Source organism: Pelodiscus sinensis, unplaced genomic scaffold (genome assembly GCF_049634645.1).
Source record: "Pelodiscus sinensis isolate JC-2024 unplaced genomic scaffold, ASM4963464v1 ctg44, whole genome shotgun sequence".
Classification (NCBI taxonomy): Eukaryota; Metazoa; Chordata; order Testudines; family Trionychidae; genus Pelodiscus; species Pelodiscus sinensis.
This window is the reverse complement of record NW_027465914.1, coordinates 989,102-1,130,736: the sequence shown is the minus strand read 5'-3', so window position 1 is coordinate 1,130,736 and position 141,635 is coordinate 989,102. Positions and strand designations below refer to the sequence as shown.

The following is a 141,635-nucleotide window of genomic DNA, read 5'->3' as shown; positions in this document are numbered from 1 at the left end:
GGGTCCTTACCAGTCTATCAGGGACTTCCATGTAATCTGTTTTCTTCAGAAACTTCTGAATTTGTGATTTAATATGGACCGGGTCCTGACAAACTGCCAAGCAAATTCCTAGTGCCTTATACAGGAAACACTGAAAGAAAGAGGCCAGCATTGAGATATCAAGAATACCACATGCTTGTCAGTATAGAACCAACCCAGCAACACACACTGACACAGGAAAAAACAACCGAGCCAAGACCAAGCATCCCTGCTGCAGGCACATCCCATCATCTTCCGCCACCCAGTTAGGGAACAATTCAGTACCAATAGCTGCTCCAAGCAAATGCCAGCAGGGGAAGAGCAGGGAACAAGCAAACACAAATTTTATACACAAAAAAACCAATGAAGCAGAGAGAAGTCTCATGCAGCCCTCCAACAAGAATTCCAAGAGCAATTAACTAGAAACTAAACCTTAACAGAGAACAAACCTTCTCTTTGGAGGGGCTGGCATAGCCGGCCATCTGCTGGCTCAACTCAAAGCTTAGCTGGCTGCTCCAGGCATTGTCATTTATGTGCTCCAGAGATGTTCTGAGGAACTGTGTGTAAAACAAGAGCTGGTTTATTGAAAGAATTTTTGGTTGGGGCTTGAGAGTTTTTTCCCTTCCTTGTTCTCTGTTGTAACCATTCCAATATTCAGGTGTCATAGGAAGATTATTTCCCTATTGAGAACTATGAGCATTGACAACCCAGACTTCCTCTGCCGGTTGTTCTTTAACCTTTGCCTTATGATTCTGCTCAGTCCCCAAACTCAGATGCACACCAAATTGGAGAATGAGATCTGACCATTGATTTTATAGCAGACAGAGGATAGGTCTAGTGAACTTTGATCAATGGGCCATCATTAACAAAGAGCCAAGCACCTTCTCTGAAGTGCTACAGACTCTTCATAACACTTTCTGCAGGTATGCAGGGTTGTGAGGTATCTCACTACCACCTGCCCTTGGCATGAGGAAGCATTCTCTATGCCTGCCAGGTGTCAGCTCCTGACTCTGCCAGACACAGGAAATGCAAGCACACCCTTCTCACCCGGACCCAGCTTTGCTGTCCTGCAGATAAGCAATAGGCATGCTTCAATCATCACACCCTCTACATATTCCCAGAAGGTCCAGCCCCTGTTCCACTGGACACTCCCAGAATTCACAGGTTTACTACTTACCACCTTACTATTTTCACCTCAGCATCACTGATCCATTTAACACACCGCTCTTAGGTGCATATACAGTGAAAATAAGTAGAGTTTCATTCACAAAGAATGGAAATTTGAGAAGCAGCAAGCAGAATTAATGTAAACAAAGATTACGTAAAAGTAAAATCACCACACACTTCCTAAAGGTTAAACTTAGATAACCAAACATTCCTCTGTCTCACAAAGGATAGCTCTCCCAGCTTGAAGCACCCAGACCAAATGTGATCCTCCTAAGTCAAGCAAGTTGGCAGCTTATTCCCTAGATGAAGGATAACTGGTACAGGATACCTCTGGACCTCCCAAAATAGTTTCAAGCATCTCACTAGTAAACAGGTATCCCCTATTGTTTGGTTTTCTTGGATAGAGTCGCCTCTGGAGACTTTGCAATCACTTAATTAGAATTTTCTCAGTCGATTAACATCCATTGTGAATAATTACTCAGTCTACATATAGCCAGACAAAGTTGCTTTTCACCTTCTGGTGACCAGCCTCAACTCATAGACCTCAAAAGCATAAATTTTCAGTATACATCCAGAAGTAGTATTCCCTCTAAGGCTACGTCTAGACTGCAAGCCTCTTTCGAAAGAGAACATCTAGACTGCAACCACTTATTTCAAAAAAGTGAGCCGTTTTTTTGAAAGAGAGCACCCAGGCAATCTGGATGCTCTCTTTCGAAAAAGCTCCATTTGCATTCAATAAAGCCTTTTTTCGAAAAAGCCCCATTTGCATTCAATAACACCTCTTTTCAAAAAAAAGCCTTATTCCTTGTAAAATGAGGTTTACCGTGGTCGAAAAAACGGCTGCATTCTTTCAATTTAATTTCAAAAGAATGCAGTGACAGTCTATATGCAGAGGAAGTTTTTCAAGAAAAGGCCACTTTTTTCGAAAAAACCCTGTAGTCTAGACACACCCTGAGATTTCCGATCCATGAACGGAATGAGTTTTGTCTTGTGCGCTGCTGTGGCACCTACCAGTTATTAACATACATATATATACTGTATATATATATGCAGTCTTTTTCTTTCTTCAGACTGCCATCATATTCTCTCAAATCATAACTTTTTAAAAAGTGTGCAGAAAAGAAATGTCTGTTCTTTTTAAAGTTTGCAAAACATTATGGTGATACTTAAAATAGTGTGCATTCTAACCTACTTGAAAAAGCACATTTGTACAATTTAAAAAAAACCTCTTAAAACCCCCAAAGTAGTTGAAATTTTAAAAATTCAGGTTTTTTCAAAGAGCTGTAGTTGTGAAGACTCTTTAAAATGTGAAGCAAGTGCAACTAAGAGACGTGGTGATAGCTGCACGTATTTTCAGAAAATCATAAAAAATAGCTCTGCTACACATGAATTGCCTTATTTGGGTCAATCATGAATTAAGTTGGATGCCCAGTGATGATATTTAAATGTATTCATTGGTTATTGTGTTGCTCATACAAAGCATTTAATATAGTGAGGACATCATTCATAGCATATTCTGAAAGGCACTTCACTTTGGTCTAATGAGTGAGTGGCAGCTGGTTACCATAATTTATGTCTTCAATTTGACCTGTAAAGCCATCAAACCAGGAAGAAGGAACAGAGCCTGAGGGACTCTTGATCCCTACCAAGAGAAGCCAATCCCTCAGGGCCCAACAGAACTGACGAAACTGGGTTTCTGTGCCCAAAGTATCCAGTACAAGCCAATTCAGGAGCCAAGCTTGAGTAGCTCAGCAGAGCCCATACGTCTCAACATGAGGAAATTAAACCCAAGATGCTTGCCAGATCCCACTGCAGTATCCAAACTCCACTGAAGGGATAGCAGAGGACTGAAGTATTTGTGATGTTACTTGTTTGTGATGAAGGTGATCGGTCCTGCCTCAGCTTATTACTGGAAAGTTAGGAGGGCGGCCAAAGCCACCCAAACAGTCGCTGCTGGCAGCCACCACTGGCCACGCGGCTCGAGCCCCGGCCGTCCAAGCAGCTACCCCTGGCCATCTGGCCCCACCAACGGGGCCATGGTGGCCTGTCCACTCCAGCTGGAACTGGAGCAGCGAAAGCCTCACCATGCCCTGGCTCCAGCCGGAGCAAACAGGGGCAGGGCAGCCTGCTTGCCATCATGCAGCCCTGCTAAACTGCCTCTGTCACCACTCACCTTCCGATCCAGCAGGACAGTGAGAGGAGAGTGCTGCTGCGTGGCTCTGCAGGCGAGGTGTGTGGGCTTAAAATTTGTTGTGCGTGGCCATGCAGACACGCAGCTTGTAAGGCCTGTCCAGAAGGCCTTATATATTATCCATCCAGACATTTTGCAATGATTATGTTGATCAGTGTGGCCAGCAGAGGCTTTACATGATACTCTTTGATGAACTGAAATGTAGAGATCAGCTCTAGAGGATCCTGGCAATTCTATGCACCCCGCAACCTCTGTCAGTTTCCAAAGTCATACCCTCAACTCCCATTGAAGTCAGCAGGAGATCCAAATTTTGAACAGCAGCCAGGTTATACTGGAAACCTCACAAGAGAGCCTTCATGGAGACATATATAGGTCCCTGCTGACCTACCGTCCATCCAGTTCCTTCATGCCAGCCTACTCTGACAGTGGGGAGGGGTGGGATTTGGAAAGGACATGACCACACATCTCGAACAGCAGTTACAAAAAGGTAGGTAACTGGTTTGTTTCTTTTTCGAGGGCTTGCTCATGTCTATTCCGATAGATGACACCCAAGCAGTTCCCATGGAGGAGGGAGCCAGAATTAATTGAAACATCACATCACCCCTTACCTGTTGGGTGATGGTGTGGTGTGACATGACGGTGCAAATAGAGGAACACGTTGCTGCCCTGCAAATATCCTCAATGGGAATCTGTAGGAGGAACGCTGCCAAAGATGCCTGTGCTCTGGTGGAGTGAGCTGATGGCGCTGGAATTTTGGCAAAGTAATAACAGGAAATATCCACAATGAAATATACTGGGATGAGATGAGAAGTCCCTTCATTCCTTCAGCCATGACAATAAAGAGCTGTGGTGATTTACAAAATGGCTTTGTGCATTCAGCGTAGAAGGCTAGGGTAGGGTCTGTCTGACACATGGTTGGCATGATGTTTTGGGAAGAAAACCAAGAGGAAAATGTCCTGGTTTAGATGGAAGAGGGAGACAACCTTGGGTAGGAACACCAGATGCGGACAGAGCTGCACTTTGTCCTTACAAATGACAGTGTATGGAAACTCATAGGTAAAGGCCCGGAGCTCTGAGACCTAACTAGCCAAGGTTATAGCCACCACAAAGACCACCTTCCAAGAGAGGCAAGCTAGAGGGCAGATTGCTAGGAGCTCAGACAGCAGTCCCATAAGTCTAGAGAGGACCAGGTTAAGGTCCCACTGTGAAATGGGGATGTCTGACCTGGGGATACAGCCTCTCCAAACCCTTAAGGAAACATCCCAGCATAGCATTGCTGAACAGAGATCTTTCCCCAGCCCCAGGATGGAAGGCAAATAACCACTACGTGGACGTTAATGGATGACAGTGTCAGTCCCTGGCACTGGTTAAGGTATAAAAAGTAGTCAAGCACAAGGGAGATGGAGGTTTCTTGTAGGGGGATGTACTTTTCGAGGGACCAAACTGAAAATCACTTCCAGATTGTTAGGTATGTTGCCCAAGGGGAGGGTTGCCTCCTGCCCAACAGAACCTTTCTAATGGAGTCTGAGCACTGTAGCTCGAGCTGGTTTAACCATGGAGTTTCTGCACCATGAAATGGAGGTGCCCCGGGTGAGGGTGCTGTAACTGGTGATGGTCCTCGGTGATGAAATCAGGATATGGAGCAGAAGGATTATCGGTCTGTCTACAAATTGGTTCACCAGGCTGCTGAGCCTATGCTGCTGCAGCTACACTGCTGCTATGAGGATGAGTTCCGCCTTGTCCTGCCAGATCTTGAGGAGAACCTTGTGTACTAGAGGAAAGAGCAGAGACATGTACACCAGGTGACTGGACCACGATATCTTGATTGCATCTGCTACTGATCCACAACTGTGGGTCTGGAAGGAACAGAACTGGATGCACTTATTGTTGCTCCTTGTGGCAACCAGGCCCATTTAGGGATAACACCAATTTTGGAAGACAGAAAGGACAATACAATGTACAACAACTACAGCAAGAGATGCCTTGCAAAACATGAAATCAAATTCTCCAAAGACCATCACTGGCGGTAGGAAGGACCTGGACGGCTGATCAGTTCAGGAGGGATCAACATACATTGCTCACCCTGAAAGCGCCACTCTAGAAGTTTCCAAATCTGATCCAACAGTACTGCTAGTAAAAAAAAAAAAATCTATGTCTATACTGGCATGATTTTCCGGAAATGCTTTTAACAGAAAAGTTTTCCGTTAAAAGCATCTTTGGAAAAGAACGTCTAGATTGGCACGGACGCTTTTCCACAAAATCACTTTTTGTGGAAAAGTGTCTGTGGCAAATCTAGACACGCTTTTCCGCAAAAAAGCCCCAATCACCATTTTCGCGATTGGGGCTTTTTTGCGGAAAACAAATCTCTGCTGTCTACACTGGCCCTTTTGCGCAAAAGTTTTTCGGAAAAAGACTTTTGCCCGAACGGGAGCAGCATAGTATTTCCGCAAAAGACCTGACAATCTTACATGAGATCGTCAGTGCTTTTGCGGAAATTCAAGCGGCCAGTGTAGACAGCGGGCAAGTTTTTCCGCAAAAGCAGATGATTTTGCGGAAAAACTTGCCAGTCTAGACACAGCCCTAGTGATTATGTGCATGGAACATGCACACACGTATTGGAATGGACAGGAGCAAGCACTTGAAGAAGAATGGAAAATTCTGGTGAGTAATCCAGAATTTCCCCAGACCGTCTCAGGCTTATCTGTCACTAAGGGTATGTCTACACTACAGCGCTAATTCGAACTAAGCTAATTCGAACTAGCGCATCTAGAACTAAAAACTAGTTCGAATTAGCATTTTGCTAATTCGAACTAGTGCGTCCACACTGATTTGACGCAGGGGGGCATTTAAGGGCAGCTGAAATTGGTTCTGGCAGGGCATCAGGTCAGTAGTTGTTTTCTGTGGCTGCTGTCTGAGGCTATCTGAGGCTCGAGCTTAAAGGGACCCCCCTGGACAGCCGGTTCTCAGCTTTTCCTGCTTCCTTGCCAACCTCGCTGAGGGACAGCAAAGCGTTGGTCTATGTGCCCGTCTGTGTCGGTGCTTCCCTTCGGGGGGGCCGCCGCAGGTGGCAACATGGAGCCACAGCTCGCCCTGCACCTTCTGGTGCACTTTCTGGACTTGCTGCTGCAAGCCTGCCACCAATGGCTCGAGGCTGCCTGGCACCACATGGTGCACATCAGCCCCCTGCCTCTCCGCCTGGCCGCCCTGGGGGCCGTGGAGGAGCTGCGGCGGCACCCCGGCACCGGCGTGCCCCGCCGTGTCTGGCGTCTGGACACCAGCACCGACTGGTGGGACCGCATCGTCCTGGAGCGCTGGGAGGACCGACAGTGGACCCAGAACTTCAGGATGGGAGAGGGGAGGGGGAACCTGGGAAAAGGGAGCTGGAAGGGGAGGGAAGGGAGGAAGGGAAAGGAAAGCTCAGTGGTGGGAGTCCGGCTGCCTCTCCCGTCTCGCCACACTGCGGGAAATGGTTGTGGAAGGGGGGCAGGAGGGACAGGGGTGTGGAGGAAGCAGGAGCGGGAGCATGAGGGGGAGCAGGGGGAGCAGGGGGAGAAGGGGGAACAGGGGGAGCAGGAGGAGCAGGGGGAGGAGGAAATAGGAAGCGGTCGAGCAGGCTCTGGAGGTGGCCTCGCAGGGCACGGCCCTGCTCCTCCAAGGCCTCCAGACTCCTCCGGTGCAGCCTCAGGTCCTCCTGGACCCAGTGGTCCCGGGTGCAGAGCTGGTTGTCCATGAACTGGAGGTGCCGCCTTTGGTACTCCTCCTCGTTCCTGGCTCTCCAGGGGCCCAGGTGTGTGAAACCCAGCTCCCCTCTGCAAGGCCAGGGCCCCTGCAGGATCCCCAGCTGCTGCTCCTTGGTGGTCAAGGCCCAGGCGCACGATCCCGAGGCTCCCTCTCGCCCCAGCCCCCCGTACACATGAGGGGAACACGATGGTACTCACATGTGGACGCCTCCCCGGCCTCGGACGACACAGGCGAACGGCTCTGTGGGGTGCCTCGGGGGTCCCGGGTTCTGGGCAGGCTGGCGGCAGGCTCCTGGCTCTCAGAGCTCTCTGCCTCCTCCTCCGTCTCCTGGAGCGGGCCCTCTGCCCCGGGGTCTATCACGTCCCGGGGGGCAGGGACGGCATGAGCCCCAGGAGGTGGTCCAGGGCATGGAAGTGGGGGCAGGCCTCCGGGTCGGCCCCTGGCTGGCAGGCCCGGGAGTAGGACTGCCACAGGTCCTTAATTTTGCACCGGACCTGCTCCCGGCTGCGCTGGTGGCCCCTGGCAGCCAGGCTGGCAGCCATGCAGCTGTAGACGGCCGCATTCCTGTGGCTAGTGCGGAGATCGTGGACATTGGAGGCTTCCCCCCAAACCTCGATGAGGTCCACGATCTCTGCACTTGACCAAGCGGGCGCCCACCTTTTGCGCCCCCGGGCAGGCTCCTGGGACCCGCCAGGCTGGTCCTGGGGAGCAGTGGAGGGCTGGGTGTCCTCGGGTGGCTGGCTCATGGTGTGGCAGGTGCAGGGTCTGCTGGCACGGGTGCTGGCAGCCTTGCAACTGGCACAAACTGTGTAGCCAGTCCGTGGCCCTTTAAGGGCTCCGGGGCCGGGAGGGGGGCAATAGAGTTTCCCTGGTGTTAACCAGAGTGGCCACCAGGGAAACCTGGGAAGCCTTAGCCTCCCACTAGTTCGAATTAAGGGTCTACACGGCCCTTAATTCGAACTAGCTAGTTCGAACTAGGCTTAATCCTCGTAAAATGAGATTTACCTAGTTCAAACTAGCGGAGAGCTAGTGTAGCACCTATTAAAGTTAGTTCGAAATAACATCCGTTAGTTCGAATTAACTTTGTAGTGTAGACATACCCTAAGTTCTTTCATTTCATTTTCAGCACTTGCCACAAAAATGTTCCTTGTCTCGATTTACACGAGACTGTAAAGAGCTCTAACTAGAAAAAGATACATGAGAAAGTCACCAAACCTTGTCTTGTCTTTGCTGCTTTTTAGGTTTTCACATAATAGATTTTCTTTTGAATGTCAAAAAGTAAGAAAGACTCCTTTACAAGTACCCCAGTGATGCAATACGATCATTAGCATGCTGGTTTTCAGGTTAAGTTCTGTGTCATTCCCAGTGGTACTATGAAGCTATTTATAATTAGAGCAGTCTGAAAAATGGTAAGTCTGTTTCGCAAAACAGGTGGGATTTTTTGTTTGTTTGTTTTCTTGATTTTCAATGCCACAAACAAAAAGTGAAAAACTAAAACCATTTTTCAGTTCTTTGTTTTCTCCTTTTCTTACCCCTCATCACCATCCCTTTTTTCCCTCTTCCATTTTCTGATTGAAAAGAGGATAAAAAAAGAAATAAACAGGAAAACAACTGAAAAAAAAACCCATCCGTTTAAAAAAACCTAAATATTTTCTGTTTGGGTTGGGGTTGTTTTGTTTTTGGTCGAAATAAAAAGTTTCCATGAAAATGTTTTTGAAAAAAAAAAAAGTTTTTCATCAAACAAACATTGCAAATAAAATGATTTGTCCCACTCTGCTAATAATGAATAATTTATAATTAATTCTTTCCCAGCTGATACATTTGGGTGCGGGGATGTATGCTAATACATCTGAAAGTCATCCTGTACCTGAAGCAGCATGTGCTCCCACTGTTCATGGTTCAGAGAATTCTCTGTGTTTCCTATAAAGCAGGAGGCAAAACAACAGTGTAATTTACAACAGCAAGAATAGCTGTCCCCAATATACCCTCTGCAGTCAATCTTCTTAAAACTACCTGAGCTTTCAATGATAAAAGGGACCGATGCCAATGTAACATACCTTTTTATTCAGAGTCAGTCAACCCACGAGGAGCGAGATGCTGGACACTCCATAGGATACTTTGGGGTTGCCACCCCAGCTCCTACTTTGGGAGAGCCCATGGTGGCCACCTCAGTTGTCCTATGGATGGGTCCAAGAGAGACCCAGCAGCCTGCTCTGCCCTGCCCCACCCTGCCACACTGCCCTCTCCCAGCCTGCTGTGTGCATTGTATCTGTGGCAGTAGGAAGCAAGGTGCCCCGGCTCCAAGGCAATGCGCTTCCCATGGCCACGGCGATGCTGGGAGAGGGCTGTGGGGCAAAGAAGCGGGCTGCCGAGCCATTGTCACTCCTGTTGCTTTGGTGATTTTGAAGGCAGGAGCCCATCCTACTGCCATCCTGCACCAGGACCCCCCAGTAATCCCTCAGCTCAGAAGAGGGGGCTTCAGCAGCAGGGCAGAGCAGGGGCAGGAAGGGATAGGGTAGGGCAAAACAGGGGCAGAGTTTGGAGAAAAGGTGAAGCAGAGGCAAGGTAGGGCCTGGGGCTGGTGGGCTGCCCTAAGCCTCACCCCTGGGGAGTGTCCCAAGCCCTACAACCCCTGACAGCCCTGCTCCTAATTACTTTTGACTTCAATGGGAGCTGAGGGCACTGGACGTCTCATCAAACTATTTAGCACTAGGGACATTAAATATCGTTTAATCGACTAATTGACTAGTTGATGAATTTTCCATCGACTAGTTGATTAGTCAATAAGCGGGGGAGCCGCAGCAGGGTTAGCTCTCAGTCCCGGCAGCTAACCCTGCTGCGGCTCTACCTTTAAAGTGAATTAAGAGCTGACAGGCTCTTAATACATATAAAAGGCTGAAGCGCGAGCCGGGATACCTGACTGCTGGCTCACGCTAGCTCTCCCCTGCTGAGCTTCTGATTTTTTAATGTATTAAGAGATGGCAGGCTCTTAATACATTTAAAAAGCAGAGTCGCAGCATCTGGGATGGAGCACAAGTCAGGAATAAGCTGATTTCCAGCTCGCATCCAGTACCCGCTACTACCCTGTCTCCTGCGGAGATGGTGCTTGGGGGAAACCAGCTTTTAAGCCGGCTCTCCCCAGCACTGGCTCCTGCTCCCCCCACTTGCTGTCGCTGCTAGATGCAGCAAGAGGGGGGGAAGCAACTGGTCAAGGAACTAGTCATGTATCCGATAAGCTTTTGCTTATCAGATAGTCAACTAGTTACTTACATTCCTATTTAGAACATCAGAAAACTGGACTTAAATATGCATGCACATTTTTCCTGCATAATACAAGATTCTGACTTGATCCTAAACTTGTGTAGCTTTACTGAAGTCAGTGGAATTATACTGATTTACATCGACTAAGAATCTGGCCCTGTTTCTGAACAGCCGGCTCTAACTTACCCTTCTTTAATGTCTGCAGAACATAGTGCTGTGGACTCTGTACAGAAACAGCAGCCAGGGAAGATACAGCTCTTTTTTTTTTAATAGCAAGCCCACTTGAAAATTGTAGGGTCCAATATATATCAGAAACACATTGGGATTGTGCGTCACTTAGGGTATACCTACACTAACCACTGGATCAACAGGCAGCGATTGATCCAGAAAGGGTCAATTTATTGCCTCTAGTATATATGCGATATATTGACCACCAAGTACTCTCCTATCAACTCCAGAATTCCACCAGAATGAGGACAGTAGGTAGAGTTGACAGGAAAGCATCTGGTAAGTAGATCTAAGTGTATCGATTTCAGATACATTATTCACATAACTGAAGTTGTGCAACTTAGCTTGCTGGCTCACAGTTACATAGTGCAGAGACTATATTGTCCTAGCTTTGTCACTATAACCATATTGACATAACCCCGTAGTATAGACACAACCAATGCTAAATTTTTTCCCACTGATGTCAATAGTTTCATACGACTGTAAAATTGGTGAAAGACATCAGGCCTACAATACGTAGATTACACATTATATGTAGGGCACCCACTTGGTCAACGTAGCTTTGTTGTGACAGGCATGGATTCTATTGCTAATATATGGATTAAGTTTCCTTACAGAAAGAAAAACTGTGGATTTTTAAATTGAACTAATCTTGACAATAAACATAGGCTGAGTCTAGACTGGCAAGTTTTTCTGCAAAATCATCTGCTCTTGAGGAAAAACTTGCCAGCTGTCTACACTGGCCGCTTGAATTTCCCCAAGAACACTGATGATCTCATGTAAGATTATCAGTGTTCTTGTGGAAATGCTATGCTGCTCCTGTTCAGGCAAAAGCCCTCTTGCGCAAATGCTTTTGCGCAAGAGGGCCAATGTAGACAATGCGGTATTGTTTTGCAGAAAGAAGCCCCGATCACGAAAATGGCGATCGGGGCTTTCATGCGCAAAACCGCGTCTGGATTGGCATGGACGCTTATCTACAAAAAGTGCTTTTGCGGAAAAGCACCCGTGCCAATCTAGACGCTCTTTTCCGCAAATGCTTTTAATGGAAAAATGTTTCCATTTAAAGCATTTGCGGAAAATCATGCCAGTCTAGACGTAGCCCTAGGCTTTAATTTTTCAGAAAAATTCAGTTTGCAAAAATCAGACTGTACTTGTGACCACAAAAACAGTGCATAAGAGTTTCACAAACCTCCAGTTTCATGTGTATTGAGCTTCCTAAATAACCACCTAGCTAAGATCAGGAAGATACTGCTGTAAAATGGTCATTCAACTGAAACCTTCCTGGCCTGATTCCATCCTAAGTGGTTGGCCCCCGGTTTGACACTGGAGTTAGCTCACTGGTTCACAATTGTAGAAAAAGTGAGGTGTCTAGAGCCCCAGTTTCAATTCCACACTATTCCCACGGACTGCAACATGCATGGCACCACACATGTCAATAGGAATCTGCATTTTCTGCTTTCTCTTCTATCCTCCATGGACCATGTCACTCCCAACTAGCACTTTACCTTCAAGGTGCTGCAGCAGAGCTGGAATCTTTACTCCCCACATCTCACCCACTGCTGCATGGATATTTTGGTGCAAGGCTTTTAGCAGCTGCAAGACAGAATATCCGTGTCCTTCTCTTTCGTAAGGAGATGAGGCTACAACCTGTCAACGAGGGAGAAAGCACAGGCTAAGTTCTGCAGCAAGATACCAGCTTGTTCCTGAAGGAGGAAATATTTCAGATTCTCTCACTGTGGAGACTACACATTGTAGAGCTGCTGCTTCTACTGCAGTGACTTCCTAAAGAAGAAAATATTCTAACTAGCATGAGGGTGTAGAACAGTGTGTCTCTGTCTGATCGGGGAGGGTGGAGAGAGACCCAATCATACACATTCTTCAGCCTAAAGCATTTAGCTGGAAAACTGATTTTTATACTTAACTGTTCCACTTCACATTTCTCAGAAAACCTGTCCTCCATGGTCTACTTACCAGGAGTCGTGCCAGCAATCCCTGAGGAGTAGGGAGTTTCCCTGGGAAAAGAAATAGAAGATCATTAATTATGCCAGACTTCGGAGAATCCCGCTGATGTTGTTCACCTAGCCATTTCCAATATGCCCACCAATGTTGCATGCAGCTGATAATATTTGCATTTCCATAGTGTTTTCAGGCGGAGCATCTCAAAAGTGTTTTGCAAACATGAGTTAATTCCTCCTCATAGCACCTCTAAGAAACTGGCATTAACTAGTCCTCAATTTCACAAGTGGGAAAGCTGAGAGAGAGCAAGTGATTTCCCCAATGTTATATCAGAATTTTGGTGGTGATCTGGAACCAGAACCCCCAATTTCTAGCTCCCTCCCATTGCCATGTTTTAATCCCAAGACCATCCTGCATTCCTTTTAGTCTCTTTACTGAAGATGAGAGAATTGGAACAGGCTGAATCTGGTCATTTCATAGTGGCTGGTGAGAATAAATGAAAGAGTTTCTGTTATAAACCTTGTCCACTGTAGTCCAGGCAAGCAGCTTCTCCTCCTTCTTGCATCTTTTTCTCAGCCATTTCCTGGAGGCATCTGCAGAGAGGCTTCAAAGTGCCAGTGTACTGAGTTGGCACCACATATGTTAGAAGCCTTGGCCATAACACCTGCACAGAAGAGCAAGACAGTTCAACACTTGGCTATTTTCATTCCCCCACCTCCTACTGGCTGAATCCTTCTGTCATGCACCTTCTCCTTTTAGTCATCACTGACCCTTCCCTATCTCGTTACCTTATCTCGATCTCACTTTCTCCTCCCCTCCGCCATCATCTCACTCTACCTGTCCCAGTAATCCCTCTCTCTACATTTTAAGTACACTGCCTTGTTTGGAGAGCATTAGCAAACTGGTTCTCATCCGGAGATGAATCATCTTTCCCTGTATTATAAAGCTACTTAGACAGCACCATAAATTCATCCTGCACTTTTCAGACATACAGAATGCACAATCACGGCCCCAATAACTGTTTAAATACAGGATCACCAAGTCTACATTTCCAAGGGATTCATGGGGACTCTAAGGAGACGTTGCACTCAGGCAATCGTGGTAATTAAAAGAAGACCACTGTATTATGGTTCCTTCCAGTGAAGTTCCTTTTTATCTTGTCTGTACTGTGAATCGCTTCCTCCATGATACAGAGGTCCCATCATCTCTGACATGAACTTGACATGCTGTACCTCCATTATCCTGACTGGCAAGAAGCTTCCTTATGGAGAGGTACAGTAGATATACGGAAGAATGTCTTTATTTCACGAAGCAGTAGCAACATGTCACTTACTTGGGTCATTCCAGTGACTGATATGTCCAGGCCTTGCAGGATGTGAATGCACATAGTTTGGATAGTGCTTTCTTCCTGAACATCCTGGGAGGGAAGTTTTGTCCCCTGCTATGAGATAGATACATAGAATTTACTAGCTAGTGGGAAAACACTGGCTGTAGAAGCGGTGTCTATTTCTTACAAAGCCTTTCTGAATATTGACCTAGGAGAGCTTTTCCATTGCATTAGGAGTGCACAAATCATAAAATCATGGATTAAGGATGGAAGGGACCTCAGGAGGTCATATAGTCCAACCCCCTGCTCAAAGCAGGGCCAGCCCCAACTAAATTATTCCAGCCATGGCTTTGCCAAGCCTGGCATTAAAAACCTCGAATGATGGAGATTCTTAAGGGAAGAGAATAACAGAAACACCTAACTGGTGGGTCAGAACCCAGGCTTAGGAAAACCCCAGCACAAGGGGACACAAAGAAGATGGAGAGAGGCTGTTCTCAGTAGTGACAGATGACAGAACAAGAAGCAGTGGTCTCAAGTTGTGTGTGTGGGGGGGGTGGATCTTAGGAAAAACGATTTCACGAGGAGGGTGGTGAAGCACCGGAATGGGTTACTGAGGGAGGTGGTGAGATCTCCATCCCTAGAGGTTTTTCAGTCCCAGCTTGACAAAGCCCTGGCTGAGATGATTTAGTTGGAATTGGTTCTGCTTTTAGCAGGGGGTTGGACTCGATGACTTCCTGAATTCTCTTCAAGCCCTATCGTTCTATGATTCTATAAAAGAGTTCCCTGAACAGTATTCATTTTTTGAAAAATTTTCAAAAAAGAACATTTCTTCTTTTTATCTCTGAGGAGAGCCACTCAGACTCTGCCCAGTGGAAATAAATATGCAGAACCTAGAGGGAGCCATTCTGTTTGTTCTGATGCCCCAAGCAGCTTGATCATTCTGTGCATAGTGAATGTGAGTCTATCTATAGGCTAAATTCTGTTCTTCCTTACACCAGACTAAATATTGATCAGCTCTACTGATTTCAGTTTAAATAAGAGCAAATGTGGCCTGATGAGAAAGAGTTGCCTCCTACTTTCTTTGAGATGGGTAGCATGAAAAAGAGGCAGTTGGTGAGTACTGCCATAAGCTCCCACTTCGTAGCTAAAGGGCCAGGCAGAGCTAAGATCCCCAACAACTTACTGTAAAGTTAATGTATATCATGGATCCCATCGTGGAACTCTGTGTCTGGAGTCCATGACTCTGCCCATAGCTGGAAATACCCATTGAAAAGATTTTGAACTAGTACACATAGAACTGAGTATGAAGTGTGCAGCAAACTTTTCCAGGTTCTAGACATCTTGATGTAGGCTGCATAACTTCAGTGTTTTGCTAATAGTTGATGTATGCTTCAGCAGCCACAGGATTGGGCACCAGTGTGTTCTTTGGAGAGTCTATTTATAAAAAAGATGTGCTTCCTTATACAAGAGCATTTCACTGAAAGATTGTGTTGTCAGAATTTTCACTGACTTGCCCGAGGTCTAAGGAATGTAGGTCGCACTGTCAGATGTAAATATCCAGAATCAGATTCTGGTCTCTGTTACACTTGTGTAAATCCAAAATAATGCCGCTGAAGTCAGGGGCATTACCCTGGCTTTACATGAATATCACTGATCAGATTCTAGCTCTAATCCTTCAGTCCAGCTGCATCCTTGAGCATCCAAAGCTCCCACTGAAGTCAAGGGGAACAATCAGCATGCCAGAATGGCAGAACTGAGTCCTAAGTGTTAAGAACTCTCCTTACCAGATTTCTGGTGGACACATCGAACTCTCTGAAAACGTATGCAACCATATCCCCTGCTGCACAATTCTCCACGCTTCCTGAACTGAGCAGCTTCTTGACGAAATGGAGAGCTGCCATCTTCACCTGCAAGGGTAGAGATTATGCACGAGTTATTATTATCCCTTCTGCATGCAATATGAGACAGGATATGAGAGTCCTTTTGCTTTTGCTTTTATCTCTTTGGAATGGTGGCTGAAGTACAAATGATTAACACATCCGTTATGTAAATTCCTTGCAACACTGGCTACAGAAGTACCATGCAAATGCCAGTTTTCACTTTCAGGTGACACTGTAATTAGGAAAAAGGCAGCATTTTCTCCTATAAATGTAAACAAACTTGTTTGTCTTAGTGTCTGGCTGAACAAGAAGTAGGTCTGAATGGACTTGTAGACGCTAAAGTTTTACATTGCTTTGTTACAGTTAACAAAAAATATCTACATTTGTAAGTTGCATTTTCACGCTAAAGAGATTGCTCTACATCACTTGTATGAGATGAATTGAAAAATATTATTTCTTTTGTCATTTTTACAATGCAAATGTTTGTTATAAAAATAATATAAAGTGCATAGTACACACTTGTCATTGTGTTGTAATTGAAATCAATATATTTGAAAATGTAAAAACCCACAAAAATATGTAATAAATTTCAATTTTTAATCCCATTAATTTTTAGTTAACTGTGATTAATTGAAACCCTATTAATAATCTCAGCCTAAAAATGTGTCTCATTGCCAGACTCTCCACTGAGTGAAATACTTCCGAGATATTAACAGCAATACCACTATTCCATACACAATCTTACCTTAGCACTCTGATCACTGAGAGCAGATTTCACTGCCTTCACAATGCGAAACTTTCTAACTCTTGTCTCAGGCACTGAAAGATAAGGAGAAGTGTGCAATATAGTATATCTTTGTTCCAAACACTCATGCTCCACATTAGAATGTGTCCTGGGCCCTATTTAAGAGTACTACCAAGCTTCACTCTTATACAGAATCAGCGGGGAAAATATAGGACCAGACTCTGATCTCACTTTCACCAGTCTAAGTCTGAAGTATTTCTACTTCTGTAAATAGCGCCATCATACTATCCTGATGGAAATATTGTAAGAGAGTTAGACAAATGGATGTCAGTGAAGTTAGTCTGTGTTTACCACCAGTAGAGCAGATTGGATAGACACCTATCAGGGATGATCTAGACAGTGCTTGGTCCTGCCATGAGAGCAGGGGACTGGACTTGATGACCTCTCAAGGTCCCTTCCAGTTCTAATAATCTATGACTATATGATTCTATGTGTTACAGCAGGGGCAGATGACCATTTTGCAGGGCCCCGGGAAGCATAATTCCACGGGCCCCACCCCTTTGCCACGGTGCATGCACAGTGACGCCATGCACAGGCGCGGGGATTTTGAAGCGCAGGACCCGGGGCGGCCGCCCCGCTCGCCCTGCCCTATATCCGCCCCTGTGTTACAGATCCTCTGTGCCCCATTTGCAGAGATCATGAGTATGTTATAGCCCTACCATGCCTGCAAAGCCTTGGTTCTTTAGATCAACCTATAGCAGCTCATGCTTTTAGCTCTGGATGTCCCCAACTCAACCCCTAGCACGATGGCGATGATCGCAACAGTCACAGTTACTCCTGTGTTACTTACAGTCAGCACCAATAATATCTGTGAGCAGATTCAGGGATTCCACACGAACAGTCTCCTTCTTAATCTTCAGCTGCGAGTGCAGAAATGCTATGAGGTCATCAGGAGAAGAACGGGCTGCAAAGGAAGAAATCACATCCTCACTAACAACTGAAAGCTCATTCTTACCACACCTACAAAAGAAGGAAGTTACAAGGAAACCACTGTGTAATTTGGAGTCTCTTCCCCTACCTAGCAGTAGGATACAATAGAACAGCTCCATATGATTTTCCATGATGAGCTGCTGAGTTTGAGAACAGATCTGTGGGAAGAAGAGAAGTGATCAAAGGAAAACTAATCAGAACAAGCAACTGAAAAGAAGATGCTCAATTAATTTCTAAGCACTCACTTCCTACCTTTCCAAATAGAGCTCTGAACCCAAAATAAATGGTACTGACTGCACAACAAGAATCAGAAACAATGACCGATACATTGGATAACAGAAGTTCCTGCTTTCAAAGTGTTTTTAGCAGCAGAGCTAATTGAATCAAGACTTGACCCTTGGTAACTGGTTCAAATGGTTAATTATTCCACCATAAAAATGTAGGCCTTATTTCCAGTCTGAATTTGTCCAGCTTCATTTTCTAGTTATTGGCTCACGTTATGCCTTTCTCTGCTAGATTATTACATATGTTTCCCCACATAGATATTATAGACTGCAATTAAGTCACCCTGTCACAGGCTAGGTCCTCCCCATTTGGATGGGATCAGTTTTTACTATATAACTCTAACTCCCTCTAATAACTGGCTTATGCTAAAATTGCTTTACAAACTGAGCTGGATTTTAGCTAATAAAATGAGACCACTATCTGCTTATTCTTAAGCCAGCAGAAACCAATAAGGCATGAGAAGGTCTTCGGGCTCTTCACTAGCATTCAAAAGATGTTTATTCTTAATATGCTTCAGATCTGCTGTGCTTAAGCTCAAGTGATACAAGAAGAAGTTCCCCTCACCCGGTTGTGCAGAGCACTGCAGATGGCTTGAAATTTCCTTTTAGGTAGAAGGATCTTATATTCACCAGAGACTTCCAAGAGCTGCCTCAGACTCTACAACAGAAGGTGAAAGTAAGAAGGTGGGCATACAAAGGAGCAATATGCAATGACTGAAGCAGGTTCATGGAATTCATAGATTCCAAGGCCAAAAGGGATGATTCTCATCAACTAGTCAGGCCTTCTGTATGACACAGGCCTTAGAAATTGCCAAAATAATTCCTAAAGCAGAACTTTCAGAAAAAAATCCAATCTTGATTTTAAAATGATCACCTTGACTCTTGGAAAATGGTTTGAATGGCTAATATCCCACCACTGAAAAGGTAGACCTTATTTCCCATCTGAATGGATCCTGTTTCAGTTTGTAGCCACTGGATCATGTCATGCCTTTCTCTGCTAGGTCATTACATATATTTCCCCATGCAGATATTATAGACTGTAATTAAGTTACCTGTCACAGGGTAGGTCCACCCTGTTTGGATGGTATCAGGTTGTGGAGGACTTAAAGAACTAAGGCAGCCCAAGTGGCCTAGTCTCCCCAACCACCATAGCAGGCCTGGTTCTTAGAGCAGCATTGCCTAATAGTCAGGGTCAGTGCAGCAGCCCTTTGATGAGGCTCTTCAGCTCAATGACCCAAGCCCTTCTAGGTACGACCGTGCAACCTAGTGCTCAACCACCCTTTGGGGCAAACCAGTGTTGCCTAGTGGTCAGCCCTTCTCCACCAGGCTCTACCTACTCCACAGGGTCCCAGCCCAGGACCTTGTCTTTCAGCTCAATGGGGTTTCTTCCAAAACATGCAGAGTCAAAGGCGAATACCTCAACTCAATAATGCTTAGTTCACATAGATTACTTCCCACCAATCTTCTGCAGCAGGTCATCTCAGTAACTCCGTGGTCTCTCCTCCATCTGTGGCATTGGATGGTTGTGGGGGGGGGGGGGGGGTCAACTGGAACCACAGGCTGGGTGGTTTCTGCATCCTAGGGCACTGGCAGTCCCTCCACAAAAGCCTGCAAAGCACCTCTACTCCCTTCAGCTGTCAGCCTAGACAGAACTGAGCTGCTCTCTTTTATATCCTGGTTCCAGTTGGAGCATTCCCAGCAAGTATGAAGGGGCATAGCCCACAGATCATGATTAGCCCCCGCTGAACCATGCATGGTGGGTATCCTCTGTCACAAACACTCCCCCTTAAGAGGGTGTCCATTGGTGGACCTTCCTCTTCATCGTCTCCTTCCACTTGGGAGAAGTCCGTGTTTGCATGAGCCTTCCCTGGCCCAATATAACATACAGAAGTCATAGGGTTGGAGTGGGAAGTACTACCTCATGATTCAGGCACTGGTGTCCTTCATGTTATTAATCCATCTGAGGGGTGCATGGTTGGTGACCAGTTGAAAGGGCTTCCCCAGTACATAATATCCCAGGGTATGTCTACACTACAGCGCTAATTTGAACTAACTTAGATCGAATTAGTTAATTCGAACTAAGCTAATTCGAACTAACGGATCCAGACTAAAAAACTAGTTCGAATTAGCGTTTTGCTAATTCGAACTAGCATGGCCACATTAAGTGGACCCTGAACCGGGGTTAAGGATGGCCGGAAGCAATGCCGGCAGGGCATCAGATGAGGACTTAGAGCGTGGAGCTGCTGGCTCAGGCTAGCCGAGGGCTGTGCTTAAAGGGACCCGACCCCCACCCCGGACAGAGAGTTCTCAGGGGTGCCCCGCTTGTAAAGCAGTCCTGGCTTGGAGTGCCCTGAGTGCCCACACTGGGCACATCACAGTACTAGGCCATCAGCCCGGCTGTACTTGCCGCAGGCTGCTATCTGGGGAGAGGGAGCAATTGGGGGGCTGCAGGAGAGCTTCCACCCCCAGAAGCCCGCAGAGCCAGCCCAGTCCTCCCCATCGGGGGCTCATACCCCATTCCTCCCTCACCTCCTTCCACTTACCCTTCCCTAGCCCCCCTTCCTGATGTACAAAATAAAGAAAACGTGTGGTCAAAAATAGAATCTCTCTTTATTGAACAAAACTCGGGAAGACTGGGAAAAGGAGGTGGGAGAGGGGAAGAGAGAGGGTGGGAGAGGGGAGGGCAACTACAATGATCAGAGGTTTGGAACAGGTCCCATATGAAGAGAGGCTAAAGAGACTGGGAAACTTCTCAGCTTAGAAAAGAGGAGACTGAGGGGGGATAAGATAGAGGTCTATAAAAGCATGAGTGGGGTGGAGAGGGTGCATCAAGAAAAGTTCTCCATTAGTTCCTATAATAGAAGGACTAGAGGACACCAAAGGAAAGGAATGGGTAGCAGGCTTCAAACTAGAAACAGAAAGTTGCTCTTCACAAAGCAAAGAGTCAACCTGTGGAACTCCTTTCTGCAGGAGGCTGTGAAGGCTACAACTAGAACAGAGTTTAAAGAGAAGTGAGATAAAGTGATGGAGTTGGGTCTATGGAGTGCTATTAGCCAGGGGGTAGGAGTGGTGTCCCTGCCCAAAGTTTGTGGAAGGCTGGAGAGAGATGGCACGAGACAAATGGCTTGGTCACTGTCTTCGGTCCATCCCCTCCAGGGTCCCTAGGGTTGGCCGCTGTCGGCAGACAGGCTATTGGGCTAGATGGACCTTTGGTCTGAGCCAGTACTGCCATTGTAAGCTCAGGGCTCAGGGTCGGGGGGTCTCAGTGGACCACCTTCATTTTCATGCACACCTGCTCCTCGGTGGCCAGGCTGGCAGCTCTCCTGCCCTAGACGGCCATTTTCCTGAGCCTATTGCGGAGGTCGTGGACGAGGTCCACGATGTCCGCACTAGACCAGGCCGGTGCCCGCCTCTTGCGGTCCTGGGCAGGCTCCCAAGAGCTGCCAGCCTGGTCCCAGGAAGAGAGGGAGGGCTGGTTGGCAGCTGGTGGCTGGCTCGAGCCGTGCCAGGTGCAGGGTCTGCCTGCTGGGTGCTGGCAGGCTTGCACCTGGCACGGGCACCGTAGCCAGCCCGTGCCCCTTTAAGGGATCCGGGTCTGGGAGGGGGGCATAGAGTTTCCCTGGTGTTGGCCAGAGTGGCCACCAGGGAAAGCTGGGGAGGGCTAGCCTCCCACTAGTTCGAATTAAGTGGCTACACAACCCTTAATTCGAACTAGTAAGTTCGAACAAGTCTTAGTCCTCGTACAATGAGGTTTACCTAGTTCGAACTAAGCGCTCCGCTAGTTCGAATTAAGTTCGAACTAGCGGAGTGCTAGTGTAGTGCCTATCAAAGTTAATTTGAACTAACATCCTTTAGTTCGAATTAACTTTGTAGTGTAGACATACCCCCAGGGTGTAGATCACCCACTTGATGGCCAGGGCCTCCCTTGCTATAGTAGGGCAGCAGGTCTCTCAGGAGAACAGCTTGCAGCTGAGATAAAGGATCTGGTGCTCCTTCCCACCTACTTCTTGAGATAGTACCACTCCTGGTCCTACCTCCGAGACCTCCATTTGAAGGATAGAAGGCTTTGTGAAGTTGAATGGGATAGGACCAGCTCTTGGTTCAGCTGCTTTCACAGGGCCTGGAAGGCTTCCTAACAGTTTTCTAATTACTGGACTTTCTGTGATTGGGTGTTCTTCATCAGGTCCAATAATAGGGTGGCCAGTGTGATGAAGTTGGGTACTAAGCAGCAGTAATAGCCACTGTGTCTGAAGTATTGTGGCACCTGTTTCTTTGTCATGGAGGTGGGGCAGTCACACAAGCCTTAGACCTTATTTATCAAGGAGCTATAGTTTTCCCCTTCCTACTGTGTTCACTAAGATGGCACTTGGCTGGATTCACAGTGAGTCCTGCATCTATTGGGGCTTACAATACCTTGCTAAGATGTCAGAGGTGTTCCCCCCAGTTGGTGCTGTGGATGACAATATTCTTAATGCACACGGCTGTATATTGCATATATGTTTGCAATATTTGGTTCATGAGCTGCTGAAAAGTGGCTGAGGCTCTGTGCAGCCCAAATGGCATCCTGCTGAATTGCTATAAGCCAGGCAGGGTGTGGAAGGCACTCTTCTCACAGGAAGCCGGTATCAGGGGTATCTACCAATATCTGTTGGTCAGTTCTAGTGTGGAAATGAACTTTGCATTTCCCACTGTATTCCTACTTGAGATTTCCCCATGTATGCATCCCAGTATCACTTCAGCTTTTTTGGCCACAGCATCGCATTTGTAGGTCATGTTCAGCTGATTATTCACCAAGTTTCCCAAAATATTTTTCAGAGTTACTGCTTCTCAGGAAGCATCCCTCAACATGTATGTATCACCTAGATGAATATATTTACATTCAGCCATATTTAAATGCACATTTATTGTTAGCACCCAGTTTACCAAATGATCTATATCACTCTGAATCAGTGAGTTGTCCTTTCCATTATTTACCACTCCCCAATTTTTGTTTCATCTGCCAATTTTATCAATTATGATTTTATGTTCTCTTCCAGGCTATTGATAATGAGATGACAGTCTAACTCCTTCCTGTACCTACACACTTTTCTTCTTTGCTGCTTGAAGCTTCCAGGATATCTCTGATGAAATCTACATATTTTACTACATTTAGGCTCTTGTGTAGTCCTCTGATACTTTTAGTCAAGTCCATGAGGCATTGATTCCCTCAAAGTCATGGGCTTTCCAATCCCAAAAGCAACCACATATTCTGGACCAGAAAGCCAACATAGATTGGGAGTAAACCATGGGGGAAGTGGGGAGGGGGGAAGGGCAGCAGGGTTGTGGCCCTGGATTTGCTGCTTGGCTTGTACTGAGCCAGCTCACATAGACTGAGCATGCTCAATCATACTACTGAAGCCAACTCCCCTCACTCCATCCTCTCACTATCAGCAGGCAGGAATTACCTTGGTCATGTGATACTGAGGGTAGATGAAATAAGAGAGACAAGGTGGGTGAAAAAATATCTTTAATTATATTATCTCACCCACCTTGTCTCTCTAATATCCTTGAACCAACACAGCTACAACAGCCCTGTACACAACGGTAGATGAAATAGACAGTGATTTTATATCTATCTAGTTATATAATCTAAAGCAATGCACTTCAGGCCTTCTTAGTATTAATTTTCAGCTACTGGCAGTTTACCTAATACTGCCCAGAGACAACACACAGCAGCCCCTGCTCTGTGGAGTTTATTTATAATCTAAAAGAGAGACACAGAGTTGATAGGATGTACCAATAAATCACAAGGAGGGAGTATCTTATGGGGGGGAGGGGCAGGTGTTTTGTTTCTTACCTCCTTAGCATCTCCAGGAAACAGAAGATACTTTTCATGAGAGGCTTTTACCTACAAAACTTGTCACCTGGGTCACCATGTCTATAAAATCAAGACTTGTGTGTTTATCTATTATCTAACAAGTCACTATGTAGACCAGGAAACGCCACTGTAGTAGCTAGTGCAGTTCACCTATGCGCACACATTGATAGTTATTTTAATAAGTATCTCACCTTGGTGGCATGAAAAACATTAACATCCTCTTTATATTGCTTAAGGAGCCATGGGATCTGTTTGAACACCTTATCTTGATACTCTTCTTTATGCAGGAGGAGGCTCATCATGGGACCAAGGGCTTTGATGATGGCCTGCTTGAGCTACACAGAGACACAGAATATATGTTCCTACAAATTCATTCAATATCATGCAATGGGCCCATCTTTTCTACTTCTGACGAGTGCAATTTCCCTTTTCCACTGTTGAAACAGCCCTATCTCAATATTTCCTGGTAAAGAATTAAGACTCATGGGCTACGTCTACACTGGCATGATTTTCCAAAAATGCTTTTAACGGAAAAGTTTTCTGTTAAAAGCATTTTCGGAAAAGCACGTCTAGATTGGCAGGATGCTTTTCTGCAAAAGCACTTTTTGCGGAAAAGCGTCCGTGGCCAATCTAGACACGCTTTTCTGCAAAAAAGCCCCATTCGCCATTTTCGCGATCGGGACTTTTTTTGGGGAAAACACTACTGTGCTGTCTACACTGGCCCTTTTGCGCAAAAGTCTTTCGGAAAAGCACTTTTGCCTGAACGGGAGCAGCATAGTCTTTCCGGAAAACCACTGACGATCTTACATGAGATCGTCAGTGCTTTTCCGGAAATTCAAGCAGCCAGTGTACACAGCTGGCAAGTTTTTCCAGTCTAGACACAGCTATGGTGTTGGTTTCAGAATTATATTCTACTGCACCTCACAACTTTCCCAAGTGGGATATTTCCCCAGATTAGTATGCACACTAAACCAACTCATTCCTGCTGTAACTCTCATGGAACTGAATAGACATCTGCCAGGAATGAATTTAGCCCATTCTCCTGTATTCATCTGCATGTCAGGTGACAAAACTGGAATCTATGTACACTATGTACAGACAGAATTTCCAGGAGCTTGTGACATTATAATCTTTTTTAAATGTTTTACATCATACTCTGTTCCATCCCAAAGAACCTGCCATTGAACTCCATCATCACAAAGAGTGCCATACACAGAGAATTTAACAATACAATTTCTCATCAAGGTTTAGAAAGCCTACAATTCTCACCTCCAAATCTTCACATGTGGTCCATTTGCTTGTCACATGACGATAGAGGGGAAGAATTTGATCACAGAATTGAGATTTACCCATTCTGGGAAATGGGCACTTTTCCCAGTTACTAAAATATACATTTACTGCCCTTGACCATTTTTCCAGAACTGCATGGAAGGAAAAAAGACAGGCAATATGAAAAGGATGCAATAGTAATAAGGATACGTTGCTTCATCAGTGAAGACACCCAGGCTTGTAGTTTATTACAATTCCATGCCCAATTCAGGAACAGCTGATGAAATCCAATAAGAGTTTTGAATTATTTCTCTTCCCTCCTTTCCATTTCTTGTTTCTCAAAAGGCTTTCTTCTCTTTTGCCTCTCTCCATCTCTTTTTAATTCCCATCATTTGAAAACATATTTTTTCTCCCTTGTTACCTCTTAATTAGAGCTGATTGAAAGGGTAGTTTAAATTAAATTAAAAGTGTTTACTCTTGTTTTTTTCAAAATTTCAAATTACAAAGATCATTCACATGTTTCAAAAATCAACAAATTTCAGCCACCTTTTTAGCTGCACAAAAACACTGAACACATCCTGATTAAAACTGTCATTGACATTTTTCAGTTTAATATTCCATCAAATTGGAAACAAATATGAAACATATAATAAAAAAACCAAAATATTTTGACCAGCTGTTTTCTGAATGATTCATGTCCTCTGCAGTTATTGCTTATTTAGCCCTAAAACTGTATGATTTCCTATTGGGTTACAGTTTGTCTGAAAGATGTTCAGTGCCCCTAACTCCTATTAGCTATACTGAGATTTGACAGCATTTTGCCCTAAAATTAGATGCACCCGCTGCCCTTGAAAGGAAAATTAAGGCTCAATCCCATGTTCTATGAAGCTGATGGCAAAATTCCCATTTATCTCAAAGGTGCAGGATTAGTCCCTTAGGCCTGATCTACACTAAAGGGGAAAGTTGACTTAAGGTACGCAACTCCAGCTATGTTAATTATGTAGCTGGAGTTGACGTATCTTAAATCGTGTTTTCAGACTGTCCACACAGTGGAAGGTTGACAGGAGTGTTATTCCTCATGAGAAGTAGGACTACCGGTGCCAACGGGAGCACCCACTCTGTTCGAATTAGTGGGTCTTCACTAGACCTGCTAATTTGGACCCTGGTGATCAACTGCAGCAGCGTTGATCTTCTGCATAGTGTAGACGTGGCCTTACTTGAGCATCAACCAAAACGCAAAGGAAGAGAGAAGTGGAGAAGATCAGAGGACAGAGAAAGAGGGTGAAAGGAGATGATAATTAAGAAACTAAAGAGGAGGAATGGGTGGAGGGGTGGAAAACGGGAAATTTTTAAATGTAATTCAAACTGTTGCCTGCACATTTTCCCCCAGGAGTTTCCTGGCACATGGGCAGCATCAGCTTTTGTTTATTTTTAAAATATCCACAAGTCATAAAGGGCCTGAACTTACAAATGCTCAGCACCTCCAGCAAAGTAAGGAGCACTCTCAACTCCACTGAGTGCCACAGGAGCATGAGGACTCAGCCCCTGGTACAATCCAGTTCAGAGCCTGTTTGTAAATGATCAGTCACTTAACTCTGTACCAAGGCCCCTAAATATCCATTTTGGACATCTACAATAAGTGCTGGCACTTACCACCACAAAATGCTTGCCTCAGCCTGCTCTCGTCGACTAACATCCGCATGGAGCTCATGCTGTACATGGTCATTCCCACAAAAGGAATGCACTTGAGTGCTGAAAAGAAGGACCAGAAGAAAAGGAAGACAGACAATTGACTGTTATCTGCCTTCTTACTATCGCATTTAGAAACACCGCTGGGTCGGATGCTATGGGCTCCTAGGTCATTTTGTGCTGCGTATACAAATGATAAGGCAGAAGTAAAAAATCAGTGGGGGATTTACCCTGAGGAGGAGCATTCTCCACCAATGTGCAGCTGTGCCGGATGCCCAATCCTCTCCCAGAGTAGGAGAGAGAGCACTGGGGAGGGATGAGAAATGGAATGGAGAAGAGCTCCACTAGACCTGATTTTCCTCAATCCTGTCCTTTAAGAACTTCAAATGGGGCATAAGAGCTTGCACCTTGGTGTGGATAGCTCATGGTCTAGCAACTGGAACCAGCCACAGCAGTTCATCTCATGCCCCCCCAAATAGCACTCTGTGTAGCTGTACAGAGCGTGAACCTCTGTCCTTAAATGGAAGACAATAACTTTGAAACAAAAGATGGAAGTTGACATACTATGGGCTGATGATAGGTTGCCCAGTGTAATCAAAGTGAACTCGTCAGGCAGCTCCAGTGGTTTCAGATGACATTGAAGCTCATTAACCACCTCACTGAAATAGCAGCGTGCCAGAGCCACTAATGTGTTGCTCGCTGCCACTTTTAGTTCATTTGTTGCTTCCTTAAAAAATACAAAAAGAGAGAGAATGAAGTGATTAAAGCCAACTACACCAGCCAATGCTGCTCAAATGAATCAAATTTTTATTTCTGTTTTCCACCCAACTTTCTGTGAACAGAATCATTAGTCATAAATAATCATTGAATCGTTTGGCTAAACACTTGTCAGCCTTTCAGTTGTTTGCAAGCTGCTTAGACTATTCGCTATTAGCTATTTGTGGTGGATGATTGGCTATCATAGTGACATGATATTTTTCCCTCAGAGGAGGTGGGCAGCTTCACGATATTCAGAGAATTTTCCTGAATAAACTATACCCTAAATCCAAATACTGCTTCTTTTGGAAATAGCTCAGATTCTGTTTTAAGGTTTCATCCTGCTGCTTAACACCATAGTATCAGAGCACCTTCCACAGAAAATCAGTATCAATAATGAAATCCCTAGTAGACTTCACAAAAAACTTGCTTGTTAAGAAACGGTAGGCCTCTCTGCATCTGATATATGTCACAATATCCTGACCTTACAAAGCACTTAAGCACATGTGTAACTTGAACAAGATGAAACTAGTCACATGCTGCTTAGGACCTGGGATTTCTGGAGGATGGTGTGGGGATCTATGGGCCCCTAGCAGTCATTAATCCTGGAGTTTCAGTATATAGTTTACAAAAAATGTTTTAATTAGTTTAAGCTTTCATTCCTGTCATTAGCATATAGGGAAAACTAACTTACCTGAGTATCAGAGGGGTAGCCGTGTTAGTCTGAATCTGCAAAAGCAGTAAAGTGGGTCTTTGACCACAAAAGCTTATGCTCCAACACTTCCGTTAGTCTAACTTACCTGAGTCTCTCTCATGTGGTTTGAGGCAAGTGTTATTATTTTGCTCAGTAGCCTTCTCTCTAGGACCTGGGCATCCTGCTGTAATACTTTCTCCAGGATACAGTAAATGTCTACTCTGTTTTTCTGGGGACAAAACATAAAAGAACAATTGGGGAAAATGTTTCCTTGATGACAATATAGTAATGCTATAAGCTAATATAGTAACGCAATATAGTAACACTTACGCTAATAAGCTTCTGCCCAAAAGAGTTTACAATCTAAACATGAAACAACTAGCCCAGGCTAAAAGAGCAGATCAATAGCCAGGAAAATAATTCAGGTCTTTTGATTCACTATCTGGAGTCCTCTCCACTAGACCACACTGATTCCACAGCCTGCATACTCACTCAAGTAACCCCTTGTCTTCATTTGTGTAAAACTTGCTATGCCCTCCACAATCACCCCAGCTAGCAGCACTTCAGAAGAAGCTGAGCAATTCACAAATTTTTTAATCAGAATAAGGGCCCTGCACTGCCCCCTTATCTAATTTTGTTTATTATTGTTGTTATTATTATGATGATTATTGTTATTGTTGTTGTTATTATTATTAGCATCTTGCCCTTTTTTATCCACTCCAGGCAGAATTTGTAAATACAATTATAAAATACCCAACTCCTGCAGTAAATCTTCTGCAGCTTTTAGGGAAAATTAGCTCAGGAGTTAGCTCTACATTGACAGTAGCACACTTGAAGGTCTCTTTTATGGGGTCCATCAAAGTTGAAATTCACAGATGATACTAAATATGGAGGAGTTGTAGGTATGAGTTGTGACAGAGAAATAATAAAGAGGGGCACAGAGAAATTAGAAACCTGAGCAGAACAAGACTGATTTCAGAGAACTGCAAACTAGCGCACCTAGAGAGGGGGTCAATATAACTGACATAATGAGAGGGAGAAAAGTGGGAAACAACAAGTGACCTGGAGTGACAGTGAAAAAAAAAGACAGCCATCTGGGCTGGGTTTGTTACATACAGGAATCTTGTCATAAAGCAGGAAGTTTCTCATTGTTCATCTGAGGTGTGACTGCTTCTGGCTTATTTCACTTTTTTGGCACCACATTCCCCAGAAAAGATCAACAGCTTGGAAGTAATTCAGGAGAAAATTTTAAAAAGTGCAGGGAGGCCAGCAGAACTGACTTTTAAATAGAGACCTGCAACCTCTATGGGATCTGACCTCATGCATCAGGGTGAGGTTGGGTGGGTGTAGGGGAGCCTGCCTTGACAGTAAATGGCCATGTCTCCCTTTAACACGTGCGGATCTCTAACAAGCAAAACCCAGGCCTGTCTCAAGTCTGGTGAACATAAACATGCAGGCAAGGTCATGGGAGAAGCTGTGAGAGGAAGGAATGTTTTGCATAACAATGCAGATGAAGCGTGGTACCTGAGACCATGTCAAGAACACATGGCAAGCAATCTTGTACAGGTACTTCTGTTTCTGATAACCACAAATTACAGATGCAGCCATACAACTGTCAACTATGCACATAGCAGCAACATCCTGAGTGACAAGATGTACTCCAGATAGGGTATTGGGCATGTTACATATCCTACACAATACGTAATCAATTGGTAAGTATTATTAGAACAACCAAGTCTCGCTTTGCTATAAAATGGGCTTAGTAAGAACAATCAGTGGGAGGGAATGAGCAGGATTGACCCACAGATACTGCTCGATGTAACTAGAAGTAAATAGGCCCTTCACACCGGTGAGCCAGTGCATGGTGTTCCAATGCATGGGAAGAAAAGGAACCCTGACCTCCTGCCTGCTACTGTAGGTAGCATATGGGTGAAGTGTAAGTGAACTAGTCTTTATTATTGTATTATAGTAGCTCTTTTATTAATTGCTTTTGCATTGCTTTGCACTATATTATTGCTTTAGAATGTATGGCATTTAAGGTTTAAATTGTGTAGTAATTGTTTTTAAGGCTTGTAAAACTTAAACAACTGTAATAACTGCTTAAAGCTTGCAATAAATAAGAAAGTGGTTAAGTACCCCTGGAGTGTCCCGGTTTCTCTTGGATGTAAAATAAATCGAATCACATCACACTGGGAAAACAACTGGACTCCCGTGGGCTCAGATCAGGTCAGCTCTCCTCCACAGAGTCAGCACAACCATGACTGCCTACTCCAGCCAGCCACCACCTCCTTGCTGCATAGCATGCACTGTGGAGTGAGGATGCTTAGGAGTCAGTGTTTCCTACCCTGCAGCACATACATTGCACAGCAGAGAGCAGTATCAGAGACATAAAATTTAGACTTTAACATCAGGAAAAATGCCCCAGCTATAAGACATCTATCAGGTTATTACATAGTCTTCATTGGAAAGTGGTGGAAACCCAGTCACTAGGAGCTTTTAAAATTGGTTTGGCCCCAAAAAATGAAAAAGGCACTGCTGGGAAATTGGATGATCCAACAAGCCTTTCACATCTGTCTCCTGTGAGTCTATAACTCTGAATTCAGGCAGCTGAAGGTGTGAACTGCCTGCTAAGGTCATAAAGCACTTTGGAATGTTCAAAGCCAATGGTTGGCTACACATTCCAGTGGTTGTGCTTTTAAAGGATGCAGCTGCAAACTGCTATCACTGCTCTAGTGGGGAGAGGCTCTGCCTCTTTCCATTCATTTGTAAATGTAAGGAGGATTTTCAATTGAAAATCATAATTGATAACTTATGAATACATGAGCCCCACACTATTCAAGCGAGTCAGAAATGAACTGCTTGTCTTGGCTTCCTGGTACTTGAAACTAAAATGCCTTCTGTGTTGACCCTTAATAGAGAAATGGACTTTGCTGGATGCGAGTATTAATAAAGGAAAAAGGGGTTTGGATTATTTAAGAACCCTTCAAAGCTATATCCCAATCATATGTCATTATAATTAAGAAGCGTTGTCTTGGATTTAGAGCAGAGAGTCAGTTCACATGGGTTTTATTCACCATTCTTCTACTAACTCACTATGTGGTGTTGAGCAAGTTATTTAATTCCCCATGACACAGCCCATCAGTAAATAGGGAAGTTTATCACTCTCCCAAAGGTGCTGTAAAACCTAATTCATGAGTAAGTAGGTAAGTGCTTTGAGGTTTTTGGATGAAGATGCTAAAGGAGGACAAAATACTGCTATAAGAGATTATAGATACCCCTACAGTGCACTTTTATAATATACAGCCCATGTACTCCAGTGTGTACAAAAGGACAGTGCTCCTCTGAGTGTCTCTTTATTATATCATCCTGACCTGTAACAGAATTTTGCATGATGAGTTTTGCATGAAGACAGAAGGGTAAATACTGATTACACTGAAGGTGGGCTGAGCCAAGTTCTGTATTGAATTACTTCCATGAAGTCAAACAGAATTTGGAGTGGAAACATGGAAAACAGATGTGATTTGATGAAACTGCCCTACCTCATCCTGCTGAAGTTTTTCTAGCAGAACAGTCACAACGACAGCCAGTTTGGTCTCAGCAATCTTGACAATCTGAAGGGCAATAGTGGCCTTATCTTGATTGTCCATATGGTCCAGGAGTAAAACAACCTCGCTGTAAACAGCTGAAATTAAAGGAAAGGATTCTGCTGGTTATCATTGATATTGGGATTCGGTGCTTGTGTCTTTAATTCACTATCTAGTAAAGACTCTGTAGGAGACCAGACATGGTGATAAGTGGACCTGGGAGTCATGCAAATCCTTTTCTTCCCTCATGGTGACCATGTCTGTTTGCAGAACTATTGTGGGGGGACGGATTATAAGAAGGAAAAGCTGCTCCTTTTAAATAAGATCCCCACATAAAATCATCTTTTCCACCTTTACTATTAATTTAGGCATTTTGCTAGCACACAGAATAATTTATAGCCAAGATTTTTAAAACTGGGTGCCTAAACTAAAACTCCTAAATCCATATTAACACGCCTACATCCTGATTCAGCAACTTAATCACATGCCTAACTCTATGCCAACAAATAAATCTAAAGTTAAACACGTGCATGCTGAAGTGTTTTGCTAAGCCAGGGTGTCATTTCCAAAAGTGCTGAGCACCCAGAATTACCTATGGATAGTGCAAAGAACTTCTAGGGGTTCAGTATCTCTTGAAAATCAAGCCACTTTTTAAAGACCCCACTGTATGAATTTAGAAGTCAAACTTTATGCACTCTGTTTTGAAAAAAAGGCTTCAGTTTTATTTTATGGTAATTTAAATACTTGCAGAGAAGACACACGGACTAGGTATTTGTCCAGTTGCCTCTAGAGACCCTAAAAGATTTTCCCCCAATGCACAACATAAGAACATAAGAACGGCCGTACTGGGTCAGACCAAAGGTCCATCTAGCCCAGTATCCTGTCTGCTGTGTTGACATACCCTTCAGGAGTGACAATTTTTAGTCCAAGACAAGTTTTGGTTTCAGCATAGGGTTGCTAGGTGAAACGTAATGGTTTGTGACATACAGAAGATTAAAGTACATGATCTAATGACCTACCACCCTTAAACTCTATGAAACTGTGAAATAGTTGATGTATTAATAAAATCAGGATTTTATCTCCTATGTGTGTCTCAGCAGAAATTCTCCTGGAGACTTAATATTTAACAAGAAATCTGAAATGCCATATTTATCTGTCTCCATTATAACAGCATTCCAAGGCATGGAGGAGGAATTGATCAGAATTTACCCTTCCCATGAAAGATTGCTCAAGATTAGGCGATTACCCATCCTTACCCTTCGATTCCAACACCCAGATGCAGATGGAATCAGAACTGTAACTTACCTTGCCCATACAGTTGCAATAGTAATGGTGTAGGATTAAGAGCACTAGTGTTGCTAAGAAACGCTTGGTTATCCTCCATTTAATATGCTAGCTATCCACTTAATATCTTAAGTAGACAGCAGGTACATCTAGACTGCAGAGTTTGTCCAGGATACCAGAGATATCCCAGAAAAGCTCTGCCACGTCCAAGGAATGCGTCTGCTTTTCCAAAAAAATATTGGAAAAGCAGACATGTTTTTTCAGCATCTTTGTAAACCTCGTTCTACGAGGAAGAAGGGATGTTCTGAAAGAGGCTTTTTTTCTGACATTTGGCCCAGTGTAGATGGGCCAACTGTCAGAAAAGCCTCTTTCAGAAGAAAAGTGATAGAACTTTGTAGTCTAGACACAGTCAGCTAGAAGAGAAGTCCTTCTGTGTTTTCTCTTCTAATTTCTCCCATCTCTGATGCTTTGCACCACTAGATTTTGGCTCCAAGGATGCAGTAGCCATAAAATAAGGACCCATATTAAACATAAAACAACTGGAGAAAGGAAAGAAGACCTTCCCCATAACATCCAAGAGTGACACAGATTGTCAGGAAAGTTTCCAGGTTCAGAGGCTGTAGGCCAGTCCTTCAACTCAAGTCAATTAAAAGGGAAGTCAGCAGAGGCTCACTGGATTTACAGCAGCTAATGATCTGGTCATATAAATGGAGAATATTACACGTTTCTATGCACCCATGCTCTTGAATGTGTATGTGTGGATACAGGTTGGATATAAAAAATACAATAGTGACCCTTACCTCTATCAATTACCTCCTGTTCACTCACAAATGTATTCATGGTTTAGTCTTTCCTCAACACCTTCTCTCAATCCTTTCTCCAACTAGCTCCAGTACTGAGAGATAGATGGCCTCTCAGTCTGTCAACCAGAACTTCCAGTTGAAATTACACAAGCACTATTGTGACATCCTTGTGACCAAAGCAAATTCCATAAACTGTTGATGACCAGGTAGGCACACAGGGACTCTGTCACTGTGCTGGAGAGAACTATGGTTAAGATGACCTGTCACCTGTCCATGACTTTTACTAAAAATGGCCCTAAATAAATTTTAGGTGCTGAGGATAGGCAGCGCTCCAGCAGACTCCACTGCTCTGAGAGCAGGCTGGGGTGCCACTACTACTTCCACTCCAGGTGGGGGAACTGCCCAGGGTACCCTGACTGCTCTCCAACCAATGCTCCAGCACAGCATCTGGCCCCAGGGATGCCCTGAGATGTACCACACCAACTACTGTGGAAATCACAAAGGTCCCAGAAAGTCCCAGAATCCATGATTTCTGTGACAGAAATGTAGCCGTGTTAGTCTCGTGTAGCTGAAACAAAAACCAGGACTATGTAGAACTTTCAAGACTAACAAGATGGTTTACTAGATGATGAGCTTTCTTGGGCCAGACCCACTTCCTCAGATCAAATAGTGGAAGAAAATTGGCACAACCATATATACCAAAGGATACAATCAAAAAAATGAACACATGAAATTTGATTTGTCCTTTTCATATGTGTACATTTTTTTGATTGTATCCTTTGGTATATATGGTTGTGTCAATTTTCTTCCACTCTTTGATCTGAGGAAGTGGGTCTGGCCCACGGAAGCTCATCACCTAATAGACCATCTTGTTAGTCTTTAAAGTGCTACATAGTCCTGGTTTTTGTTTCATGATTTCTGTGACCTCCATGAATGATTCACAGCCTTATTCATAATCACTTTCACCCAAATAGGCCTCTACCTACAGGTTCACAACCATCTCCTCCCTGTTGGTCAGAATCAATTCTTAAATGCCTATGCCCTGGGTTACTTCCTTCAGTTTCTGAAACAAAGCATTGTCCCCATGACATTCCAAGAACTTATTGGATATTTTGTGTTTTCCCATATTACTTTTCCCACTGATGTCTAGGTAGGTAAAGTCCCTCATTACTATTAGGGCCTGTGTTCTTGATATTTGTTTTATTTGTTCTAGAAATGCCTCATCTCCCTCCTCCTCCTGGTTTGGATGTGTTTTCCCCACTTCGTCTTTACCCAGAGACTTTCAACTGGTCTGCCTCTTGCCTCTTTCTGGAACTCAGAACAAGTGTACAATACACCACCACCGCCCTTTTATTCCTACATGCTCTTCCTGAACAAGATGTACCCCTCTATGCCAATACTGCAGCCAAAGGGAGCCATGGGAAGCAGCAGCCACAGCTCCTTTTGCTATGACTGGCTAACCAGAGCCAAAGGGACCTGCAAGGCTCCGTGGCCTCAGTGCTGGTAAATAAACACACCGGCGCGGCCGGTTAGCAACTTTCTCAAAGTGGTTTCACGGACCACTTTGAGAAACACTGATCTAAGGTATTGATCAAATTCCCCCCAGGGATTTCCCACTTGTTGCTCCTGTAATTCTACTCTAATTTTCCATATCTGATTCTCCCCAAAGAACTAGTCCTCTATTAAAGATACCTTTTGAACCTAGTTGCCTTTTGTCACCTGCCCCTACTCAACTTAGTTTAAAGCCCTTCTAATAAGATTGGTGAGTCACTGCATTAAGATGTCCTTCCCTTTTGTGGTCAGATCCACCCCATCTCTTCCCAGCAAACTTCCTTCCTGCAACAGTATGCCATGACTGAGGAAGTCAAAACCTCCCATCCATCCATCCATCCTCATCACACTATTGTGTGGACATGCTTACCATTTAGTGTAAAGAGCAGAAAAAAACACTCAGTGCAGGAAACAAGGAGACTCAAACTGAAGCTGTCAAGTTCACATGCTTCCATTTTCAGTAACTGATCCATCTGGATCTCTCAAGTTAGTGGGGATGTCTAAGGCAGAAAAATATTTCTGTAGATCAGCATGTGATTATTTGTATTGCGGTACTGCCTCATAGTCCCAGTCATAGGCCAGAATCTCATTGCCTTACGACCTGTACAAACTCAGAATAAGATGGTCCTTAACTGTCATTAAGTAATATTTATTCACAGCACAACAGAGAAGATAATTAAGCAAGAAGATAAGCCTACTTTGACCAGGTACCAACATGAAACTAGTGTAATACTACTACATATTTAGGAAACTTTCTCCCTGATTCAGGGTCTGTCGTGGCTAAGCCCCAGTTCCATACCATTGTGCAAACTGGGGTCTTATACAACTGCGCTAGATAGAAAGTGTACAGCAGTACAGTTCAAGAGTACTCCATATTTAATACATGCACAGGAGGCCACTTCCTCAAGAAGCTAAGGGCATGGTCAGCACAGAGAGACTTCCTGTCTCTGCTAGTTTTACGCATCCCTCACTGTCTACACCTGCTCCATAAGTTCAGGCCTTTCAAAAACACCGCATCATGTACAGGTAACTGTAACAATGCTTGTTCGTTGTATCTGTTCACATGAGGGCAAGGCATCCAATATCAGTCCACTATGGGTGGATCAGCAATAGGAATAATGTTTGTGCATGTGACAAAGAACCCCAGGACCACAGAACAGATTAAGGACACCAATGTGTGTGGCAAAGTCATCACAAACACCGTGCAGACGTCAGGGAGCTCATAAGTTAGCATATAACCTTAATTCAGATCTTGGTGCAATAGTATATCCTCAAAAGGAAACTTTCCTTATTAATTGGTTGTATTTTACTTATCAGTTGGTTGTATTTTACAAGATAAAAAGCTGAATCGTTGGTTGAATGTTAGTTTATTTGCCCCAGGGCCAGATTTTTACAAAAACAAGTCATGTGCACATACACAACTAAGAGTTCTGCAGCAACGCACACTGTCCTGCAGCAATTAGTAGTGGGATCCTGCCCTTAGCAAGTCCTGGGCTTACAATTCACAGGCTTATCTCACTAATGAGTATCAATTGATCAGCCTGTACTGAATATGGCTTGACAATTTGCCATCACTCAAAACACATTACAATCAGAGAGGATGATAAATATACCATTTATTCACCATTATGTACAAAGTCCAACATGTCCAAGGAGGCAAGAAAACAAAACTGGTGAATACAGAAAAAACATTACAGCCTCTCTCCGAGTTACAGACCAAACACTTGGCTGTAACTCGATCAGTTTGTAACTTGGACCCCATTGAGTTACACGTGACCGCGCTGTTTGTAAGCGTGGGTCACATTCGTAACTCAGGGACCGCCTTTACGACTGCTCCATGGGAGCTTTGGTCGTAAGTGCGAACGGTCGTAACTCGACCATTCGCAACTCGGGGAGCAGCTGTACTGCAAAAAATAGACTGATAGCAAGAAGCTTTTGTACAATGTGCAGTAAGATGCACACCTTAATCCCGCTCAGTGTTTGACTGACTCTAATTCAACCTAAGTTTTGTCAGAGTAGGGTATGAGGCCCAGATCCTCAAAGGTATTTAGACTAATTTCCATTGAAACCAATGGGAGCCAGGAACCTCAATACCTGGGAGGATCTGAGCAAGGATGGCAGAATTTGATGCAACAACAATATGCATTTCTAGAGAGATTTTCTTTTTTAAATAATTTTACTAACTCTCTGATTCAAATATAAGCCATTATTAGCAAATAATTATATTTTTTCTATCCCTATTAGAGCACAGACAAATAGGAGAGTGGAAATAACATGATTTATTTAAAAGATTTTAACCAGGTTCTTTCATGGAAAAAAATTAAAGATCCAGCACTGTACAGATCACTCTACTGAGATGTGAGCCAAATGACTTAAAGCAGAATTCCAATATTACTTCTCTTTTTTGAAAGTTTTCTCACAAACTCCTCAAAATATCTGCCTCCACCTAGTGGTGTGGGTTTGCATAACTTTTGTTATTTATATTCCCTGTTGTAGAAATACATCAAATTATACTCCGCATGATTCTATGATTCTGTCTGTAGGGACAGGGACAGGGACAGGGACAGGGATAATCCTGGGAAGAGGCTCTTTTTTCCTTCACTACTCTATAGAGGTTCTTATACTGCTTGTTGTCAGCAAGACATGAGAAGTCATTCTCCCGCTCTTCTCTGCGCTGGTTAGGCCTCAGTTGGAGTATTGTGTCCAGTTCTGGGCACCATATTTCAAGAAAGATGTGGAGAAACTGGAGAGGGTCCAGAGAAGAGCAACAAGAATGATTAAGCAATGGGCTTAAACTGCAGCAAGGGAGATTTAGGTTGGACATTAGGAAAAAGTTCCTAACTATCAGGGTAGTCAAACACTAGGGCTGTGTCTAGAATGCATCCTTTTTCCGTAAAAGGGATGCAAATTAGACACATCACAATTGCAAATGAAGTGGGGATTTAAATCCCCCCCACTTCATTTGCATAAACATGGCTGCCGCTTTTTTCCGGCTCGGAGCTTTGCCGGAAAAAAGTGCCAGTCTAGATGCGGATCTTTCGGAAAATAAAGCCTTTTCCAAAAGATCCGTTATACCTCTTAAAAAAAGGAATAAGGGATCTTTCGGAAAAGGCTTTATTTTCCGAAAGATCCCCGTCTAGACTGGCGCTTTTTCCGGCAAAGCTCCGAGCCAGAAAAAAGCGGCAGCCATGTTTATGCAAATGAAGCAGGGGGGATTTAAATCCCCGCTTCATTTGCAATTGCGATGTGTCTAATTTGCATCCCTTTTACGGAAAAAGGATGCAGTCTAGACACAGCCTGGAAGAAATTGCCCAGGGAGGTTGTGGAATCCCCATCTCTGGAGATATATAAGAGTAGGTTAAATGAATGTCTATCAGGGATGGTCTAGACAGTATTTGGTCTTTCCATGAGGGTAGGGGCCTGGATTCGATGACCTCTCAAGGTCCCTTCATCCATAAACATTTTTACAGACAAAGGGAACGTGATGCAATTGACCTGACCTTGGGATCCCCTCCCGGAGGCCCTATGGTCCGACCATACCCTGCCTAGAGAGACAATAGAAAAGTCCTCCAGGCAGACTGGAGTGGCTGTGGGAGAAGCAACCAATCAGGGCCAGGAAAGTCCTATAAAAGCAGCTGAAAGACCAGTATCAGTCAGTGTCTCTGGAGGCCACAAGGTATGCAAAACCAGGAGACAGGCTGCCTGAGAGAGTGGCGGCACTGCAGACAGCTCCTTGTGAAGAGCTATTGGCGAGTGCTGGACTGTGATGGGACTTTGAAAGAAAGCCCTGAGGTAAGGGCAAAAATGCTGTATTTTGGTGGGGTAGCTCTGGGGACACCACTCTCTTTGAGTGGGGAACAAACTTGAAAGGACATAAGAGAGCTACCCAAGATAGGCGCCGATTAGATGTGTACCCTGGAAGGGGTTTTGATGAGCACACACAATGAGTGAGACTCGGCCAGAGACTGTGTCACCGAAGTCAGACAAGAGAGTGCAGGCACATGTGCTTAGCCAGAAGGGGTACTCAAGAGAGGTGAATGCTGCTCTGTTACAGAGAGCAGTCCAATATGCACATAAGGGGTGTGGCGCTCCCTGCCTCCGAGCTACCCAAAGTGTGTGGTGCTCCAGCAGCAATTTATAGGGTCTTGGGCTCTGGCTGCTGCTGCATTAGCAGCAGCCCTTATTGGAAAACTTGAGAGCCCCAAGCCCTCTCTATCCCTTCCCCCAAATCCCACTCCTGCTTCACCCCACTGGGTACTGAGACTAGGGCCAGGACACTCTGCTTCCCGGCCACCACCATAGTGAAGTAGAGCAACCCAGCTGGGAGATGGTGGAGCACAGTAGGCTGTTGGTTGTTCCAGTTCCCACCACTGTGGTGTGTGCTTAGGGGCATGACCCCCTCTGACCGCCCTGTGCTAGATTTCCCCAGATAATTCCCTGGGCACCATGGGTCCCATCCATCAGATGGTTGAGACAACCACTGTGGGGCCAATACAAACTGCCTCCTGTGTTGCATCATTTAATGAAGCATCTCTTGTAAACAGGCAAGACTAGGAAGAGCTGACAATTACGCTTACCATTGTTCCCAACTGGATGGACTGGACGCCATTCACAGCGATGGTGTCCCATCCCTCTGCTCAGGAAAGATGATAACCCTAAGCTGACTCAATGCAATGGTAGCCACGTCAGCTGACAGAACAGTAGCACAAAAGAGTGGCAGGGGAAACTCAGAACAATATTTTTTTTTTAAAAAAGAGAAAATTGAAAGTTTCAGCAACAAGACAAAAAACAGGAGAAAATGACTCAAGTGGAGAATTAGGTGGGAGTGAGGGAGTGAGGGTCCGTCTACACTACAGCGCTAATTCGAACTAACTTAGTTCGAATTAGTTAATTCGAACTAAGGTAATTCGAACTAACACATCTAGAACTAAAAACTAGTTTGAATTAGCGTTTTGCTAATTCGAACTAGCATGTCCATATTGAGTGGGCCCTGAACAGGGCTTCAGGATGGCCGGAAGCAGTGCCGGCAGGGCATCAGAGGAGGACTTAGAGCATGGAGCTGCTGTCTCAGGCTAGCCGAGGGCTGCGCTTAAAGGGACCCGACCCCCACCCCGGACAGACAGTTCTCAGGGGTGCCCTGCTTGAAAACCAGTCCTGGCTTGGAGTGCCCGGAGTGCCCACACTGGGCACATCACACCACTCGGCCATCAGACTGGCTGCACTTGCCGCAGGCTGCCATCTGGGGAGAGGGAGCAATTGGGGGGCTGCAGGAGAGCTTCCACCCCCAGAAGTCCGCAGAGCCAGCCCAGTCCTCCCCATCGGGGGCTCGTACCCCATTCCTCCCTCACCTCCTTCCACTTACCCCTCCCTAGCCCCCCTTCCTGATGTACAAAATAAAGATAACGTTTCTTCCAACATGGACTCCGTCTTTATTGAACAAAACTGGGGGAGACTGGGAAAAGGAGGTGGGAGAGGGGAAGAGAAAGGCTGGGAGAGGGGAGGGCAAGTAACATGATCAGGGGTTGGGAACAGGACCCAGATGAAGAAAGGCTACAGAGACTGGGACTGTTCAGCTTAGAAAAGAGCAGATGGAGCAGGGACAGGATAGAGGTCTCTAAAAGCAGGGGTTGGGTGGAGAGGATGCATTCAGAAAAGTTCTTCCTGAGTTCCCCTAAAGAAGGACTAGAGGACACCAAAGGAAAGGAATGGGTAGCAGGCTTGAAACTCGTAAGAGAAAGTTGTTGTTCTTGACAAAGCAAAGAGTTAACCTGTGGAACTCCTTGCTGCAGGAGGCTGTGACGGCTACAACTAGAACAGAGTTTAAAGGGAAGTGAGTTCAAGTCATGGAGGTTGGGTCCATGCAGTAGTCTTAGCCAGGGGGTAGGAGTGGTGTCCCTGCCCAAAGTTTGTGGAAGACTGGAGAGGGATGGAACGAGACAAATGGCTTGGTCACTGTCTTCGGTCCATCCCCTCCAGGGTCCCTAGGGTTGGCCGCTGTCGGCAGACAGGCTACTGGGCTAGATGGACCTTTGGTCTGACCCAGGACGGCCATTGTAAGCTCAGGGCTCAGGGTCGGGGGTCTCAGTGGACCCCCTTGATTATCATGCACACCTGCTCCTGGGTGGCCAGGCTGGCAGCTCTCCTGCCCTAGCTGGCCACTTTCCTGTGCCTAGTGGGGAGATCGTGGACGAGATCCACGATGTCCGCACTAGCCCAGGAAGGTGCCCGCCTCTTGCGGTCCAGGGCAAGCTCCCGGGAGCCGCCAGCCTGGTCCCGGGAAGAGGGGGTGGGCTGGGGGACATCGGGTGGGTGGCTCTGTGCCATGCCAGGTACAGGGTCTTCCAGCTGGGTGCTGGCAGGCTTGCACCTGGCACGGGCACCGTAGCCAGCCTGTGCCCCTTTAAAGGGTCCGGGGCCGGGAGGGGGGCAGACGAGTTTCCCTGGTGTTGGCCAGAGTGGCCACCAGGGAAAGCTGGGGAGGGCTAGCCTCCCACTAGTTCGAATTAAGGGGCTACACAGCCCTTAATTCGAACTAGTAAGTTCGAAGTAGGCTTAATCCTCGTAAAATGAGGTTTTCCTAGTTCGAACTAAGCGCTCCGCTAGTTCGATTCAAATTCGAACTAGCGGAGCGCTAGTGTAGCGGCTATGAATGTTAGTTCGAACTAACATTGTAGTGTAGACATACCCTGAGGGAGTCTTTCTTAGTATACCTGCGGGGCAGGAAACCCTATTCAGACCTAAAGGGCAGACACCAAGTCTAAGGGCCTTATGCCCAGAACCTCAGAGGTATTTAGGCTCTTAGGGTATGCCTGCACTGCAGTGTTTTTCCAGAATAACTGCCGTTAGTCCAGAAAAAAAGACTTGCATCCATACTGCTATTGCATTCTTTTGACAAAAAGTTGAAAGAACGGAGGGGTTCTTTCACGAGGAAGACGTCTTTGTCTGAAAGAGCAGAAGAGGGAGTTCTTTTGAAAGAAGAGGCCTCCAGGAAATAGCACAGGTGCCCTGGTGGCCACTCCGTCCAAACTAATCAGAACTCTATAGTCCCTGTCTCCGGCCAGCTCTTAAAGCTGCAGGCACCTGGGACAACACTTGTGGCAGGGGGCTGGCCCAGAGAGCTCAGCCAAAGGCCAAAGAGGTTTGTGCCATCGTGGTCCGGGGCAGAGATCCTGGCCTTCCTGTAGGTGTGGGGTGAGCAGGAGACCCTGCAGGATCTCGGCTCCCAGTGGCACAACGCCGACATATACGGTCGGATGGCCGAGGCTCTGGCCACAAGAGGCCACCACTTCCAGAACCTCATACAAGTATGGAGCAAAGTGAAGGAGCTCTGCCAGCGCTATGCGAGGGCAAGGGAGCACAGCTCTCTCTCTAGGGCAGGACCCCACTCCTAGCCCTACTACGCTGAGCTCCACTACATCCTGGGGGGTGGTTCAGCCCCTTCCTCACCCCTGGTGGTGGACTTGAGGCTGGAGACGCTCATCTTTGCCAACCCAGGGCTCCCAGGCCAGGAGGAGGAGGAATCCGACGACGAGCTGGAGGAGGAGGAGGAGACGGCCAGCACAGTCACCCTCACCCTCAAGCCCGTACCCCAGGGCCCGGATGTCTTAAACGCATTCTCTGAGCACGGGGAGGAATCATCAGGTGAGTGCTCTATTTTTCACACACACAGGGCAGGGAAGGCGGGCGCAGAGGGGATGGGATGCAATCATCGCTTGGTCATCTTGGCCTGGATATTGTGCTACGCTCCGTGCACGTGGAACTACATGCAGTGCCAGTCTGCAACATGCAGCCCCAGGAGGCAGCCCCAAAGCACCTCCAGGCAGGGCTGGCCCGAGCCCTTTGGCACCCTGGGCCCAGGCATGCGGCGCCACCCCCAGGCGCAGGGAGCATGTGTGGGCCCGCCCCCCAGGGTGCTCGGCGCATGCGCGAGCTGGTCACGGCCATTGGCGCGCAGCCCGGGGCCTGCCCCCAGGGTGCACAGCACATGCGCTGCCCAGCCTGGCCCGGCCAGCGCTGCTGGCACGCACGCCGGGCCGTGCAGGGCCCCGCAGCCATGGGTGGAAGGGTGCTGTTGGCCAGCGCCGCGGGGCCGGCGCTGCGGGATCCGGGCACGTGGCTCCTAATGGCAGCTGGAAGGGAAACCCCTTACAGCTGCCATCAGGCGCCCCTCATCGGTTGGCGCCTTGGGCAGCTGCCCGGCTCACCCATGCCTCCAACCGGCCCTGTCCCCAGGGTCCTGTTCACGGGCTCTGGGGAGGCCACACACACATCTGACCCCTGGGGGAGATGGGGAGATGCCCTCCCACCACTAACCACTGCTGGAAGCAGGCTGGGGACAAGTGCACACACATGGCTGCACACAGACTTAGGAGTGCCGCACACGACGCACGGGAATGCCTGCACACTTGAGGCACCACCCACTTCCACGGACAGCGCTGGCAGGTGTGCGTGCAGCCCCCATGGAAGAGCAGACTGCTCCAGGCCCCTCTCCAGCCCATGGCATCCCACTGTGGCCGACCACTTCCCTTGCCCTGCCTGTCTGTGGGATGAGGATGGGGGGGAGCAAGAAGCATGGTCCCCTGGGCACCTCAGGGCCTCTGTGAGGCAGGGCCGATGTCCAGGCCACATATAGCCTTGCTCCAGGAACATTCCTGCCCTCTAGCCTGAGGACTCTTGTTCTCAGCTCACAGAGGAGGGCACGGACTCAGGGACAGTGTCTGCATGGATGACTGACCGCCTCTTCCTCTTTATTCTCCACAGCCGGACTAGCGTCACTAATGGGCGATCTCCTCCAGCTGAGGCAGCCGCCTGACCCTGGGGGAGCCACAAGTGCAGGAGGGTCCAGGGGGACCTGATGAGACAGCACATGGTCATCCTCCAAGGCATGCAACTGATCCTGGCCCAGAAGGACCAGGAGGATGCTCAGGGGCTGTGTCTACATTTGCAAGATTTTGCGCAAAAACTTGCCGCCTGTCTATACTGGCCGCGAGTTCTTGCGCAAGAACTATGATGGCCATCGGAGCTTTCTTGTGCAAGAGAGCGTCTACACCGGCACGGATGCTTTTGCGCAAAAGCACATCTCTTGCACAAAAGTACATGCCAGGGTAGACGCTCTCTTGCACAAATACTTTAACGCAAAAACTCTTGCGTTAAAAGTATTTGTGCAAAATCTTGCCAATGTAGATGTAGACAGGGTGTGTCTAGACTACAGGGTTCTTTCAAAAAAAGTGGCCTTTTTTTGAAAAATCTTCCTCTGCATCTAAACTGCTGCCATGTTCTTTTGAAAGTAAATCGAAAGACCATGGCTGGTTTTTTAACTATGGAAAACCTCGTTTTACGAGGAATAACGCCTTTTTTCAAAAGTGCTCTTTCAAAAAAAGGCACTATGTATTGCAAACTGTGCTTTTTCGAAAGAGAGCATCCAGACTGTCTCGGTGCTCTCTTTTGAAAAAGTGGCTTGCTTTTTCAAAAGTACCGGTTGTAGTCTAGATGCTCTTTCGAAAGAGGCTTGCAGTCTAGATGGGACCCAAATATGGGCTCAGATGGTGCAGCAGAGCCAAAACATGTGTGCTACCATATATGAAATGATGGCACACCCAGCAACTGTCCCTGTCCCTGTCCCTGTCCCTGGACTCCCTCAGAGACCTGATGGGCAGAATCCCCTGGGATGCTAACATGAAGGGGAAAGGAGTCCAGGACAGCTGGCAGTATTTTAAAGAAGCCTTATTGAAGGCACAGAAAGTAACCATCCCGACACGTAGCAAGAGAGGCAAACATGGTAGGAGACCGGATTGGCTTACAGGGGAGATCCTTGGTAAACTTAAGCCCAAAAAGGAAGCTTACAAAAAGTGGAAACTTGGACAAATGACCAGGGAGAGCTATAAATGTATAGCTCAAGAATGCCGGGGGGTTATCAGGAAGGCGAAAGCGGAAATGGAATTGCGATTGGCTAAGGATGTGAAGGATAACAAGAAAGGTTTCTACAGGCATGTTAATAATAAGAAAGTGATCAGACAGGGTGTGCGGCCTCTACTGGATGAAGGAGGTAACCTAGTGACAGATGATGTGGGGAAAGCTGAAGTACTCAATGCTTTCTTTGCCTCTGTATTCACGGACAAGGTGGGCTCCTGGACTAATGCGCTAAATGACACAAGATGGGATGAAGATGGACAGCCCTTGGTGGGTAAAGAACAGGTTAGGAACTATTTAGAAAAGCTAAACGTACACAAATCCATGGGTCCAGACTTAATGCATCCGAGGGTACCGAAGGAGTTGGCAAATGTCATTGAGGAGCCTTTGGCCATTATCTTTGAAAAGTCGTGGAGGTCGGGAGAAATCCCGGATGATTGGAAAAAGGCAAATGTAGTGCCCATCTTCAAAAAAGGGAAGAAGGACGATCCAGGGAACTATAGGCCGGTCAGTCTTACCTCGGTTCCTGGAAAAATCATGGAAGGGATCCTTAAGGAATCCATTTGGAGATACTTGGAAGAGAGGAAACTGATTAGGAATAGTCAGCATGGATTCACAAAGGGCAAGTCATGCCTGACCAATCTGATTAGCTTCTATGATGAGGTAACTGGCTCTGTGGACGTGGGAAAGTCAGTGGATGTGATATACTTGACTTTAGCAAGGCTTTTGATACCGTCTCCCACAATATTCTTGCCAGCAAGTTAAGGGAATGTGGATTGGATAAATGAACGGTAAGATGGATAGAAAGATGGCTAGAAGGCCGGGCCCAGCGGGTAGTGATCAATGGCTCAATGTCAGGATGGTGGTTGGTTTCTAGCGGAGTGCCCCAAGGTTTGGTTCTAGGACCGGTTTTGTTCAATATCTTTATTAATGACCTGGATGAGGGGATGGATTGCACCCTCAGCAAGTTTGCAGATGATACTAAACTAGCGGGAGAAGTAGATACGCTTGAGGGCAGAGAGAGGGTCCAGAGTGACTTAAACAAATTGGAGGATTGGGCCACAAGAAATCTGATGAGGTTCAACAAGACGGAAGAATCCAAAGCATAGTTACAAGCTGGGGACCAACCAGTTAAGTAGTAGTTCTGCAGAAAAGGACCTGGGGGTTACAGTGGATAAGAAGCTGGATATGAGTCAACGGTGTTCCCTTGTAGCCAAAAAGGCTAATGGCATATTAGGTTGCAATAAGAGGAGCATTGCCAGCAGATCCAGAGATGTCATTATTCCCCTTTATTCGGCTTTGGTGAGGCCACATCTGGAGTATTGTGTCCAATTCTGGGCCCCCCACTACAAAAAGGACGTGGACGCATTGGAGAGAGTCCAGCAGAGGGCAACCAAAATGATTAGGGGGCTAGAGCATATGACTTATGAGGAGAGGCTGAGGGAGTTGGGTCAGTTTAGTCTGCAGAAGATAGGAGTGAGGGGGGATTTGATAGCAGCCTTCAACTTCCTGAAGGGAGGTTCCAAAGAGGCTGGAGAGAGGCTGTTCTCAGTAGTGACAGATGGCAGAACAAGGAGCAATGGTCTCAAGCTGTGGTGGGAGAGGTCCAGGTTGGATATTAGGAAAAACTATTTCACTAGGAGGGCAGTGAAGCCTGGAAGGGTATGTCTACACTAGAACGTTAATTCGAACTAAGCTAATTCGAACTAACGGATCTAGACTAAAAAACTAGTTCGAATTAGCATTTTGCTAATTCGAACTAGCATGTCCACATTAAGTGGACCCTGAAGCAGGCTTAAGGATGGCCGGAAGCAGTGCTGGCAGGGCATCAGAGGAGGAATTAGAGTGTGGAGATGCTTTCTCAGGCTAGCCGAGGGCTGTGCTTAAAGGGTCCCTACCCCCACCCCGGACAGACAGTTCTCAGGAGTGCCCCGCTTGCAGAGCAGTCCTGGCTTGGATTGCGTGGACTACTGTCAGCCGACGGTCAGGGCAGTGAGTCCCTTATGACCGGCTGAAGTTCTTTTTAAATTGTGCTTGGTTCTGTTACAGCAACTGAAGGAGTCAGGTTAAAGCTTAAACAGTTACTATTTTATTGTTACAGAGTAAACTTAGTTGTTAAATGCTACTACTGTGTTACAGATAACACAGACACTACAAAGGACAGGACAGAAATTACACTAATAAGTCACTTACAGGTACCATGAAACCCTTTGGTTCTCTGAGCTCTTATTAAATGCATGCAAAATAGACACGTAGCAGGTATATATTCTCACCCCTGCGTTCCAGACTTGGCATGGCCAGCGTCTTTCTCTCAATCCCTCGGGAAGAAGTAGGGCGAGGTTGGGCGTCCCACAGACCTCGGGAGACAATCAATACCTGCCAGCAGGTATAGATGATTGGAGCTCAAATGGGGTGGGCTGCTGAACCTCTTTTATACCCCTTGAGTCATGAAGGCTTCTTCCTAGGCTCAAGTGGCCAATTAGGAAAAATGGCTTTGAATGCCAAGTTTCCCACGAAGGGTGCAAAGCATAATTTACACCTGGGAAAATGCAGACAATGGGCACCTCTGGAATGTGATGGGCGAAGATTCCTCTCCTGGGACAGTGCAGGTGTGTCAATTACTGGTACTAGCCATCAGGGCGACGGGAGGCCCCGGGTCGTCAGCTAGCCCATTTACTGTCTGGTTTCTGTTTATGGTAGAGTCAGGGACAGGCAGCACACCTGCGTTCCCAGGGCATCAAAGGCTGACTGCCTTTCTCTTGCTCTCTGGGGGGGGGGGAAACAAGATGGGGTTTGTGGAAAAACAAGATGGGGTTTGTGTCTCGCTACATTCCACCCCCTTGACACGCCTCACTATGTCCCAGAACGCAAGATGGCGGTGATGCCAGCACCCTTTGCCCTCCTTGGAGGAAGCTAAAATCGCCCTATCAGCAGGGTCTGATCAGATAATTTGGATCAAGGGATTGATTAGGATCGCTTCCCAACGCCATATACCAGATTTGTGCAGAGGAGGTAGCAGTGTACACAAAATGCCTAACAATACATAGTCCTAGGTGTTGGGCTAGACAATCTAGCCATGAGGCTTTACATTTTTAGTTACAGCATGTCTTATCCCATACCGTTTGTTGCCACTTCCCTTGCCTCCCCCCTTAACCTCCCCCCAGAGTTATTTAGAGGATTGCGGTATTCGCTGTCATCGAACCATACCGGTCTCCATCGGAAGATGTCACTTTGTTTCACCAGTCATTTGGGCTGAGAGGGACAAACTCGATTCCCAGTCCAGTAGAGGAGTCAAGTAAGGTGTTCTGGTACAGCAGTAGCAGTTGGGATGAGGAAGAAGACCATGGCGAGTTGGAGTGCCATGTCTCATTTCAATAGTCTGTAACTAACAACAGTGGTTGCAAGCGCTACAACAGCAAGCGGTGTATATATATATACAAAAGTTCATGGTGGTTTCCCGGATCCACACCAGCATTGGGAGGGATCCATCCCACTGGAGCACTGTTCAGGGTCATTGCCTCAGTTTCCTGTGATAAAACATAAGGTTCGCCGGTCTTGGATACAATCCAAGCCTCAGTAATGGTTATTGGTGTTAGCCCAGCATCTGCAGTGGTCCAGACTCCTTTTCCCTTTAGGAGTGCAGTAAATGGGTTTGTGTTCCCAAACTGGGGTGTTGGGACCAGGGCTATTAAGTGGTTTAGTCCCATGACTGTAAACAACCCTGTTGCCACTGGGGTTGAGTAAGCAAAACCAATTCCTGAAACAATTTTTACTCCAGTTAAAACATACTCCCACCCTTGCTTACTGCTGGGCGGTGGACCAATATACTCTACTTGCCAGGTTGCCCATAGCATTTTTCCATCTCTTAGCCTGGCAAATCATTGCCTTTCTGTTATATGTTTCTGAGTTCAGCACATAGGGTGCAAGCTTGTACCAGATTTCTGGCTTGTTTGTGGGTGATAGGCCACCCCCTGGCATGTGCCTGCCGCACCAGCTTATCGCTCTCTGTGTGTCCCAAGGTTTCATGTAGCCAAATGTACAGGCCTTCCCAATCCACCTAGACAGCAAAAATTTGTACTGCTGCATCTGCTAGGTTATTTAGCTGTGCAGCTAGAGTATTATTCTTTTGGACACATGACTTATGCTTAAGGCATGTGGGGTTGCATGCTGGTATATCCATTTCCAATATTCCAATCTCCAAACAGGTTTTCCTATTTCCCAGTTATTATTCTTCCAATTAGTTATCCACTGGGTGGCTCCAGTCCATACAGCATAGGAGTTAATGTAGATGGTACTGGCCCCTGCCTCACAAGCTAATTGATTGCTGCCAGCTCTGCAAGCTGAGCTGTTCCTTCTATGTTTGTGGACAGGGGTGCAGTGGATGTGTCTGCTGAAACAGCAACAGCCTTCCCTGTCCACTTTCCTTTGAAATAGCCAGGCAGCCTGTATTCACATATAATGTTGAATTTAAAAGCAAGCCAAAAGTGTTATCAACTCAGCCTTGAAAGAGACAGTTAAGTTTTAAAGCTTGAGTTTTTAAACTAATAAGTTGGTTTCTAGAAAGTTAAATGTCCTTAAAAGTTGAATGCCCAACACAAGCACTAACTAATTTGTGCCTTGTCTGTTTGCAATTTTAAGCAAGAGGACATTATCCAAAACAAAATAAAACTAGTTCATTTGAAACCCACAAAATAGGGTTACAATATATAGAGCTCATTCTTTATGCAGTTAACCAATTAAGTTTCAGTAGAATCCTTAATTTTCCTTTGCAGATTTAACAAAGGTGTCCATAGACAAAATGTTTACATTTGATTGTTTCTTTGCCTACATGATTTGCACAGTGCTTAAGGAAGAGGCTGCAAAGAAACAAGGTGTCATTTTAAAACAAGATTTCCCTTTACATATTACAACCACCACTTAGTTCCTTCCACACTCCCATGGAGTCCACCTTTATCTTCACATTCCCTCAAATCACTTGCTTTGTCCTTTCAAAGAAAATGTTTCTCATTCCTAGTAACTTTCCAATGTTTGCTCTACTTTCCTTATTCCTTCAACTATGCCCATAGGGCTCCAAACTTTTTGCTTTCCCCTTCTTATGGTCCATCCTAATTCCTGCTAAATGACTTTTTACAATGACACATGTTTGTCTACTATTAATTTGGTAAGGAGGGTGAGCTTGTTTACTACGCCTCATACCTCCTGGTCCTTTTCTTAAACATATTCCTGAGGGAAGAAAAAAAAATAAATCTGAGAGTTGCTTTAACTCTCAGCACCCATCCTTAAGGGAATCTAGCTCTGTCTGGGTACTGAGGGACATGCATTTCTACCTCTCCACTTCTGCAGCAGAGGGTTTTACATTTTTGCAGTTTTTACTCATTCTATAGTGTACATGGCATGTTACAGGAAAGTGTGCAATCTTTGTTTACAACACTACTTAGCCACATTCAACTTTGCATAGAGTGTAACTCTTTCTTTATGCTTACAGTTTTTTTGTACCTTCATTAAACAACTTGGACTAAAATGGTCTTACTGAAAATAAACCAAACCAATTTGTTTTAAACCTACAAACAAACAAGATTACTGGACCTTAAAACTTCATTTATTTACACTATATATATATATATCTACACAGAGTTACACATACATTCTCTCTGAACCTTTCTTACACTACTTCTACATAGCTGTACAACAATTACATTCCCTTTTTATTCATTGGGGTAGTTCAGTTCCAATAGAACCCTCTCCCTTTAGAGTTCTTTTAGCAGTCTCTCTAATCAAATGTTCAGATTTGAGTCAAATTTGCCTGGGTTATTTACAGACATTCCTTTGGAAAAAGGGCCCATTTTTCCTTCAGAATGACTGTAAAGAAACCACAGTTTTCTATCTACACCATTTTAGCATTTGCACAACTGCTCAATTCTCTCCATTCTCTGCAGAGTTTAAATTCTCTGTTTCTCTTTTCTTAAAACACTTTCTTATCTCTAAAATAAAAACTGGCCTTGTTTCAGATATTACACTTGTAAGTATGTTTAAGGATTTAGATTTCCAGTACTTACAGCCTTTTTCTCAGTTCTCCACAAGGCTTTCAATCTTATCTGTTACCTGCCTGCTTGTCTGGGCCTGATCCTGTTTTCCTTTTCTGCCTGCTTGCCTGGGCCTGATCCTGTTTTCCATTTCTGCCTGCTTGTCTGGGCCTGATCCTGTTTTTCTTGCTAAATGGAAAGTGGCTCCTTTCCACAGACTCAGGCTTTGTCCCATTCTTTAGCTTGCAGGCAGTTCTATACTTACAGAAGTGCACCCACAACTCCTCAGGATTTCCCCAATCCTCTTCTAACATTTCTCTATCCAATTTTGGGTTGCCCCAACCTTCCTGGGCAAACCCTTTCTCTATACCACTAAAATCCATGTCTATCATGACAGGCTTCATGTTGCTGTATGTGAACCAGTAGCACAATCCTGCCGACTAAGCCAATTCTGTCAGCCGACGGTCAGGGCAGTGAGTCCCTTATGACCGGCTGAAGTTCTTTTTAAATTGTGCTTGGTTCTGTTACAGCAACTGAAGGAGTCAGGTTAAAGCTTAAACAGTTACTATTTTATTGTTACAGAGTAAACTTAGTTGTTAAATGCTACTACTGTGTTACAGATAACACAGACACTACAAAGGACAGGACAGAAATTACACTAATAAGTCACTTACAGGTACCATGAAACCCTTTGGTTCTCTGAGCTCTTATTAAATGCATGCAAAATAGACACATAGCAGGTATATATTCTCACCCCTGCGTTCCAGACTTGGCATGGCCAGCGTCTTTCTCTCAATCCCTCGGGAAGAAGTAGGGCGAGGTTGGGCGTCCCACAGACCTCGGGAGACAATCAATACCTGCCAGCAGGTATAGATGATTGGAGCTCAAATGGGGTGGGCTGCTGAACCTCTTTTATACCCCTTGGGTCATGAAGGCTTCTTCCTAGGCTCAAGTGGCCAATTAGGAAAAATGGCTTTGAATGCCAAGTTTCCCACGAAGGGTGCAAAGCATAATTTACACCTGGGAAAATGCAGACAATGGGCACCTCTGGTATGTGATGGGCGAAGATTCCTCTCCTGGGACAGTGCAGGCGTGTCAATTACTGGTACTAGCCATCAGGGCGACGGGAGGTCCCGGGTCGTCAGCTAGCCCATTTACTGTCTGGTTTCTGATTATGGTAGAGTCAGGGACAGGCAGCACACCTGCGTTCCCAGGGCATCAAAGGCTGACTGCCTTTCTCTTGCTCTCTGGGGGGGGGGGGGGAAACAAGATGGGGTTTGTGGAAAAACAAGGTGGGGTTTGTGTCTGGTTACAACTACCCACACTGAGCACATCACAGCACTCGGCCATCAGACCGGCTGCACTTGCCGCAGGCTGCCATCTGGGGAGAGGGGGCAATTGGGGGGCCTCAGGAGAGCTTCCACCCCCAGAAGCCCGCAGAGCCAGCCCAGTCCTCCCCATCGGGGGCTCGTGCCCCATTCCTCCCTCACCTCCTTCCACTTACCCCTCCCTAGCCCCTCTTCTTGATGTACAAAATAAAGGACACGTGTCTTCCAAAATGGAATCTGTCTTTATTGAACAAAAGTAGGGGAGACCAGGAAAAGGAGGTGGGAGAGGGGAAGAGAGAGGGTGGGAGAGTGGAGGGCAACTACAATGATTAAGGGTTTGGAAAAGTCCCATATGAAGAGAGGCTAAAGAGACTGGAACTTTTCAGCTTAGAAAAGAGGAGAGGGAGGGGGGACAGAATAGAGGTCTCTAAAAGCAGGAGTGATGTGGAGAGGGTGCATACAGAAAAGTTCTTCATTAGTTCCCATACTAGAAGGACTAGAGGACACCAAAGGAAAGGAATGGGTAGCAAGCTTCAAACTAGTAACTCAAAGTTGTTCTTCACAAAGCAAAGAGTCAACCTGTGGAACTCCTTGCTGCAGGAGGCTGTGAAGGCTACAACTAGAACAGAGTTTAAAGAGAAGTGAGATAAAGTGATGGAGGTTGAGTCCATGGAGTGGTATTAGCCAGGGGGTAGGAGTGGTGTCCCTGCCCCAAGTTTGTGGAAGGCTGGAGATGGATGGCAGGAGAAAAATGGCTTGGTCATTGTTTCGGTCCATCTCCTCCAGGGTCCCTAGTGTTGGCCACTGTCGGCAGACAGGCTATTGGGCTAGATGGACCTTTGGTCTGATCTAGTACGGCCATTGTGGGCTCAGGGTCAGGGGTCTCAGTGGACCACCTTGATTTTCATGCACACCTGCTCCTGGGTGGCCAGGCTGGCAGCTCTCGTGCCCTAGACGGCCACTGTCCTGTGCCTAGTGCGGAGATCGTGGACGAGGTCCACGATGTCCGCACTAGCCCAGGCAGGTGCCCGCCTCTTGCGGTCCCGGGCAAGCTCCCGGGAGCCGCCAGCCTGGTCCTGGGAAGAGGGGGAGGGCTGGGGGGCTCGATCCGTGCCAGGTGCAGGGTCTGCTAGCTGGGTGCTGGCAGGCTTGCACCTGGCACGGGCATTGTAGCCAGCCCATACCCCTTTAAAGAGTCCGGGGCCGGGAGGGGGGCAGACGAGTTTCCCTGGTGTTGGCCAGAGTGGCCAGCAGGGAAAGCTGGGGAGGGCTAGCCTCTCACTATTTCGAATTAAGGGGCTACACACCCCTTAATTGGAACTAGCTAGTTCGAGTTTATTAAACGAATAAATTAAAATGGTGTAACCAGATCTCCGAATGAAAAATCCTGCAGCCATATACTAAAAGTTCCATAGCACTCTCAATATTCACCTTAGCAAGCCACACACTTTGTCTCTTAATAGACAAGCCCAGATCCTCTAGGGTAGGAGTTAGGCCCCTACAGAACTTTCAGGCTTTGGGCCTCTGTGGCTGATTCTGACTATTCCGTATTTGCCAGAGTCTGTCATTTATTTTTGCATTATTATTAATGGTATTGCGGTCATGCCTACAGCCCCAGCCTTAGCCCCCACTGTACTAAGCACTGTATAAACACAGAATCAAAAGGATGCTCATGACCCAAATAACATACTGTCTTTATTTTAGACGAACAGATTTATTTGGACATATGTTTTCGTGGGCAAAGACACACATCTGATGAAGTGGGTCTTTGCCCACGAAAGTGTATGCCCAAATAAATGTTAGTTTGTGAGGTGCCACAAGACTCCTTGTTGTTTCTGCAGATACAGACTAACATAGTTACCCCTCTGAATCTTTATTTTGTAATTTATTTTTAATTACATTGGTGAAATTCCTAATGTGACTCTATAAAGACTAAGAAAATGCTTGCAACTTTTAAAATATGCCAGTTACTTGCTGTTTGATGCACAAAGCTATTTTTAAAAAATTCCAGTATGTAATAGGTACTTTCCAGGCAGAAAAGAAAGAATCATCCCTGCTCCAAACAGCTAACAGTCTAAGCTTAGGTTATTGGACAAATAGACATTGAATTATAGATTCTTTACCATTCCTGCCAATCCTTTTTTGTGTGGCTATTCTTTCTGCTTCCAAATCAAATTTAATACAACAAAAATTGCTTTCCAGAAAAAAAAAAATCTTATATAACGCTGGTATGGGTCTGTCACCATGAAATAAAGAGATTAGATGTCTATGTAGATCAGGGTCTTGCCTTGATCTGGCCCCAAGACTCAGGGTTCCCATCTTCCTTTTTTTTTTTTTTTTTTTTTTTTTTTTTGCTTCTCTCTTGTGTGTAGTTCCCAGCTGGCTTTTCTGTGGGTCAATGGCCCCAACCCAACTGTAGATGATCAAGGAAGTACAAAATGAAATAGATAAAATATTAAATCTAGGTATAACGTAGGTAACATTTTCAGGAATGCACATCCTGTTGTGGTTTATTGCTTAATTTGATTATTGCAAAAAGATACTGCTGTATTTAGGCATTTTGTTTTATAGACAAAACTCACTTGCACTGCCATACCTCCATTAACAACAAATGACTGCAAATACGATAAGAAGATTGTGAATCCATAGGGTTGAAAGACATTCTGCCCTATTGCTTAATTAGTGAGGGCTCAAGTTCTTCTCCAGTGTCATAGTAACAGGAGTGGTCTCAAAGAAGATTTTGGGGCCTTATTGCAATAGAATGTGCAGAAAGAGGATTTAGGGGAGGCTAGAGGATTTAGGGGAGAAGGTGGCCTCCTTACTAGCCCCCAAACTAGGCAAAGGACAAGCACACTGGCCCATATTCTCAAGATATTTAGGAACCTAATTCCCATTGAAATCCAAGGGGAGTTTGGCACTTAAATATCTTACACAAGCAGGGACAGTGCCTCCAAGCCTTCTTGAGGGAAGGTGACTACTAAACACCTTTCTAGAAGATGAGGCATGTAATGTAGTAAATAATGATGGTGAGAGACCAGCATTGCACAACATCTTGGCTGCATCTAGACTGGAAAGTTTTTCCATAAAACCATGCGCTTTTGTGCAAAAACTTGCCAGCTGTCTACACTGGCCGCTTGATTTTGCGCAAAAGCACTGACGTCCTACTGTCCGAAATCAGTGCTTCTTGTACAAATGCTTTGACGTTCCCATTCGGGCAAAAGCCCTTTTCCGGAAATGTTTTTGCGCAAAAGGGCCAGTGTAGGCAGCTAAAAACTGTTTTGAGCAATAAAGCCCCGATGGTAAAAATGGTGATCGGGGCTTTCTTGCACAAATCCGCATCTAGATTGGTACGGATGCTTTTCCGCAAAAAGTGCTTTTGTGGAAAAGCGTCCGTGCCAATCTAGACGCTCTTTTCCACAAATGCTTTTAACGGAAAAACTTTTCCGTTAAAAGCATTTGCAGAAAATCATGCCAGTCTAGACGTAGCCCTTCAGCAAAGGATTCAAATCAGTCTTGAGCTTAATTTAGTTAGAGCACAATGACACTCTCTGGTTCTGCTGGCAAAACAGACTATAAAGTTGACACCCTGTTACTTGTCACCTACAGAATCGAACAACAGTAGAACCTCAGAGTTACGGGCACAGTCTGGGAATGGAGATTATAACTGAAATATTCGTACTACTGAACAAAACAATATGGTTGTTCTTTCAAAAATGTACAACTGAGCACAGACCAGTATAACTTTGAAAATTTACTAGACAGAAGAAAAATGCTGCTTTTAATCATCTTAATGCACATGAACAAGCACAGAAACAATTTCCTTACCTTCTCATTTTCTTAAATTTTCCCCCTTTATTGTTTTAGTCCTAAACATTTTTCATGGTACTAGACTGTATTTTTTTTTGGGGGGGGGTGGTTTTTTGGGGGTTTTTTTTTGTCCCTTCTGCTGCCTGATTGAACAGTTTCAGTTCCAAATGAGGTCTGGGGTTTGACTGGTAAGTTTGTAATTCTGGTGTTTGTAACTCTGAGGTTCTACTGTATTTCTAATTGTTAGATAGCTAGAAATGGGCATATCTGCTGAAAGAATGTGAGTTTGAGAAGACAGCTGTCTGAAAGCAGCAGTCCTTTCCCTCCCTGAGAATCCTTTGGTGTACAGTGAAAGTCAGTGTTAAGTTAATTTTTTTCCCCCAACATTACTATGAGGTGGTTTACACTAGAATATTAGATCAGTTTCACTACTTCAGACAGAGGTGTGAAGAATCCACACTTCTGAGTGGAGTGAGGTGACAGAACTAGCTACTGCCTCATGGGAGGGAGGATCACCTACTTTGGCACGGTAATCCCTTTGGTTGGCATAAGTAGTATCTACACTTACCTGCTACAACGGGTCTCCTGCAGTGGTGCCACTATAGTTTAAATGTAGACAAACTATTTAAAAGTGCCTCCACACTCATCTGTTCTGTCAATCTGTCCAGTCAAAGCAATAGTCACTTCCTTACTTCCCAAAATACATTTTTACCATCTTTAACACCAGGTACCACTGCAAAACCAATACAGATATGGGAGAGTCTAATGTGGCTGCCCCGGCTCATCCACTTCTAATGGAGCAGTTAATTAAGTTTCCTGTGCACGTGCTTAGCTTTTCCTTCCCAGCTCCAATAAAGACAATGAGCTTCTGTGGGTGTAACTGAACACACATAATGAAAACAATGGTATTGAATAAGTGTAGCAGAGTTATCATCAGACCTGCAAAGTCTTTATTACTGGAGACAATGAGCAAACTAGAAAGAACATAACCTGAGTTCCTATTCCAGGATAGAATTTGTATGGATGGCAATTAGGAAATAATATATGTACTCATAATTGGCATAAAACCGACATGAAAAACTTTTATTATTAACAACAGCATCCCAGTAATGCCTAGAGACCCCAGATAAGATCAGAGACTCATTCAGATAGGAATTGTGCAAATATGGAAACTACACCTCGCCTGAGGAACTTTCAATCTAAATAGATCAGCAGAAGTGAGGGAGAAAAGAAGCAATTTGATCCCTATTTTACAAATGAGGAACTGAGGCAGAGTCATTTAAGTAACTTAGTCTAGGTCACACAGGAACTTTGTAGCAAACCCAGGCATCAAACCCGGAAGGCCAGGAACAATGATTTAACCACATGCTCAGACTTCTTAGGTAGATTCACCATACTGAAAAAATGACCCCTCCCACGTCATTTATTTTAAACATAGATTTTGTTCAGTTCCATAAAATCTATGTGGGTTCTTGAAAGTCATGAGCTTCCAAAGGCTACTTCTACACTGTTCGTTTTTTGCAGAAAAGGAAATGCAAGTGAAGTGCTCATTAGCAAATCTTGCACTCTCATTTGCACATTCTCTTCCGATCCTTTTTGTGGAAGAGGTTTTTGAAAAAAAAACAAAAAACCCCACAGTGAATAGGAATAAGGGTTCTTGCGTAAAAGGTTTTTTTTTTTTTTCCAAAAAATGGCCCCATTTACACTGCATTTTTTCCATAAAAACCTCTTCCGCATATGCAAATGAGAGTGTAAGATTTGCTAATGCACACTTCATTTGCATTTCCACTTCTGCAAAAAACGAATAGTGTAGACGTAGCCAAAAGGAAGCTTAAAAACCTGTTAAAAAGGGAAGAATCCTACGCACTGGGGTTATAATAGAGGAGATGTTTGCAACAAAGGGAGACAGTTTACATAGAAGCTGAAGTTAACCTATGGAATTCACTCTTGCAAGAAATAAGTCTGATCACAGACTTCTCCCCACTTGCAGCAAGAAATGCAAACTCATTTATTTGACTGAGCTGCTTGTGACAGATGCAATAATCACAAACAACAAAAAACCCATAAGCCAACTAAACATTTTCTCCTAAAAAAAAGAAAGAAACATTTTGCATACTGTGATAAGGATTAGAAAAACAAACAGAGTAATGAATAAGTGGCACCCCGTGTGAAGTTAATGCATGGGAAATCTTGTGGGGGTTGCCTCTGCTGAAATAAACTTGGTTAAGAATAGTTAGAGAGCACAAAAGCAAAAGTGAGTAAAAAAAATAACAGAATAAGTTCTTCATTTCAGCCTATGGAGGAAGTTCTGAAAATGAGTCACTTTAAACAGGACTCTTGAGTTAAACAGTACTTCAGCCTCTGTTTCAAATATTGCCAGCGCCTGCCTTTAAATATGGGACATTTGAGCCTACCGTAGGTGTTCAAGTAAAGTTCCTGCACCAGGGTTTTTCTAACTAACCTGACAGGTGTAAAAGGCGTGGTCAGGTAGAAAGTACTACCACTCCTTTCCTAAACTATCACTACACAAATCCCAACTGCAGGAATCAAATTTTCCCCCTTTAACATGGAAACTCAGGTCATTCAAGTAGCAGACTGGCAACCGTCCTCCACAGCACCTCAGAGCTATTCAGAGCACACAGGCAGGCGTAAGGGCAGGCAGCCCAGAATGAAGCACTAATAGAGCCAATAGCAGCCTCTGTCCTCATCAGGTCTGGGGTACAGGTTGGAGGAAGTGTCTTACAATCACCTGTATGTAACTGCCTCTCTGTCCATGCCTGCGTACTAACCAGACAAGTGGATCTCTCCTGGTGGTGCAGAGGTGAGCCCTTCCTCTTCAGTTTTCACAGCCAGAGAATGCACTCTCCTGGTCAACGAGAGGACCACATGTACTTTGCCCCGGGGGGCTGTGGAGCAAGTTCTTCAGCCGTCACCTAGGACTTTGTGTGGAAATGCTGGGGGAGAAGGACCCACTAGCAGTCCTTCTGGGATTTGGCTTCACATTGTGCTTTTCACAAGGAACCCATTCTGGAAACCATTCAGCATCTAGTTTAAGGCTAGTTTTTGCCCTCCTCTTATGTGGCCGTGCAAGAGACAGTAAGACCCTGTCTACTCTCAAATGGCCATGGAAAGGGCCACACAGAATGGCAGCCTCTATGCTGAGGGAAGTGCAAGGGCTAATGCAAAGATGATTTCCCCACAAACCTCAGGGAAAAATTCAGCAGAGGTGGGATAGGGAGAAAGTGAACTCATGCTTCCCTCCTCCCTGCATGTACCAGCAAATAAAGCCTACAGTACAGGGCAAAGAGGCTGCACCCCTTAAAGGGGTACGGTGCATCAGTGCTGCGTCTGAAGTGGTGCAGCTTCATTTGGCACCTAGTGTGTATAAGACCTGCTCCAAAGCTTACTGAAGACAATGGAAGTTTTTCTGTTTACTTCAGTGAACTTTGGAGCAGGCCTATAAAATGGATGAGCCTCATTTCAGGAAAGATCATAAGCATTCAATGAGTCTACCCTACCATTACTTAATTGTACGGGGTCCTAACTTACCACTTACCAGGCCCAAAGATGGAATGAAGACCAAACTGAGGGACACACAAATATTATTCATGTAGAACACTTACAATGTTGTGAGATTACTGTAATCAGCTCTACATCTAATCTCCCTCTTATGACTCTGCATTTGTAATCTTCGTCATCTCCAGCAATAAAAGTGGAAGGACAGAAAATTTGCCATTTGATGGGTATAAAGGCGAGATTGGAAGGTGAATGACAATTTTGCTCCGTGTAAAACTTCCAGCAGGCTCAGAATGTAGGAGCAGACTCTGAATATAATCTTCATAAATGGTCAATTTTTCATAAATAAAAATGTGAACTGTAGCTTTTCCTGGTGAATTTAATAAATGCAGATATGAAAAATATATTTGTCAGACTGAATACTCAGACAGCATAGCAAAAAGGATTGAATGTCTTAGCTATCAAAAGTCTTGTAATAACAGATGTACAGTATAATAAAGTTCACAAGTGGGCTAACAGAAACGTTTCTCATGATTTCATGACTTTTTATGGTAATTCTTTCTTCCGAGCATCAGCCAATACACTTGAGTCACTCTTGAACTCTTCATTAAGGACAGGGTCAAGTGTTGCCTAAAATACATGTATTCAGAACTTGTCTCAGTTCTCTCATCCAACACAATGACCAGTGAATATTCAACAGTGAATCACTAGATTCTACTTCACTTTTTCACATATCTGAAGAAGATTAAAAACACTGAATGACAAAATATAGAATGTATTGTATCAGAAATTATAGATACTTCCTAGTTCAATGGGAAAATGCTGATAGGCACTTTTGCCTACAGCACTAAAATTCCCTGCTCAGTCAGTGGGACTATTCAACAAGCATTGTTTCTCATAGAATGATTACTTACCAGCATAAAGATCCTAGGTATGAAGCTTTAGATGGCAAGGTCATGAGGTATTTTTATATAGGATTAAGATGCTTCATTGTGTGGAAAATAAATATTACAAAATAAATATTACAGAACAGCTTTTAGTCTAACATGCTATCGCTTTCAATAACTTTCATCTCCGAGGTTGAAATTTCCCAATTTGGGGCCAGACTTTCTATTGCCCTCAGTTTCCATTAAGTACAGCAGAGTGAGGGGTGCTAGTGAGCTGGTTGTGGCTCCCTGATTCTCTGGTTCAGCTTTGGCCCTTGCCCCTGTAAGAGAATCCTAGATGCTGCTCTAATTAGTGTGGGCTAGTCATGGGCTTCATTGACCTTGGAATTTTTCTGATTTGTATGAGGAACAAGATCATTTCCCTGAATGACATTTCCTCAGAATGACAAGAGCACAACGTGGCTTACATCTGTCTTTTAAGTATCACCCATTTTCAGCTGTGCCAAAGCACAGCTCAGCCACAGGCATCTTTGTATTAGCTTCAGTCAGAATAAAATGGGGCCCTAGGGGCCCTCTTCTGCAGTTAAATACACGCTTAACTTTATGCATGTGAGTAGTTCCATGGTGAAATACAACAGATACCTCTTACGCAGTCACAGTGCCGGATACTGCTGGGAGGAGGGCTATTTCTCCTTGTGCTGCAGCTTAGCTCCATTGTCACTAAGCTGTGCACCCAAAATGCAACAGTACGCTGATATTTGGCTGAAGTACCCTATGAAATAAATTCATCCATTGCTTGCTGTAGCATTCCATGGAGCGCAAATGAGGCCTGCTGCTCACTGAAATCCACCATAACTGAGTACGGCTCCTTACTCTTCCGTAGAAGCATCTGGGATTTTTTTCCACATAGGATCATTCTAGCTCCTTTATTTTATACTAAATAATCCTTTTTAAAGACTGATTCATCAGAGCTCATCAGATTTGAGGTCAAAAAACTTTAAGGGACTCCATAATCTTTCCACATATAGAAGTGGCCAGATTCAGAGCTTAGTTAAATCTGGACAAACCTTATTAGCATCACTAAATTTCCTCTGGATTTTCAGAATTTGTACTAGAATGCTTAAATAGAAACTTTCACACGGGCAGGTATTACAAAGCATGTAGTTTTCAGTGATTTCGCTCGCACGGCACTTACACTTATGTAGTCACGTCCTCTGCAGTCAATCAACACATGTAGACTAGATATCAAGCCAGAAGTGTGCTGCAATGTGCATTAATGGCACCAAGGTAATGTTGGAAAGCTGAGATTGGTCAGCAAGCAAATGTGTTGACTGAGGTTAAGAAAACTACCATCCCTCTGCCCCTGTGGTTTTTGCACCTGAATCATATGAAAGGAAGATAAAGAAAGTTGGCTGCTCTTAAATATCTCCAGAGATGGAGATTCCACAACCTCCCTAGGCAATTTATTCCAGTGTTTAACCACCCTGACAGTTAGGAAGTTTTCCTAATGTCTAACCTAAACTTTCTTTGCTGCAGGTTAAGCCCATTGTGTCTTCTCCTAGGCTACGTCTACACTGGCCCCTTTTCCGAAAGGGGCATGGTAATTTCAGAGATCATAACAGGGAAATCCGCGGGGGATTTAAATATCCCCCGCGGCATTTAAATAAAAATGTCCGCCGCTTTTTTCCGGCTTTTTTTGCCTCATTAGAGACAAACACAAATACAACAGAGCTTCTTTCCACTGTAGTCCAACGCAAGGGGGACTATTTTGGATTACAGTTTTATTTTAGGCTTCCAAGAAGTCTGAAAGGGGGAGAATGTGTGTGTATACGCAGACATGCACATACTTTAGTTCCTCTCTCACTACAACTACAGGGCACCCCTCTTTCACAAAAGCCTATGCAACTGAAGCACCGATTAGCATATTGTCATGCTTCATTTGCATAATTCATTAGTGGCCATTTTTGCGCAAGAGTCTTTGTGCAAAAAAGAGCCATCTACACAGCTCCTTTTTGCACAAAAACACACTCTTGCGCAAGAGCTATTCTTTCTGAAAAAATTGAGAAGAATGGCTCTTGTGAAAGAGGGTGTTTTTGCCCAAAAAGGAGCTGTGTAGAGGGCTACTTTTTGTGCAAAAGCCTCTTGCGCAAAAATGTCCCCTGATTAATTATGCAAATGAAGCAGGGAAATATGCTAGTTTGCATAGGCTTTTGTGCTAAAGAGATGCAGTGTAGACATACAAGTGTTAGTCCTCCTCTTAAGTGCTGTTTACACTAGTTTTTTATTTTGATAAAGCTATGTCCCTCGGTCGGCCGTGTGAAAAATCCTGACCCTTGAGAGTCATCTATACTAGCCAGTGTAGACTAGTGCTAGGTCAAGAGGAGACTTCTCCCATTGACCTAGCTACCCCTTCTTGGGGAGGTGATGTACCTCCACCAAGGAGAGAACTCCTATTACTGTGGGCGCTACTTATGCTGAAGTGCTACAGTGGTGCAGCTGTAGCATTCTGAGTGTAGCCAAACCCTTAAAGATTCATCCCCAAACATCCAATAGTACAATAATGTTGTACTGTCTTCCTGGGTTATGAATTTTTGACAACTGTCCTGCAAATCCTTGAATTCCAGCAAGAAATTGTAGCCCTTCTTATAGGCAGAAGAGGAGAGTCAACCTTTTCCATCCAACCTCCAGCTGAAGATCCAGACACCTCAGCCACTCTTACGGGAGATTCTAACAGAAGACACATTAAATTAGTTTACCAAATGAGAGGCTCAGTTTTTCAAAGCAGTGGTTCCCTAAAATCATGCACTTGAAGTAGTACAGATAGTGCAGGTAGCATAATCTATCCTTATTATTGCCCAATGCTGTCAATTCTAGGACCTTGCCTTCAGACGCTTATAACTTTGCAAAACTTAAGCCAGACATTTTCTCACTTGGTTTCAGCCTCAGGCTGAAATTTTGGAAAGTTTCAGAGAAGATGATTCAGCCATTGCTGAGAAAATGCCCTTCATGAGACAGAAGTCCATGGGAAAAAATAGTTTGCAATCATGGAATTAAAAACTGGACCATAATGTGCACACACATGGGAGCTGAGTTCATTGAACAGGCAATCTTAAGTGTGACATTTCCTACCTTTTGAATGTTTGACTTTGCAACCTTAACATCATTTTAGTCTCATTTTAATATATTATTATCTACAATGAATAAAAGCAAATTCTAAACTTCAAGATATGTAACTGTGTTTAAAATGAATCATTGTGTTAATTGATGACATATTAATTTCCTTTCCTATGCAGCACACGGCGACCAGTCTCCCTTTGATGGAAGGGGGGTGGGGGGGGGAGTACTGGCTCATGCCTTTGCACCAAGCCCAGGGATAGGAGGAGATGCTCATTTTGATGAAGCTGATAAATGGTCACAAAATCATATAGGTAAAGTATTTCCTGTGCCCTTCGCAACAAATTCAGCTCCTTCTACACAAAGCCCTGGCGTTTTCTTCCTATAACTGTTCGTCCCTCTCTCTTATATATAATGTAACATACTTACCTTTGCCTGCCATAGCATATATATAAGGTCTGTATTCTGTGGAGCTTAAATCACATTACAAAAGTGGGAGAGCAATATTATCCTGGTGTTTTTGTAAGTTAGACACAACTTTAAGTGATTTGCCTATGGTCAAAAGGTGGGCCATTAACAAAAGGAGAGTCAGGAATAGATTGCAGGTTTCCTGACTTCCCATTCATGGCCTCTGAAAAATACTTACTAAAACATGGGAGAGCAGATAAACTTAAATTAAACCTATAGGATTTCATCACAATGAAAAGATGTGAATTCTTCTGCTTGTGATTCTCTGTTCCATTGTATGTTAACAATTCTTTTCCTCTTTTTTATATATGAAAAATTTAGGAACAAATTTGTTCCTTGTTGCTGCTCATGAATTTGGCCATTCTTTGGGACTGGGTCATACAAATGTTCAAGGTGCTCTGACGTACCCTATTTATCGCTACTGGGATCCAAACACCTGTAAGCTCCTTTTCCTCCTCCGTGTCTTGGCCAAACCCACATACGGCCAGACCTTCAAATATGTTCAAACCATGTTCATATATGTTATGGACTGTTATAAAGAGAATGTGATCAACTGTTCTCCATGTGGACTGAAAGTAGGAGAAGTAGCAATCAGCTTAATCTGCAGCAAGGGAGATTTAGGTTCAATATTAGGAGAAACTTTCTAAGTAACTATAAAAACAGTTAAGCTACGGAGTAGGCTTCAAAGGGAGGTTCTGGAATCTCCATCACTACAGGTTTTTAAGAACCAGTTAGACAAAAGTGTGTAGGAATACTTGGTCCTGCCTCAGCACAGGGAGCTGGACTAGGGGGTCTTTCTAGGTCACTTCCACCCTGCATTTCTATGATTCTCTGTAGAGCTTAACTGGTGATCATCACAGCGAAACTGACCCTCCAGCCTTCACCCAGCTCCCGTCCAATGTGAATTATTAACAAATGAGCTGGTCCCTGATATAGAGAAGTCATAAGACCAGTGAGCCTAGCAGCCCTGTCAGTGATATCTCAGGACAGCCATTCCCTCATAGAACAGTGGGGGAAGCTAGGGGATCCAATCGTTCCTCCCTGATAAAGGTCTGCAAAGCACAAACAGGGACTTAGCTTAAAAAAGCAGAGATGCCTTCCCTCAATCACTATTACAGGCACCTATCCTAAGTCTGTAAGTAAACACATGGGCTACGTCTACATTGGCCCCTTTTCTGGAAGGGGCATGTTAATTTCAGAGGTCGTAATAGGGAAATCCGCGGGGGATTTAAATATCCCCCGCGGCATTTAAATAAAAATGTCCGCTGCTTTTTTCCAGCTTTTAGAAAAGACGGAAAAGAGCGTCTACACTGGCCCCGAACCTCCAGAAAAAACACCCTTTTCCGGAGGATCTTATTCCTACTTATTCAAAGTAGCATCTACACAGCCAAACTGCTATTTCGAAATTAATTTGAAATAGCGGAGCACTTATTCCAAATTTGGTAAACCTCATTCCATGAGGAATAAAGCCAAATTCAAAATAGCTATTTCGAAATAAGTGCTGTGTAAACACATCAAAATAGGGGGCCTCCAGCCTTCCCAGGGTGCCCTGGTGGCCACTCCAGCCTCAACCAAGATCACTCCTCTCCTTCCTCCCTCCCCGGAGCCTTTAGGGGTTGACTCTGGCCACAGTGTCTGTGCCAGTTCCAAGCCTGCCAGGCCAGAGCCAGCAGTCACTACCCCTGACCCATTGGCCCCCAAACATGAGCCAGCAAAGACTGGCAGCCAGCCCTCCACCACTCGCCAGGAGCAGTCTGCCAGCTCCCAGGAGCCTGACAGGGGCTGGAGAAGGCGGGCGCCTTCCTGGTCCAGGGTGGAGATCATGGACCTTATTCAGGTTTGGGGGGATTGGCCCCAATGTCCATGATCTCTGCGCTAGAGAGAGGAATGCGGCCATCAATGGCAGGATAGCTGCCAGCGTGGCACTAAAGGCCACATGTGAACCCAGGAGCAAGTTTGCGTGAAAATCAAGTTGGTCTGGAGAGCCCCCCCAACCCTGAGCCTTGACCTTCCCCTCCCCTTTCTTCCCCTTGCTTCCTCCCCCCAAGTTTTCACCCTCCCCTCTCCCCCCCTCTTCTCCCCTCTCCCGCCTCCTTTCCCCAGTCTCACCAGAGTTTCATTCTCCCCCCTCTCCCCCGGGGTTTTGTTAAATAAAGATAGTTTGTGTTCATGAAAATACGTGTATTTTATTTGACATCAGGAAGGGGGGTTAGGGAGAGGTCAGTGGAAGGACGTGAGGGAGGAATGAGGCACAAGCCCCCAGTGGGGCAGACCAGAGAGGCTCTGAGGGCTCCTCAGGATGGAAGCTCGCCCGCAGGGCCTCCTGGATACTTACAGCCCCCTGATGGACCTCTCAGATGGCAGCCTGCAGAAAGTTCAGACAGGTCCGCAGCAATGCGTCCATGAAAAGCACCAGAGTGCCCAGAGGCAGCTCTGGCTTCATGTTGCAGAGTGCTGTGATGTCCCGAGTGAAGGCAACCAGAGCACACAGAGACAAAATGGTTTCCTGTCCCTCATGGAGGTAGGCAAGCAAGCAGGGAAACCTGAGAACTGGCTGTCCAGGGGGGTGCCTTTAAGCACAGGCCTCAGACAGCCTCAGGCAGCAGCCACACGAAGTAACTCCTGACCTGATGCCCTGCCGGACCTGGTTCTGTCCGGCCTTAAATGCGATTCACCGTCCACTCAGTGTGGACGCTCTATTTCAAAATAGCAAAAGGCTATTTCACAATGCATTTCGAAATAAGATATTTTGAAATAATGCTGTAGTGTAGACATACTCTGAAAGAAGAAATCAGGCCCCTGAGTAATTGAAACAGATACTTCAAAGAGTTTAATTGGAAACATGTGCACAGTAAATACAAACACTGTATTATTTACAGGGGAGGGTTATTTACAGGTGACTGTTTGTGACACACAGCATGGCCAACACCTGAGAAATAAACTTAAAGAGTCATCAGCATTTGTACAATGCCCCTTAATAAATATAATAACATGGGTTGGGATTAAGCTGCTGGATATGGAATGGAAAACAATCTCCAAAACAGGAAACACCACAAGATTAGGGGAACTCCTATTACCTAATATAGTGAATTATCAGAAAGTGTCAATTCAACAGGGGAAAACACTGATCCTCTTCCCATATTCAGCCATCACAGGAAGATTCTCTCCCCACTGAGAACCACAGACAATGATATCCCAGACCCCCTCAGCCTTTTACCCTCCTTTGCTTACTGTTGTCTGGTGACTCCTCATAGGCCCAGAACCCAGGAGGGCAAGAGTAAAGTGCTGAGAGAGACTAGAAACCTAACTATTCAGGAAACTTTTTCTATAAGGTGGAGGATCATAGCCTCTAAATTTGGAGGACGAATGATAAGTGCACAGTAAAAACAAACACTATATTATTTACAGGGGAGGGTTATTTACAGGTGACTGTTTGTGACACACAGCATGGCCAGCACCTGAGAAATAAACTTAAAGAGTCATCAGCATTTGTACAATGCCCCTTAATAAATATAATAACATGGGTTGGGATTAAGCTGCTGGATATGGAATGGAAAACAATCTCCAAAACAGGAAACACCACAAGATTAGGGGAACTCCTATTACCTAATATAGTGAATTATCAGAAAGTGTCAATTCAACAGGGGAAAACACTGATCCCCTTCCCATATTCAGCCATCACAGGAAGATTCTCTCCCCATTGAGAACCACAGACAATGATATCCCAGACCCCCTCAGCCTTTTACCCTCCTTTGCTAACTGTTGTCTGGTGACTCCTCATAGGCCCAGAACCCAGGAGGGCAAGAGTAAAGTGCTGAGAGAGACTAGAAACCTAACTATTCAGGAAACTTTTTCTATGAGGTGGAGGATCATAGCCTCTAAATTTGGAGGACGAATGATATCTGCTGAGTACCTTCTTTGAAGGGCAGAGTGTTCTGAACTCCCAATAACATCAGAGGGAGTTTGAGGACACTCAGCAACTTATGGGACTGGACAATACAAGCACAGTTAAAGGCCCTGGATATCTAAAGGAAATCACCAAAATCCACAGTTAGATGTTTAAATGCCAATTAAAGCCACCCTTAGTGAATTCCTCCCGCATGTGTAATCCCCTAAGTAGTATAAGGGCCCTACCATCAATCAAACGTTAGCCCTGCCCCCTGCCCCCGGAAGTCCCGCCCCCTGACCGCCAGAATTCCCTTCTCCCCTGTCACCGGAAGTCCGGCCACTGGATGGTAGTACATCCGGGTCAAGAGGGACAGCTGACCGGGTGTCATGTGACCCCCGTTAGGCCCGTCCCCTGTCACCGGAAGTCCCGCCCTTGGGGGTAATACATCCGGGGTCAAGAGGGGCAGGTGAGCGGAAGTAAGGAGTGTCATGTGACCCCTCTAAGGACTTGCCCCACCTCCCTCTACCAATCAGGAAGGGTTTTTCCCCTGTAGGACCGCCCCGCGAACCGCTTTGACCAATCGGGGGGGGCAGTTCTGGGATCCGATGACTCGCCGAGCAGTGGGTCGTGTGACCCCTCTAAGAACTTGCCCCGCCGCCCTCTACCAATCAGGAGGGGGTTTTTCCCTGTAGGACCGCCCCGCGAACTCCTTTGACCAATTGGGGGGCAGTTTTGGGACCGGATGACCCGCCCAGCAGTGGGTTGTGTGACCCCTCTAAGAACTCACCCCGCCTCCCTCTACCAATCAGGAGGGTTTTTTCCCTGTAGGACCGCCCCACGAATTGCTTTGACCAATCCGGAGAGTGCAGTTCCGGGACCCGTTGACCAGACCGGAGGCGGGTCGTGTGACCCCTCTAAGAGCTTCCCGTGACACCCTTTGCCAATCAGAGCATAGAACTTCCCCGTAAGTTCTAGCACCACACAAAAGAGGCCCTCTTGTTCCAAGAGCGCGTGTTTCAGAGAGCGTGCAAACGCTGAGCGGAAACATGGCTTCTTTCACCAACTTTGTTTTGGTGCCGAGAAGAAAGCGCTACATCAGCGACAGTTCCGAGGAGGAAGGAGAAGTTGAAGGGAGCCCTTTGGCCCAGCCGCTGATGGATACACCAATATCTGACGCCGAAACCCAACCGCTCACGATGCAGCCAGACAAGCTAGATGGCCTGGAGGAAGAAGGTGCCCATGGCTCCCAGGAGTCGGACAAGACGCATGGAAAAGAAGCCAAATAGGTAAATGAAAGATCGAAGTTGGGGCATCATGGGGTTAGGAAACCGGGATTTTGAAAACTTTAAAAAAAAAATGACCAGAGCGTCTTACATTATTTCTTTCTGGCAATCTTTTGACAGCTTGATGATGCCTTTCTAGCTGACCGTCAGACCCGGGACAGCATTGCATCGGACGAGGAAGACGAACCGGGCCCACCTTGTTTTTGCTCAATACTGATACAAAGCATTGAAGAGAACGCCAAGGATGATACTGGTGTATCCAATAGCAGAGGGGGCAAAGGGCCCCTTTTCGCCTCTCCCTTGTCCTCGGAACTGTTGCTGATGTGGCGCTTTCTTCTCATGTGGTGGAAGGCCCTCGTCACCAAAACAAACTCCAAACTTCTGGTGGGGGTGGTGAAGGAGTCCATGTTTCCGCTCAGCGTTTGCACGCTCTCTGAAACACGCGCTCTTGGAACAAGATGGCCTCTTTTGTGTGGCGCTAGAACTTATGGGGAAGTGCTATGCTCTGATTGACAGAGGGTGTCACGGGAAGCTCTTAGAGGGGTCACACGACCAGCTTCCGGTCTGGTCAACGGGTCCCAGAACTGCACCCCCCGAATGGTGAAAGCGATTTGTGGGGCGGTCCTACAGGGAAAAAAACCTTCCTGATTGGTAGAGGGAGGGAGGGTGAGTTCTTAGAGGGGTCACACAACCCACTGCTGGGCGGGTCATCCGGTCCCGGAACTGCCCCCCGATTGGTCAAAGCAGTTCACGAGGCGGTCCTACAGGGAAAAAAACCCCTCCTGATTGGTGGAGGGAGGTGGGGCGAGTTCTTAGAGGGGTCACATGACCCACTTCTGGGCGGGTCATCCGGTCCCGGAATTGCCCCCCCATTGGTCAAAGCGGTTCGCGGGGCGGTCCTACGGGGAAAGCCCTTCCTGATTGGTAGAGGGAGGTGGGGCAAGTCCTTAGAGGGGTCACATGACACCCCTTACTTCCGGTCACCTGCCCCTCTTGACCCCGTATGTATTACCCCCAAGGGCGGGACTTCCGGTGACAGGGGACGGGCCTAACGGGGGTCACATGACATCCTTTTTACTTCCGGTCACCTGTCCCTCTCGACCCGGATGTACTACCCTCCAGGGGCGGGACTGCCGGTGACAAGGGAGAAGGGACTTCCGGGGAGTCGGGGGGGGGGGGGACTTCCGGATTCAGGGGGCGGAGCTAATGTTTGATTGATGGTAGGGCCCTTATACTACTCCCTTACCCCATAGAGAGCTAGCAGATATATCGTTCAGTCACTGTAGCTGGCCGCATACCACCAAGCTGAAACAGAAGCTGGCACAGACAGAGCACATTGTTCTCCAGAAATCCCCCGTGAAGCAATGGATGTGACAAGGTAGCAGGAGCTCTTCGTTCTATTTGTCTGTGCTTCATTCCCCGAGCACTCATCCAGGTCAGATGTCTCTTAGGACCTGAGTTGCCACCAGCTGGACAATGGGACTTGGGTCATTCTGTAGGACCTGGAGAGCTGGAATTACAGAGAATATGACTCACTTTTCATATAGTCACCTATGCCTGCAGTAGCTGGAGATTTAGTACCAGTGAGTACCAAGCTACAGCAGCTCTCTGTACAAACAAAGCTTTAGGTTCCTCCATTGGGATCCTTCCAAGCTCCAAACTGAGATGGAGGAGGGGGGAGAGGGGAGACCCTGACCCTACCAGAAACTCATCCAATTGGAAGGTGCTCCATTGACTCAATAGCTTCTGCTTTTAAGTTATTTTACATCTCCTGACAGAAATAAATCTGATGGTGTGGAGTTTGGGGTAGCAAAAGGTGGCTCCCAGGGAGCCGATGGAGCCCAAAGAGTGGATCACACAGGTTGGGAAGAGGCATTGCCAGGATAGCCAGGAGATGCACTGACTTATATCACACTGGCTGCAGTTTCCTCCAGGTACGTCTACACCACAAAGTTAATTCAAAATAACAGCTGTTATTTTGAATTAACTTTAATAGCATCTATACATGCAAACCGCTATTTCGAAATTAATTCGAAATAGCAGAGCGCTTAATTCAAATTTGGTAAACCTCATTCTACGAGGAGTAACACCAAATTTGAAATAGCTATTTCAAATTAAGTGCTGTGTAGACAATTAATTCAAAATAGGGGGCCTCCAGCCCTTCCCAGGGAGCCCTGGTGGCCACTCTGGGCACAACCAGGAAAACTTCCTCTCCTCTCCCCCTGGCCCCAGAGCCATTAAAGGAATAGACCCTGGCCCGTGCCAGATCCAAGCCTACCAGCCAAGAGCCAGCAGTGGCCACCGGGGCCCCTGAGCCAGTAGCCACAAAACGTGAGCCAGCAAGGCACTGGCAGCCAACCCTCCACTGCTCCTCAGGAGCAGTCTGCCAGCACCCAGGAGCCTGACAGGGGCTGGAGAAGGCGGGTGCCTTCCTGGTCCAGGGTGGAGATCATGGACCTTATTCAGGTTTGGGAGGGATGCCCCAGCATCCATGATCTCCGCACTAGACAGAGGAACACGGCCGTCAATGGCAGGATAGCTGCCCGCCTGGCCACCAAAGGCCACATGCGAACCCAGGAGCAGGTTTGCATGACAATCAAGTTGGTGCGGTGAGACCCCCAACCTTGGGCCCTGATCTTCCCTTCTCCTTTCTTCCCTTTGCTTCTCCCTTCCAACTTCCTCCTCCCAGGTTTCACCCTCCCCTCTCCCACCCACTCTATTCCTCTCTCCCACCTCCTTTTCCCAGTCTCCCCAGAGGTTCACCCTGTTGTTCAATAAACCCAGTTTCTATTTTTGAACATACATGTCTTTTATTTGACATCAGGAAGGGAGGCTAGGGAGGAGTAAGTAGATGGACGTGAGGGAGGAATGGGGCACGAGCCCCCGGTGGGGAGGACCGGGGTGGCTCTGAGGGCTCCTCGGGGTGGACACTCTCCTGCAGGGCCTCCTGGATCCTGACAGCCCCCCGATGGACTCCCCGGACGGTAGCCTGCAGCAAGTGCAGCTGGGCTGATGGCAACAACCCTACGAGACGCACCGGTGTGCCCAGGGGCAGCTCTGGCTCCATGTGGCCGAGTGCTGTGGTGTCCCGAGTGCAGGCACTCAGGGCACTCCAAGACAGGACTGCTTTGCTGTCCCTCATCGGGGTAGACAAGCGAGCGGGGAACCCAAGAACTGTCTGTTCGGGGTGGGGGTAGGGTCCCGTGAAGCACGGAGCTCAGTTAGCCTGAGGCAGCAGCCCCACACACTATGTCCTAACCTGATGCCCTGCCAGCACTGGTTCCGGCCAGCCTGAACTTCGGTTCAGGGTCCACTCAGTGTGGACGCGCTATTTCAAAATAACAAAATGCTATTTTGAAATAGGTTTTGTGTATAGATGCATAATTCGAATTAGCTTATTTCAAATTAACTATTTCGAATTAAGTTAACTTGAATTAACGCTGTAGTGTAGACGTACCTCTTTCAGAGCAGACTAAAGCTGAATCTGTCCTTTGATGTGTGGCTGATGCACTTCACACCTGTGGTATCAGTTACTGCTTGCTTGTCAGCTAAATTTCTTTATAACTCACTAATGAATAGGATTTCACCTGTATTTGTTACTTACAGGTCAACAGATGTTCCATGTCCAGCCATTTCATATTCTTGGTGTCCGTATGTTCCAGGATGATGCCTAAATAAGCAGTGTAAAATAAACATCAATAAAAAACCTTCTCTTGTTAAGTGCAAGGTGATAACATTGGCCCTTTGGCTTCTATTGTGGGTCTAAGGTGAGCTGTAGGCAAGACAATACTAGAAAAGTTTAGCGTCCACACTGAAGAGAATAAGAGAAAAAAATTAAGAATGTTTACATAAAACCTCATTTGCTTTAAACAATCTATGTTCCTCTTGCCACTGCTGTCAGTTATTGGAGATATACTAGGATAGTGTATTAATCTAGTGGTGTGAACAAAGGGGCTGGGGCCAGGAATAAGTGCGTACTAAGCAAGGATCTCACCTGGATAAATTAATTAGGCCACACTGCTTGCCTGGCTTGCATGGGTGTGCTAAGGAAAGGATGGCACAGGGCCAAAGGGGAGGAATCTAGTGCTTCCTGGGCAAGGCAATCAGGAACCTGCAACAGCAGGCACTGTGTGGCGGTGGGCTGCCTACCTCCCAGTGATGAAGCACCAGTCAGGAACAGTGAACAACACTGAGCTTAGGTCTATAGTTTGAGTCCACACTAACTCTGACTACTAAAAATAGAGTGCAGGTAAGATGACAGAAGCAGTCGGAGGAGCTAGCCACCTTGAGAACAGACTTTTGGGTTTGGATGGGATCATCCTTGGAATAGTTAACCCCTCCTGCTACTCCTGCCACAGCTACTCTATTTTTAGCACACTAGTTTGATCGGAGAATAAACATACCCTACGTGACAGTGTGCCAGCCTCTGCTACTAAATGACTGCGCCATCTCAAAGCATTCAATTGCAAATTACAAATTCCTCCTAACACCACACTGAAGAAGTAGGAGAACATTAACATCTCCATTTATGCATGAGAAGTCACAGCACGGAGAGATTAATAGTAGCTCAGTGCTGCACACAGGGACTTTTTCTGTCTACCTCAAAGGGAATACCAAAAGGGACACGGCACACTTTCTCTCACCAGCTAACTTGGCTGCAGCTGCCCGGATCTCTTCCCAGCTGCTGCGGAAGTATCTGATGGTGGTTTTGTAAAAGTTCTCTAGTAGCTCAGCCTTCTCTTTGGCCTAGAGAAAATCAGGGACACATGAGCTCTCTCTGGCTAGAAATGCCCTTTGACTGCCAACACATGCCTTTACAAACCACAAGTAAACAGTCTGTGTTCCTCTTGCCACTGCTGTCAGTTATTGGATTCACTCAGACTTTTTTTTTAATTTAAACAAGTAAATAGAAGAAAGGACAGGAGGCTGTGTAGAAGTGGGGAAAGTGGGAATCTATGGCAGATTTACATTCCTCTCACCCTCAGTCCTGTATCCCACTCTAATAGGGTACGTCTACACTCCAATGTTAATTCGAACTAACTTAGTTCGAATTACTTAATTCGAACTAAGCTAATTCAAACTAACGGATCTAGACTAAAAAACTAGTTCGAATTAGCATTTTACTAATTCGAACTAGCATGTCCACATTAAGTGGACCCTGAACCGGGCTTAAGGATGGCCGGAAGCAGTGCCGGCAGGGCATCAGAGGAGGACTTAGAGCGTGGAGATGCTGTCTCAGGCTAGCCGAGGGCTGTGCTTAAAGGGTCCCAACCCCCACCCCGGACAGACAGTTCTCAGGGGTGCCCTGCTTGCAAAGCAGTCTTGGCTTGGAGTGCCCGGAGTACCCACACTGGGCACATCACAGCACTTGGCCATCAGACCGGCTGCACTTGCCGCAGCCTGCCATCTGGGGAGATGGGGCAATTGGGGGGCTGCAGGAGAGCTTCCACCCCAAAAGCCCGCAGAGCCAGCCCAGTCCTCCCCATCGGGGGCGCGTACCCCATTCCTCCCTCAACTCCTTCCCCTTACCCTTCCCTAGCCCCTCTTCTTGATGTACAAAATAAAGGACAATTGTGTTCAAAAATGGAATCTGTCTTTATTGAACAAAACTGGGGGAGACTGGGAAAAGGGGGTGGGAGAGGGGAGGGCAACTAAAATGATCAGGGGTTGGGAACAGGTCTCATATGAAGAGAGGCTAAAGAGACTGGGACTGTTCAGCTTAGAAAAGAGGAGACGGAGGGGGGACAGGATAGAGGTCTCTAAAAGCAGGAGTTGGGTGGAGAGGGTGCATACAGAAAAGTTCTTCATTAGTTCCCATAAAGAAGGACTAGAGGACACCAAAGGAAAGGAATGGGTAACAGGCTTCAAACTAGTAACAGAAAGTTGTTCTTCACAAAGCACAGAGTCAACCTGTGGAACTCCTTGCTGCAGGAGGCTGTGAAGGCTACAACTAGAACAGAGTTTAAAGGGAAGTGAGATCAAGCCATGGAGGTTGGGTCCATGGAGTGGTATTAGCCAGGGGGTAGGAGAGGTGTCCCTGCCCAAAGTTTGTGGAAGGCTGGAGAGGGATGGCACGAGACAAATGGCTTGGTCACTGTCTTCGGTCCATCCCCTCCAGGGTCCCTAGGGTTGGCCGCTGTCGGCAGACAGGCTACGGGATAGATGAACCTTTGGTCTGACCCAGGATGGCCATTGTATGCTCAGGGCTCAGGGTCGTGGGGTCTCAGTGGACCACCTTGATTTTCATGCACTCCTGCTCCTGGGTGGCCAGGCTGGCAGCTCTCCTGCCCTAGCCGGCCACCTTCCTGTGCCTAGTGCGGAGATCGTGGACGAGGTCCACGATGTCCGCACTAGCCCAGGAGGGAGCCCGCCTTTTGCGGTCCCGGGCAAGCTCCCAGGACCCGCCAGCCTGGTCCCGGGAAGAGGGGGAGGGCTGGGGGGCATCGGGTGGGTGGCTCGATCCGCACCAGGTGCAGGGTCTGCTGGCTGGGTGCTGGCAGGCTTGCACCTGGCACGGGCACCGTAGCCATCCCGTGCCCCTTTAAGGGGTCCGGGGCCGGGAGGGGGGCATAGAGTTTCCCTGGTGTTGGCCGGAGTGGCCACCAGGGAAACCTGGGGAGGGCTAGCCTCCCACTAGTTCGCATTAAGGGGCTACACAGCCCTTAATTCGAACTAGTAAGTTTGAACTAGGCTTAATCCTCGTGGAATGAGGATTACCTAGTTCGAACTAAGCGCTCCGCTAGTTCGAATTAAATTCAAACTAACGGAGCGCTAGTGTAGCGCCTATGAAAGTTAGTTCGAACTAACGTCCGTTAGTTCAAACTAACTTTGTAGCGTAGACATACCCATAGATACTTACATTGCCCATCACACATTCCCCCTGCTTCTACATCACAAGCCTATGCTGTCAATAATCTCATATAATTCTATAGGTCACTCACAAGGTGTCTGCAGATATCCATCTGGAGCTCCTCAGGGTTCAGCTCGGTTCTCCAACTAAGATGCTCATTAAGTATAGTTTGGAGCCTCTTCAGTCCCAAAAATGGGGCACAGAGATGAAATGTAGCTCTGCACTCCTGAAAAAGAGGGTTGCACCAGTGAATTGTTCCATAACACGTATTGTGCTCATTCAAATGGAACTCATGTCCTTGACTGCTCATCTACCCCAAGAATAAAAGGGATTCCCCTGAAGTAATAGACAGAAAATATGCCAGCATGACTTTAATAGGGGGAAAGGGATTCTACTTCTGGAGTATTGCATCCAATTCTGGGCACCCCATTACTTAAAAAATGTTGATACATTGGAGAAAGTCCAACGGAGGGCAACAAAAATGATTAGGAGGCTGGAACACATGATTTACAAGGAGAGGCTGAGGGATTTGGGATTATTTAGTCTTCAGAAGAGAAGAGTGAGGGGAGCTTTGATAGAAGGCTTTAACTACCTGAAGGGGGATTTCAAAGAGGATGGAGAGAGGCTGTTCTCAGTGGTACTAGATGACTGAATGAGGAGCAATGGTCTCAAGTTACAGTGGGGGAGGTCTAGGTTGGATATTCGGAAAAACTATTTTACTAGGAAGGTGGTGAAGCACTGGAATGGGTTACCTAGGGAGGCAACGGAACCTCTAAATCTAGAGTTTTCAAGTCCTAGCTTGACAAAGCCCTGGCTGGGATTGTTTAGTTGTGGCTGGTCCTGTTTTGGGCAGGAGGTTGGACTCAGTGACCTCCTGAGGTCTCCTCCAAACCTATGGTTCTATGATTTTATAATACTGAAAACTGGAGATAGCAGCAATGTTTTTTCAGAACAGATGTAGCTATGAAAGCTGCTTCACTAGGCATAGCTGTGATCTTTCCTCTGTTGTGGGGAGGCAGGAACGTGGGGTGCAGAGATAGGCAGGAATGAACTCTTGGGATCAGACCCATGACCTATCCTGAACTCCAGTGAGACAACCCTGGCTGCTAAGGACCAGCCTGTCTGGGATTGACTCAAAAGGAGGGCAATGAACTGAGGGAAGAATTTAGGTCTCCACTGCAGGAAGGAATAGCAGAGCTCCCCTGGCAACAGGAGGAAGATTCTTTTTGCTTAGTATTTAAGTCACTGTCATTCTTACCATTGAAACTTCAGGGCTTGGATCTTGCAGGTGCAGCAGAAGTGTGACCCAGCTCTGTCTAACCTGCTTGGCAAAATAGTCCTTCCATTTTCTCTTTGCAGAGCCGGCCAGGATACCAAACAGGACAAAGGCCAATGCACGAAGAGTGTTGTCCTTCTATAGCCAAGAAAGCCACACAGGTTGGTAACGAAGAGATAACCACATCATGTATCTAGCACAGCTGTCTCTTCTACATTAGAGTAGAGTGATTCCAACTACAGAAGTTTAGAAGAACTGGAATTAATCAAGTTTGGGCCAAATGTGTTGATTCTTCAAAATACTTTGAAGACAGTTCAATTTTGACAAAATTCTTCCAGAAGCCAAGTAGGGGTACTTGGTCAGCTTCTTGGTGACCCATCTAGCAGGCTAACTGAGATCTTGGGCTTCCTGGCCCTCACCTTCAGAACAGCCTGTTTGGCAGGCTGACAAGGAGCCAGGAAATGTGTACCCTGGCACCTCTAATTCCCAGTGCTTCCAGGTTCCCTGTCTCCAGCATAGTCTGCCAGTAGACTGCCCTCAGGCAAGGCTCCCAGTAGAGCTGGGTTGAGAATAGTATTACTGTTTCACAAAGAGATTTGAAATTTGGGCTGGGGGGTGTGTCCCCCAAATAGGAACAAAACCAAAATTTGAAATCTCAAACTTCTCTGCAAAATGGAATAATTTCAACCAGGTGACATAAAAATCGTATGGAGCAGGCCCAAAACAGTCTATTACACCCTGTATGCCCATTTTCCTTGTTATGCAGCTACCTAATCTAGTATTCATACTTCCTTTGCCATTCTCATTGGAAATAAAGATGAACAGAAGGGTGAGACTGAAGGAGCAGGGATGGCATCCTCATTTTCTTAATTCTCTGCTCCGCCATAAAACACATCTCTTCCCTAAGGCCTAAAATCACTTCATTCTGACATGAACAATGCCCAGTGAGGACACATCATGCATTGTAAATGGAGCCTCATCAATGTCAGCTGAACTGGGGTTGAAGGCTTCTGTTCACGTACATTATCGAAGTACTTCCGGATCTGTATGGTGAGGTCTCTGAAGGAAGAACCTATGTCCTTCCCTTTCAGCTCCTTCAGGACTTTGGCCAGTGCCTTCATGCATTCGATAATGATTTCAAAACTGAAAGTCTCTTCTAAAGTCCTGATCAGTGTCTCCAGAAGAAACTTCTTGTACTTTTTCACCTGTTCAGACATATGACATTAAAAAACACTTTCCACTAACCACATTTCTAATATGTTTTTTTAGCAATTATGAAGCAGTGGGAATTTCATCTGCCCCCTAGTGACCTATAGCTATATTTTACATCAGGTACTAGCTACAATAAGCCAAACTCTGTGCCATATTACACCTATGTAATCCTATTAGATTTCTAATTACTTAGATTTGAAGGCCAAAAGGGACCATTGTGACCTCCTTCACAACACAGAACCTCCCCAAAATAATGTCTGTTTGACTAGAGCACCTCTTTTAGAAAAACAGCCCATCTTGTTTTTAAAGTTGCTACTGATAGAGAACCCACCACAACCCTTGGTAAATGGTTCCAATGATTAAAATTACCATTAAAATGTATGCCTTACTATCAGTCTGAATTAGTTTAGCTTCATTCCTCCCCCCCCCCCCCATTGAATCTAAAGGCACATTTTCTAGCCCTTTGAAAATTCTTGTGACTCTTCTCCAATTTATCAGCATCCTTCTTGAATTGCAGGCATGATCCTGACATAGTATTCTAACAGTTCTCACACCAGTGCCATAAGCAGAGGTAAAATAACTTCTTTATTCTTATTCAGAATCCCTCTGTCTATGCCTCCGAGGATCACCTCAGCTCTTTTGGTCACAGCTTTGTACTGGGCGCTTACGTTCAGCTGATTATCTATCATGATTTGAGTTTTTTAGTGTCTCTGTTTCCTGGAATAGAATCTCTCATCTTGGAAGTATGGCCTACACTCTTCATTCCTAGGAGTATACATTTACATATGATCATATTAAGTACATATTGTTTCCTTATGCCCAGCTTACCAAGGGAACCAACCTGCTGTGTATTGACTGCAAAGAGGTTACAGGGGTATGAGAGAGCAGAAGTTGGCCTAGTGCATTGTGCATGGCCTCTGTAAATCCTGAGCAATTGTTTCCTTTAGTTTCTCTAGTTATGCTGCATTGTATTCAGTATTCTATCTTACCTTCTCAGGTGCCCCATAGACTACATTTCCCAGGCCTCTTACAGCCATTCGACGGACAATCCAGTAGTTGTCCTCTAACCTTTCTTCTAAGATGTGTAAGACAGACTTAAGCAACTTCTTCTCCCTGAGTATGGGATCAGTCATTAGCTGAAATAAAATCAACATGTCCATTAGCTCTAATATGTTCATTAAGATAGCGAATATAATTTGAGGAGACACGTAATACACTGTAATTTATTATTCTATATGAATGAGTACTGTGTTAAAAACATGGATTTTTCCTTTTAGGCACTATAATGGGTGATTGCTCATCCCCTGAGAGCCTCTCAGTGACTGCATTTGATACCACAGTCCTTTTCTCGCCCAGGTGCATCCTGCCAGTCGATCTTAGTGAGTCTTCCATGGCTCAGCCCTCTGGCCAAGTCCCAAAGTCCAAACAAATGCCTTTTAGGTCCTGTTGCCCTCACTAGGGTCTTCAGCCCCAACTCTGGACCCTTTATATTCTGTTCTTTGTTCAACCTCTCCATAAGCCCTGTCCCCTTCATCGGGTTTATGCCACTGGGGAACCTGGGCCTGCCCACTACTCTTGGTTCCAACCTAGAAATAGCAGCGAGTCATTGCTTCATTTCAGTTCATTGCTACTTTTTCCTTGGGTTCTTCCTATGGGGCCACTTTCAGTTTCTCCCTCAAATTATATGTTTAAGGCTCGTAAGGACTCTCTCTCTGCAAATTCAGCTTCAGAAAATGCTGCCTGAAATAAACCCCTGTGAATTGGTTTGGCCAGAGAATAGCATCCTTTCTTGGCCCTCCACTTCCTGAAAGAAACTGACCTAATAAAGCCCTGTAGCTCCATATATCTGAGCCAGCTGGGCTCTGATTGGCAGCTTTCATGAGGCCTCTCTAGGCAGACCTTGAAAACCCACGTTTGTGACTCCTTTCCTAGGTGGGGTGTAGAAAGATTTTGGGGCACAAACAGATTCCTAGAACCACCAGATGAGCCTCTAAAATAGCGACTTAGCGTAAATGTGAAATATGACACAGACGTTATAGCAAGGCTGTGGAGAGGGAGGATGCTCCAGTAGTTAGCAGCCTAGGACTTAGGAGGTTCCAGTTCAATTTCCTGCACCCTCAAAGACTTCCTAGATGATGTTGGGCAAGTCACTTAGGCCTTCTGTGCATCAGTTTCCTCTTTGCAAAATGGGACTAATAGTGTTTCCCTGCCTCACAGGGGTATTGTAGGGATACATACTTTTAAAGAGTTTTGAGGCACTCAGATACTACATTATCATTTTGAAGTACTCAGATAATACAAGTTTCTAAAAGGATGTTTTAAGGAAGATGGAGAAAAATTGTTCTCCTTGGCCTCTAAGGATAGGATAAGAAGCAATGAGCTTAAATTACATCAAGGGAGGTTTAGGTTGGACAGCAGGAAAAACGTCCTGCCTGTCAGGGTGGTTAAACCCTGCAATAAATTGCCTCAGGAGGTTGTGGAATCTGCATCACTAGAAATATTTAAGAGCAGGTTAGACAAACACCTGTCAGGGATGATCTAGACTGTGCTTGGTCCTGCCGTGATGGCTGGGGATTGGACTCGAAGACCTCTCAAGATCCCTTCCAGTTCGAATGTTCTATGAATCTATTATTCTACATTAATGAGAATCTAAGATAGATGTTAATGTATTTGTATGTTGCTTATTTTATAGTATTAGGACACTAGATTCATTTAGAAGATTTGCTGAGCTAGACCAAAATCAGGAGCTGTTGGTTAGTATTAGCCCTAGGAATTGTCAGAAAAGGTCTAGTAACTCAAATTCTATGGCTACATCTACATTGGCATGATTTTGCGCAAAAGCAGCTGCCTGTCTACACTGGCGGGGAGTTCTTGCGCAAGAACACTGACATTCTAATGTCTAAAATCAGTGCTTCTTGCGCAAAAACTATGATGCTCCCGCTCAGGAAAAAGCCCTCCTGTGCAACTGTTCTTGCGCAAGAGGCCAGTGTAGACAGGCCACATTAATTTCTTGTGCAAGAAAGCCCAATGGCTAAAATGGCCATCGGAGCTTTCTTGCGCAAGAGAGCGTCTACACTGGCACGGATGATTTTGCACAAAAGCGCCTCTTAGCGCAACAGCACATGCCAGTGTAGACGCTCTCTTGCGCAAATATTCTAACGCAAAAACTCTCACGTTAAAAGTATGGGTATGTCTACACTACAAAGTTAATTCGAACTAACAGCCGTTAGTTCGAATTAACTTTAATAGCGGCTATACATACAAACTGCTAGTTCGAATTTCAATCGAACTAGCGGAGCGCTTAATTCGAACTAGGTAAACCTCATTCTACGAGGAGTAACGCCTCGTTCGAATTAAGTAGTTCAAATTAAGGGCTGTGTAGCCACTTAATTCGAACTAGTTGGAGGCTAACCCTGATCAGGTTGCCCTGATGGCCACTCTGGGCCAAACCAGGGAAACTTTTCTGCCCCTCTCTCAGCCCCAGAGCCCTTAAAGGGGCACGGTTTGGCTACAGTGCCTGTGCCAGTTGCAAGCCTGCCAGCACCCAGCCAGCAGACCCTGCACCTGGCATGGCATGAGCCAGCCACCCGCTGCCACCCAGCCCTCCGCCTCTTCCCAGGACCAGGTTGGCGGCTCCTAGGAGCCTGCCCAGGGCCACAAGAGGCAGGCGCCCGCGTGGTCTAGTGCGGAGATCGTGGACATTATCGAGGTTTGGGGGGGAGGCCTCCAGCGTCCACGACCTCCACACTAGGCACAGGAATGCAGCCGTCTAGGGCAGGATAGCTGCCAGCCTGGCCACCAAAGGCCACATCCAAATCCAGGAGCAGGTTTGCATGAAAATCAAGTTGTTCCAGTGAGACCCCCGACCCTGAGCCCTGCGCTTAGAACATAAGAACATAAGAATGGCCGTACTGAGTCCGACCAAAGGTCCATCTAGTCCAGTAGCCTGTCTGCCGACAGCGGCCAACACCAGGTACCCCAGAGGGGATGGACCGAAGACAATGACCAAGCGATTTGTCTCGTGCCATCCATCTTCAGCCTTCCACAAACAGAGGCCAGGGACACCATTCCTACCCCCTGGCTAATAGCACTCCACGGACCCAACCTCCATGAATTTATCTAACTTCTCTTTAAACTCTGTTATAGTTCTAGGCTTCACAGCCTCCTGTGGCAAGGAGTTCCACAGGTTGACTATAAGAAGAACTTTGTGTGAAGAAGAACTTTCTTTTATTAGTTTTAAACCTGATGTCCATTCATTTCATTTGGTGTCCTCTAGTCCTTATATTATGGGAACTAATGAAGAACTTTTCTTTATGCACCCTCTCCACACCACTCATGATTTTATAGACCTCTATCATATCCCCCCTCAGTCTCCTCTTTTCTAAGCTGAAAAGTCCCAGTCTCTTTAGCCTCTCTTCATATGGGACCTGTTCCAAACCCCTAATCATTGTACTTGCCCTTTTCTGAACCCTTTCCAAGGCCATATCTTTTTTGAGGTGAGAAGACCACATCTGTACACAGTTCTGAAGATATGGCGTACCATAGTTTTATACTTCCCCTCCTCCTTCTTCCCCTGGCTTCCCCCTTCCAGCTCCCTCCTCCCAGGTTTCCACCTCCCCTCTCCCACCCTCTTTCTTCCCCTCTCCCACCTCCTTTTCCCAGTCCCCCAGAGGTTAACTCACCCCCCCCGCCCCCAGTTTTGTTAAATAAAGAGAGTTTCTATTTTTGAACACGTGTCCTTTATTTTTTACATCAGGAAGAGGGGGCTCGGGAAGGGTAAGTGGAAGGAGGTGAGGGAGGAATGGGGCACGAGCCCCCGATGGGGAGGACTGGGGTGGCTCTGCGGGCTCCTCGGGGTGGAAGCTTTCCTGTAGGGCCTCCTGGATCCTGACAGCCCCCTGATTGACCTCCCCCAGATGGCAGCCTGCGGCAAGTGCAGCCGGGCTGATGGTCGAGTGCTGTAATGTGCCGAGGGCATTCAGGGCACTCCAAGACAGGACTGCTTTGCTGTCCCCATCGAGTTAGACAAGCAAGCGGGGAATCCTGAGAACTGTCTGTCCGGGGTGGGGGTCGGGTCCTTTTAAGCACAGCCCTCGGCTAGCCTGAGGAAGCAGCTCCACACCTTAAGTCCTAACCTGATGCCCTGACGGCACTGGTTCTGGCCAGCCTTAACTTCGGTTCAGGGTCCACTCAATGTGGACATGCTATTTCGAATTAGCAAAATGCTAATTCGAATTAGTTTTTAGGTCTAGATGCACTCATTTGAATTAGCTTATTTCGAATTAACTAATTCGAATTAAGTTAAATTGAATTAGTGCTGTAGGTTAGACATACCTTATTTGCGCAAAATCTTGCCAATGTAGACGTAGCCTATCTATATCTTTCTCACTCTCTCTTAACCAGCAACTAGAATAGGCAGCTAGGCCAGGCTAGTATAGACCCCAAAAATAACAAAGAGAAAATGATTAAGAAAGGTGTAATGAAGTTCCTTGTGAGATTTCCTTACAAAGGACACATTCTACTATCTAAAATGAATTCCTATGAAGTGAACTGTACAACTCCTCAGAGAAAGGTAAACAACAGATAACAGCCTAATGGTGGAACTGCTCATACCTGAGCAAAGAAAGCTGTGCTGGTGCCTCGCTGATTTTCTGATGGGGAATTTACCCAGGGGAGGAGGCTCTGTATGATCTCCACTGTTATTAGTCCAGATCTTTGCAGAACACTGGAAGACAAAAGGAACCACTTATGGGGCAGACTGTGCACTTCAAAAGCTTAGCTGCTATGACCATACAACTCTAAAAGCTACGCATGGAAGCTCTGTGTTTCTCACCCAGGACACCCCACACAAAGCTATACCTGAAAGTTCCCTGTCAGTCACTCTATTTGTTGCCGATCCCTGAGGATGAAATGCTGTCTCCTAGATCTCTTACCTCACCAGCAAACACACCCCCTCGTGGTGAGTCTGCGGATTTTCAAGAAGCATCCAAGTTCTCTGCTTCCAGAGTGTTCTTATCAGCTTCTCATTCACAGCCTTGAAAAGCACAGCCTCTAATGCTTCAATAGAAAGCCTGGGGGAAAAGAGGCACAGAACTGTAGTAACCAATAGAAAGGCACAGCCTAAGCAGTCAGGAAACCCCAGTTACTTGTCAGGTCTGTTGTTCATTGACAGTTCATCCATTGACAGTATCCTGGGGACCACTGTTTTTGGAAGGACTTAATTCCAGGAGGTATTTCAGTCTCATACATCTCATATTACTAGTGTTGCTATGGACAACATTTTGCAGTCACTTTCTCCTATCTTCAAGGCGTATGGGCACTAGCACAGTACAGTAATATGGAAAAAATTCACAATCAGACCCCAAAAGCTGGGACACAGAGAGATTAGTGATCACTAATGGATATTTTGGGGCCTTATCTCCAGCGAGATGTGACAGGGTGCTGAGAGCTTGTACTTGGGGTCAGCACTCTGGTAACTACTAGTACTAATTAGCTTCCCCAGAGAAAGCCTAATTGGATAGAAATGTACCTGATTGCCTGGCTAGAGTGGGGCTATAGAATCAACAAACCTATTATCCCATTAATAAGGAATCTGCCTAAAGGGACACACAGAGGAGTGTTTGAGGGAAACAGAGAGCAAAAGAGACAAATGCTAGGAGAGCCTTTCAAAGGGAGTTCTCTGAATGGAAACACTTTCCCTCCATCTGGAGGAGGGACTAGAAAGCTGAGATATAATGTAACGGTGCTATGCATGGACAGGCGGATTAAAACACTGCACATAGTCTACACATCGGTATGTACAGACAAGAAAGTCTCAACACGGGCAACGACTCCTCCGAAGTTTGGAGAGTTTTATGACAGGAAATGGAAACCAGCCACAGAAGGTAGCGTTCTGCAAAGTGGGGCCTGAAAATAACCCTGATGTAGTTTTGGCTACCCTTAAAAGAGCAGCAGGTGGACCTGCGAGACACAGAGCAATGTGTGCCCTTCAACTGACACCACACAGCAGTGCGGATGGGAGGAGCTGCTGGTGCAGGACACTGGTTCCCAGGCATGACAGGGCCATGCGCCTCTCTGTTGGTCACAATGGCTCTTGGGAGCAGAGCCCTGTGGATGTGCAGAACCCAATGTCTATCTGCAGATCTCCGTGTCCAGGGGTAGATGTTTGTATTCGCGCAGGGCTCTAACCATTTTTTGCCTGTATTCTAACTCATTATCACTGACATCTCTGTTCTTTGATAATATACCAGTTCTTGTTTTCCCTATAAATACATCTAAGTGTTGTATGTTTTCCAGAGCTGAGTTCTAAAGTATAAGTGTAAGCAGGGCAGTGTGTGCTGAGCTTGTGTTTCTCTGTTTGGTTTAGTTTGGTGTTTGTTTGTTTGTTTGTTTGTTTGTTTGTTTGAAGGAGCTTCTAAAAGGTTTGAAATCTAGAAGCCTATGTTAATTGGCTGAGCCTCAGTGGGGGGAGGGGCTACCAGAGCTATATAAGCCTGTGAGTCCGCGAACAGGGAGCTTGGAGAGGGACTTTGGAGTGGGAGTTTAGAGGGCACTAGTGACTTCTGATCTTCTTTAAACCTAACTTTTATAATAATCTATATTCCAGAGATTTAATAAGCCCAGTTTTTACTTAAATTTATTCATAAAAAAATGGAGACAGAAGCCCAGCAGCAGAGTGGGGGCTATCCTGTTTATTACGTCGAGTGTAACATGTATGATTACCTGCCCTGTGGGCGAGTGGCGTATGTGTGCACCTGTTGCAAGGAGCTCCTGGCCCTCAGAGACCGAGTTCGGGCTTTGGAGGCCAGGGTGGCTGAACTGGAGGAGCTAACAGAGGTAGAGAGCTATGTTGATGAGACTTTCCAGGGCACTGTAGTACTGTCCCACCTCCAGTCTGAGAGTCCCAGTGCTCTTAAGGAGGATGAAAGTCTCAAGGGAACAGAGAATTCAATGGGAGCAGAGGGAAACCATCCCGTAGTTGGGACCCTCCTTCCCGAGGATGTTGCGGTATCCTCTCGCACCAACGATACCTCTGAGGGGGAGGGAATGCCAGATGTTAGGAAGAGGCAGGTGTTAGTAGTGGGTGATTCGATCGTTAGAAACATAGATAGTTGGGTTTGTGATGACCAGGAGAACTGTATGGTCACTTGACTGCCTGGTGCAAAGGTTGCGGATCTCTCGAGGTATCTAGATAGACTTATGTCTAGTGCTGGGGAGGAGCCGGTGGTCGTGGTACATGTAGGTATCAATGACATAGGGAAGGGTAGGAGAGATGTCTTGGAGGCCAAATTTAGGTTGCTAGGAAAGAGACTGAAATCCAGGACCTCTATGGTGGCATTCTTGGAAATGCTTCCAGTTCCACGCGCAGGACCAGGTAGGCAGGCAAAGCTTCAGAGTCTCAATGCGTGGATGAGAAGAGGGGTTTGGATTTATCAGGAACTGGGGACACTTTTGGGAGAGGGGGAGCCTATACAGGAAGGATGGGCTCCACCTAAACCAGGGTGGAACCAGACTACTGGCACTAAACATTAAAAGGCCGTAGAGCAGTTTTTAAACTAAGAGATGGGGGAACGCTGATTGGTGCGGAGATGCACGTACATCGCAGGGAGACTTCTCTTAGAGGAGAATCCGTTGATAGAGATTCTCTAAGCTGTAGTCAGAAAGAGAGGACAAAGAGACTGAGGCCTGAGGAGGCCTAGATAGTAGTGTTTGTGTTGCCAGAGGTTGGTGGTTTCAGGGAACTGACCTATAGCAAGCACAAACAAGACTTTCTCATATTAAAAGCAGGTGATGGTAAGGTGCCTCATAACCCTGAGAACTCCTGGGGAGTGTCACACAAATGGACTGGGATTCTCTTTGTTTTGCTCCCTTTCTTCTAATTACCTGCAAGGGTTGCCCTCACATAGTTGTTGTCCTTTTCTGAATAACCTCCTTCGGCTGCTCATCCTGGGCAAAGGCATCTTTTGTCTTAGGGTTTGGCTGATCTGCTGCAGGAGAACAGTAAACAACTCCGGGAACAGCTCCTGCACAGTTTTGCTCAGCTGCAATGCTGACACCACTTCAAAGATGGCACATGTTGCCTGAAAGGAGAGCATGGTAAAAGAAGAGGTCTCTTCCTAACACTATCACACTCTCTCCCCTTCTGATACCTGCTGGACTAAATTCTCACTCCTGTCACTAACTTGATGAATGACCGAGAGCAATTCACTCCATGTGTGCCTTAGCGTCCCATAGCTGTAAAAATGTGTACGACCTATCAAAGCATGTTGTGAGTTGTACAAAACATCTGCAAAGCACTGTAAGAAATCTGATTCAAAGACTTTCTAATTGCCAGATAGTATTAAGTGAATCAGCCACATACTCTAAATCTGCCATCTGTTGTTCCACAGAAAGCACAGCTGGAATCCAGGAAACAGTACTTCAGAAAAGAAGTGCCCATATGACAATATTATACCACTCATCTAGCTTTCCATCAGCATGTTTGTCACAAGGCAGAGAAATACATGTCTGTCGTCTAACTTACTGTGAGAGGTACAGCAGCTGCTAAATGCAGGTCAGTTTTTGTCTCTGAGGTCATCCTTCCTTCTTGGCTTGTTGGAGTCTTTATTTTTTCTATTAGGACCTTTAGGACTTGAGGGGCGAGCAAGGGATCTGTCCCCAGAGATCTCCACAGCTCAGTGGTGTCACTGCAATTTAACATAAGTTATATGTGACCCCCTGGAGACTTTTGTGGCTCTGACTATATGCATCATATTCAAGTAAAGAACACATTTTCTCCTTGACTATGATCAGGGCTCACCAACCGCGCTGTCCGGCGAACAGTGCATGCACAGATCGTTCTGCGCATGCACAGGTCGCCCGAACCCGGCTCTTCCAGGTTACAATCTACACGCCATGGGTGAGTAGATTGTATTATTTGTCAAGCCCTGCCTATGATGAGCAAGTTCAGAGTGCTGTCCTCCTTATATGGTCCTCATGTTTTACATATTGAGTTTCTAGTTACAGAACTAAGTTAAGTATCCCGAAATAGCTACCCCACATTTACACAAGCAGCCCGTTATTTTGAAATATTTTTCAAAATAATGGGCACACTATTTTGCCATCCCAAGAAACTTTGTTGCATGAGGGATAAGGGATGGCTTGAAATAGCGCATTATTTCGACATTTGGTGCTGTGTAGAAGCACCACATTACAAAATAGGCTATGCAAAATATGATACGCAATTTGCGGAGTGCAAATTGTGCATCTTATTTCAAGTTTAGGGTGCTGTATAGACACAACCCTAGTCTTACTGCACCATAACCATTAATGCTAGACTTCAGAAGGAAAGGACACAGAGCTCTAATCACAGTTCCTGTTTTCCTACTTCTCAGTAGATATGGAATCATGAGCATATGATGCCCAAAGATCTGGGGCCTGGGAGACAAGTTGAAGAAAGAAAAATGATCTTCCTACTAACTGGATGTACAACTACGAGAACAAATATTTGTGGCTAGCCCATGACCTCTTCACAAATGGCATTCCCTGGCCTCTATTTGCCAGAATGGGCATGTTCTGTTCACTCCCTATGGGGCACCTGGCATTGGCCACTGTCTGAAGACAGGATCCTGGGCTAGATGGACATTTGGTCTGACCCACTACAGCCGTTCTTATGTTCTTAGATTCCAGCACTGATGACTGATAATTCAGCTAGGGATGTTTGAATGAAATGATAGATATGCTTACCGCCCTGTCTTTAAGTACCAAGAATGACAACTCCATTCCAGCAGCCATACCCTTGCTGATACCAAAAGCCTGGTATCCTATCCTGGCTAATCAGCCAGGAATTTGGATTTGAAGCTTTCATGCTACCAGAAAACGAACAGTCACTGGCAATTTCCAGGGTGATGTTAGTTCAGGGGTCTGGAGAGGCAAAAATCCACTCCAGTGATGCCAGTAAAGGGAAGTCTTTAGGATGCCAAAGCAACTATTAATTAATGGAAACAGAATGACACTTAATTTCTCCCTGCACCCACCTTGACATGGTCTTGGACCTTTCTGCAGAAAGACCCAAGCTATTAACCTTTAGGAATGATCTCAAACTGTCTGTGGCTTAAATGAAGCCTTACATCTTCCAGTGAAGCCGTGGGATCCATGGTTACCAAAATGAACACTGTAAGGAGCAGTATATACCTGTCCATCGGCAGATGTTTGATGAGGAGGCTGAAGATCACTGCCTCTAGGTGATGGTGAGCAAGAATGGACACTGACTCCACCAGGAACTGCCTCAAGCTACCCTGCTTGATGGTAGGCATATAAATATATATTCTACTCAGGATATCTGACACCTGGACAGAATAAAACCAGAAAAAATGTCCCTTTTCCATTCTCTCCATTCATTCTGCAGAACCAAAACGTTTATTTAGTCGTTTAGCAATTTGCTGTTCTTGTAGAAAATCCTCCCTTCAAAAAACAAGTATTTAGACATGGCTGCATAGATTTAACCCACAAAAATTATACATATCTCTGCGCATACCTGGCTGCAACACCGGGTTAAGACATGCTGAGGCCCGAAGCTATGTCAAGTTAAAGAGGCCTCATTGCATTTCCAAAAAAAAACATGTATTATTCTAACAGAAAGGAAAATGAAAATAGAAATAATAAAGTTATCTATCTATCTATCTATCTATCTATCTATCTATCTATCTATCTATCTATCTATCTATCTATCTATCTATCTATCTATCTGTACATAGGCAAAGAGGCAAGTAAAAACTAGCAATTTTGGGGTATTTTTAGAGACCCCTCATTATCTGAGGCCCTAAGATGTAGTTCACTTAGCTTGTCTCTTGGGGCCGGATATTCTCTTTTTGCATTTTACTCGGAGTCTAATTTTTCCAAGCCTTTCATGGCTGGAAACTGTGACAACAAGATAGACAAATAATCAAGCATCTTCCTTTTCACTTGGGGTACGGTTACACTAGCTCATTAGTTCGAGCTAGGTAGGGTAATGAGGGCAAGCAGAGTTGCAAATGAAGCCCAGGATTTAAATATCCCAGGCTTCATTTGCATGTTCCTGGGTGCTGCCATTTTAAAATCCCCCTTAATCCGAACACCGTGCCCGCGGCTACATGCGGCACGGAGTAGGTAGTTCTAATTAAAGATCCTAATTCCATGAGGAGTAACGGTAGTTCGAATTAGGATCTTTAATTTGAACTACCTAGTCCATGCCGCATGTAGCCGCGGGCACAGAGTTCGGACTAAGGGGGATTTAAAAATGGTGGTGCCAGGGAACATGCAAATGAAGCCCGGGATATTTAAATCTCGGGCTTCATTTGCAACTGCGCTTGCCCTCATTACCCTACCTAGCTCGAACTAACGAGCTAGTGCAGATGTACCGTTAGATTATCTCTGTCTTCTGCTGTTGATTCCCCCATTGCCTGACTCAGGATAGGAACACAGATGGAATTAACTTCCAATCCCAGGGGGAGAAACAGCAAGACTTGTGTTCACTGCAAATGATGGCAAAGACCTGAAAGCCTGCAGGTTAGCCAGAAAAACCTCTCCAGCTTCTATTTTACCTCATCCAGCATGGCACCTCCACACTCCTTCAGGATGATCTTCATCCACAGACCGGCTGCTGTGGCACAGGAGGGACTAGCAGACAGCATACCATCCAGTATGGCCTCAATAAAATCTGTGGCTTGGTCAGAGGGAAAGTACTTACTAACCACCTGTGGACAGATCAAAACCAGGAAAGATTGCAATGATAGTCGGCTCCAGTACTTTTAAGAAAGGAGACCTAAGAGCTGTATAGGAAAATATGTATTCATCAGCAAATTGCTAATTGGGCTCATATCTGGCAAGGCAGTTGCAATTAAAATTTTCTCTGTAATCTTTCTAGCTACCACATCTCTATTCTACACTAATAATATCAGGTTAGATCTTAGATTGTACAGTTAGCACAACATTGTATGGGACAAACAGGATGTAAATTTCCAGTTTATATTCTATGATGTACATGACATCTTTTCACAAAATATAAAAGTATGCAATGAGATGCATGCACACAAATATAGGTTCAGGTAAACACACAAGGTGCCAAGACTGGTTTCTCAGCTTGATGTCCCGCTCACATATTTCCCCCCTGGATGGATGGATGGATGGATGGATGGATGTGCGCACGCACATGCATGGGCATGTTCATGCAACTGTCTGGAATCTGTTTTTTACATGGCATTCATAGCATATACCTATGAAAAGCATGTTACTGATTACACATGAATGCCTCACTCCCATAGCTCGCTCCAAGTGTGGAAAGACATCACGAAAGCATAAAACAATCATGGAAACATAGAATACTAGGACTGGAAGGGACCTTGAGAGGTCATCGAGTCCAATCCCCTGCCCTCATGGCAGGACCAAATACTGTCTAGACCATCCCTGATAGACATTTATTTAACCTACTCTTAAATATCTCCAGAGACGGAGATTCCACAACCTCCCTGGGCAATTTATTCCAGTGTTTGGCTACCCTGACAGTTAGGAACTTTTTCCTAATGTCTAACCTAAACCTCTCTTGCTGCAGTTTAAGCCCATTGCTTCTTGTTCTATCCCCATAGGCCAAGATGAACAAGTTTTCTCCCTCCTCCTTATGGCACCCTTTTAGATATCTGAAAACTGCTATCATGTTCCCCCTCGATCTTCTCTTTTCTAAACTAAACAAACCTAATTCCTTCAGCCTTCCCTCATAGGTCATGTTCTCTAGACCTTTCATCATTCTCGTTGCTCTTCTCTGGACCCTCTACAATTTCTCCACATCTTTCTTGAAATGCGGTGCTCAGAACTGAACACAATACTCCAATTGAGGCCTAACCAGTGCAGAGTAGAGCAGAAGAATGACTTCTCATGTCTTGCTCACAACACCCCTGTTAATGCATCCCAGAATCATGTTTGCTTTCTTTGCAACGGCATCACACTGCTGACTCATATTCAACTTGTGGTCCACTATAACCCCTAGATCCCTTTCTGCCGTACTCCTTCCCAGACAGTCGCTTCCCATTCTGTATGTATGAATCTGATTGTTCCTTCCTAAGTGGAGAACTTGGCATTTGTCTTAAACTTCATCATATTTACCTCAGACCATTTCTCCAAGTCATTTTGAATTATGACCCTATCCTGCAGATTAGTCGCAACCCCTCCCAGCTTGGTATCATCTGCAAACTTAATAAGCGTACTTTCTATACCAATATCTAAATTGTTGATGAAGATATTGAACAAAGCCGGTCCCAAAACAGACCCCTGTGGAACCCCACTTGTTTGCCTTTCCAGCAGGATTGTGACCCATTAATAACTACTCTCTGAGTATGGTTATCCAGCCAGTTATGCACCCACCTTATAGTAGCCCCATCTAAGTTGTAAATACCTAGTTTATTGATAAGAATATCATGCGAGACTGTATCAAATGCCTTACTAAAGTCTAGGTATACTATATCCACCACTTCTCCCTTATCCACAAGACTCGTTATCCTATCAAAGAAAACTATCAGATTGGTTTGACATGATTTGTTCTTTACAAATCCAGGCTGGCTGTTCCCTAGCACCTTGCCACTTTCCAAGTGTTTACAGACGATTTCCTTAATTACTTGCTCCATTATCTTCCCAGGCACAGAAGTTAAACTAACTGGTCTGTAGTTTCCTGGGTTGTTCTTATTTCCCTTTTTATAGATGGGCACTATATTTGCCCTTTTCCAGTCCTCTGGACAAGGGAAAATGAATGGTGCACAGCCACTAGAACAGTCACTTAGGATACGTCTAGACTACAGGCTTCTGTCGACAAAGAGCGTCTAGACTACATTGAGTTCTGTCGACAAAGCAAGCTGCTTTGTCGACATGGCAGTGTAGTCTAGACGCAACCCTACAGGCAATAACACCATCTGTCGACAGAACTCTGTCGACAGAAGGTGTTATGCCTCGTAAAATGAGGTTTACCAGCGTCAAGAAAACTGCTGAGTTCTGTCGACGTTATGTTGACAGAACTCAGCGGCAGTGTGGACGCAGGTATAGTTTTGTCGACAAAAGTCCACTTTTGTCGACAAAACCCTGTAGTCTAGACACACCCCTAGTGTCTGTTACCTTAGCCATTTTGCAAGATGCTTGAAACAGAGCCTCAGGGTCTGGAGTTGTTAGTGCCTCACGGAGACATCTCAGCTCCTCCTCTGCTGACCCCAGGTTTCTGCACTGACCTAGGATAGAGAAAAGGAGAAAAAGTATGGCAACATTTCATAAAACTGAACCTCTGATCCATAGATAATCTTTAAGGGAAAGCTGTCCTGCTCTGTCATCTCCCTCTCCCCACCCCACTCTGCAGAGGGGGGGACATATGGGCATATGGCAGGGGAGAGAGTGTGTGTGAGACAATGTGTGTGTGTGTGTGTGTGTGTGTGTGTGTGTGAGAGAGAGAGAGAGAGAGAGAGAGAGAGAGAGAGAGAGAGAGAGAGAGGGACATGCTGGCTGCCAGAGAAATCTTAGAAACAGTGCACTGCCTCTTTAGATAGGCACTCCGTTACTCACCATACTTCAGACTGGAGCAGCACTATTGTATGTGTCCCTCTCCCCAAACTCTGCTCTGCAGAGATGATGACAGGGGCAAAGGGGTCACCCTGACTTCTGCACGCCTCCCTGCTCACCTCCCCTCCACACACCACTAGCAGCAGATAGGATGGAGCAAGGTCGGAGAGGGGCAGCTGAACACATGCTGCTGGCATGCTTGCTAATCAGCTGAGCGCTCCAGACAGAAATTCTGGGGAGAAGGGCAGATCTGGCCTGTGTGCTATATTTTGCCCACCCTCTAATATTTGCAGATTATTTATTATTTGTGCAGTTCTCTTCCAGCAATGTACTTACAAGGCCCCAATCATTCTGTTATATAAGTGTCGCTAACAAGACAGAAAGAATTACAGATGGAAAAAAGGGTCATTACAACAATGAAAGAAAGTGAAGAGTTACTTACACCTGCTCATGGTCTCCTCACCTTGTATATTGAGAATACAGTTGATACAGTCAACCACCCACTGACGCGATGAGGTAATTGAAGCACAGGTATATGGTGCTAATAGCCCAATCAGATATCCAAAGTGATCAAAAGTTTCCTGAGGCTAATTAAAAAAGAATGAAGAATGAAAGTTCTCCGGCTATACTGGACATTATTTGCCTTCCTTATTGTGAACTCCATTACTGTACCTGGGTACGGCACATTGGAAAACATAATCCTTGTTGTACATGCAAATTGATGGGGTCTAAATTAGCTGTAGCACTCAAGAAAAATCTCAGAGTCATTGTGGATAGTCCTCTAAAAACATCTGTTCAACACGCAGCTGCAGTTAAAAATGCTAATGGTATGTTAGGAACCACTAGGAAAAGGGATGAATAATAATATGATAAATAATAATAAATTAGCAATAGGGATATATTACCGACCACCTGACCAGGACAGCGATACTGACATTGAAATGCTGAGGGAGATTAGAGAGGCTACCAAAATAAAGAACTCTATAATAATGGGGGACTTTAATTACCCCCATATTGACTGGATACATGTCACCTCAGGAAGAGAAGCGGAGATAAAATTTCTCAATGGCTTAAATGACTGCTTCTTGGAGCAGCTGGTGCAGGAACCCACAAGGGGAGAGGCAATTCTCGATTTAGTCCTGAGTGGAGTGCAGGATCAGGTCCAGGATATAACCGTTACCGGACCGCTTGGGAATAGTGACCATAATATAATAACATTCAACATTCCTGTGGTGGGAAGAACACCTCAGCAGTCCAGCACCCTGGCATTTAATTTCAAAAAGGGGAATTACACCAAAAATGAGGAGGTTAGTAAAACAGAAATTAAAAGGCACAGTGACTAGAGCAAAGTCCCTGAAAGCTACATGGAAACTTTTTAAAGACACCATAACAGGGGCCCAACTTAAATGTATACCCCAAATTAAAAAACATAGCAAGAGACCTAAAAAAGAGTCACCGTGGCTTAACCACCATGTAAAAGAAGCAGTGAGGGACAAAAAGGTATCTTTTCAGAAGTGGAAGTCCAATCCTAGTGAGATAAATAGAAAGGAACATAAACACTGTCAAATCAAGTGTAAAAATGTAATAAGAAAAGCAAAAAAAGATTTTGAGGAACAGCTAGCCAAAAACTCAAAAAGAAATAACAAAATGTTTTTTTAAGTACATTAGAAGCAGGAAGCCTGCTAAAAAACCTGAGGGTCCCTTAGATGATTGAGCTATAAAAGGAGCAATCAAGGACTATAAAGCCATTGCTGAGAAACTAAATGATTTCTTTGCTTCAGTCTTCACGGCTGAGGACGTTGGGGAGATTCCTGAATCTGCACCGTCCTTTGTGGGTGATGAATCTGAGGAACTGTCCCGGATTGAAGTGTCATTAGAGGAGGTTTTGGAACAAATAGAAAAACTGAATGTTAGCAAATCTCCGGGACCGGATGGCATTCATCCAAGGGTTCTAAAAGAACTCAAATGGGAAATTGGTGAGCTATTATCTGTAGTTTGTAACCTATCCTTTAAATCGGCTTCCGTACCTAATGACTGGAAGGTAGCTAATGTGACACCAATATTTTAAAAGGGCTCTAGAGGCGATCCTGACAATTACAGACCGGTAAGTCTAACTTCAGTATCGGGCAAATTAGTAGAAACAATAGTAAAGAATAAAATTGTGAAGCATGTAGAAGAGCATAATTTATTGGACAAAAGTCAACATGGTTTCTGTAAAAGGAAATCCTGTCTTACTAATCTGTTAGAGTTCTTTGAAGGGGTTAACAAACATGCAGACAAGGGGGATCCAGTAGTTATAGTATACTTGGATTTTCAGAAAGCCTTTGACAAGGTCCCTCACCAAAGGCTCTTGTGTAAATTACATGGCCATGGGATAAGAGGGAAGGTCCTTTCTTGGATTGAGAACTGGTTAAAAGACAGGAAACAAAGGGTAGGAATAAATGGTAAATTTTCAGATTGGAGAGGGGACCAATCCTGGGACCAATCCTTTTCAACTTATTCATAAATTATCTGGAGAAAGGGGTAAGCAGTGAGGTGGTAAAGTTTGCAGATGATACAAAACTGTTTAGGATAGTCAAGACAGAAGCAGACTGTGAGGGACTCCAAAAAGATCTCACCAAACTGAGTGATTGGGCAACAAAATGGCAAATGAAATTTAATGTGGATAAATGTAAAGTAATGCACATCGGGAAAAATAACCCCAACTATACGTACAGTATGATGGGGGCTAATTTGGCTACGACAAATCAGGAAAGGGATCTTGGAGTTATCGTGGACAGTTCTCTGAAAACTTCCACGCAGTGTGCAGCGGCGGTCAAAAAGGCAAATAGGATGCTGGGAATTATTAAGAAAGGGATAGAAAATAAGACCCAGAATATCTTATTACCCCTGTATAAAACTATGGTCCGCCCACATCTTGAATACTGTGTACAGATGTGGTCTCTTCACCTCAAAAAAGATATTTTGGCCTTTGAAAGGGTTCAGAAAAGGGCAACTAAAATGATTAGGGGTTTGGAACGGGTCCCATATGAGGAGAGGTTAAAGCGACTGGGACTTTTCAGTTTAGAAAAGAGGAGACTGAGGGGGGATATGATAGAGGTCTATAAAATCAAGAGTGGTGTGGAGAGGGCTGATAAAGAAAAGTTATTTATTAGTTCCCATAATAGAAGAACTAGAGGACACCAAATGAAATTAATGGGTAGCAGGTTTAAAACTAATAAAAGAAAGTTCTTCTTCACACAGCGTGTAGTCAACCTGTGGAACTCCTTGCCAGATCAGGCTGTGAAGGCTAGGACTATAATAGAGTTTAAAGAGAAGCTAGATAATTTCATGGAGGCTAGGTGCATGAAAGGCTATTAGCCAAGGGATAAAATGGTGTCCTTGGCCTCTGTTTGTCAGAGGCTGGAGAGGGATGGCAGGAGACAAATCGCTTGATCATTGTCTTCGGTCCAGCCTCTCTGGGGCACCTGGTGCTGGCCACTGTCGGTAGACAGGATACTGGGTTAGATGGACCTTTGGTCTGACCCAGTACGGCCGTTTTTATGTTTTTATGTTCTTATGTTCTTATGTTCTTATCATGCCACTGTTTCAAATCCATGGTACACCCACACCTTGAATACTGCAAGCAATTGTAGTCCTCCAACTTAAATAAAGTTAGGTTATAATTGGAAAAAGTTCAGAGAAAAGCAACAAAAATGATATGGGATATGGGACAACTCATACAAGGAGAAGTTAAAAGGACTGGGACCATTCATCTTAGAAAAGAGATGCTTACAGGGGGGTATGATAGAGCCATATAAGATGATCAGAGATGCATGATATGGGTGTCCCTATATCTCTGACTGCCTGGGGCTGGGACTGGACAACAGGGGAGAGATCACTCAACAATTGCCTTGTTCTGTTTGTTCCCTCTGATGCATATAACACCCACCACTGTCAGAAGACAGGATACATGAACCATTTGTCTGGGGGATCCAGAATGGCCATTCATGTTTTATGTTCTTATCTGATTAAATAGAAATAGAAATTCAACTTTAACAGCCTGAGAGTATAAGAATGCATCTATGACACTGACACAGCCAACCTATGTGTGACCCACAATAACTTAACAAGCGGCACTGCAATTGTATCAAGACAAGTCACTTATATGTTATTTCAAAGGGTGTGTCTAGACTACTGAGTTTTGTCGACAAAAGTGGACTTTTGTCGACACAACTATACCTGCATCTACACTACCGCTGAGTTCTGTCGACATAACGTCGACAGAACTCAGCAGTTTTGTCGACGCTGGTAAACCTCATTTTACGAGGCATAACACCTTCTGTCGACAGATTTCTGTCGACAGAAGGTGTTATTGCATGTAGGGTTGTGTCTAGACTACAGGGTTTTGTTGACAAAGCAGCTTGCTTTGTCAACAGAACTGAATGTGTCCAGACCCTCTTTGTCGACAGAAGTTTTGTCGACAGATACTGTCGACAAAACTTCTGTCGACAAAACCCTGTAGTCTAGACGAACCCAAAGAAAAGTCCTAGACTAGCGATCACCAACATCATGCATTTTGGTAATAGATATGAAAGGTAGATGTTATGTATTATTGTCTGTATTTATATCTTGCTAGAAGTTTAACATAACCAAATTAGCTTGTAGATTCCAATTCCTTTTCATGTCTTAATTGCCTTAATGATATGTAACTGTCTTCAGTTAACCTTAAGATCAAAGATATAAGACAGTACAAGAAAATATTTTTTACATTGCCTTCAGCTTAACTATCTGTGTTGTAATGGAAGACCACGATCGGCTAATTACCTTATGTGAATGACTATCACCCATTTACCAGTGTATGCATAGGAAATAGAAAATTAACTTCAAAACAAAGCACGACAGGAGATCTGCATGACCTATTCTTTCTCAGGGAGAGATCCTGCTTCGACAATTTCTGTGAGGAGGCTTGCCAACCGGCTAGAATAACTATAAAAGACAAGTTATGGGACTGATCTTCTCTCTCCAGTCTGCTTAAACTTTGAACAGGGGACGTGTAAGCCATAGGACATAGATCTTCCAAATAATTATTTGGAATAGTCTGGGAAATGCATGGAAAAACTAACAGCCTTTGCATCTAAACTGACTCTGGATGTTGACCGGTTAGCATGATTCCAGAGAGACTTTTACAAGCCAGCCGTTTATTCCACCATGGTTGTGATCCTGAACTATGAAAAGTGAAAGTCATTTTAACAAATATCTATCACTTAACCATTTGTAACTCTCTTCTTTTTCCTTTTAACAACAAATCTGATATTCGGTTATTAAGGATTGGCTGATATTTAGGGAAGACCTGTGATTCATATTAACCTAAGGATAAGTGTCTAGTCCTTTGTGATTGGTGATTATATTAGACTTAGTTGTCTAGATGGGAACCAAGGTCTGGAATGCCTAAAGGGTACTATTGTTTGGTATTTTGTTAACCAGAGTAGAAGCTCTTTTCTTACTGGTTTGGTGAATCTAATTATAAAATCACTCGTCTGGGGAACTGCCTGCCCTGTTTCTTACAGTCTGGCCTGAGTGCTGTCACAGCACTCTTATGGAAACCTTTCTCTTATGGAAGCAGAGGGATCTTAGTCACTTTGAGGCCCCAGCTGCAGGCCTAGTAGAATTTCTCATGCATTCACGTTGAATGTCAGATTTGATTTAAGTGGGGAAGTCAGCTCAAGGAAGAGTAGAACTATACTCACTGTGCTATTAACTATCTCCTGATAGGCAGTTAGCAGCCAGACACTGGCCTGCAAGGCCCTTCCTCTCTCCCACTCCTTCTCTGAACTGAGCCAGGTCTCTAGTAGCTGTTGGCAAAGCAGGAGAATGGACAAAGTTAGTACCAGAAAATCCCTCCCAAACGTTTCTTTTAAATAGGTTTGATTGTCACTAAAATCCCTCTCCAAAGCATTTAACTTCCATATAGCAAAAGATTTATATGTCTCCAAAAAGAGACCCTTGTATATACAAGTCCCAGGGACCAGATTCACCTCTGGTGTACATAACTCCATCAAAGCCAAAGGAGTTACATGAGAGATGAGTCTGGCTCTGTGTATGTGAGGGCTTCTGTAGACTGTCTGATGGCAGCTGTCTAGCACATTGCATGCAGTTTGGGGTCCGGTGCTGTGTTCTCTTTCCTGGACAGCTTCTCCCATGCTGAGTGGCAAATGACAGAGAGGAGCAGAGAAGTCTCCCCAGCCCAGCTCCTTTTATAACTTTATTTTCATACCAACGTTGCACCTAACTCCCCTCCCCTCAGCTCTTCAAACTATTCTGTTTATGTCTGAAGAGCAGGAAGTCTTTGGTGAATGAGTTTCCATACACAGAGCTTAACTCAATACTAATTCATTCCTTTTACAAGAGGTGATCAGTTCTCACTGGTCCTCTTGAATTTGGTTACTGCACTGATGATTTTCTTTCCTGTCCATGTAGTGTTAACTATACTGGAAAAACTAGATCTCAGTCCACCACTGGCATAAAATGGAACAGCTCCCATGGATTTCAATGGGACACATTCCCACTTACTTCAGGAAAAAATTGATGCTTTCTCCCTAAAATTCACCCGCTGCGGAAAATTCCTCCACAACAGAAGCTTGAGCATCATCCCTGCTATAACACAAGAAACAATTATCACCCTGGTCCTATGGGCTACTCACATGAAACATTTCCTGGAACCAGTCTGGGGTTGGTTCTTCCTCAAGCAGGATCTTCATTAGCTCACTAAGGGCTTCTAAGGAGCACTCATACATCAACTGAAACCAGAAGAGAAGGAGTGAGGCTCAACACCAGATAATTTCTGCAGGAGGTGGAGGTGAAGTTAGCCATGACTTTGCAGGGAGGCCATGTGTGGCTGCTATCACCCAGTGCTTGCTGGGCAGAGATCTCAGTGGAGTCTGCCAGAGGGGAATTGGTGTCATATACCTCTATGTGCAGAGTATCCTCTAGTTTCTTGCCTTCCTCTTTCATCTTCTCCAAGGGAGGAAGGGGAAATACACTTTTAAAACACAGATCAAGGATCTCACGGTTTTCCTCCAGGGTCAGAGATGGTTTGAGTTTGCTGTCAGAAGACAGAAAGAGAAGTCACGTGTTAGATTCAATACCATAGCCAAGTAAAACATGGGTTAAATGAATAAAGATTATCCCAATCTAGAACCCCAAATGCAAACAGCCCTTCACTTTGCAGCTGTGCACCTCTTTGTACCTCTGTTAATTATTTGCTCATCTAGAAGTAAAGCTAAAACTTCAATTCCCTTTTTAGAGGAATTCACCAGCTTCCTTCCCCCTGCCAGCTAGCCAGACACCTCCATCCCCACCTGAACTCTTCTCCGTAGTATGGCATGCCCCACAACCTCCACTCTTGTGCCTTTCAAGCACAAATCTCCAAACAGACATGACGCATTCAAACCCTCAAAACAAAAACACCATGTGAGCATCAGCCTGCTCCCAACCCGACACTCATGAATTAACAAATGAGAAGACATCACAGTGCCAAGAAATATGGCATAGAATATCCTACCACAGCTGTCCAATCGCAAACATTGCCTCGTAACGAACTGGAGACACCAGGGAATCCAATGGTTCCTTTTTAATGAAGTCCTGAAATGCATGAACAGAGACATAAAAATAGGAAGTGGGTTTGAAAGGCAGAGAAGCCTCCCCCTCACCTTCTGAAACAGGGCTTTATGCCAGACCTGTAAGAAACAGACACTGTTTCAGTGGCTCTCTGCCTCAGAAATGGACCGTAGAGACATCTGCTATACACAGGTCAGCAAGCTGTATCCTGGCAACTCATCAGACACTATCCAATCCTTCCAGTTACAGCCCACAATATGCCAGCATCCCGGCCAAGCACAGTGGACCCAGCATTCTGGGTGCCAGGCAGGTAAATCATGACACTGCAGTAGTATAGCTACAGCCAATGGAAAGAATAACATCTACCCGGACAATCAGTCTCATTACATAATAACAAAATCCCTGGTAGCTCAGGCTTCAAAGTTCCTAATCACTCACCATCATGTAATCAAGGAGCTCCAGTTTGTAAGAGAATTCAAATGCCTGGGAGTCTCCAGTCTTCAAAACTGCACAGCTAATCTCTGTTGCATTCTGGATGAGGGTTGATTTCAGGTCCATGTCCTACATTTCCAGGAAAAACAAGAGGATGTGGGTGAGAAACTGAGAGAATCAGATTCCAGAAGAGTAGAAATTAGATCTAGTCTCAGGAGAAGTGTCTGCAGACCCCAGAAGACAGAGAACCCCAGCTCTACACCCATCTGAGAAAAAGAAAAGGCCCAGGTTGATCAAGTAAATCCAGGTCCATTTACACAGAGTAGTCATGACTCCTGCTTGATGTGGGAGGGAAAACAAATTTTATGTAATTTAAACAAGAAACTTGTGCATAGTAAATGCACAAGATACGAGGGCAGATTATTTAGAATTTAACTTGTTCGCAACATTGATCCCCAACACCTGAAAAACAAAATGTAAAACCGCTACTAGCAATTTCTATTGTGCCACATTATGCACATTCTACAAATATCCTGGTTAATGAACATGAAGTAGAGAGAAATCACTATTACTGACTCTTCCAAAAAAGCAGGAAATGTGCCCAGTCTGGGTGTGTTGCAGTGGACAATATCAGGGGCCATAGTTCTTAATATTTGTATTTGTGAACTACTGGAAAATGTCAACTTGGTTCATTTGTGATCAACTTTTTTTGACAATGAGAGTCTCAGTTAGGCTAAGTCTAGACTGCAAAGTCTGAAAAAGATACGCAAAGTATGAATCTTTCTCTGCTTTTCTTTCAAAAAACGCTTTTTCGAAATTTGGAAAAACCTGCTCTTTCAAGCCATCCCTTCCTTCCTCATAAATCAAGGTTTACAGGGATGGTGAAAGAACGCATCCACTTTTCCAAAAAGTGGATGCGGTATTGCTTTTCTGGGATACCTCTGGGATCCCGGAAAAGTACTGCAGCCTAGACATAGCCTTAGACAGAGTAGAATGGAATGGCAAAGTGATGTGGAGAGATTAGAACTATGCACTGAGACCAAAATCAGGGCTGGCAAGTGGACAGCCATATATCTAAGGAGCAGAAATAATGAGCAGGCAGACAAATAGGAAGACAGATATGGGGAAAGGGAAGTAGATAGTCCAAGAAACAGTGATAGCAAATAAACTAAATACAAGCACTATTCCAAAAAGTCCCTTAACCCTCGTGGAACAAGGTTTACAGGGATGTTGGGATAGTGAGCCCGTTAGATTTCAAAATAACAGGCGCACTCAAAAGATGCGGAATAGCTATTTCGGGATACTTCTGATACCCTGAAATAGGTTCACAGTGTAAACATAGCCTTAGAGTGTTATACTGCACAGCCTGAGTGTGACTGCATCTGAAATACTATGTAACTGTGACCTAGAGAATTTCAGAAGAACACAGAAAAACTAGAGAAAATACAAACAACAGCAACAAATAAGATATTTGTTACAGCTCACACTCCATCCATGAAGGTTTTAGATTTGATGCACATGACAAACGGTTGTTCAAAGGACATTTTTAGAAAAATAAGCCCTCTCTTAGTAAACTCAGGTCCAGTGGAGGCACTGATCTAACTTCAGAGTAATATCCCCAACACTTATGCAAAAACTCTTACTTGGCAACCGGTTCTATAATGGTGTAGGATGTTCTCTGTGATGTCTGCCTCCACCCGAGACAGAAGTTGCTCTTTTGGAGCATGCATAGCCACTTTGCTGTATGTCAGCATCAGCGTGCTGCGGGTCTTGGCTCTTTTCCCATGATGGTAGTCCTGGACAATTGGAAATGTCACAAGAGACAATTACTTCTGATTCATTTTGCCTTGAAATTCTGATCTGTTGCTGACTGAGGAATTGCTTTTGGCAGCGATAATAGCTTGTACTTGAAAAATGTATTTAAGCCAAACCATAACTGCGTGAGGCAATTACAGACCGGTAAGTCTAACTTCAGTATCGGGCAAATTAGTAGAAACAATAGTAAAGAATAAAATTGTGAAGCATGTAGAAGAGCATAATTTATTGGACAAAAGTCAACATGGTTTCTGTAAAAGGAAATCCTGTCTTACTAATCTGTTAGAGTTCTTTGAAGGGGTTAACAAACATGCAGACAAGGGGGATCCAGTAGTTATAGTATACTTGGATTTTCAGAAAGCCTTTGACAAGGTCCCTCACCAAAGGCTCTTGTGTAAATTACATGGCCATGGGATAAGAGGGAAGGTCTCAAACATACTGATTGGATAATTCTGACACAGAGAGCCCAAAGTTTTGACCCTACCCCAGTGAAATAAATGGGAGATTTGTCATTGACACTGATAGGCACAGAATTAGGTGCTAAATGATATGCCTAAATCTGCACAGTGAGTAAACAGCAAATCTGGCAATGGTGGCCAAGAGACCTAATATGCTGTTTTATCCTCTGGATAAATGGTTCTCAACCAAAGGTACGCAGAAGTTTTCGAGGAGGACAGATCAGATCATTTCGATATTTGCCTAGTTTTAGAGCAGGCTACCTAAAAAGCACTAGCAAAGTTACAAACTAAAATTTCATACACACAATGACCTATTTACACTGCTCTATATACTGCACATTGAAATGTAAGGAACATATTTATATTTAAATTAATTTATTTATGAAATGGCGTATGGCATATGAAAATGGGAAATTAAGCAATTTTTCAGTAATAGTGTGTTGTGACACTTTTTTGTATTTTTATGCCTGATTTTCTAAGAAAGAAGGTTTAAAATGAGGTGAAACTTGGGGCACACTAGACAACTCAGATTTCTAAAATGGGTATATTAGTGTGGAAAGTTTTAGAACCGCTGCTCTAGAGCACAGGGTCCATAACAGTTGTCCAGAGAGCAGGTTGGTTAGTCACATGTTGCTTGCAACACCTCCTCCTTTACAGCTACTAACCTGGATTGAAAAAACAGCTACAAATACATTCAACACTTTTCCATATAATTAACTGGTATAGTTCCTACACACTGTGCATAGGAGAGGCATTCAAGCCATGAAACATCAGATGCTAAAAATCAGTTGAGAGAGCCACGGATCCAGACTGTGCTCCTCTCTGCTTAAATGTAAGCATCACACAGAGCACATCCATTGGGGGACAGGGTTAGCTGACCAATGAGACTCTACCGGGGGCAGGAGATACTGTCTCTAGTTTAGAGGGAGAGGAAGTTTGAGAGAACCCCCTGGCTCCTTTACCTTCAGGTGACCAATAAACCCAGAAATCGTAAGTTTATCCATTGCTGCCCCAAACTCCTGCAGTGTGTTCAAGATGAGGTCCAAGTGGCTCTCGGCAGAGAATGAAAGGATGGAAATGACTCCCTGTTACTCAAGAAAAATATTGGTTAGTGAATCTGACCAGGTGCCCAATAGACCCCCACAAGTCAATTCCTTTCACCCAAAGTAGTGTAAAGTGCCAATTAGGCCTGAGACCTATGGGAGGGGGGAGCAAAGGGTGAGTGAAATAGCAACAAAGAGGACATGAAGCAAAATGGCATCTGTCCCAGGACAACTGAGAGCTGAGTTGCCCAGGGGACATTCAGAGGGTACATGATAAGGTAGGGAGAGGGACAGGGTCCTTACCAGTCTATCAGGGGCTTCCATGTAATCTGTTTTCTTCAGAAACTTCTGAATCTGTGATTTAATATGGACCGGGTCCTGACAAACTGCCAAGCAAATTCCTAGTGCCTTATACAGGAAACACTGAAAGAAAGAGGCCAGCATTGAGATATCAAGAACACCACATGCTTGTCAGTATAGAACCAACCCAGCAACACACACTGACACAGGAAAAAACAACCGAGCCAAGACCAAGCACCCCTGCTGCAGACACATCCCATCATCTTCCGCCACCCAGTTAGGGAACAATTCAGTACCAATAGCTGCTCCAAGCAAATGCCAGCAGGGGAAGAGCAGGGAACAAGCAAACACAAATTTTATACACAAAAAAACCAATGAAGCAGAGAGAAGTCTCATGCAGCCCTCCAACAAGAATTCCAAGAGCAATTAACTAGAAACTAAACCTTAACAGAGAACAAACCTTCTCTTTGGAGGGGCTGGCATAGCCGGCCATCTGCTGGCTCAACTCAGAGCTTAGCTGGCTGCTCCAGGCATTGTCATTTATCTGCTCCAGAGATGTTCTGAGGAACTGTGTATAAAACAAGAGCTGGTTTATTGAAAGAATTTTTGGTTGGGGCTTGAGAGTTTTTTCCCTTCCTTGTTCTCTGTTGTAACCATTCCAATATTCAGGTGTCATAGAAAGATTATTTCCCTATTGAGAACTATGAGCATTGACAACCCAGACTTCCTCTGCCGGTTGTTCTTTAACCTTTGCCTTATGATTCTGCTCAGTCCCCAAACTCAGATGCACAGCAAATTGGAGAATGAGATCTGACCATTGATTTTATAGCAGACAGAGGATAGGTCTAGTGAACTTTGATCAATGGGCCATCATTAACAAAGAGCCAAGCACCTTCTCTGAAGTGCTACAGACTCTTCATAACACTTTCTGCGGGTATGCAGGGTTGTGAGGTATCTCACTACCACCTGCCCTTGGCATGAGGAAGCATTCTCTATGCCTGCCAGGTGTCAGCTCCTGACTCTGCCAGACACAGGAAATGCAAGCACACCCTTCTCACCCGGACCCAGCTTTGCTGTCCTGCAGATAAGCAATAGGCATGCTTCAATCATCACACCCTCTACATATTCCCAGAAGGTCCAGCCCCTGTTCCACTGGACACTCCCAGAATTCACAGGTTTACTACTTACCACCTTACTATTTTCACCTCAGCATCACTGATCCATTTAACACACCGCTCTTAGGTGCATATACAGTGAAAATAAGTAGAGTTTCATTCACAAAGAATGGAAATTTGAGAAGCAGCAAGCAGAATTAATGTAAACAAAGATTACGTAAAAGCAAAATCACCACACACTTCCTAAAGGTTAAACTTAGATAACCAAACATTCCTCTGTCTCACAAAGGATAGCTCTCCCAGCTTGAAGCACCCAGACCAAATGTGATCCTCCTAAGTCAAGCAAGTTGGCAGCTTATTCCCTAGATGAAGGATAACTGGTACAGGATACCTCTGGACCTCCCAAAATAGTTTCAAGCATCTCACTAGTAAACAGGTATCCCCTATTGTTTGGTTTTCTTGGATAGAGTCGCCTCTGGAGACTTTGCAATCACTTAATTAGAATTTTCTCTGTCAATTAACATCCATTGTGAATAATTACTCAGTCTACATACAGCCAGACAAAGTTGCTTTTCACCTTCTGGTGACCAGCCTCAACTCATAGACCTCAAAAGCATAAATTTTCAGTATACATCCAGAAGTAGTATTCCCTCTAAGGCTACGTCTAGACTGCAAGCCTCTTTCGAAAGAGAACATCTAGACTGCAACCACTTATTTCAAAAAAGCGAGCCGTTTTTTTGAAAGAGAGCACCCAGGCAATCTGGATGCTCTCTTTCGAAAAAGCTCCATTTGCATTCAATAAAGCCTTTTTTCAAAAAAGCCCCATTTGCATTCAATAACACCTCTTTTCAAAAAAAGGCTTTATTCCTTTTAAAATGAGGTTTACCGCGGTCGAAAAAACGGCTGCATTCTTTCAATTTAATTTCAAAAGAATGCAGTGGCAGTCTATATGCAGAGGAAGTTTTTCAAAAAAAAGGCCACTTTTTTCGAAAAAACCCGGTAGTCTAGACACACCCTGAGATTTCCGATCCATGAACGGAATGAGTTTTGTCTTGTGCGCTGCTGTGGCACCTACCAGTTATTAACATACATATATATACTGTATATATATATGCAGTCTTTTTCTTTCTTCAGACTGCCATCATATTCTCTCAAATCATAACTTTTTAAAAAGTGTGCAGAAAAGAAATGTCTGTTCTTTTTAAAGTTTGCAAAACATTATGGTGATACTTAAAATAGTGTGCATTCTAACCTACTTGAAAAAGCACATTTGTACAATTTAAAAAAAACCTCTTAAAACCCCCAAAGCAGTTGACATTTTAAAAATTCAGGTTTTTTCAGAGAGCTGTAGTTGTGAAAACTCTTTAAAATGTGAAGCAAGTGCAACTAAGAGACATGGTGATAGCTGCACGTATTTTCAGAAAATCATAAAAAATAGCTCTGCTACACATGAATTGCCTTATTTGGGTCAATCATGAATTAAGTTGGATGCCCAATGATGATATTTAAATGTATTCATTGGTTATTGTGTTGCTCATACAAAGCATGTAATATAGTGAGGACATCAGTCAGTCTATTCTGAAAGGCACTTCACTTTGGTCTTAGGAGTGAGTGGCAGCTGGTTACCGTAATTTATGTCTTCAATTTGACCTGTAAAGCCATCAAACCAGAAAGAAGGAACAGAGCCTGAGGGACTCTTGATCCCTACCAAGAGAAGCCAATCCCTCAGGGCCCAACAGAACTGACGAAACTGGGTTTCTGTGCCCAAAGTATCCAGTACAAGCCAATTCAGGAGCCAAGCTTGAGTAGCTCAGCAGAGCCCATACGTCGCAACACGAGGAAATTAAACCCAAGATGCTTGCCAGATCCCACTGCAGTATCCAAACTCCACTGAAGGGATAGCAGAGGACTGAGGTATTTGTGATGTTACTTGTTTGTGATGAAGGTGATTGGTCCTGCCTCAGCTTATTACTGGAAAGTTAGGAGAAAGCCACCCAAACAGCCGCTGCTGGCAGCCAAAGCCACCCAAACAGCCGCTGCTGGCAGCCACCACTGGCCACGCGGCTCGAGCCCCGGCCGTCCAAGCAGCTACCCCTGGCCACCTGGCCCCACCAACGGGGCCATGGTGGCCTGTCCACTCCAGCTGGAACTGGAGCAGCGAAAGCCTCACCATGCCCTGGCTCCAGCCGGAGCAAACAGGGGCAGGGCAGCCTGCTTGCCATCATGCAGCCCTGCTAAACTGCCTCTGTCACCACTCACCTTCCGATCCAGCAGGACAGTGAGAGGAGAGTGCTGCTGCGTGGCTCTGCAGGCGAGGTGTGTGGGCTTAAAATTTGTTGTGCGTGGCCATGCAGACACGCAGCTTGTAAGGCCTGTCCAGAAGGCCTTATATATTATCCATCCAGACATTTTGCAATGATTATGATGATCAGTGTGGCCAGCAGAGGCTTTACATGATACTCTTTGATGAACTGAAATGTAGAGATCAGCTCTAGAGGATCCTGGTAATTCTAGGCACCCCGCAACCTCTGTCAGTTTCCAAAGTCATACCCTCAACTCCCATTGAAGTCAGCAGGAGATCCAAATTTTGAACAGCAGCCAGGTTATACTGGAAACCTCACAAGAGAGCCTTCATGGAGACATATATAGGTCCCTGCTGACCTACTGTCCATCCAGTTCCTTCATGCCAGCCTACTCTGACAGTGGGGAGGGGTGGGATTTGGAAAGGACATGACCACACATCTCGAACAGCAGTTACAAAAAGGTAGGTAACTGGTTTGTTTCTTTTTCGAGGGCTTGCTCATGTCTATTCCGATAGATGACACCCAAGCAGTTCCCATGGAGGAGGGAGCCAGAATTAATTGAAACATCACATCACCCCTTACCTGTTGGGTGATGGTGTGGTGTGACATGACGGTGCAAATAGAGGAACACGTTGCTGCCCTGCAAATATCCTCAATGGGAATCTGTAGGAGGAACGCTGCCAAAGATGCCTGTGCTCTGGTGGAGTGAGCTGATGGCGCTGGAATTTTGGCAAAGTAATAACAGGAAATATCCACAATGAAATATACTGGGATGAGATGAGAAGTCCCTTCATTCCTTCAGCCATGACAATAAAGAGCTGTGGTGATTTACAAAATGGCTTTGTGCATTCAGTGTAGAAGGCTAGGGTAGGGTCTGTCTGACACATGGTTGGCATGATGTTTTGGGAAGAAAACCAAGAGGAAAATGTCCTGGTTTAGATGGAAGAGGGAGACAACCTTGGGTAGGAACACCAGATGCGGACAGAGCTGCACTTTGTCCTTACAAATGACAGTGTATGGAAACTCATAGGTAAAGGCCCGGAGCTCTGAGACCTAACTAGCCAAGGTTATAGCCACCACAAAGACCACCTTCCAAGAGAGGCAAGCTAGAGGGCAGATTGCTAGGAGCTCAGACAGCAGTCCCATAAGTCTAGAGAGGACCAGGTTAAGGTCCCACTGTGAAATGGGGATGTCTGACCTGGGGATACAGCCTCTCCAAACCCTTAAGGAAACATCCCAGCATAGCATTGCTGAACAGAGATCTTTCCCCAGCCCCAGGATGGAAGGCAAATAACCACTACGTGGACGTTAATGGATGACAGTGTCAGTCCCTGGCACTGGTTAAGGTATAAAAAGTAGTCAAGCACAAGGGAGATGGAGGTTTCTTGTAGGGGGATGTACTTTTCGAGGGACCAAACTGAAAATCACTTCCAGATTGTTAGGTATGTTGCCCAAGGGGAGGGTTGCCTCCTGCCCAACAGAACCTTTCTAATGGAGTCTGAGCACTGTAGCTCGAGTTGGTTTAACCATGGAGTTTCTGCACCATGAAATGGAGGTGCCCCGGGTGAGGGTGCTGTAACTGGTGATGGTCCTCGGTGATGAAATCAGGATATGGAGCAGAAGGATTATCGGTCTGTCTACAAATTGGTTCACCAGGCTGCTGAGCCTATGCTGCTGCAGCTACACTGCTGCTCTGAGGATGAGTTCCGCCTTGTCCTGCCAGATCTTGAGGAGAACCTTGTGTACTAGAGGAAAGAGCAGAGACATGTACACCAGGTGACTGGACCACGATATCTTGATTGCATCTGCTACCGATCCACAACTGTGGGTCTGGAAGGAACAGAACTGGATGCACTTATTGTTGCTCCTTGTGGCAACCAGGCCCATTTAGGGATAACACCAACTTTGGAAGACAGAAAGGACAACATCTGTCCTGAGGAACCATTCACGGGTGTTGACTGAGCAGCTGAAATGGTCTTGTAGGTTTTTTTGCATCCCTGACGGTAAGAGGCGAACAGGTAGATGTGGTGATCTACACCGAAGTCCCACAGGTGAAGGGGTTCCAGGCATAGAAGAGAGAAGCAAGCACCGCCTTGTTGGTTTATGCAGGGCATCACTGTGGTGTTGTCTGTCAGTAATGAGACACACCTGCCCTGCAGTTGGGGAAGGAAGGCGAGGTGAACTGCCCTGAGCCCTCTGACACCAATGTGCAGCAGTAGTTCTGATTGTGACCACAGGCCCTTAGTTCTGAGCTGCCCAGGTATGTCCCCGCAGCCTGTATCCAATGCGTCCAGGACCAGAGAAAGAGAGTTGGGATTGGCAAAGGGCACTCCCTCACAGACCCCTGAGGTTGAAGCCACCAGTTGAGATATTCTAGATTAGAACTAAGGTGAGAAGGGTGACCAAATTATGCAACAAATCCTTGTTGGGCTTGTACACTAACCAGGCCTTTAAAAGGCAAAGCCACAGCGTGGCATGCTATAGGACAAATTTGCAGGCCTCCATGTGCCCAAGAAGCCTCATGTAGCTCCTTTCTGCAGTGGTGGTGAACCACTGGAGGCTGCCAATGAGGTCTATGATGGTGTGAAACTGGGATTTGGGCAGGAAGACTCTTGCCCACGTGGAGTCTAGAACTCTGTCTCTTGTGTCGGGAGGGACCAGTGTGGACTTAGGTACATTCAGAATGAGACCTAGGTCACTAGAAGTGGCTTACATCAACACCCCAGGATCGAGAGCCTGTTTCTAAACTTGGCCATTGATGAGTCGGTCACCCAAGTACGGGAAGATCTGTACCCAATTTTTGTTCAGGAAGGCTGCCACTGCACTCCTATGCACTTTGTGAATAGAGGTGGGGTCATGGAGAGACTGAATGGGAGCAGAATGAATTGGTAATGCAGGGCTGTTGAGTACAAATCTCAGGAATTTGCTGTGTGCGGAGATGATTGAAATATGGAAGTACGTATCCTTCAAATCGAGGGTGGCATTCCAGTCCCCCGGGTCTAGGTAGGGGATAATGGTGGCCAGAGAGGCCATATGAAACTTGAACCTTCTTATGAATGTGTTGATGTTTCGAAGGTCCAGAATGGACCTGAGCCCACTGTTGCCCTTGGGGATAAGGAAATATCAGGAGTAGAAACTCCTGTCCCTGAACTCCTGAGGAACCCCCTCTATCGCCGCCAGTGTAAGGAGCCATTGCACCTCCTCGACAAAGAGTTACTTGTTAAAGAGTCCCTGAAGAGGGATGTGACAGGTGGGTGGGAGGGTAGGCGGGTAACGAACTAGACAGAATATCCCACTTCTACTGTGCTCAGCATCCAGAAATCTGTGGTGATCTGATCCGGTGCCAGCTCCAGAACTGGAGGTAGAAGTGCAGACTCTATAAGCAGGAGTTTCAAGTGCCAGTCTCTTTCTTCCTTTGTTCTGGGCATAAAGCCTTTGCAAATGATGCACTTATTTAGCAGATGGCCTCCACCTAAGCACGTGAAGCAAGCAGCATGCAAGTCCTCTCTGGACCTAGTCTAGCCTCAGGAGTCACAGTGCTTAAATCCCTAGGGTTGCTACATGCCCCATGAATGGGGAGAATGGAAAACAAAAAGAGGAAACCCCCCCCAAGGAAATTTACTATTGACTACTAAAAATGCTAATTATTACACTGAAATGACAATTAAGTCAGAACAACGTACAATAACTACAGCAAGAGATGCCTTGCAAAACATGAAATCAAATTCTCCAAAGACCATCACTGGCGGTAGGAAGGACCTGGACGGCTGATCAGCTCAGGAGGGATCAACATACATTGCTCACCCTGAAAGCGCCACTCCAGAAGTTTCCAAATCTGATCCAACAGTACTGCTAGTAAAAAAGCTACGTCTATATTGGCATGATTTTCCGGAAATGCTTTTAACAGAAAAGTTTTCCATTAAAAGCATTTTCGGAAAAGAGCTTCTAGATTGGCACGGACGCTTTTCCGCAAAAGCACTTTTTGTGGAAAAGTGTCTGTGGCAAATCTAGACGTGCTTTTCCGCAAAAAAGCCCCAATCGCCATTTTCGCGATCGGGGCTTTTTTGTGGAAAACAAATCTCTGCTGTCTACACTGGCCCTTTTGAGCAAAAGGTTTTCGGAAAAAGACATTTGCCCGAACGGGAGCAGCACAGTATTTCGGCAAAAGACCTGACAATCTTACATGAGATCGTCAGTGCTTTTGCGGCAATTCAAGCGGCCAGTGTAGACAGCTGGCAAGTTTTTCCCCAAAAGCAGATGATTTTGCAGAAAAACCTGCCAGTCTAGACACAGCCCTAGTGATTGTGTGCATGGAACATGCACACACGTATTGGAATGGACAGGAGCAAGCACTTGAAGAAGAATGGAAAATTCTGGTGAGTAATCCAGAATTTCCCCAGACCTTCTCAGGCTTATCTGTCACTAAGTTCTTTCATTTCGTTTTCAGCACTTGCCACAAAAATGTTCCTTGTCTCGATTTACACGAGACTGTAAAGAGCTCTAACTAGAAAAAGATACATGAGAAAGTCACCAAACCTTGTCTTGTCTTTGCTGCTTTTTAGGTTTTCACATCATAGATTTTCTTTTGAATGTAAAAAGTAAGAAAGACTCCTTTACGAGTACCCCAGTGATGCACTACCATCATTAGCATGCTGGTTTTCAGGTTAAGTTCTGTGTCATTCCCAGTGGTACTATGAAGCTATTTATAATTAGAGCAGTCTGAAAAATGGTAAGTCTGTTTCGCAAAACAGGTGGAATTTTTTGTTTGTTTGTTTTCTTGATTTTCAATGCCACAAACAAAAAGTGAAAAACTAAAACCATTTTTCAGTTCTTTGTTTTCTCCTTTTCTTACCCCTCATCACCATCCCTTTTTTCCCTCTTCCATTTTCTGATTGAAAAGAGGATAAAAAAAGAAATAAACAGGAAAACTACTGAAAGCCCCTTCCCCCCATCCGTTTAAAAAAAACCTAAATATTTTCTGTTTGGGTTGGGGTTGTTTTGTTTTTGGTCGAAAGATAATACAAAATAAAAAGTTTCCATGAAAATGTTTTTGAAAAAAAACCCCATATTTCATCAAACAAACATTGCAAATAAAATGATTTGTCCCACTCTGCTAATAATGAATAATTTATAATTAATTCTTTCCCAGCTGATACATTTGGGTGCGGGGATGTATGCTAATACATCTGAAAGTCATCCTGTACCTGAAGCAGCATGTGCTCCCACTGTTCGTGGTTCAGAGAATTCTCTGTGTTTCCTATAAAGCAGGAGGCAAAACAACAGTGTAATTTACAACAGCAAGAATAGCTGTCCCCAATATACCCTCTGCAGTCAATCTTCTTAAAACTACCTGAGCTTTCAATGATAAAAGGGACCGATGCCAATGTAACATACCTGGGATTTCAATGATAAAAAGGACCGATGCCAAAGTTCTCTACTGGGCTAAGAACAAGTATCGTTTTTATTCAGAGTCAGTCAACCCACGAGGAGCGAGATGCTGGACACTCCATAGGATACTTTGGGGTTGCCACCCCAGCTCCTACTTTGGGAGAGCCCATGGTGGCCACCTCAGTTGTCCTATGGATGGGTCCAAGAGAGACCCAGCAGCCTGCTCTGCCCTACCCCACCCTGCCACACTGCCCTCTCCCAGCCTGCTGTGTGCATTGTATCTGTGGCAGTAGGAAGCAAGGTGCCCCGGCTCCAAGGCAATGCGCTTCCCATGGCCACGGCGATGCTGGGAGAGGGCTGTGGGGCAAAGAAGCGGGCTGCCGAGCCATTGTCACTCCTGTTGCTTTGGTGATTTTGAAGGCAGGAGCCCATCCTACTGCCATCCTGCACCAGGACCCCCCAGTAATCCCTCAGCTCAGAAGAGGGGGCTTCAGCAGCAGGGCAGAGCAGGGGCAGGAAGGGATAGGGTAGGGCAAAACAGGGGCAGAGTTTGGAGAAAAGGTGAAGCAGAGGCAAGGTAGGGCCTGGGGCTGGTGGGCTGCCCTAAGCCTCGCCCCTGGGGAGTGCCCCAAGCCCTACAACCCCTGACAGCCCTGCTCCTAATTACTTTTGACTTCAATGGGAGCTGAGGGCACTGGACGTCTCATCAAACTATTTAGCACTAGGGACATTAAATATCGTTTAATCGACTAATTGACTAGTTGATGAATTTTCCATCGACTAGTTGATTAGTCAATAAGCGGGGGAGCCGCAGCAGGGTTAGCTCTCAGTCCCGGCAGCTAACCCTGCTGCGGCTCTACCTTTAAAGTGTATTAAGAGCTGACAGGCTCTTAATACATATAAAAGGCTGAAGCGCGAGCCGGGATACCTGACTGCTGGCTCACGCTAGCTCTCCCCTGCTGAGCTTCTGATTTTTTAATGTATTAAGAGATGGCAGGCTCTTAATACATTTAAAAAGCAGAGTCGCAGCATCTGGGATGGAGCACAAGTCAGGAATAAGCTGATTTCCGGCTCGCATCCAGTACCCGCTACTACCCTGTCTCCTGCGGAGATGGTGCTTGGGGGAAACCAGCTTTTAAGCCGGCTCTCCCCAGCACTGGCTCCTGCTCCCCCCACTTGCTGTCGCTGCTAGATGCAGCAAGAGGGGGGGAAGCAACTGGTCAAGGAACTAGTCATGTATCCGATAAGCTTTTGCTTATCAGATAGTCAACTAGTTACTTACATTCCTATTTAGAACATCAGAAAACTGGACTTAAATATGCATGCACATTTTTCCTGCATAATACAAGATTCTGACTTGATCCTAAACTTGTGTAGCTTTACTGAAGTCAGTGGAATTATACTGATTTACATCGACTAAGAATCTGGCCCTGTTTCTGAACAGCCGGCTCTAACTTACCCTTCTTTAATGTCTGCAGAACATAGTGCTGTGGACTCTGTACAGAAACAGCAGCCAGGGAAGATACAGCTCTTTTTTTTTTAATAGCAAGCCCACTTGAAAATTGTCGGGTCCAATATATATCAGAAACACATTGGGATTGTGCGTCACTTAGGGTATACCTACACTAACCACTGGATCAACAGGCAGCGATTGATCCAGAAAGGGTCAATTTATTGCCTCTAGTATATATGCGATATATTGACCACCAAGTACTCTCCTATCAACTCCAGAATTCCACCAGAATGAGGACAGTAGGTAGAGTTGACAGGAAAGCATCTGGTAAGTAGATCTAAGTGTATCGATTTCAGATACATTATTCACATAACTGAAGTTGTGCAACTTAGCTTGCTGGCTCACAGTTACATAGTACAGAGACTATATTGTCCTAGCTTTGTCACTATAACCATATTGACATAACCCCGTAGTATAGACCCAACCAACGCTAAATTTTTTCCCACTGATGTCAATAGTTTCATATGACTGTAAAATTGGTGAAAGACATCAGGCCTACAATACGTAGATTACACATTATATGTAGGGCACCCACTTGGTCAACGTAGCTTTGTTGTGACAGGCATGGATTCTATCGCTAATATATGGATTAAGTTTCCTAACAGAAAGAAAAACTGTGGATTTTTAAATTGAACTAATCTTGACAAGAAACATAGGCTGAGTCTAGACTGGCAAGTTTTTCTGCAAAATCATCTGCTCTTGAGGAAAAACTTGCCAGCTGTCTACACTGGCCGCTTGAATTTCCGCAAGAACACTGATGATCTCATGTAAGATTATCACCTAGCTAAGATCAGGAAGATACTGCTGTAAAATGGTCATTCAACTGAAACCTTCCTGGCCTGATTCCATCCTAAGTGGTTGGCCCCCGGTTTGACACTGGAGTTAGCTCACTGGTTCACAATTGTAGAAAAATTTTGTGAGGTGTCTAGAACCCCAGTTTCAATTCCACACTATTCCCACGGACTGCAACATGCATGGCACCACACATGTCAATAGGAATCTGCATTTTCTGCTTTCTCTTCTATCCTCCATGGACCACGTCACTCCCAACTAGCACTTTACCTTCAAGGTGCTGCAGCAGAGCTGGAATCTTTACTCCCCACATCTCACCCACTGCTGCATGGATATTTTGGTGCAAGGCTTTTAGCAGCTGCAAGACAGAATATCCGTGTCCTTCTCTTTCATAAGGAGATGAGGCTACAACCTGTCAATGAGGGAGAAAGCACAGGCTAAGTTCTGCAGCAAGATACCAGCTTGTTCCTGAAGGAGGAAATATTTCAGATTCTCTCACTGTGGAGACTACACACTGTAGAGCTGCTGCTTCTACTGCAGTGACTTCCTAAAGAAGAAAGTATTCTAACTAGCATGAGGGTGTAGAACAGTGTGTCTCTGTCTGATCGGGGAGGGTGGAGAGAGACCCAATCATACACATTCTTCAGCCTAAAGCATTTAGCCGGAAAACTGATTTTTATACTTAACTGTTCCACTTCACATTTCTCAGAAAACCTGTCCTCCATGGTCTACTTACCAGGAGTCGTGCCAGCAATCCCTGAGGTGTAGGGAGTTTCCCTGGAAAAAGAAATAGAAGATCATTAATTATGCCAGACTTTGGAGAATCCCGCTGATGTTGTTCACCTAGCCATTTCCAATGTGCCCACCAGCGTTGCATGCAGCTGATAATATTTGCATTTCCATAGTGTTTTCAGGCAGAGCATCTCAAAAGTGTTTTACAAACATGAGTTAATTCCTCCTCATAGCACCTCTAAGAAACTGGCGTTAATTAGTCCTCAATTTCACAAGTGGGAAAGCTGAGAGAGAGCAAGTGATTTCCCCAATGTTAGATCAGAATTTTGGTGGTGATCTGGAACCAGAACCCCCAATTTCTAGCTCCCTCCCATTGCCATGTTTTAATCCCAAGACCATCCTGCATTCCTTTTAGTCTCTTGACTGAAGATGAGAGAATTGGAACAGGCTGAATCTGGTCATTTCATAGTGGCTGGTGAGAATAAATGAAAGAGTTTCTGTTATAAACCTTGTCCACTATAGTCCAGGCAAGCAGCTTTTCCTCCTTCTTGCATCTTTTTCTCAGCCATTTCCTGGAGGCATCTGCAGAGAGGCTTCAAAGTGCCAGTATACTGAGTTGGCACCACATACGTTAAAAGCCTTGGCCATAACACCTGCACAGAAGAGCAAGACAGTTCAACACTTGGCTATTTTCATTCCCCCACCTCCTACTGGCTGAATCCTTCTGTCATGCACCTTCTCCATTTAGTCATCACTGACCCTTCCCTATCTCGTTACCTTATCTCGATCTCACTTTCTCCTCCCCTCCGCCATCATCTCACTCTATCTGTCCCAGTGATCCCTCTCTCTACATTTTAAGTACACTGCCTTGTTTGGAGAGCATTAGCAATCTGGTTCTCATCCGGAGATGAATCATCTTTCCCTGCATTATAAAGCTACTTAGACAGCACCATAAATTCATCCTGCACTTTTCAGACATACAGAAGGCACAATCACGGCCCCAATAACTGTTTAAATACAGGATCACCAAGTCTACATTTCCAAGGTATTCATGGGGAATCTAAGGAGACGTTGCACTCAGGCAATCGTGGTAATTAACAGAAGACCACTGCATTATGGTTCCTTCCAGTGAAGTTCCTTTTTATTTTGTCTGTACTGTGAATCGCTTCCTCCATGATACAGAGGTCCCATCATCTCTGACATGAACTTGACATGCTGTACCTCCATTATCCTGACTGGCAAGAAGCTTCCTTATGGAGAGGTACAGTAGATATACGGAAGAATGTCTTTATTTCACGAAGCAGTAGCAACATGTCACTTACTTGGGTCATTCCAGTGACTGATATGTCCAGGCCTTGCAGGATGTGAATGCACATAGTTTGGATAGTGCTTTCTTCCTGAACATCCTGGGAGGGAAGTTTTGTCCCCTGCTATGAGATAGATACATAGAATTTACTAGCTAGTGGGAAAACACTGGCTGTAGAAGCGGTGTCTATTTCTTACAAAGCCTTTCTGAATATTGACCTAGGAGAGCTTTTCCATTGCATTAGGAGTGCACAAATCATAAAATCATGGATTAAGGATGGAAGGGACCTCAGGAGGTCATATAGTCCAACCCCCTGCTCAAAGCAGGGCCAGCCCCAACTAAATTATTCCAGCCATGGCTTTGCCAAGCCTGGCATTAAAAACCTCGAATGATGGAGATTCTTAAGGGAAGAGAATAACAGAAACACCTAACTGGTGGGTCAGAACCCAGGCTTAGGAAAACCCCAGCACAAGGGGACACAAAGAAGATGGAGAGAGGCTGTTCTCAGTAGTGACAGATGACAGAACAAGAAGCAGTGGTCTCAAGTTGTGTGTGGGGGGGTGGATCTTAGGAAAAACGATTTCACGAGGAGGGTGGTGAAGCACCGGAATGGGTTACTGAGGGAGGTGGTGAGATCTCCATCCCTAGAGGTTTTTCAGTCCCAGCTTGACAAAGCCCTGGCTGAGATGATTTAGTTGGAATTGGTTCTGCTTTTAGCACGTTCTATGATTCTATAAAAGAGTTCCCTGAACAGTATTCATTTTTTGAAAAATTTTCAAAAAAGAACATTTCTTCTTTTTATCTCTGAGGAGAGCCACTCAGACTCTGCCCAGTGGAAATAAATATGCAGAACCTAGAGGGAGCCATTCTGTTTGTTCTGATGCCCCAAGCAGCTTGATCATTCTGTGCATAGTGAATGTGAGTCTATCTATAGGCTAAATTCTGTTCTTCCTTACACCAAACTAAATATTGATCAGCTCTACTGATTTCAGTTTAAATAAGAGCAAATGTGGCCTGATGAGAAAGAGTTGCCTCCTACTTTCTTTGAGATGGGTAGCATGAAAAAGAGGCAGTTGGTGAGTACTGCCATAAGCTCCCACTTCGTAGCTAAAGGGCCAGGCAGAGCTAAGATCCTCAACAACTTACTGTAAAGTTAATGTATATCATGGATCCCATCATGGAACTCTGTGTCTGGAGTCCATGACTCTGCCCATAGCTGGAAATACCCATTGAAAAGATTTTGAACTAGTACACATAGAACAGAGTATGAAGTGTGCAGCAAACTTTTCCAGGTTCTAGACATCTTGATGTAGGCTGCATAACTTCAGTGTTTTGCTAATAGTTGATGTATGCTTCAGCAGCCACAGGATTGGGCACCAGTGTGTTCTTTGGAGAGTCTATTTATAAAAAAGATGTGCTTCCTTATACAAGAGCATTTCACTGAAAGATTGTGTTGTCAGAATTTTCACTGACTTGCCCAAGGTCTAAGGAATGTAGGTCGCACTGTCAGATGTAAATATCCAGAATCAGATTCTGGTCTCTGTTACACTTGTGTAAATCCAAAATAATGCCACTGAAGTCAGGGGCATTACCCTGGCTTTACACGAATATCACTGATCAGATTCTAGCTCTAATCCTTCAGTCCAGCTGCATCCTTGAGCATCCAAAGCTCCCACTGAAGTCAAGGGGAACAATCAGCATGCCAGAATGGCAGAACTGAGTCCTAAGTGTTAAGAACTCTCCTTACCAGATTTCTGGTGGACACATCGAACTCTCTGAAAACGTATGCAACCATATCCCCTGCTGCACAATTCTCCACACTTCCTGAACTGAGCAGCTTCAGGACAAAATGGAGAGCTGCCATCCTCACCTGCAAGGGTAGAGATTATGCACGAGTTATTATTATCCCTTCTGCATGCAATATGAGACAGGATATGAGTGTCCTTTTGCTTTTGCTTTTATCTCTTTGGAATGGTGGCTGAAGTACAAATGATTAACACATCCGTTATGTAAATTCCTTGCAACACTGGCTACAGAAGTACCATGCAAATGCCAGTTTTCACTTTCAGGTGACACTGTAATTAGGAAAAAGGCAGCATTTTCTCCTATAAATGTAAACAAACTTGTTTGTCTTAGTGTCTGGCTGAACAAGAAGTAGGTCTGAATGGACTTGTAGACTCTAAAGTTTTACATTGTTTTGTTACAGTTAACAAAAAATATCTACATTTGTAAGTTGCATTTTCACGCTAAAGAGATTGCTCTACATCACTTGTATGAGATGAATTGAAAAATAGTATTTCTTTTGTCATTTTTACAATGCAAATGTTTGTTATAAAAATAATATAAAGTGCATAGTACACACTTGTCATTGTGTTGTAATTGAAATCAATATATTTGAAAATGTAAAAAACCACAAAAATATGTCATAAATTTCAATTTTTAATCCCATTAATTTTTAGTTAACTGTGATTAATTGAAACCCTATTAATAATCTCAGCCTAAAAATGTGTCTCATTGCCAGACTCTCCACTGAGTGAAATACTTCCCAGATATTAACAGCAATACCACTATTCCACACACAATCTTACCTTAGCACTCTGATCACTGAGAGCAGATTGCACTGCCTTCACAATCAGAAACTTTCTAACTCTTGTCTCAGGCACTGAAAGATAAGGAGAAGTGTGCAGTATAGAATATCTTTGTTCCAAACACTCATGCTCCACATTAGAATGTGTCCTGGGCCCTATTTAAGAGTACTACCAAGCTTCACTCGTATACAGAATCAGCGGGGAAAATATAGGACCAGGCTCTGATCTCAGTTACACCAGTCTAAGTCTGAAGTATTTCCACTTCTGTAAATAGCACCATCATACTATCCTGATGGAAATATTGTAAGAGAGTTAGACAAATGGAGGTCAGTGAAGTTAGTCTGTGTTTACCACCAGTATAGCAGAATTCGGAATCTATTCTAGAGTGTCTAATACTTATTCAGTCAGGAGTACTATTTTGTTTTTATCTCATTATTATTAACATGCATCTGCCACAAGATTACATTTGTATTTGAACCTTGAAAATATCTTAGGCTACATTCAGCACTTAATTAACCCTGTTGATTTCTGTGTGACCACATGGGAGTAACTTAGAGCAGCACTGGGTCCCTTTAGTGAATTTCCAACCCTCTGGTGAGCATGCAGCTAAAAGGGTGTCGCAAGGAGAAGGGAGAAAAATTGTTCTCTTTGGCCTCTGATGATAGGACAAGAAACAATGGGCTTAAATTGCAGCAAGGGAGGTTTAGGTTGGACATTAGGAAAAACGTCCCAACTGTTAGGTTGGTTAAACACTGTGAAAAACTGCCAAGGGAAGTTGTGGAATCTCCACCACTGGAGTATTTAAGAGCAGATTGGATAGACACCTATCAGGGATGATCTAGACAGTGCTTGGTCCTGCCATGAGGGCAGGGGACTGGACTTGATGACCTCTCAAGGTCCCTTCCAGTTCTAATAATCTATGACTATATGACTCTATGTGTTACAGCAGGAGCAGATGACCATTTTGCGGGGCTCCGGGCAGCATAATGCCGCGGGGCCCCCCCTTTGCCACGGCGCATGCACAGTGACGTCATGTGCATGCGCGGTGGCACCACGGCGCGTGCGCGGGGCTTTTTGAAGCGCGGGACCCGGGGCGGCCACCCCGCTCGCCCTGCCCTATATCCGCCCCTGTGTTACAGATCCTCTGTGCCCCATTTGCAGAGATCATGAGTATGTTATAGCCCTACCATGCCTGCAAAGCCTTGGTTCTTTAGAGCAACCTATAGCAGCTCATGCTTTTAGCTCTGGATGTCCCCAACTCAACCCCCAGCACGATGGCGATGATCGCAGCAGTCACAGTTACTCCTGTGTTACTTACAGTCAGCACCAATAATAGCTGTGAGCAGATTCAGGGATGCCACACGAACAGTCTCATTCTTAATCTTCAGCTGCGAGTGCAGAAAAGCTATGAGGTCATCAGGAGAAGAACGGGCTGCAAAGGAAGAAATCACATCCTCACTAACAACTGAAAGCTCATTCTTACCACACCTACAAAAGAAGGAAGTTACAAGGAAACTACTGTGTAATTTGGAGTCTCTTCCCCTACCTAGCAGTAGGATACAATAGCACAGCTCCATTTGATTTTCCATGATGAGCTGCTGAGTTGGAGAACAGATCTGTGGGAAGAAGAGAAGTGATCAAAGGAAAACTAATCAGAACAAGCAACTGAAAAGAAGATGCTCAATTAATTTCTAAGCACTCACTTCCTACCTTTCCAAATAGGGCTCTGAACCCAAAATAAATGGTACTGACTGCACAACAAGAATCAGAAACAATGACCGATGCATTGGATAACAGAAGTTCCTGCTTTCAAAGTGTTTTTAGCAGCAGAGCTAATTGAATCAAGACTTGATCCTTGGTAACTGGTTCAAATGGTTAATTATTCCACCATAAAAATGTAGGCCTTATTTCCAGTCTGAATTTGTCCAGCTTCATTTTCTAGTTATTGGCTCACGTTATGCCTTTCTCTGCTAGATTATTACATATGTTTCCCCACATAGATATTATAGACTGCAATTAAGTCACCCTGTCACAGGCTAGGTCCTCCCCATTTGGATGGGATCAGTTTTTACTATATAACTCTAACTCCCTCTAATAACTGGCTTATGCTAAAATTGCTTTACAAACTGAGCTGGATTTTAGCTAATAAAATGAGACCACTATCTGCTTATTCTTAAGCCAGCAGAAACCAATAAGGCATAAGAAGGTCTCCGAGCTCTTCACTAGCATTCAAAAGATGTTTATTGTTAATATGCTTCAGATCTGCTGTGCTTAAGCTCAAGTGATACAAGAAGAAGTTCCCCTCACCCGGTTGTGCAGAGCACTGCAGATGGCTTGAAATTTCCTTTTAGGTAGAAGGATCTTATATTCACCAGAGACTTCCAAGAGCTGCCTCAGACTCTACAACAGAGGGTGAAAGTTAGAAGGTGGGCATACAAAGGAGCAATATTCAATGACTGAAGCAGGTTCATGGAATTCATAGATTCCAAGGCCAAAAGGGATGATTGTCATCAACTAGTCAGGCCTTCTGTATGACACAGGCCTTAGAAATTGCCAAAATAATTCCTAAAGCAGAACTTTCAGAAAAAAATCCAATCTTGATTTTAAAATGATCACCTTGACTCTTGGAAAATGGTTTGAATGGCTAATATCCCACCACTGAAAAGGTAGACCTTATTTCCCATCTGAATGTATCCTGTTTCAGTTTGTAGCCACTGGATCATGTCATGCCTTTCTCTGCTAGGTCATTACATATATTTCCCCATGCAGATATTATAGACTGTAAGTAAGTCACCTGTCACAGGGTAGGTCCACCCTGTTTGGATGGTATCAGGTTGTGGAGGACTTAAAGAACTAAGGCAGCCCAAGTGGCCTAGCCTCCCCAACCACCATAGCAGGCCTGGTTCTTAGAGCAGCATTGCCTAATAGTCAGGGTCAGTGCAGCAGCCCTTTGATGAGGCTCTTCAGCTCAATGACCCAAGCCCTTCTAGGTACGACCGTTCAACCTAGTGCTCAACTACTCTTTGGGGCAAACCAGTGTTGCCTAGTGGCCAGCCCTTCTCCACCAGGCTCTACCTACTCCACAGGGTCCCAGCCTAGGGCCTTGTCTTGCAGCTCAATGGGGTTTCTTCCAAAACATGCAGAGTCAAAGTCTAATACCTCAACTCAATAATGCTTAGTTCACATAGATTACTTCCCACCATTCTTCTGCAGCAGGTCATCTCAGTAACTCCGTGGTCTCTCCTCCATCTGTGGCATTGGATGGTTGTGGGGAGGGAAGGGGGGTCAACTGGAACCACAGGCTGGCTGGTTTCTGCATCCTAGGGCACTGTCAGTCCCTCCACAAAAGCCTGCAAAGCACCTCTGCTCCCTTCAGCTGTCAGCCTAGACAGAACTGAGCTGCTCCCTTTTATATCCTGGTTTCCTGGTTCCAGTTGGAGCATTCCCAGCAAGTATGAAGGGGCATAGCCCACAGATCATGATTAGCTCCCGCTGAACCATGCATGGTGGGTATCCTCTGTCACAAACACTCCCCCTTAAGAGGGTGTCCATTGGTGGACCTTCCTCTTCATCGTCTCCTTCCACTTGGGAGAAGTCTGTGTTTGCATAAGCCTTCCCTGGCCCAGTGTAACATACAGAAGTCATAGGGTTGGAGCGGGAAGTACTACCTCATGATTCAGGCACTGGTGTCCTTCATGTTATTAATCCATCTGAGGGATGCGTGGTTGGTGACCAGTTGAAAGGGCTTCCCCAGTACATAATATCCCAGACTAAAAAACTAGTTCGAATTAGCGTTTTGCTAATTCGAACTAGCATGTCCACATTAAGTGGACCCTGAACGGGGGTTAAGGATGGCCGGAAGCAGTGCCGGAAGGGCATCAGATGAGGACTTAGAGCATGGAGCTGCTGCCTCAGGCAAGCTGAGGGCTGTGCTTAAAGGGACCCAACCCCCACCCCGGACAGACAGTGCTCAGGGGTGCCCCGCTTGCAAAGCAGTCCTGGCTTGGAGAGCCCTGAGTGCCCACACTGGGTACATCACACCACTCGGCCATCAGCCCGGCTGTACTTGCCGCAGGCTGCCATCTGGGGAGAGGGAGCAATTGGGGGGCTGCAGGAGAGCGTCCACCCCCAGAAGCCCGCAGAGCCAGCCCATCGGGAGCTCGTACCCCATTCCTCCCTCACCTCCTTCCACTTACCCCTCCCTAGCCCCCCTTCCTGATGTACTTGTGGTCAAAAATAGAATCTCTCTTTACTGAACAAAACTCGGGGAGACTGGGAAAAGGGGGTGGGAGAGGGGAAGAGAGAGGGTGGGAGAGGGGAGGGCAACTACAATGATCAGAGGTTTGGAACAAGTGATGGAGGGTGGGTCCATGGAGTGCTATTAGCCAGGGGGTAGGAGTGGTGTCCCTGCCCAAGGTTTGTGGAAGGCTGGAGAGGGATGGCACGAGACAAATGGCTGGGTCACTGTCTTCGGTCCATCCCCTCCAGGGTCCCTAGGGTTGGCCGCTGTTGGCAGACAGGCTACTGGGCTAGATGGACCTTTGGTATGACCCAGTATGGCCATTGTAAGCTCAGGGTCAGGGTCGGGGGTCTCAGTGGACCACCTTCATTTTCATGCACACCTGCTCCTGGGTGGCCAGGCTGGCAGCTCTCGTGCCCTAGACGGCCACTTTCCTGTGCCTAGTGCGGAGGTCGTGGACGAGGTCCACGATGTCCGCACTAAACCAGGCGGGTGCCCGCCTCTTGCGGTCCTGGGCAGGCTCCCGAGAGCCGCCAGCCTGGGAAGAGGGAGAGGGCTGGGTGGCAGCGGGTGGCTGGCTCGAGCCGTGCCAGGTGCAGGGTCTGCTAGCTGGGTGCTGGCAGGCTTGCACCTGGCACGGGCACCGTAGCCAGCCCGTTCCCCTTTCAGGGGTCCGGGGCGGGGAGGGGGGCAGACGAGTTTCCCTGGTGTTGGCCAGAGTGGCCACCAGGGAAAGCTGGGGAGGGCTAGCCTCCCACTAGTTCGAATTAAGGGGCTACACACCCCTTAATTCGAACTAGTAAATTCGAACTAGGCTTAGTCCTCGTACAATGAGATTTACCTAGTTCGAACTAAGTGCGCTGCTAGTTCGAATTAAGTTCGAACTAGCGGAGCACTAGTGTAGCGCCTATCAAAGTTAATTCGAACTAACATCCGTTAGTTCGAATTAACTTTGTAGTGTAGACATACCCCCAGGGTGTAGATCACCCACTTGATGGCCAGGGCCTCCCTTGCTATAGTAGGGCAGCAGGTCTCTCAGGAGAACAGCTTGCAGCTGAGATAAAGGATCTGGTGCTCCTTCCCACCTACTTCTTGAGATAGTACCACTCCTGGTCCTACCTCCGAGACCTCCATTTGAAGGATAGAAGGCTTTGTGAAGTTGGATGGGATAGGACCAGCTCTTGGTTCAGCTGCTTTCACAGGGCCTGGAAGGCTTCCTCACAGTCTTCTGATTACTGGACTTTCTGTGATTGGGTGTTCTTCATCAGGTCCAATAATAGGGTGCCCAGTGTGATGAAGTTGGGTACTAAGCAGCCACTGTGTCTGAAGTATTGTGGCACCTGTTTCTTTGTCATGGAGGTGGGGCAGTCACACAAGCCTTAGACCTTATTTATCAAGGAGCTATAGTTTTCCCCTTCCTACTGTGTTCACTAAGATGGCACTTGGTTGGATTCACAGTGAGTCCTGCATCTATTGGGGCTTACAATACCTTGCTAAGATGTCAGAGGTGTTCCCCCCAGCTGGTGCTGTGGATGACAATATTCTTAATGCACACGGCTGTATATTGCATATATGTTTGCAATATTTGGTTCATGAGCTGCTGAAAAGTGGCTGAGGCTCTGTGCAGCCCAAATGGCATCCTGCTGAATTGCTATAAGCCAAGCAGGGTGTGGAAGGCACTCTTCTCACAGGAAGCCAGTATCAGGGGTATCTACCAATATCTGTTGGTCAGTTCTAGTGTGGAAATGAACTTTGCATTTCCCACTGTATTCCTCCTTGAGATTTCTCCATGTATGCATCCCAGTATCACTTCAGCTTTTTTGGCCACCGCATCGCATTTGTAGGTCATGTTCAGCTGAGTATTCACCAAGTTTCCCAAAATATTTTTCAGAGTTACTGCTTCTCAGGAAGCATCCCTCAACATGTATGTATCACCTAGATGCATCTATTTACATTCAGCCATATTTAAATGCACATTTATTGTTAGCATCCAGTTTACCAAATGATCTATATCACTCTGAATCAGTGAGTTGTCCTTTCCATTATTTACCACTCCCCAATTTTTATTTCATCTGCCAATTTTATCAATGATGATTTTATGTTCTCTTCCAGGCTATTGATAATGAGATGACAGTCTAACTCCTTCCTGTACCTACACACTTTTCTTCTTTGCTGCTTGAAGCTTTCAGGATATCTCTGATGAAATCTACATATTTTACTACATTTAGGCTCTTGTGTAGTCCTCTGATACTTTTAGTCAAGTCTATGAGGCATTGATTCCCTCAAAGTCATGGGTATTCCAGTCCCAAAAGCAACCACATATTCTGGACCAGAAAGCCAACATAGATTGGGAGTAAACCATGGGGGAAGTGGGGAGGGGGGAAGGGCAGCAGGGCTGTGGCCCTGGATTTGCTGCTTGGCTTGTACTGAGCCAGCTCACATAGACTGAGCATGCTAAATCATACTACTGAAGCCAACTCCCCTCACTCCATCCTCTCACTATCAGCAGACAAGAGTTACCTTGGTCATGTGATACTGAGGGTAGATGAAATGAGAGAGACAAGGTGGGTGAAAAAATATCTTTAATTATATTATCTCACCCACCTTGTCTCTCTAATATCCTTGAACCAACACAGCTACAACAGCCCTGTACACAACGGTAGATGAAATAGACAGTGATTTTATATCTATCTAGTTATATAATCTAAAGCAATGCACTTGAGGCCTTCTTAGTATTAATTTTCAGCTACTGGCCGTTTACTTAATACTGCCCAGAGACAACACACAGCAGCCCCTGCTTTGAGGAGTTTATTTATAATCTAAAAGAGAGACACAGAGTTGATAGGATGTACCAGTAAATCACAAGGAGGGAGTATCTTATGGGGGGGAGGGGCAGGTGTTTTGTTTCTTACCTCCTTAGCATCTCCAGGAAACAGAAGATACTTTTCATGAGAGGCTTTTACCTACAAAACTTGTCACCTGGGTCACCATGTCTATAAAATCAAGACTTGTGTGTTTATCTATTATCTAACAAGTCACTATGTAGACCAGGAAACGCCACTGGTAGCAGCTAGTGCAGTTCACCTATGCGCACACATTGATAGTTATTTTAATAAGTATCTCACCTTGGTGGCATGAAAAACATTAACATCCTCTTTATATTGCTCAAGGAGCCATGGGATCTGTTCGAACACCTGATCTTGATACTCTTCTTTATGCAGGAGGAGGCTCATTATGGGACCAAGGGCTTTGATGATGGCCTGCTTGAGCTACAAAGAGACACAGAATTTATGTTCCTACAAATTCATTCAATATCATGCAATGGGCCCATCTTTTCTACGTCTGATGAGTGCAATTTCCCTTTTTCACTGTTGAAACAGCCCTATCTCAATATTTCCTGGTAAAGAATTAAGACTCATGGGCTACGTCTACACTGGCATGATTTTCCGAAAATGCTTTTAACGGAAAAGTTTTCTGTTAAAAGCATTTTCGGAAAAGCACGTCTAGATTGGCAGGATGCTTTTCCGCAAAAGCACTTTTTGCGGAAAAGCGTCCGTGGCCAATCTAGACACGCTTTTCCGCAAAAAAGCCCCAATCGCCATTTTCGCGATCGGGGCTTTTTTTGGGGAAAACACTACTGTGCTGTCTACACTGGCCCTTTTGCGCAAAAGTCTTTCGGAAAAGGACTTTTGCCTGAACGGGAGCAGCATAATCTTTCCGGAAAACCACTGACGATCTTACATGAGATCGTCAGTGCTTTTCCGGAAATTCAAGCAGCCAGTGTACACAGCTGGCAAGTTTTTCCAGTCTAGACACAGCTATGATGTTGGTTTCAGAATTATATTCTAGTGCACCTCACAACTTTCCCAAGTGGGATATTTCCCCAGATTAGTATGCACACTATACCAACTCATTCCTGCTGTAACTCTACTGGAACTGAATAGACATCTGCCAGGAATGAATTTAGCCCATTCTCCTGTATTCATCTGCATGTCAGGTGACAAAACTGGAATCTATGTACACTATGTACAGACAGAATTTCCAGGAGCTTGTGACATTATAATCTTTTTTAAATGTTTTACATCATACTCTGTTCTATCCCAAAGAACCTGCCATTGAACTCCATCATCACAAAGAATGCCATACACAGAGAATTTAACAATACAATTTCTCATAATGGTTTAGAAAACCTACAATTCTCACCTCCAAATCTTTACATGTGGTCCATTTGCTTGTCACATGACGATAGAGGGGAAGAATTTGATCACAGAATTGAGATTTACCCATTCTGGGAAATGGGCACTTTTCCCAGTTACTAAAATATACATTTACTGCCCTTGACCATTTTTCCAGAACTGCATGGAAGGAAAAAAGACAGGCAATATGAAAAGGATGCAATAGTAATAAGGATACGTTGCTTCATCAGTGAAGACACCCAGGCTTGTAGTTTATTACAATTCCATGCCCAATTCAGGAACAGCTGATGAAATCCAATAACAGTTTTGAATTATTTCTCTTCCCTCCTTTCCATTTCTTGTTTCTCAAAAGGCTTTCTTCTCTTTTGCCTCTCTCCATCTCTTTTTAATTCCCATCATTTGAAAACATATTTTTTCTCCCTTGTTACCTCTTAATTAGAGCTGATTGAAAAGGTAGTTTAAATTAAATTAAAAGTGTTTACTCTTGTTTTTTTCAAAATTTCAAATTACAAAGATCATTCACATGTTTCAAAAATCAACAAATTTCAGCCACCTTTTTAGCTGCACAAAAACACTGAACACATCCTGATTAAAACTGTCATTGACATTTTTCAGTTTAATATTCCATCAAATTGGAAACAAATATGAAACATATAATAAAAAAACCAAAATATTTTGACCAGCTGTTTTCTGAATGATTCATGTCCTCTGCAGTTATTGCTTATTTAGCCCTAAAACTGTATGATTTCCTATTGGGTTACAGTTTGTCTGAAAGATGTTCAGTGCCCCTAACTCCTATTAGCTATACTGAGATTTGACAGCATTTTGCCCTAAAATTAGATGCACCCCCTGCCCTTGAAAGGAAAATTAAGGCTCAATCCCATGTTCTATGACGCTGATGGCAAAATTCCCATTTATCTCAAAGGTGCAGGATTAGGCCCTTAGGCCTGATCTACACTAAAGGGGAAAGTTGACTTAAGGTACGCAACTCCAGCTATGTTAATTATGTAGCTGGAGTTGACGTATCTTAAATCGTGTTTTCAGACTGTCCACACAGTGGAAGGTTGACAGGAGTGTTATTCCTCATGAGAAGCAGGACTACCGGTGCCAACGGGAGCACCCACTCAGTTCGAATTAGTGGGTCTTCACTAGACCTGCTTATTTGGACCCTGGTGATCAACTGCAGCAGCATTGATCTTCTGCATAGTGTAGACGTGGCCTTACTTGAGCATCAACTAAAAAGCAAAGGAAGAGAGAAGTGGAGAAGACCAGAGGACAGAGAAAGAGGGTGAAAGGAGATGATAATTAAGAAACTAAAGAGGAGGAATGGGTGGAGGGGTGGAAAACGGGAAATTTTTAAATGTAATTCAATCTGTTGCCTGCACATTCTCCCCCAGGAGTTTCCTGGCACATGGGCAGCATCAGCTTTTGTTTATTTTTAAAATATCCACAAGTCATAAAGTGCCTGAACTTACAAATGCTCAGCACCTCCAGCAAAGTAAGGAGCACTCTCAACTCCACTGAGTGCCACAGGAGCATGAGGACTCAGCCCCTGGTACAATCCAGTTCAGAGCCTGTTTGTAAACGATCAGTCACTTAACTCTGTACCAAGGCCCCTAAATATCCATTTTGGACATCTACAATAAGTGCTGGCACTTACCACCACAAAATGCTTGCCTCAGCCTGCTCTCGTCGACTAACATCCGCATGGAGCTCATGCCGTACAGGGTCATTCCCACAAAAGGAATGCACTTGAGTGCTGAAAAGAAGGACCAGAAGAAAAGGAAGACAGACAATTGACTGTTATCTGCCTTCTTACTATCGCATTTAGAAACACCGCTGGGTCGGATGCTATGGGCTCCTAGGTCATTTTGTGCTGCGTACACAAATGATAAGGCAGCAGTAAAAAATCAGTGGGGGATTTACCCTGAGGAGGAGCATTCTCCACCAATGTGCAGCTGTGCCGGATGTCCAATCCTCTCCCAGAGTAGGAGAGAGAGCACTGGGGAGGGATGAGAAATGGAATGGAGAAGAGCTCCACTAGACCTGATTTTCCTCAATCCTGTCCTTTAAGAACTTCAAATGGGGCATAAGAGCTTGCACCTTGGTGTGGATAGCTCATGGTCTAGCAACTAGAACCAGCCACAGCAGTTCATCTCATGCCCCCCAAATAGCACTTTGTGTAGCTGTACAGAGCGTGAACCTCTGTCCTTAAATGGAAGACAATAACTTTGAAACAAAAGATGGAAGTTGACATACTATAGGCTGATGATAGGTTGCCCAGTGTAATCAAAGTGAACTCGTCAGACAGCTCCAGTGGTTTCAGATGACATTGAAGCTCATACATCACCTCATTGAAATAGCAGCGTGCCAGAGCCACTAATGTGTTGCTCGCTGCCACTTTTAGTTCATTTGTTGCTTCCTTAAAAAATACAAAAAGAGAGAGACTGAAGTGATTAAAGCCAACTATACCAGCCAATGCTGCTCAAATGAATCAAGTTTTTATTTCTGTTTTCCACCCAACTTTCTGTGAACAGAATCATTAGTCATAAATAATCATTGAATCGTTTGGCTAAACACTTGTCAGCCTTTCAGTTGTTTGCAAGCTGCTTAGACTATTCGCTATTAGCTATTTGTGGTGGATGATTGGCTATCATAGTGACATGATATTTTTCCCTCAGAGGAGGTGGGCAGCTTCAAGATATTCAGAGAATTTTCCTGAATAAACTATACCCTAAATCCAAATACTGCTTCTTTTGGAAATAGCTCAGATTCTGTTTTAAGGTTTCATCCTGCTGCTTAACACCATAGTATCAGAGCACCTTCCACAGAAAATCAGTATCAATAATGAAATCCCTAGTAGACTTCACAAAAAACTTGCTTGTTAAGAAACGGTAGGCCTCTCTGCATCTGATATATGTCACAATATCCTGACCTTACAAAGCACTTAAGCACATGTGTAACTTGAACAAGATGAAACTAGTCACATGCTGCTTAGGACCTGGGATTTCTGGAGGACGGTGTGGGGATCTATGGGCCCCTAGCAGTCATTAATCCTGGAGTTTCAGTATATAGTTTACAAAAAATGTTTTAATTAGTTTAAGCTTTCATTCCTGTCATTAGCATATAGGGAAAACTAACTTACCTGAGTATCAGAGGGGTAGCCGTGTTAGTCTGAATCTGCAAAAGCAGTAAAGTGGGTCTTTGACCACAAAAGCTTATGCTCCAACACTTCCGTTAGTCTAACTTACCTGAGTCTCTCTCATGTGGTTTGAGGCAAGTGTTATTATTTTGCTCAGTAGCCTTCTCTCTAGGACCTGGGCATCCTGCTGTAATACTTTCTCCAGGATACAGTAAATGTCTACTCTGTTTTTCTGGGGACAAAACATAAAAGAACAATTGGGGAAAATGTTTCCTTGATGACAATATAGTAATGCTATAAGCTAATATAGTAACGCAATATAGTAACACTTACGCTAATAAGCTTCTGCCCAAAAGAGTTTACAATCTAAACATGAAACAACTAGCCCAGGCTAAAAGAGCAGATCAATAGCCAGGAAAATAATTCAGGTCTTCTGATTCACTATCTGGAGTCCTCTCCACTAGACCACACTGATTCCACAGCCTGCATACTCACTCAAGTAACCCCTTGTCTTCATTTGTGTAAAACTTGCTATGCCCTCCACAATCACCCCAGCTAGCAGCACTTCAGAAGAAGCTGAGCAATTCACAAATTTTTTAATCAGAATAAGGGCCCTGCACTGCCCCCTTATCTAATTTTGTTTATTATTGTTGTTATTATTATGATGATTATTGTTATTGTTGTTGTTATTATTATTAGCATCTTGCCCTTTTTTATCCACTCCAGGCAGAATTTGTAAATACAATTATAAAATACCCAACTCCTGCAGTAAATCTTCTGCAGCTTTTAGGGAAAATTAGCTCAGGAGTTAGCTCTACATTGACAGTAGCACACTTGAAGGTCTCTTTTATGGGGTCCATCAAAGTTGAAATTCACAGATGATACTAAATATGGAGGAGTTGTAGGTATGAGTTGTGACAGAGAAATAATAAAGAGGGGCACAGAGAAATTAGAAACCTGAGCAGAACAAGACTGATTTCAGAGAACTGCAAACTAGCGCACCTAGAGAGGGGGTCAATATAACTGACATAATGAGAGGGAGAAAAGTGGGAAACAACAAGTGACCTGGAGTGACAGTGAAAAAAAAAGACAGCCATCTGGGCTGGGTTTGTTACATACAGGAATCTTGTCATAAAGCAGGAAGTTTCTCATTGTTCATCTGAGGTGTGACTGCTTCTGGCTTATTTCACTTTTTTGGCACCACATTCCCCAGAAAAGATCAACAGCTTGGAAGTAATTCAGGAGAAAATTTTAAAAAGTGCAGGGAGGCCAGCAGAACTGACTTTTAAATAGAGACCTGCAACCTCTATGGGATCTGACCTCATGCATCAGGGTGAGGTTGGGTGGGTGTAGGGGAGCCTGCCTTGACAGTAAATGGCCATGTCTCCCTTTAACACGTGCGGATCTCTAACAAGCAAAACCCAGGCCTGTCTCAAGTCTGGTGAACATAAACATGCAGGCAAGGTCATGGGAGAAGCTGTGAGAGGAAGGAATGTTTTGCATAACAATGCAGATGAAGCGTGGTACCTGAGACCATGTCAAGAACACATGGCAAGCAATCTTGTACAGGTACTTCTGTTTCTGATAACCACAAATTACAGATGCAGCCATACAACTGTCAACTATGCACATAGCAGCAACATCCTGAGTGACAAGATGTACTCCAGATAGGGTATTGGGCATGTTACATATCCTACACAATACGTAATCAATTGGTAAGTATTATTAGAACAACCAAGTCTCGCTTTGCTATAAAATGGGCTTAGTAAGAACAATCAGTGGGAGGGAATGAGCAGGATTGACCCACAGATACTGCTCGATGTAACTAGAAGTAAATAGGCCCTTCACACCGGTGAGCCAGTGCATGGTGTTCCAATGCATGGGAAGAAAAGGAACCCTGACCTCCTGCCTGCTACTGTAGGTAGCATATGGGTGAAGTGTAAGTGAACTAGTCTTTATTATTGTATTATAGTAGCTCTTTTATTAATTGCTTTTGCATTGCTTTGCACTATATTATTGCTTTAGAATGTATGGCATTTAAGGTTTAAATTGTGTAGTAATTGTTTTTAAGGCTTGTAAAACTTAAACAACTGTAATAACTGCTTAAAGCTTGCAATAAATAAGAAAGTGGTTAAGTACCCCTGGAGTGTCCCGGTTTCTCTTGGATGTAAAATAAATCGAATCACATCACACTGGGAAAACAACTGGACTCCCGTGGGCTCAGATCAGGTCAGCTCTCCTCCACAGAGTCAGCACAACCATGACTGCCTACTTCAGCCAGCCACCACCTCCTTGCTGCATAGCATGCACTGTGGAGTGAGGATGCTTAGGAGTCAGTGTTTCCTACCCTGCAGCACATACATTGCACAGCAGAGAGCAGTATCAGAGACATAAAATTTAGACTTTAACATCAGGAAAAATGCCCCAGCTATACGACATCTATCAGGTTATTATATAGTCTTCATTGGAAAGTGGTGGAAACCCAGTCACTAGGAGCTTTTAAAATTGGTTTGGCCCCAAAAAATGAAAAAGGCACTGCTGGGAAATTGGATGATCCAACAAGCCTTTCACATCTGTCTCCTGTGAGTCTATAACTCTGAATTCAGGCAGCTGAAGGTGTGAACTGCCTGCTAAGGTCATAAAGCACTTTGGAATGTTCAAAGCCAATGGTTGGCTACACATTCCAGTGGTTGTGCTTTTAAAGGATGCTGCTGCAAACTGCTATTATTACTGCTCTAGTGGGGAGAGGCTCTGCCTCTTTCCATTCATTTTTAAATGTAAGGAGGATTTTTAATTGAAAATCATAATTGATAACTTATGAATACAAGAGCCCCACACTATTCAAGCGAGCCAGAAATGAACTGCTTGTCTTGGCTTCCTGGTACTTGAAACTAAAATGCCTTCTGTGTTGACCCTTAATAGAGAAATGGACTTTGCTGGATGCGAGTATTAATAAAAGAAAAAGGGCTTTGGATTATTTAAGAACCCTTCAAAGCTATAGCCCAATCATATGTCATTATAATTAAGAAGTGTTGTCTTGGGTTTAGAGCAGAGAGTCAGTTCACATGGGTTTTATTCACCATTCTTCTACTAACTCACTATGTGGTGTTGAGCAAGTTATTTAATTCCCCATGACACAGCCCATCAGTAAATGGGGATGTTTATCACTCTCCCAAAGGTGCTGTAAAACCTAATTCATGAGTAAGTAGGTAAGTGCTTTGAGGTTTTTGGATGAAGATGCTAAAGGAGGACAAAATACTGCTATAAGAGATTATAGATACCCCTACAGTGCACTTTTATAATATACAGCCCATGTACTCCAGTGTGTACAAAAGGACAGTGCTCCTCTGAGTGTCTCTTTATTATATCATCCTGATCTGTAACAGAATTTTGCATGATGAGTTTTGCATGAAGACAGAAGGGTAAATATTGATTACACTGAAGGTGGGCTGAGCCAAGTTCTGTATTGAATTACTTCCATGAAGTCAAACAGAATTTGGAGTGGAAACATGGAAAACAGATGTGATTTGATGAAACTGCCCTACCTCATCCTGCTGAAGTTTTTCTAGCAGAACAGTCACAACGACAGCCAGTTTGGTCTCAGCTATCTTGACAATCTGAAGGGCAATAGAGGCCTTATCTTGATCGTCCATATGGTCCAGGAGGAAAACAACCTCGCTGTAAACAGCTGAAATTAAAGGAAAGGATTCTGCTGGTTATCATTGATGTTGGGATTCAGTGCTTGTATCTTTAATTCACTATCTAGTAAAGACTCTGTAGGAGACCAGACATGGTGATAAGTGGACCTGGGAATCATGCAAATCCTTTTCTTCCCTCATGGTGACCATGTCTGTTTGCAGAGCTATTGTGGGGGGACGGATTATAATAAGGAAAAGCTGCTCCTTTTAAATAAGATCCCCACATAAAATAATCTTTTCCACCTTTACTATTAATTTAGGCATTTTGATAGCACACAGAATAATTTATAGCCAAGATTTTTAAAACTGGGTGCCTAAACTACAACTCCTAAATCCATATTAACACGCCTACATCCTGATTCAACAAATTAATCACATGCCTAACTCAATGCCAACAAATAAATCGAAAGTTAAACACATGCTGAAGTGTTTTGCTTAGTCAGGGTGTCATTTCCAAAAGTGCTGAGCACCCAGAATTACCTATGGATGGTGCAAAGAACTTCTAGGGGTTCAGTATCTCTTGAAAATCAAGCCACTTTTTAAAGACCCCACTGTATGAATTTAGAAGTCAAACTTTATGCACTCTGTTTTGAAAAAAGGCTTCAGTTTTATTTGATGGTAATTTAAATACTTGCAGAGAAGACACATGGACTAGGTATTTGTCCAGTTGCCTCTAGAGACCCTAAAAGATTTTCCCCCAATGCACAACATAAGAACATAAGAACGGCCGTACCGGGTCAGACCAAAGGTCCATCTAGCCCAGTATCCTGTCTGCCGACAGTGGCCAGCACCAGGTGCCCCAGAGAGGGTGGACAGAAGACAATGATCAAGCGATTTATCTCCTGCCATCCCTCTCCAGCCTCTGACAAACACAGGCCAAGGACACCATTTTATCCCCTGGCTAATAGCCTTTTATGGACCTAACCTCCATGAAATTATCTAGCTAGGTGTTTTCCATGGGTAGGGTGATTGCCCCATACCTTTATGTGAAGCCTCAGAGATTAAGTCTTGGTAAGTCTTGCTCACATAGTCAGGATCAGTGTTACCTGTAAACTGAGCACTTGGGTGGCAGACATGTGTTTCTAATGGTTGTACACATCCGTACATGCCTCAATGCACATAAAATGTATTCTACACGTAGAATTGGAGAGAACATTGGTCAGGATGCAATTGATCTCCAGATTTGAGGGTGGGGAGGAATTTTCCCTGGGTCAGACTAGCAGGGATTATTGTTTGGGAGGTTGGGAATTTGTCTTCTTCGGGAGTATGGGGCACTGATCAACCACCAGGATCATCAGGGCATTTCTGACCTAATCATTTCTCTACCATTGCAAAGGCCTCAGGCATTGGTAGCATTTCAGTTTCTCCTATCCTCTGTCTGCAGCACACAGCATCTTAGTCTCCTAGGCCGTGGGCACATCTACACAGCAGGGCTAAAGCAGAAATAAGCTACACAACTTGAGCTATCAGTTGTGCAGCTTAAGTTGAAATAGTTTATTTCGGCTTTTGGCGCTGTCTACACAGCAGGAAGTCGGGGAAAGAGCACTCTTCCTCCTACTTCCCTTACTCCCCATGAAATGCGGGTTATAGGAGTCGGAGAAAGAAGTCCTCCAGCTTGACATTATTTGACATTATGTTGAAATAATGGCTTGCTGGGTAGATGCGGACTATGTTATTTTGCAATAACATCAGTTATTCCAAATTAACACTGCTGTGTTGACATACCCTTCAAGAGTGACAATTTTTAGTCCAAGACAAGTTTTGGTTTCAGCATAGGGTTGCTAGGTGAAACGTAATGGTTTGTGACATACAGAAGATTAAAGTACATGATCTAATGACCTACCAGCCTTAAACTCTCTGAAACTGTGAAATAGTTGATGTATTAATAAAATCAGGATTTTATCTCCCATGTGTCTCTCAGCAGAAATTCTCCTGGAGACTTAATATTTAACAAGAAATCTGAAATGCCATATTTATCTGTCTCCATTGTAACAGCATTCCAAGGCATGGAGGAGGAATTGATCAGAATTTACCCTTCCCATGAAAGATTGCTCAAGATTAGGCGATTACCCATCCTTACCCTTCGATTCCAACACCCAGATGCAGATGGAATCAGAACTGTAACTTACATTGCCCATACAGTTGCAATAGTAATGGTGAAGGATTAAGAGCACTAGTGTTGCTAAGAAACGCTTTGTTATCCTCCATTTAATATGCTAGCTATCCACTTAATATCTTAAGTAGACAGCAGGTACATCTAGACTGCAGAGTTTTTCCAGGATACCAGAGATATCCCAGAAAAGCTCTGCCACGTCCAAGGAATGCGTCTGCTTTTCCAAAAAAATATTGGAAAAGCAGACATGTTTTTTCAGCACCTCAGTAAACCTCGTTCTACGAGGAAGAAGGGATGTTCTGAAAGAGGCTTTTTTTCTGACATTTGGCCCAGTGTAGACGGGTCAACTGTCAGAAAAGCCTCTTTCAAAAGAAAAGTGATAGAACTTTGTAGTCTAGACACAGTCAGCTAGAAGAGAAGTCCTTCTGTGTTTTCTCTTCTAATTTCTCCCATCTCTGATGCTTTGCACCACTAGATTTTGGCTCCAAGGATGCAGAAGTCATAAAATAGGGACCCATATTAAACATAAAACAACTGGAGAAAGGAAAGAAGACCTTCCCCATAACATCCAATAGTGACACAGGTTGTCAGGAAAGTTTCCAGGTTCAGAGGCTGTAGGCCAGTCCTTCAACTCAAGTCAATTAAAAGGGAAGTCAGTAGAGGCTCACTGGATTTACAGCAGCTAATGATCTGGTCATATAAATGGAGAATATTACACGTTTCTATGCACCCATGCTCTTGAATGTGTATGTGTGGATACAGGTTGGATATAAAAAATACAATAGTGACCCTTACCTCTATCAATTACCTCCTGTTCACTCACAAATGTATTCATGGTTTAGTCTTTCCTTAACACCTTCTCTCAATCCTTTCTCCAACTAGCTCCAGTACTGAGAGATAGATGGCCTCTCAGTCTGTCAACCAGAACTTCCAGTTAAACTTACACAAGCACTATTGTGACATCCTTGTGACCAAAGCAAATTCCATAAACTGTTGATGACCAGGTAGGCACACAGGGACTCTGTCACTTTGCTGGAGAGAACTATGGTTAAGATGACCTGTCACCTGTCTATGACTTTTACTAAAAATTGCCCTAAATAAATTTTAGGTGCTGGGGAAAGGCAGCACTCCAGCAGACTCCACTGCTCTGAGAGCAGGCTAGGGTGCCACTACTACTTCCACTCCAGGTGGGTGAACTGCCCAGGGTACCCTGACTGCTCTCCAACCAATGCTCCAGCACAGCATCTGGCCCCAGGGATGCCCTGAGATGTACCACGCCAACTACTGTGGAAGTCACAAAGGTCCCAGAAAGTCACAGAATCCATGATTTCTGTGATAGAAATGTAGCCGTGTTAGTCTCGTGTAGCTGAAACAAAAAACAAGACTATGTAGAACTTTAAAGACTAACAAGATGGTTTATTAGGTGATGAGCTTTCGTGGGCCAGACCCACTTCCTCAGATCAAATAGTGGAAGAAAATTGGCACAACCATATATACCAAAGGATACAATAAAAAAAATGAACACATGAAATTTGATTTGTCCTTTTCATATGTGTTCATTTTTCTGATTGTATCCTTTGGTATATATGGTTGTGTCAATTTTCTTCCACTATTTGATCTGAGGAAGTGGGTCTGGCCCACGGAAGCTCATCACCTAATAAACCATCTTGTTAGTCTTTAAAGTGCTACATAGTCCTGTTTTTTGTTTCATGATTTCTGTGACCTCCATGAATGATTCACAGCCTTATTCATAATCACTTTCTCCCAAATAGGCCTCTACCTACAGGTTCACAACCATCTCCTCCCTGTTGGTCAGAATCAATTCTTAAATGCCTATGCCCTGGGTTACTTCCTTCAGTTTCTGAAACAAAGCATTGTCCCCATGACATTCCAAGAACTTATTGGATATTTTGTGTTTTATCATATTACTTTTCCCACTGATGTCTAGGTAGGTAAAGTCCCTCATTACTATAAGGGTCTGGATATTTGTTTTATTTGTTCTAGAAATGTCTCATCTCCCTCCTCCTCCTGGTTTGGATGTGTTTTCCCCACTTCGTCTTTACCCAGAGACTTTCAGCTGGTCTGCCTCTTGCCTCTTTCTGGAACTCAGAACAAGTGTACAATACAACACCTCCTCCCTTTTATTCCTACATGCTCTTCCTGAACAAGATGTACCCCTCTATGCCAATACTGCAGTTATGAGATTTATCCCATCAAGTATCTGAGATGCCACTTAAGCTCAGTTATGACTTGTCTATTAGTACTCCCAATTCTGACTGCTTATTCCTGTTATTCCTTGAATTTGTGAGTAGACGTCTAAAGCAGTGATACTCAAAATGGTCCATGAAACCACTTTGAGAAAACTGCTACCTGGCTACACTGGTGTGTTTATTTACTGGTGCCGCAGCCACAAAGCCTCGTGGCTCCCATTGGATCCGATTTGCTGTTTGCAGCCAAAGGGAGCCATGGGAAGCAG

At 44.9% G+C, this 141,635-nt stretch overlaps 2 protein-coding genes and 1 long non-coding RNA gene across 3 annotated transcripts; all 3 read right to left on the bottom strand.

Moving 5' to 3' along the window:
• Window positions 1–15,649: 15,649 nt before the first annotated feature.
• On the bottom strand, window positions 15,650–27,320 carry LOC142824854 (maestro heat-like repeat-containing protein family member 2B). Its single transcript, XM_075916642.1, has 9 exons — window positions 27,168–27,320; window positions 26,568–26,666; window positions 24,915–25,066; window positions 23,837–23,980; window positions 18,354–18,446; window positions 17,593–17,662; window positions 17,365–17,478; window positions 16,515–16,588; window positions 15,650–15,796 (listed from the first exon to the last, which is right to left on the bottom strand). The coding sequence occupies exons 2-9, from the start codon at window positions 26,638–26,640 to the stop codon at window positions 15,650–15,652; spliced, it is 867 nt and encodes a 288-aa protein (XP_075772757.1). The 5' UTR covers window positions 26,641–26,666; window positions 27,168–27,320.
• Window positions 27,321–70,647: 43,327 nt separating this feature from the next.
• On the bottom strand, window positions 70,648–110,060 carry LOC142824853 (maestro heat-like repeat-containing protein family member 2B). The gene is made up of 25 exons (XM_075916641.1): window positions 110,034–110,060; window positions 106,494–106,601; window positions 106,037–106,156; window positions 105,653–105,775; window positions 104,061–104,213; window positions 102,424–102,546; window positions 101,930–102,009; window positions 101,335–101,470; window positions 101,070–101,165; window positions 100,116–100,220; window positions 94,850–94,973; window positions 93,952–94,061; window positions 91,398–91,550; window positions 90,010–90,164; window positions 88,361–88,523; window positions 87,721–87,917; window positions 84,771–84,908; window positions 84,451–84,562; window positions 79,827–79,973; window positions 78,648–78,830; window positions 77,608–77,763; window positions 76,441–76,575; window positions 74,143–74,245; window positions 73,104–73,169; window positions 70,648–71,009 (listed from the first exon to the last, which is right to left on the bottom strand). The coding sequence occupies exons 1-25, from the start codon at window positions 110,058–110,060 to the stop codon at window positions 70,936–70,938; spliced, it is 3,087 nt and encodes a 1,028-aa protein (XP_075772756.1). The 3' UTR covers window positions 70,648–70,935.
• Window positions 110,061–122,728: 12,668 nt separating this feature from the next.
• LOC142824838 (uncharacterized) lies at window positions 122,729–124,355 on the bottom strand. The gene is made up of 3 exons (XR_012899406.1): window positions 124,078–124,355; window positions 123,317–123,386; window positions 122,729–123,202 (listed from the first exon to the last, which is right to left on the bottom strand). It is a non-coding gene; the product is annotated as an uncharacterized LOC142824838 (long non-coding RNA).
• Window positions 124,356–141,635: the final 17,280 nt, after the last annotated feature.

Excerpts from the sequence above, each read along its gene's own strand:
- LOC142824854 (XM_075916642.1), bottom strand. The coding sequence starts at position 26,640 with ATGACCATGTACAGCATGAGCTCCATGCGGATGTTAGTCGACGAGAGC. Across the intron at positions 25,067-26,567 it reads GAGGCAAGCATTTTGTGGTG|TTCTGGAAAAATGGTCAAGG; the intron begins GTAAGTGCCAGC and ends CCTTCCATGCAG. Across the intron at positions 18,447-23,836 it reads ATGTTTTTCATGCCACCAAG|AGTCTGAGGCAGCTCTTGGA; the intron begins GTGAGATACTTA and ends CTTCTGTTGTAG.
- LOC142824853 (XM_075916641.1), bottom strand. The coding sequence starts at position 110,060 with ATGTCACACCACACCATCACCCAACAG. Across the intron at positions 106,602-110,033 it reads ACCACACCATCACCCAACAG|TTCCTCAGAACATCTCTGGA; the intron begins GTAAGGGGTGAT and ends TTTTATACACAG. Across the intron at positions 87,918-88,360 it reads CAGCTGCTGTACCTCTCACA|GCAACATGTGCCATCTTTGA; the intron begins GTAAGTTAGACG and ends CTCTCCTTTCAG.